Source organism: Triplophysa rosa, linkage group LG22 (genome assembly GCF_024868665.1).
Source record: "Triplophysa rosa linkage group LG22, Trosa_1v2, whole genome shotgun sequence".
NCBI classification, from domain to species: domain Eukaryota; kingdom Metazoa; phylum Chordata; class Actinopteri; order Cypriniformes; family Nemacheilidae; genus Triplophysa; species Triplophysa rosa.
In genome coordinates this window covers 4,539,903-4,684,081 of record NC_079911.1, presented here as the reverse complement: position 1 = coordinate 4,684,081, position 144,179 = coordinate 4,539,903, and the positions used below count along the sequence as shown (strand labels likewise).

General features: G+C 40.7%; 1 protein-coding gene across 2 annotated transcripts; it reads right to left on the bottom strand.

The window, feature by feature from the left end:
- Positions 1–40,111: 40,111 nt before the first annotated feature.
- Positions 40,112–121,667, bottom strand: LOC130545956 (ephrin type-A receptor 5). Of its 2 annotated transcripts, none has more exons than XM_057320892.1 (17): positions 121,366–121,667; positions 116,459–116,523; positions 102,346–103,009; positions 82,346–82,501; positions 81,742–82,077; positions 67,703–67,827; positions 66,862–67,021; positions 65,287–65,392; positions 56,074–56,141; positions 51,486–51,611; positions 50,272–50,457; positions 49,076–49,137; positions 48,670–48,879; positions 46,870–47,019; positions 43,800–43,993; positions 42,115–42,270; positions 40,112–41,789 (listed from the first exon to the last, which is right to left on the bottom strand). In XM_057320892.1, exons 1-17 carry the CDS (start codon positions 121,451–121,453, stop codon positions 41,684–41,686), a joined length of 2,958 nt encoding a protein of 985 aa, XP_057176875.1. In that variant the 5' UTR covers positions 121,454–121,667; the 3' UTR covers positions 40,112–41,683. The 2 variants fall into 2 exon arrangements, with proteins under 2 accessions (XP_057176875.1, XP_057176876.1); XM_057320893.1 differs by having other exon boundaries at positions 40,113–41,789; positions 65,287–65,389.
- Between the last annotated feature and the right edge of the window lie 22,512 nt (positions 121,668–144,179).

Here is a 144,179-nt window from a genome sequence, read left to right as displayed (position 1 = left end):
TATCTCGCCGTCAATCTGTAATAAATCATCAATAAGTGCATCTAATCTGAATGACACATAGTCATTTGATGCATGGTTATCGACTTCATTGGCTAAATGCTGTAACTCTCTAGCTAATTGTGCGCCCGCCATAGTTACTTAACGTTATACACGAAGCAAACGATCAGTGAGTGACGTGACGTTAGTCCAAAACAAGTCAAGAGTAATCGATCAAACGCTTCAATCTACGCTGAACCAATAGTAGGCAAGACCAACCCATCTAATTATCATACCAGACACAGAAAAGTAAGAATAAATTCAAGAATAAATAAATAAAAGTGGAAATAAATACATGCTATAATAAATAAATATAAAAATAAATAAACGTATAAATGAATAAATTTAAAAAATAAAAGGAAATGATAAATAAAATAATCTAAAAATAAAATAATAATAATAATAAAAAATAATAAAACAATGGACACAAAAAATAATAAATCAATTTAAAAAATGAAAAAAAAGTTAAAGCTAAGATCAATAATAGCTAAAACGAATTATTTTGTTTTATCAAACCATTCATTCCTTTATTTATTTTCATATTATTACATTTATTCGTTTATATATTTATTTATTTATACATTTATTTATTTATAATTTTTGCAGGTTTAGTCCTCCATAGTTCCAGGTGATCCAGTCACTAAATACTGGTTTTAAACAAAGCATCCCAGATGTTTTTGGCATTACTTTGAAACACAATAGTCTGACCTAACAAATCAAGGACATTGCCTACCAACTTAACTATCTCTTGTTCTAAAATAACAAAATGTAATGTATTGTAAAACATAGATGTATTGAGAGACATTGCCATTGTATGAAAGTATGAAAATACATTTTGATTTGTACAATTATGTGAATATATGTTCTTGGTCGTAGCAGTTTCATCTTGTGTGCTTTTTCCCATGTACGTACCGTAAACATTGCTGAAGTAAATAAGCCCACACATAATTCTTTCCATAAATCAAATTATATTATATAAATTAAAATAGGCCAGATTTTTCATTTTTAAATATAAAGTATGTATTTATGCATTAAACTAGTTAAATACATACGTTTACATGTAGGCCTATACATTTGGCTGACACCTTCATCCAAAAAACATTTAATCAACAAGAAATCAACAGCAAAACAGCATTCAAAACCCATTTTACAGTACATACAAATAAACCATTTTACAAGTTGATTTTAGTGTAACAGAATATTTGACAAGTAAATATTCCACACCTGTGCATCCCACTGTAGGTGATGTCAGCTCAAAAGAGCAAGTTATTAGCAAGTTATTACATTTTAATAGCGAATAAAACAACAAACTTTTTTTTTCCGTTGGACAAATATGCACTGACTGTTAATAAGATAACAAATAAAGTAATTTTTACCTTTTCTGGGTTTTCTGGTTAGAAGTCTGAGATGCCACGTCTGTCATAAAAGTGTGTGTGTTTTTTGGCTGTAGTCATAAGGGACCAGCCTGATTGGATTGATAATAGAACTGTCATGTGCCTGACAGCAAGTGTTAAAATTTCTGCCTTTGTCAGCCGATTTCAGAGTCGCTCTCAGCACACGGAGACGGCTGTTAGCAGTAAAGAGTCATGGCAGTACTGTCACCCCAGGAGGAGGTGAACCCTCATGCATCCTCCTACTCTTCAGCAGGTCATTAGTTCCAAACCCTGCTGCTGTCCTACCCAGCATCCTTTGGGGGAACAAAGCAAAGCAGAAGTGGCAAGGAGACAAGGAGGACATTTGTTAAGTGGAAGAAGGCAGATAATCACAAAGGCCACTCGAGTGCGAACCCGACAGCGAGAATTCCCTCTGTAATGGTAAGAAAAGAAAAGCGCTATAAAGAGCTATAGTGTAAGAACTTCTCCTGTCAGAGGTATGATAAAAACGTTGGCTGGATTAAACTCCACATAGCTTTCTAGTCATTTCCGTTACAAAAGAGGCTCTGTCAGGAGAAATTACTTTGTATTGCAGCCAATTCCAAATCTGCAGAGTCACACTCGCTAAAGCCGACAACTATAAACCAACAGATCACTGACGAAACATTAAAAAAGACCTTTCTAACTCGTTTTCACAACACTTATTTTTCTATTTTATCAGAGCTTATTTCAAATGCATTAGCCTCTGGATAGCACATAAAATATGCATCTTTTGGACTTTTCACCTTTTCAGAATTTATTTCTTGTATAAATCAAAGGGGAATTGAGTCTTTTATGGCTAAAACTCATTCATGTTTCATGAGGGGCCAGAAGCAAGACCTAGATAATAGAATCCCTATCACAGGCGCGTGTGTTTGGCTTTCTCCAGATTCCATTACATCTTGCACATTAATAGGCATGCCACATTACAGGAGGGTTGTAAGTCGGTATCACAGAGAAAATGCGATAAATGATCCGCTAAGCTATTGTTTTAAGGTCCAAAGCACAATCTAGTTAGAATACAAGATGTTCACGATTGCAAAAGCGCTCGGAATGACAACAATAAACATATTGTAGAAAACTTGTGGAGCATTAGATTCCTCCACCGTACACTGGGGCTTGGACATTGTACTATAAAACTTGAATAGTACACTTGACTGTATGTATATAGTACATATTGAATAGTACACTTGACTTATGTACCACATAAGAATGTGTATTTCTCAGTTTGTTTAAAGTCCCTGTGAACCGGAAGTTGCGATCATTTTTACTTCCGTATTCTGACACATTTCCGAGTGATAAGGAATTTCAAAGGAGAAAATAAGAGTGCGTCTTGCATTTTTCACAGCGAATTGATTGAATGTGTAAAAACAGCTATTGCATTGATTTTGAAATGAAACTGGCAGCAGACTGACTGTTGAAGGGGAGGAGTTAAGAGAGAGAGAGCCATTGAGAGAGAGAGTTCTGCCAAGCGTCACATGATTCATGGAGCCTTCAGATAGTTCCAGGAAGTTATGTTTTCTCTTTAAATGCTTTATTTCTTTCATTTTTTTATTCATTAAATGGCTTTCGTCTTTAAATGGGTTAAACGTTTACCTCAGTTGGTCTGTTTAGTCGCAGCTCCATGCGTAACTAGTAACGTCTGGGAACTATTGAGAGCCCGTGTCACGTGATGTCAAGTGCATTTTCAGATTTTAACTGAAGATTATGAGGGTTCATGATTTTTAAAAAGAAAATGACCCACATTGATAAGCTATTTATGATAAACTCTTGGTGTAAATTTGGTGTAAATGTGGGACGGTGTAATTTTTGGTTAAACAAGGCAGACACCAAGTCTTTTTATGCCTATACCAGCGTCTCGGGCCACAGGCAGGGTACACCCTGCATATGGCTAGTCCATCACAGCGCACTTACAGACAAACATGTCCTCCAAGACGTATGACTAGAAAAGTCGACTAGAATTAGCAAGAAGCTTTTGTCTACAGTCATTATGAAATTATATATTGTGGTATAATTTTGCAACGATGAAACGTATTTTGGGCAGGGGAGACCACTCTGATTCTCATACAGACTTATTGTCAGGGTTCTGGTAGACGGAGAGCACACCACGGAGGTAGATAAGAAAAAGGAGTTTATTTCAAAAACGGGAATATCCAAAAACAGGTAAGTATTTCAAAAACAGGAATATCCAAAAACAGGTAAGTATTTCAAAAACAGGAATATCCAAAAACAGGTAAGTATTTCAAAAACAGGAATATCCAAAAACAGGTAAGTATTTCAAAAACAGGCATATCCAAAAACAGGTAAGTATTTCAAAAACAGGTAAGTATACTTATCGGGGTAAAGAATTGCAGTGAAGACAACAAGACTGAACAGGGAAGAACAAAAAGGTGCAAACTTAAATAGAATCCTGATGATGTGATGCAGGTGTGGACTAATCAAAAATGGTGGATGTGCGGTGCATGCTGGGAAACTGAGTTCAGAACTCCGGGGAGAGGGAACGGGTGAAGCGAGCTGGCGGTGACGACATGGGGGGCGTGGCCGGTGGTGCTGAAACCGTTACAGTACCCCCTCCTCCATGGTCCGCTCCAGCGGACCTACCAGGGTGACGGGGTCGACCTCGAAGTCGAGGACCCGGACGTTCAGGATGGGTTTGGTGGAACTCTCGTAGGAGTGCTTGGTCTAGAATGTCAATCCGTGGTACCCAGGATTGTTCTTCAGGTCCGTAGCCCTCCCAGTTGATTAGGTACTCGAGGTGACCTCCCCGTCTCCTGGAGTCCATGATCTCCTCTACCCTGAAGATCTGTTGGGCGGCGTCCAGAGGTGGTGGAGGAGGAGGCAGATCTGTTGTTACAGCAGGGTCTGTAGAGGAAACAGAAACAGGAGTAATAAAGGGTTTGAGAAGGGAAACGTGAAAGGAGGGGGAGATCCGGTAGTGTTTGGGCAGCTGGAGGCGGAAGGTGACGGGATTGATCTGTCGAGTGATGAGGAATGGTCCGATGTATTTGGGACTCAGCTTCCGGCAGGGTTGTCGCAGGCGTAAGTCCCTTGTGGACAACCAGACCCGTTGCCCTGGAGCATACTGGGGGTTTGGGGATCTTCGGGCGTCCGCATGGAGCTTCTGCCCGCGGATAGCCTGCTGGAGGTGGTGGTGAGCTGAGTCCCAGACCCTCTCGCTCTCCCGAAACCAGTGATCGACAGCTGGCACCGATGAGGGTTCTCCAGACCAGGGGAACAGGGGAGGTTGATATCCTAGGATACACTGAAACGGGGTGAGACCGGTTGAGGTCTGTCGAAGGGAGTTTTGGGCGTACTCCGCCCAGGGTAGGAAACGGTGCCAGCTGTGTTGGTGAGTATGGCAGTATGATCTCAGGTACCTCCCGATGTCCTGTATCTTCCGCTTAGCCTGGCCGTTCGCCTGAGGGTGATATCCGGAGGTCAAGCTCACCGAGATGTTCAGTATTCCGAAGAAGGCCTTCCAGACTCGGGAGATGAATTGGGGACCCCTGTCAGACACAACGTCTTCAGGAAGCCCGTAATTGCGAAACACATGGGTAAACAGGGCCTCAGCCGTCTCTAGTGCAGTGGGGAGCTGAGTGAGGGGAATCAACTTGCATGCTTTGGAGAACCTATCCACTGCCAACAGGATACAGGTGAATGTGTCAGACAGGGGCAGGTCGGTGATAAAGTCCACTGCGAGGTGAGACCACGGTCGTTGGGGTATGGGCAATCAGAGTAGTTTTCCCTCCGGCAGGCGACGTGGTGTCTTTGCGATGGCGCAGACTGAGCATCCTTTGACGAATCGGGCGATGTCCTGAGTCATCCCAGACCACCAGTATCGGGCGGAGATGAGCGAGAGGGTGCGCTGTCTGCCTGGGTGTCCTGATCCTGGAACAGAATGAGCAGAGTCCACGAGGGTAGTGCGGAGCTCGGATGGCACAAAGATCCTATCCTCGGGACCTCCCGGCGGAGTAGGGTGTTGGAGTTCAGCGATGTCCCGGTCGAGGGCCCACTGGATGGGGCAGACGAACAGGGCTGGAGGAAGCACTGGTTCAGGATCGGTTAAATCTGGGGTGACGTAGTGTTGTCTGGAGAGAGCATCAGCTTTGCCATTTTGCGAGCCAGGTCGGTAAGTCACTTTGAAGTCGAACCGTGAGAAGAAGAGTGCCCAACGGGCCTGACAAGAATTCAGCCTCCGGGCCTCTTTGAGGTACTCCAGGTTACGGTGATGGGTGATCACGGTGAAGGGATAGTTCGCGCCCTCCAGCCAGTGTCGCCATTCTTCCAGAGCCAGTTTGATGGCTAGGAGCTCTTTATTCCCGATGTCGTAGTTTAACTCCGCCGGGGATAGCTTGCGGGAGAAGTAGGCACATGGATGGAGTCTAAGAGGCTTCCCCTGCCGCTGAGAGAGCACCACTCCTACCCCGGTCGAAGAGGCATCCACTTCCACGAGAAAAGGCAGGTCTGGGTCGGGTAGAAGTAGGGTAGGAGCAGTACAGAAGGCTTGCTTCATCTGGTCAAAAGCTTTGAGAGCTTCGGGATTCCAGGACAGGGATCTCGAGCCTTTTCCAGTCATGGCGGTGAGGGGAGCTGCAATAGAGCTGAATCCAGCGATGAAGCGCCGGTAGAAATTAGCAAATCCTAAAAACCGCTGCATCTCCCTCACCGTATGGGGTTGTGACCAGTTCTGGACCGCCTCCACCTTCCCCTGATCCATTGTAACTTGGTTGAAAGAGATGATATAACCCAGAAATTGTATGGTGGATTGGTGAAACTGGCATTTCTCGAGTTTCAGGTATAGTTTATGTAGGCGTAGGCGTTGGAGGACGATGGAGACATGGGTAACGTGTGCGTGTCGAGAGCGGGAGTAAATAAGAATATCGTCGAGGTAAATTATAACGAATTTCCCCAGCAGGTCCCGGAAGATCTCATTCATAAAGCTCTGGAACACTGCTGGGGCGTTCACCAAGCCGAAGGGCATGACCTTATATTCGTAATGACCGTTGGGAGTCACAAAGGCCGTTTTCCATTCGTCACCTGGGCAAATCCGAATCAGGTTGTAGGCGCTTCTTAGATCCAGCTTGGTGAACAATGTGGCATGGCGTAACTGTTCCAGGGCGGCAGGTATCAGGGAAGAGGATAGGCGAAGCGCTTGGTGTGACGATTGAGAACCCGATAGTCTATGCAGGGACGAAGACCTCCATCCTTTTTCCCTACGAAGAAGAAGCTTGACGCGGCAGGGGAGACAGACGGTCGGATGAAACCTTGTTGTAATGCCTCCTCGATATACTCCTCCATGGCCTTCTGCTCCGGGATGGACAAGGAATAGATCTTTCCTTTGGGCATTGTGGCCCCAGGCAGCAGCTCAATGGCGCAGTCCCATGGCCGGTGAGGAGGCAGCTCCGTAGCCCTCAGCTTGGAGAAGACGTCCTGGAACGACCGATAATCTACGGGAACCTCCCCGGAGTTGAAGACCTCAGGACTCTCGACGGTAGTGGCTAGGATGGGTAGCACCGGTTTTAGGAAAGTTTCCTCCTTGATCGGGACCCTGGTGTTGGCGGGGCGACCCGCCCATCCGGATATGATGCCAGTGCGCCAGTCCACGATAGGTTGACGTTCCATCAGCCAGGGTCGTCCCAGAACGATATCGGAGGTGGACCCCTCCAGTACCCAGAAGGAGATCTTCCCCGTATGCCTGGGAAAGATGTGAAGGGTGATGGGTGGGGAATGGTGTGTGATCCGACCTCGGCCCAGCGGTTTTCCTAGGATGTCTTGCACAAACATGGTCCTCCCGTTCCTTAGGCGCGGGAAGCCCAACTGAGTAAGAAGATTCAGAGAAATGAAGTTCCCGGCGGCTCCAGAGTCAATCAGGGCGTGGACTGGAACAGAGAAGTTAGGTGCAATAATGACCACTTGGGTAAGAGCAAGAGCAAGGTGAGGTAAGGAGGCCGGTGTATGGATAGAACTCACCGCTGGTCGAGCCGGACGGACGGGGCAGACGGCTAGGTGATGACCTGACCCTCCACAGTACAGACAAAGGTTAAGGTTCCGCCTCCGTGTACGTTCCTCAGGACATAGTCGAAAACAATCCACATCCATGGGTTCTGGGTCTGAAGGAGTCCGGGAAGCAGAGGTCGTAACCCGTGGAGGAAATGTACCGGGTGATGACGGCGAACAGGCTGACAGACGTTGGGCGATACTAATGGATCGTTGTATGAGAGCCTCCAGACCGACCGAGTCATCGTAGATGGCCATGTGTAATCGGATCGAGTTCTGTAGCCCTTGGCGGTAGACCGAGACAAGCGCCGGCTCATTCCATCCACTGGTCGCCGCAAGGGTGCGGAACTGGAGGGCATAATCCGCCACTGAAAGGCGTCCTTGTCGAAGCCTCAGCAGTAGATCGTGCACCGAAAGGTAATCCATTGCTTGGCCAAAGACCCCTTTAAAGTGCTCAAGAAAAGACTTCAGATTAGTGGTAAGTGGTCCTCCGGCCTGCCAAATCCCGTATGCCCAGTTCAGGGCCTTACCGCTCAGGAGGGAGATGATGAAGGCTACCTTGGATTTGTCCGTGGAGAATTGACCGGGGTGCAACTGTATGTAGAGCTCACATTGGAGACAGAACCCGCTACACTCCTCCACGGAGCCAGTATATCGGTTGGGTAGGGCCATGGGACTAGACGCCGATGGTGGGTTAGACGGAAGGAGTGCAGGTGCGGGTTGGTTCCGGAGTAGGGTGACCAGTTCAGAGAGGGGATCAGAGGGAGCTGGAGGTGAAGGACCGGGAGAAGTCTGTGGTGTGGTCATGGTGTGTGGTTCAGTCTACTGTCAGGGTTCTGGTAGACGGAGAGCACACCACGGAGGTAGATAAGAAAAAGGAGTTTATTTCAAAAACAGGAATATCCAAAAACAGGTAAGTATTTCAAAAACAGGAATATCCAAAAACAGGTAAGTATTTAAAAACAGGAATATCCAAAAACAGGTAAGTATTTCAAAAACAGGAATATCCAAAAACAGGTAAGTATTTCAAAAAACAGGAATATCCAAAAACAGGTAAGTATTTAAAAACAGGAATATCCAAAAACAGGTAAGTATTTAAAACAGGATATCCAAAAACAGGTAAGTTTTCAAAAACAGGAAAGTCCAAAAACAGGTAAGTATTTCAAAAACAGGTAAGTATACTTATCGGGGTAAAGAATTGCAGTGAAGACAACAAGACTGAACAGGGAAGAACAAAAAGGTGCAAACTTAAATAGAATCCTGATGATGTGATGCAGGTGTGGACTAATCAAAAATGGTGGATGTGCGGTGCATGCTGGGAAACTGAGTTCAGAACTCCGGGGAGAGGGAACGGGTGAAGCGAGCTGGCGGTGACGACATGGGGGGCGTGGCCGGTGGTGCTGAAACCGTTACACTTATTATGTATATGAGAACTTCTCACAGATTTTAGCACTGAAATATTCTTAGAGTCCTAAAATTAGGAGTGAGACACTCAATAATTTTTAAGGGCCCAGATTTTTTTTGTTTGTACTGATAGAAAATGTAAGAACACGGAATCACAAAAAACCACAGAGAAAAAAAGTAAAAGTCACAGAATATCATGCCACTGAGATAAATCTTCTTCAGAAATTCACCAGGGGGTCAGATTCATAAATAGGGGTTAATCTGTGAGATTCTTGGTCAGGATAAACAAAACCAGCCTGGAATGTTAAATGTCTTGTTTAAGTGGTAGGATGACCAGTTGCCCACCTCCATGGTTAATTAAAGTTTTGGCCTATAGAATGAGTGAATGAATGAGGCATATATATAGCGCATGTATAGAGGGTATGCATTGACGTCACTCTCCCATGTGAACACGCCGGGACACGTCCCCTTGACCGCCAGGACACGTTCCTTTGAGTGGGCAAATGGCTGCTTTTAATAGGATAAACAAAGAAACCGGGACTAAAACACGCAATTATTTGCTTAAATTCAAAGCAGTTGGACTGGACAGTGATACTTACGACTTACAAAGGAACCAGTTGTCCTTGGACACTGATAGGTTGCACGGAATTGCGTTTCGTGATATTGTAAGCAGCCATTTTGCTGAGTGTTTTGCCAATCAAGGGAGCGTGTTTTGGCATGTTCACGTGGTGTTTACGTGGAAAAGTGACGTAACGTGCATACCCTCAATTGGTGGCGCCCAATAGGAGAGTGCATTTGATTTGCTACCTTTGCTACCAGCGGACCACTGTGTCATTAGCGCATCACTTTTTGCTTCATTGGAGTTCGTTTACACCTTTGACGAGGCTAAATTAGCCATGGCTGTGTCTTTGAGTGAATTGGATATGTGCATCTGAGAGGAGCAACACCCTTTACCAGCTGTAAGATTTGGTGCAAGAGTTGTTTCCTTTATTCCTCACCAAACCGTAGTGTTGCTATATGTTCCTTAATGCAGCCAACTGGGGAGCCTGGGCACCAGGGGCAGAAACATTGGTATGTTTCCTTCACTTTGTAGTGTGCTCATCACTGTACATGTGTACACAGTGGAATGAAGTGACTCTTTGTTTAGGGGTAATTTGATCTATTCTGCCTGTGTAGGTAAGCACCAGTCCATGCAGTCCAGACCAAGTGGTTGTTGTGAATAGGATGAGTGTTTCTGTGATTTTTAAACAGTTTTTAATTCAGTGTTAATAAAAACTTATTTTGCACAGTGACCTCTGACTCTCTGGGTGATTCAAATATGTGCATTCTTTTGTGGGTGGCTTATAATTTAATATTTCTGTAAAATTCCCAAGGTGGTCTAGAGGGATAAATAATAAAAGTTTGCGCTCCGTGTGCGCACTCCCGGCACATTTACAAGGATCCGTAAGGGGGGGATCCATGTCAACTACTCAATCAAAATGTTATCTTTGTCAGTACATATTATCTCTTTGAACTTGATGTATTGGCTTTTTTATTTACATTAGCTCTGTAGTTTTATTCATTTATGTTTATCACATTTTAACCTTTAAAACTGTTAAACCACTGTAAATTAATGACTTGTTGGAGGTAATATTGCTGTTTTTGTTGCAGTAAAGTCACCCCAGGCTACTACACTATTTTTTTGATGATCGATTACGGTCATTAGTGGCGCCACTGTAGAACAGAGCAAATACAAAGTGTGATGAAAGGTTAACCTTCTGGTTCTGGGCAGTGCTAAGCCCAAAGTTCATTTCTCACTGTCAACTGACTCGAGGTGAATTTCGCAGTGATGCATTGATACAGCCAGGGTTGGTGAACAATTTCAATTCTACCATTCATTAAATGTTAGATCTGTCTTGTTATTTCAAATCCATTTAATAATGGTACATGCTTAGCAAACATGGGGACATTTAGGAAAGAAAATAGCAGTGAATTAGATTAAATTAAGTCAAATTACCTGAATTTACTTGATTCTTTGTAATCAAGCTTTTACTTTATTCTTTACTTATAGATAACCATTTTATTTTTGTTTAATTATTCCATGATATGCTTTTCAGAATGCAGCTGTTGGTATTATGGGACATTCCTGGAAAGCATATGTGTTCCTATGGGCAAGACCAAAAGCAAAAAACAAAACCAAAAGACACACAACTCCAGTTGTGACTGAATGAGATTTTTCTAAAGGTAAAAATAGGTACCTAAATATTACTCATTGTTACTATGTTAATAAAACTTTAAAATGATCTCTGCCTACACAGTAAAAAGAAAAAGTGCCTCAAATATCCTGTTGTGTACTCAAAGAACCTTAAACTGTATTTTAAGCGCTCCAAAGCTCTTTTTCTCAATAAAAGGGTTATGGTGGAACCATCTATAGGCTTTGTGGTTCTTCCAGGAACCTAGAAGATTCTTGAATAACCCCACACAGTAAAAATAAAAGGTGCCTCAAATATCCTGTTGTGTACTCAAAGAACCTTAAACTGTATTTTAAGTGCTCCAAAGCTCTTTTTCTCAATAAAAGGGTTATGGTGGAACCATCTATAGTCTTTGTGGTTCTTCCAGGAACCTAGAAGATTCTTGAATAACCCCATATTCAGTTGTGAAGTTCTGGAGTCGCCTTTTCACTACACTGGGACCTCAAAGTGCTTTGCGGGTTATTGAAGGAACTCAAATTCTAAAAAATGGTTCTTGTAAGATCTGTAAACTTGTAAGTGGTTCCTGGAGAATCTCTCTTGTACAAGACAGTATCTAGAGGAACCCCAAAAAATTCTGCATGAAATAGGGATTTTTAGTGTCTGATCATTTTGATGTTTTATGAGAATAAGAATAGTCCAAAGTTTGGTTTTTGGCCCCTGCTAAGTGAACACACATTTTAAAATCATGCACATGATTAGAAAAGGCTAAATGTTATTTTGAAAAAATTCAGCAAGCTTTTTGATTATTTTATATTTCTTACTATTTGTATTATATAATTAATTATATTAATATATTATAAATAAACATTTTTATTCTATAAGTAGATCCTAAGTCACTGAAATCTTTTGAAAATGTAAACGTTGTTGTGCTTTCCATCCAAACAAACTGCAGCTGCTCTGTGTGTTTATTGTGCAGTCTCGCCCTCCACAGTACTGTGGCGCTGTTGGCCCAATGTCGCAGCGTCAAGGCATGTGCCATGTGGCGCTTTCGTTAGCATGTGTGTTTAACTTTTTCCAGCTCTGCGCAGACCGATCACCTTATGACAAAACGCATACGGCATTAGAATAGCATTTCTAAAGCATACAGGGCAGTCAGTTCACAAATAGCTCTCACTGTGCTTTGATGTCATACGCCGTTCCGTCTGCGATCAAACATCTGACTGGCACGCACGAGGTGTACGAGTTTTCACCGGTGTCCTCTCGCGCCACAGGCGGGAATTCAAAATAACGGATGGCAACAACCTCTCGACTGTCCCATTGGAGGTAAGTAAAGTAAAAATATATAAATAACTGAAATATATTAACTATATACTATTTATACAAATGTGTACTCTGACACGTCTAATTGTATGGCCGTTTTTGGCTGTTTAAACCGTTTACTTATTTTATACAGTGTAGACAGCGCTTGTTTTAGCCGAGATGCTAACGAATATAAGTTAATGATGAAGCTTGTGGGGCTAACGTTAAATTGGTGTTAAATGACAAACAATGACTTTTAGCCACTTTTAGCTATTATGTTCACTTTTAGTGAATGTATAGCTCTTTTTTAACTTATTGATGTTTGTGTTGAATGGTTTTCCCACCCATGTTACATAAATTGTCTGTAATTAAATATTTTTATCATTCAGTTCTGTTTTTATCCTTTTAACTCAGAATTTTCAGTATTTTCCAGTTGAGCAGCAAAAAAATGTAAGTATTATATTTATTGTGATATTTTCATTATTATGTTATTTGTTATATTTGCACATGTAAAAATACTCATTGACAATGGAAAATCTGAATAAAGTGGATTATTACAGTTGTTGCTATAAATAGCCTATTGTACTCCTTAACCATAGACCAAAACAGTGACTTTCAGGCATTGTAATATTTTGTTTATTGTTACATTTGTAAACCAATTTGTGATGTGCTAAATGATTAAATGTAATGTTTTATGAGACGTTATCTAAATCCCTCTTTTTGGTCTCCATGTCTTATTCCCAGGGACACCCAAGGCCAGCAGACCCAGCCCACCCTGATGCTCATCCTTGCACTGCCTGGGACACCTAAGGCCAACAGGCGCAGCTCCTGTTTTCTTTTTGCCATAAATACATATCTACTTTAGCAATGCAAAATTGTGAAATGTACTATAGAAATAATTTCTACTTTGACTACATGGATCCTCACACCACCTGGTAATAGCAGGAAACCCATTTGGAGAGAACAGCATTGTTTTCTCTAGCTCGCAAGGATTTGCTATTTGGCAAATTACAACTTTACCATGGGTGTAGGCCTTGCTATGAGAGACTACTTTTTTGCTGGACTTTTTTACAATTGTACATTTGTACAAAGTACCTGAAATATTTCTGTATGTACAGTATATTTAAAATTAAGGAAAATTATTTGGTTAGTTTAGTTAAGATAAAGACTTTTCATTTATAACAACATCACCAACACAATATTAATTATACATGTGATTTCATGAATTTAGAATGGTAATGTTCAATATTGAATGGTAATGTTCAATATTCAATATCTGTAAATATTTATTCAATGTAAATTGTTGTTGTTTATCAATAAACAGTTGTATTTGATTTAGTATTTCTGCTTATTAAAATATTGTGAATAGCAATATAAACTGAAATGGTGCCTTGAAGCACCCAAGATGGTTCCAGACCATTTTAATAAAAGGGATCCCCAAGAAACCTTGAGGGTTCCTCAGAGAACCGCTGCCCTTCATTAAGCAGTGCCTTGAGTTTCCCCTGAGGGTTCCGCCTGCGTGGCAATGTGAAGAACCCCAAATGGTTCCTCAAAGTACCTTTAATTTTTACAGTGTAGACCACACCAGAAACACTGATCCAGAAGCACTTCTGTTTTTTTTTTATCTTAAATGCATAGTCAAATCTTGAATGCTTTGCATTTTTATTTATTTATAGATGTTCTGTTGGTTGTATAACTCAACTCAACTCAACTTTATTTATATAGCGCTTTTACAATTTTCATTGTTACAAAGCAGCTGTACATGAGACACATTGACTACAAGCAAAACAATCAAAGTTGTACCTGCAAAAACAAGAAAAGGTTGAAAACACAGAAGACAGACACACCCACACACAAAACACTCCACACACACAACAAGCACACGCACCAACACACACAGACACAGACACACACACACACACACACACACACACACACACGTACGTACACAGACAAGTATGCACACACACACACGCTCAGTGAGAGCACACATTTAGGATAAGGGAGAGAGAAGCACACGTCAAATATAGCAGATAATAAATTCCTATATGCAATATTAATTAAGTAAAACTTTAAGATTCTAAAGCAGCCCCCCCGGTCAGGCAGATAGTGCAAAAACAGTATGCAAACGGTGGCGAGGAACCCAAAACTCTAATCGAGAAAAAAAACCTCAGGAGAACCCAGGCCCAACCAGGGGATTCCAGTTCCCCTCTGGCAAAAGCTGCTGCCTCTGCACAAGCTCCAGAGAACTTGCACAACAAGGCTAAATAAAATAAATAAACTTAATAATAAAATAAATTATAGTTTAAGATTATCATTAATAATCTAATAGCATTTGAAGTTTTGTGGTGAAGACATGTCAAGAGACCGCGTCCTTCTTTATCCAGCTCTATCATCTCAGCTCTTGTCAGGTCCCCACTTCCCATTCTCCGCTCTACCATCAGGTCAGGCCATGAACTGCATCCTGCTCGCTGTGGTAACCTTGGAACAATGAGACAAGACTGGCTGAGAGTAGAGTACTGTTCTGTACTCTTTGATGCAACAAGTACATCAGTTGTGTTTTTGGTTCCGGTTGATCTAACTAATGCAGCCTAAACCCTCTGAAGATTTATATTATGGAAGAGTAGTGTATGCAAGATTAAAAAGATGCGTCTTTAGTCTAGATTTAAACTGACAGAGTGTGTCTGCCTCCCGGACAGTGCAGGGAAGACTATTCCAAAGTTTAGGCGCTAGATAGGAAAAGGATCTACCACCTGCACTTGATTTTGAAATTCTAGGTATTACCAACTGACAGGACGCCTGAGAGCGTAATGCACGTGAAGGACTGTAATACAAAAGGAGTTCATTCAAGTACTGAGGAGCTAAACCATGTAAGGCTTTATAGGTAATAAGCAAGATTTTAAAGTTAACGCGATGCTTTATAGGTAACCAGTGCAAGGTTGACAGAACCGGGCTAATATGTTCATACTTTTTTGTACGTGTAAGAACTCGAGCTGCCGCGTTTTGGACCAATTGGAGTTTTTGTAATAAGCCTGCAGGGCAACCACCTAACAGTGCATTACAGTAATCTAGTCTTGATGTCATGAATGCATGAATTAACTTCTCTGCATCTGAGATTGACAGCATATGACGTAGTTTAGATATATTCTTAAAATGGAAAAACGCAATTTTACAGGTGTTGGCGACGTGGCTCTCAAATGACAGATTACTATCGAATAGAACGCCAAGATTCTTTGCTGACGACGAGGGTTTTATGGAACATCCGTCAATAGTTAAACAGTATTCTTGGTTGTTACTTATAGCAGTTTTCGGTCCAATAAGTAACACTTCCGTTTTGTCCGAGTTCAGTAATAAAAAGTTGTTACTCATCCAGTTTTTTATATCGACTATGCATTCCATTATTCGATGGAACTGCTGTGTTTCATGAGGCTTCGAGGAAATATAAAGTTGAGTATCATCAGCATAACAGTGAAAGCTAACTCCGTGTCGCTTTATTATATCTCCTAGAGGTAGCATGTATAATGCGAAGAGCAGAGGCCCTAAGACTGAGCCCTGTGGTACACCGTACTGGACTTGCGATTTGCGTGACACCTCATTGTTTATTGCTACAAATTGAAAACGGTCGGATAAATAAGATTTAAACCATTTCAAAGCTATTCCCTTAATGCCGACATAATTTTCGAGTCTATGTAGGAGTGTGCTGTGGTCAATGGTATCGAATGCAGCACTAAGGTCTAGCAGCACCAATAACGAGATACAACCTCGGTCAGACGCCAATAGCAGATCATTTGTAACTCTGATCAAAGCAGTCTCTGTACTGTGACATGCTCTAAATCCAGACTGGAATTCTTCATTGATGTCATTCCTTTGGAGGAAGGAGCATAATTGAGTTGAAACTACTTTTTCCAGAACTTTAGATATGAAAGGTAGATTCGATATAGGCCTGTAGTTCCTTAGTTCTCTAGGGTCGAGTTGGGGTTTTTTGACAAGGGGCCTTATAACAGCCACCTTATATGCTTTAGGCACATGTCCTAATGTCAGAGATGAGTTAATAATACCAAGAAGAGGATCTATAATTTCTGGGAGCATCTCTTTCAGTAGATTTGTAGGTATAGGGTCTAGTATGCATGTTGTTGATTTAGATGATCTAATAATTTTAGACAGCTCATCTTGATCTACGGTATAAAATAATTGCATTTTCTCCTTAAGGGCGCTGTAGTTAGTTTGTTCAGCGGGTTTCACTTCTGATTGCATTGTTATAATTTTTTCTCTAATATCTTGGATTTTATATGTGAAGTAGTTCATAAATTCATCACTGCTATGCTGATATACAGGATCAGAAGTCACTGACGATTTATTTTTTGTTAATTTAGCCACCGTGTTAAATAAAAACCTAGGGTTGTGCTGGTTTTCTTCTATTAGTGATGAAAAGTAGGCGGATCTAGAAGTTATTAGGGCTTTCCTGTATTTTCGAATACTATCCTTCCATGCTGTACGAAATACCTCTAATTTAGTTTTCTTAAAGTTGCGCTCCATTTTTCGGGCCGCTTTCTTTAGAGCCTGAGTGTGTTCATTATACCACGGTGTGGGGCTGCCATTTTTAATCTTCTTTAAACGTAGTGGAGCAACTTTGTCTAGCGTTACCGAGAAGGTGGAATTAAAATTTTCAGTGGTAATGTCAAGATCTTCAACGTTATTTCTCATGATTTGAGACAATTCGGGCAGATTATCGAGAAACGCATCTTTGGTAGTTGAAGTTATTGTTCTACCATATTTGTAACAATGAGTTTTATTTGCAGCCGTAGGCCAGTGAAGCAAACATAATACCAGATAATGATCCGAAATGTCTTCACTCTGCTGAAGGATTTTAACGTCGTCCACATTTATACCGTAAGACAGTATTAAATCTAAAGTATGATTACGAAGGTGAGTGGGTCCTGACACATGTTGACTAATGCCCATGGAGTTAAGAGTGTCTTTGAAAGCCATTCCTAAGGCATCTGTAACGTTATCTACGTGGATGTTAAAGTCACCAACGACAAGGAGTCTATCTGCGGCCAGTACTAGTTCTGATAAGAACCCACCAAATTCTTTAATAAAATCTGTGTGGTGCCCTGGAGGCCTATATACAATAGCTAGAATCAATTTAAAAAGTGTTTTATCTTTAGTATTAGGTGTTGAAACATGAAGAACCATGACTTCAAAAGAATTATATTTAGAGTTCGACTTCTGGGAAATGCTAAGAGAGTTATTGTAAAGTGCTGCGACACCTCCCCCTCTGCCTTTTAGACGAGGCTCGTGTTTATAATAATAATCTTGGGGGACAGATTCATTTAAAGCAATATAATCATCTGGTTTTAGCCATGTTTCTGTCAAACAGAGCATGTCTATTTTATGATCTGTTATCATATCGTTAACAAAAAGTGCTTTATTAGAGAGAGATCTAATATTTAGCAATCCGAGTCGTAACAGTTGATTATCTGTATTTTGTTCATGTTTAGTTTGTTTAACGTTTATTAAATTACTTTCAAGAGGTTTACGCATTATTTTATGTTTGCTAATCCGGGGGACAGACACAGTCTCTATTTTGTGATGTTTGGGAGAACGGATTACTACATGTTGTACATTTTGTGTATTCTGCGACGTGAGACGGCAAGCAGACAGTTGGTTAAGCCATACTGTCTGCTCCCTGACCTGGGCCCCAGCGAGTCAAGTTTTAGCATTAGCATTAAGACTTTTTGCCATATTTCTAGACAGGATGGAAGTCCCAGCCCAGGAGGGATGGAGACCATCTCGTTTCAACAGGTCAGGTCTGCCCTCAAAACTCTTCCAGTTATTTATAAAAACTATATCATTCTGCAGGCACCACTCAGACAACCAGCCATTTAGTGATGATAATCTGCTATAAATCTCATCACCACGATAAGCATTGAGGGGGCCAGAGAATATTACAGTGTCTGACATCATGCTTGCGAGCTCACACACCTCTTTAATGTTATCTTTTGTGATCTCCGATTGACGGAGTCGAACATCATTTGTGCCGACGTGAATGACAATCTTACTGAATTTACGATTAGCCTTAGCCAGCACATTTAAATTTGACTTGATGTCAGGCGCTCTGGCTCCCGGTAAACATTGGACTATGGTGGTTAACGTTCCGAACAATAGAATCACCGATAACTAGGGCACTTTCAGCAGGTTTCTCAGTCGGTGCGTCACTGAGCGGGGCAAACCTGTTCGAGACTGTAATCGGAACGGTCGAGTGATGTTTTGTCCTGCGACTACGCCGTCTCACAGTCACGAAGTTTCCCAGCTGCGGAGGATTTTCAACCGGAACCGAGCTGTGTGCGCTAATGTTGCTCGCATCCAAAGTGTTTTCTATCGTCGTTAAACTCTTACTATCCTCAGATAAAGATTGGATGCGAGACTCTAATTCTAAGATCTTCTCTGTCAACCTAACTATTTCCCTGCATTTATCGCATATAAAGCCCTCGCAGCTGACAGAGAAGGCTAAGCTAAACATATGACATGAGGTGCAAGTAACAATAATAGGAATAGAAGCAATAACTCACCGGATTTGAAGTGCAATTCCAACTTACCAAGGTTGCTCGATGGATCGTAGTATACTCGCTTAAAAAGAGAAACAGTTAGCACACAAGACAAACCAGAGGCAAGATGATATTCCACAGTGTGAACAGAAAGCAAGCTAACACGCTATTGCTATGCTAACGGCGTTAAGTTAACTATCACTTTTGGTTTAGACTCTTCCAAGTAAATAACAGGAACAGGGTTATTGAGATATCAGGATAAGTTAGCAACGACAATAATAATTAACGAAAATAAAATACACTAATATTAGAGCGAAGTGATAAGAGCACTGATACAAACAAGCTGCTGGCAGCGATGCAGGAAACAGGAAGCAATGCCAACACGACACAGTACAATGAACCAGTACAGTATACTGTTAAAATATTTGTGCAGTGTTAGAAAACTAAAACAGGAGTTATTCTGGAGCAGCATTGTTTACGTTTTCCAAAATGGTCTATAGCACATTTTTGTTCTGAAAAGTTTATTTCTGAACTGATTTCAGATTTAAAGTTATACAAAAAGCAAACTGTGATTGGTTGTTTTACATGTCAATTGAATGGTCCCTTCCTGTCTATTTGGGGAGAACTTAAAGACAATAAGATGCAATGTGGACCAGACTTGATGTTGATTATCAAAATATTATATTTGTATTTTTTGTCATTTTCAAAACTGTTATGAAAACAGCAGTTTTGCTATAGTACACAACCTTCTACACTGTAAACCCGAATAAGTTGGGAAAACTCAAAAAATTTGAGGTAATCAGTTACATCAAATTTTTGGAGTTATGATGTTCCCAATTTTAAGTAAGCAAAACTAGTAAGTTTTCAGTTTGACACACACACACACACGCACGCACGCACGCACGCACGCACGCACGCACGCACGCACGCACGCACGCACGCACGCACGCACGCACGCACACACACACACACACACAAACGACTGCTATTGCACCTCCCACGACCTAAGCATAAGCACCACTCTTCTGAGTGATGGTAACCCCAAAAGTCCAAAATAATAAAATTATTGAACATTCATCATTAACAAGGCTTTTTCCTTTCTAAAAACTCATAAAATAACACTTCATTTCAAAATTTACTTTCCTAATGCAGTCTCACGCAAAGCATGCTGGGAACTGAATTTAATTCTCAACAAATCATCTTGAATTAACTTGTTGAAATTAAGTTAAACTAACTAAAAAGTAAGAATTAGTTACAGGAACTCAAAACATTTAAATTAGGAATTTTTTTATATAAAATTAAGTTTACACTACTTAAACTGTTTAATTTCTTTGAACATTCGGGTTTACAGTGTACAACAGTTTATTTTTCATTAATACAATTATGTTATTCCTATGATAAACAAGACTTAATCTACACTTAATCTAAATCTCTTACTTAATCTACACTAACTACTTCATACTTTTCACTTTGTCTTTAAACCACCAAAAATAAGATAAGATGTCGTGAAAGTTTGGGTCTTAAAATTAAACTTTACCCTGTTAAATACAATAATACTGATTGATGTTAATAGCTCAGAACAGTCCATATCTCATTAGTCAAGACAGTGAAATGCTACAAAATGTGCACATAGCTCTTGATTTTGTAAAAATGCTAAATATTTGAAAGCATTGGTGATGCTTTGCAGTTAATGCATGTATTATGTCTCTCAAGTAAGACTTTATTAATGACAGTGCATTTTTTTTGTTGTATAACTTCATTGTGTTGTTTTTTATTTTTAATGGATGATTCATTGTATTTTATTATGTTATTGGCAGCCATCCAAGGACTGTTTGTCTAATCTCTGGAAGAAGTGTCTTGCTTCTGGCTGTCAGGCTTCTGAGGTCCTCTCTGCTTGAGGCCCCGGGGCATAGGCCCCAATGTGCTGGGCCATTTTCATCTCTGTCCCCATTTCAGGCAAATATACAAAACTGAGCGATCAAAGTTCCCAAGATAGAACATAATCCTGCAATGCTACTCTGAAATATGAATTACACAGAATACTTTCGTTTTAATGCCATTTTAAAACATAACTGTGATTCCATGCAGATGAATCGCATCGCTTTCCTGATTGCTCATGAAAGTGCTCCCATCTGGAGTCCGCTGACAGATGATGGAGCGTCCTAGACCAGTCTGGCTCTGAAAACTCCCCTCGCTCATCAGTATAATGAGGCCGATCATTTGTGAACTCATGCTGTGGCTTATGGCTGCCACCGGGGCTCTCAAGTGATTTCTTCTACAAGAACGTCCACACAGCTCATTACTTTGAATATGTCTGCATACCACAACCAAGCTTGAGTGTCTCCGGGTAGTGAGGCAGAATAAGTAGACTGCAATCACATTTGCTTCACCGCAGGGCAAAGTGCTGTGTCATTCCAAAAATAAAATAAAACCAGTGTTATTTACTGTACGTATATGCCTTTGTTAAAAGTTTAATTCAACAGCAACATTTTTTTAATATTTGTATATTAATTGGTCTTTCTTAACGCTTATTTCACTCATAACCTGCATTCCAGTTTTTCCATTGAAATACTATTTAAAGAATCTTTATCAAACTTTTTTTCCAGACAATGACCAGTTCAGAGACTACATTAAAAACAAACCAGCAAAACAACACCACTGGTCGTTCCTATTGAAGTCTAAGAATGTAGCAAGTCATTCAGATTACTTTAATGATACTTTTATGGTCCTCTGTGAAGCCTGACAGACACTATTAACATTTGTTAACAGAAAAGGCTACAAAAATATTCTTCAGAATATTCCTGTTGCGCTCAAAAGAAATAACAGCATACACAACGACATGAGGTTGAGTAAATAATGACAGAACTAAGGCATTCGCACATAATGGTTTCAACCCATCAACGATCCTTTGTGATCTGCAGAAAACAAGTCGAGAAACAGAAATGTTGCAGTTTTGTAAACAGACGAGCTAGGGGAGTAGACAGTGGCGCTCGCTGTGCCCTCTGAACACCAACGACAGCGCTCATTAGAAAGAAATAATGACGCTTCTTACATGCATTGGCCATTATTAATATGCCTTAGCTCGAGGATGTCACAGGTTAACTACTATTTCATTTCACCTTGGACGACCTCCAGCGAAACATAATTTATAACGCTGTCAGCTCCCCTGCTGACAATAGCAATTTAGCACACCCGCGCTCACTGCGAGGATAGCCGCGCTTTTAAAACACCTTTAGAGTTCTGCTGAAGTGACAAACACAATGACCCTCATCACACACTCGTGTGATCTATCGCCACATACTTTTCGGGGGTCTCTAGGGCCTGTGCCTGTGGGCTTTTGTGAACACCACAGGGGCTAGCAAGCGCAGCTAGCGACAAAGGGCGGAAATATTAAGATGACACCTCGTGGTTGAGATCAATACGAGGGCATGGGTGGGAAATTAAGACGGAAAAAAGCAGGAGCCCGGAGCAAAGAAGCACGTAATTGAGCTCTCTGTTTACGGCAGGAGGAATGTTAGCCACGACGGCAAATTAGGCAGCAGACAAAAGGGCTGGATGATAATTGCGAGATAAGATGAATCGCGCAGGTTATCAGGGCTATAAATTGCGAATAATGGTGTACTGTATATAGGAATAGTCCTGAGAGAATATACAGTAAGTTGTTATTTAAAGCTTAGAGCTAATTTGCGTGATATAAAGGTGGACAGACCCTTAAGTGATCGTTTTACTAAAACACATATTAGGTGTATATATTACACCATATTAGGATTTTTTAAATTTGTGTTTGCATAAATATGTCCAAAGCAATTAAAAGTGCATATACAGGAATACTAAAGTAAAAAACAAAAAATGTCCCAGTTGTTTCAAGTTTGTATTATTATGTGCATGAAATGATTAAAAACGAACATTTATTTAGTTACTTATTAAGCTTTACAGTTTATGATTATACACAAGTGATAATGCACAATTTAAAAAAAAAAGACAAATCAATAATAAATAAAAAAAGAATAATGATTTTTTCATCAGAAAATTCTTCCACAAAGAAAAGCTTTGGAAGGTCATGTGGTGAGTAAATTTCTGAATTTTCATATTTTGATAACTCAAAAGCTTAAAAATATTTGAATGACATCAAAGAATGCTATTTTGTAGACATTACTCAAATTACATAAAACAGACAGATGTAATATAAAAGTCTTTAGAGAGCAGATGAGATGATACAAAGAGTGTTAAAAAGACCCTTTTAGCGAAAAAATGTGTAATATGAACCCCCACTCTGGGTGGACCAGAGACGTTCTGATGAAGGTCATTCATGATTAGAATCCAAATGATTCAGAAATGACTCCAGGGATTGTGCGGGTCCAGTGGCACCTCAATACATGAAAATTGCATTACCAGTCAAAGGCACTGTCCTGGGACACACACCTTCAGCATTAGCACAGACAGCGTGTGCCCGCAAGCAATGAGCCATCAAAAGAACAATCAAATCTGACGTTAGGCAAAGGCAGCACTTGCAGATAAATGAAACGAGGGCTTTCTTGTATTGCTGATATGAAATTTTGGCCATTTCGATATTTGATATATGATATTGCCCTTGAGGTTGAAAAACGTGGATTGATAATTAAGACCCATGGTGATGTTTGTGATTTCCCAAAGGGGTGAGATGGTTAGAAGAGATTTTGCTCTGTTACAAACAACTGCACAGTTGTGAAATCTACCATATACAGTAGAAGGTGGTTTTAACACTTACTGGCCACTGCAAGTACAAGTACAATTTGTTTGGACCCACCTTTGTTTTGGATCTGACAAAAACATGCTATTTTGATCCATATGTGACCCTGGACAACAAAACTTATCTTATGGGTCAATTTTTCAAAATTGATGAATAAATAAGCTTTCTATTGATGTATGAGTTGTTAGAATAGGACAATATCTGGCTGAGATACAACCGTTTCAAAAAAATCTAAATATTGAGAAAATCGCCTTTGAAGTTGTTAATCAGGGGCACTGTGGCAGGCCATCCACTCACAAAAATAAAGTTTTTATATATTTAAGGTAGGAAATTTACAAAATATCTTCATGGAACATGATCTTTGCTTAATATCCTAATGATTTTTGACATAAAAGAAAAATCGATAATTTTGACCCACACAATGTATTTTTGTCTTTTACTAAAAATGTTCCCCTGCTACTTAAGACTGGTTTTGTGATCCAGGGTCACATATTACCTCACAGTTGCTGAAGATTTGTCAGTTGCTCATTAATGACGGTGATCTCTCAACCCTCTACTTTACACTCTCAAAAATAAAGGTGCTTAAAAGGTTCTTCACAGCGATGCCCAATAGAAGAACCATTTTTGGTTCCACAAAGAACTATTCAGTCAAAAATCTCTTTCTTACCTTTTTATAATCTGAAGAACCTTTTTTCCCCACAAAGAACCTTTTGCGAAACAGAAAGGTTCTTAGATGTTGAAGGTTCTTTATGGAACCAAAAGATTCTTCTATGGCATCGTGAACCAAATTTATTTTAAGAGTGTATGTGTTTAACTGATATTAATGGGCACAAATAGTGAACCATTGGCATGATGGATCCATGAATTTAAGTCATTCACACCAAATCCTGACCCCACATTTTTGCAAAAAGGGATTCTGCCCTTTTACAATAGCCGATTGGACACTAGATTCTAGAGAGCTCTTGACTGGTCAGAAAAAGTGGATGAGAAGCTAAAGTGCAGAATGATGAAATAAAATCATCCCAATTTGGTGGAGTCAGAGACTGTAAATTTGGTCAGTGTGTGGTTTAAGTTCTTACATTTTTTTGCATTTGAAAGGTTTTGGTGATTTATGATTCAAGAAAATGTTCATATGTATATTTCAAGCAGTGTATGCATGCTTAGTAAATGGTACCCGCATTCTTTTTCCAACATTATATTGTACATATTTTGGTGAGTCCATATACCCCACTGTAACCTTGCTGTTTTTTTCTTAGCTGATAGAAGTGGAACTCAGCGTGTTTTTCTGCTGCTGTTGCATATATGTTGTTTGATTTGTCCTCTTTTTTGTATCTCTGTGGCCCCATCCTAATCGTTTTCACATGTGTCATATTACCACTGAATACTTATGTATAATGTGTGTATATACTGTATAGCCCTGGTGTTTTCTTTGTTCTTCTTTTCTTCTAGATCAAAGTTCCTTTAGGGAAGTTTCTGCATTTGGCAGCCGTGTTTGCAATGTCTCCAGGCAGCTGTTTCAATCACCCAAGACTATATGAATAGAGGAAGACTGCATTCGATGATTGGCTCTTTTACTGAGCGTTGCATTTTCCATTCACAGTAACAGAACTGTAGCATTTATCTGTTATCCTTTGGATCCTAGCCTTCCTGACACTTACAACATTACAGCTGTAGCTTATCTGCCTCAAGGTTCGACATTGTGCATTCTTCTCAACGTCTTGTTTGTAGCAAGTGATTGTTTGAGGTATTGTTTCCTTTCTATCAGCTTTTTCCCATGAAGTATATCATTCACAGAGCTGGTGTTGGATTTTTTTACTCAAACAATTCCCTGTAAACACTTCAGATGGTTGTGAATGCAAAAATCTCTTACAACAATCAATTACAAGTTTCAAGTTGAGTTTAAAAGCAACACTTCATTTCCCACAATGCCCTAATTCACCACAGCTCTTTAAAGGCATAGTTCACACAAAAATGAAAATGTTGTCATGAATTACTCACTCTCTAGTTGTTCCAATCCTGTAATTTCTTTGTTTGTTTGAACACAGAGAAAGATATTTGGACGAATGCTTGTAACCAAACAGTTCTTGGACCCCATTGACTACCATAGTTGGAAAAATTACAATAGTAGTCAAAAGTGCCACCTGTTTGCTGTCCTACATTCTTAAAAATGTTCAACAGAACACAAAAAAAACAGTTTTTTTATTTGATCCTTTCGTAGTGCATGTATCATGAACATTTCACAGATTTTGCCCAGCACCTTGTAACTCAACAAATTCAAAACTTAGAACTTGTCTTTCCAAATTGTTCAAAATATATACAATTTTATATATTACACTACAAAAGACATTTGCACAATAAAACACACAGCGTAGAAGATACCACAGAGTATCACGTAGAAACTCCAAATTTTGTGCTTTCTACCAAATAAAAAGTTTTTAAGATCGACAACAAGATGGCACCGCAGATGGCTGCCTCGGTGTGTAGCTCTCCAGTTTTAGTGTTTTTGTTAGTTTGTCCTGTTTTATATTTTTCCCATACAATCAGTTTCACAACAGATGAACTGCTGAACATTTGGCAGTGCACACCATCTGATCTTTTACCGGTTTTTGATTATTTGGACGTTTTACTTAACATCGTAGTCAGAGGCGCAGCGGCGCTGCTAAATCGCTCCAGGACGTGCAAGCATGGGAAGCGAGCCAGCGCGCTAATCAGTCTCAGAAAGAGCAGCTTTAAAACTGCGCTGCCTAGCATACATCTGGCGAATCTGCGCTCTCTTTCAAACAAAACTGATGAACTTCTACTCTACCAAAGTACAGCTCTGCTGTTTTGTGTTTCGTGGAAACGTGGCTGAATGACTTCATCCCGGACAGCGCGCTACATCTGCCCGACTACCAACTCTTCAGAGCGGACCGCGACGCAGAATCAACGGGGAAATCGCGCAGTGGAGGGGTATGTTTCTACATCAATGAAAAGTGGTGTACAGATACAACAGTGATGAAGAAGATGTGCTGTCTCGACCTAGAAGTACTCTTCATTAACTGTAAGCCCTTTTACTCGCCGCAAGAGTTTTCCTCGTTCATTCTCATGTGTGTTTACATTCCACCGCAAGCGCACGTGAGCGTGGCGTAACAACAGCTCGCCGATCACATCATGGACACTGAGCAACAACATCCAGACTGTTATTATTATTCTTGCCGACTTTAATCAGGCAAAACTTACACCTGAGCTGCCAAAATACAGACAACACATCACATGCCCTACCAGAGACAAAAATATTTAGGACCATTGCTACACCACAATAAAGAATGCATATCGCTCTGTCCCTAGAGCAGCTTTAGGACTGTCTGATCACTGCCTGGTTCACCTTATCCCAGCTTACAGGCAGAAACTAAAATCTGCCAAGCCTATGGTAAGGACTGTTAAAAGGTTGACCAACGAAACAGAGCGGGCCTTACAGCCTGTTCGAGTGCACCGATTGGAGTGTTTTTGAAGCTGCTACCACCGATCTGGATGAGCTCACAGAGACTGTAACATCATACATCAGTTTCTGTGAGGATTTGTGCATTCCTACTAGGACTTCCTTAAAATACAACAATGATAAACCATGGTTCTCAGCAAAACTCAGACAGATTTGCCAAGCCAAGGAGGATGCCTACAGAAAAGTGGACAAAGTCTTGTACAGGCAGGCTAGGAACACATTGATAAAGGAGATCAGAGTGGCTAAGAGAAACTACTCTAAAAAGTTGGAAAACCAGTTTTCAGCCAACGACCCTGCGTCTGTGTGGAAAGACATCACTAACTACAAGCCACCATCCCCCAATTTTGCAGGCAATCAACACCTGGTCAATGATCTGAATGACTTTTACTGCAGATTTGAAAATGCTAACTTTACACCTCACTCTAACTCTGACATTCTCTCTACACAACACCTATCACATTCAGTCACCCCACCTCCTGCACTTCAGATCAGTGAAGAGGATGTGTACCGAGTCTTTAGGAAACAAAAGACAAGAAAAGCACCAGGCCCAGATGGTATCTCACCAGCCTGTCTTAAAAGCTGTGCTATTCAAATGGCCTTCATCTTCTCACAGATCTTCAAGAGATCACTGGAGCTGTGCACAGTTCCTTCCTGTTTACTGGACCGACCCCCTGCAGTTTGCCTACAGAGCAAACAGGTCTGTTGAGGATGCAGTTAACATGGGGCTGCATTTTGTCCTGAAACATCTGGATAGACCAGGGACCTATGTGAGAATCCAGTTTGTGGACTTCAGCTCCACTTTCAACACCATCATCCCATCACTGCTCCAGACAAAGTTAACCCAGCTATCTGTTCCTGGCTCTATCTGTCAGTGGATCACCAGTTTTCTCACAGACAGGCAACAGTTTGTGAGAATGGGGAAACTCACATCCAGCACCCACACAATCAGCACTGGCGCCCCCCAGGGGTGCGTTTTCTCCCAGGACCCTTCTGTCAGACTTCTGAAGTTCGCAGACGACACCACACTCATTGGCCTCATCCAGGATGGTAATGAGTCTGCGTACAGACAGGAGGTTGAGCAGCTGGCTGTCTGGTGCAGTCATAACAACTTGGAGCTGAACACGCTTAAAACAGTGGAGATGATTGTGGACTTCAGGAGAAACCCCCCTGCACTCCCCCCTCTCACCATCATGAACAGCACTGTGGGAGAAGTGGAGTCATTCAGATTCCTGGGCACCACCATCTCTCAGGACCTGAAGTGGGACAATCACATTGGCTCCATTGCTAAAAAAGCCCAGCAGAGGTTGTACTTCTTACATCAGCTGAAGAAGTTCAACCTACCACAAACTCTGTTAAAACAGTTTTACTCAGCAGTCATAGAGTCTGTCATCTGCACATCCATTACTGTCTGGTTTGGCTCAGCCACAAAGTCAGACATCAGAAGACTACAGAGGACGGTTCGGACTGCTGAAAAGATCATTGGTGCTCCCCTGCCTACCCTCCAAGAACTCTATACATCCAGTCCAGAGTGAGGAAAAGGGCTCAGAAAATAACCCTGGACCTCTCACAGCCAAGCCATCATCTCTTCACAATGCTGCCATCTGGTCGGCGCTACAGAGCACTGAGCACCAAAACAACCAGACACAAAAACAGCTTCTTCCCTCAGTTCATCTACCTCTTGAACAGTTAAATGTTTTTTACCCACCGTGCAATTAATAACTGTGCAATAACAATTAAGTGGAATATTAATTATATCCTCCATATAATACACTATCTATTTTTATACAACTTTTTCTGTAAATTATATTTCATTCTGCTTCTTCTATTCTTATTTTTTACTTATACATATTTACATACACACATAGCTTTACTCTCTATATCTTTATCTTATGTTTATTGTATTGTATTTCTTAATTTTTTATACCCATAGGCCCTTATTTAAATCATCTGTGTATTGTATTCTATTGTGTTATGGTCTCTGTGTACTGTTGTTGCTGTTTCTGCGTACTGGATGCTCCTGTCACCAAAACAAATTCCTTGTATGTGCAAACATATTTGGCAATAAAGCTCTTTCTGATTTCTGATATATTCGACCAGATATGATGCTAATTGAAATGTTGATTGTAAGATATTACTGTAACTGCGTATGCAGATACAGTGTACTTTTAATATACTGTCCATCAACACCATACATATTGGTCTTTCCCTTTCTGTCGGTCTCTCGACGTTGTGTCGATCTGACAGATGGGGTTCGCTCTTGAGAACCTATCGCTTTCGACTATTTTAGAAAAGGCCAATCAAATTGGTGAATGAAATTTGCATGGCGGACTCCGCCCCCGGGTATAAAAGGGAAGACGGCGTGCTGCATTCATTCAACCAGCCATTCCATCGCTGGTTGGTCGATCCGGGACGGTTCCTGCCCCGTCCCAACAGCCCACTTTTAAGAGTTTCCTCCCTCTCTGGGTGTTTATCACAGCCACTCTCACCCTCTACATGACAGTGTTCGGCAACTCGACGTTGCGTCACTGCGAGACCCAATGTCGAGGATAATCAGCAGCCCTCAGCACTCTCAATTGACGGTGCGTTGTGCTACATCATCGCCAGGCAGGTAAATCAGCAGAGCCGATCTCCTCTCTGGGGGCTCCCTTACGGTGAGGGATCCGCACTGCCAGCAATCGAACCACCCCCGGGAGGTCGAAGAAGCAGAACGTACCCCTAGCCTCCCTGTCTCTGTCCCTGGGAGCCTGACAAGAGCTTCACAAACCGTCACGGTGACTACGGGATACGATCCGTCTCGGCTACGCGATCCAACTCCCCAGACGCCCGCCCAAGTTTCGGGGCATCCTCTCAAACCTCAGTCAGAGGCAAGGAAGCTCCCGTGCTTCGGGCCGAGGTCGCCACCCCTCTGGAGAGGAAGCAATCGCATGCTCGTCCCTCTAGCCGAGATGTTCAACGGGTTTTACAGCCCATTCTTCATCGTCCCCAAAAAAGGGGGGGTTGCTAGATCTGCGTACCCTGAACAGGCACCTACTCAAGCTGCCGTTCAGGATGCTCACACAGAAGTGCATCCTGGCATCTATCAGATGTCAAGTTTGGTTCATGGCAATCGACCTGAAGGACGCTTACTTTCATATCTCGATTCTCCCTCGTCATCGCCCGTTCCTACGGTTCGCTTTTGAGGGTCGGGCATATCAGTACAGAGTCCTCCCTTTCGGTCCGTCCCTGTCCCCACGAGTCTTCACGAAGATCGTGGAAGCCACCCTCACTCCCCTCAGGGAGAGAGGTGTGCGGGTACTAAACTATCTCGACGACTGGCTCATCTTGACACACTCGCGAGATCTGTTATGTACACACAGCGACCTAGTGATTCGGCAACTAGATCGATTGGGACTACAGGTCAACCGAGAAAAGAGCAAGCTCTCCCCTGTGCAGAGCATCCTCTTTCTTGGTATGGAACTCAACTCTGTCTCCATTACAGCGCGACTGACTACAGAAAGCCAAAGTCAGTGTTGAACTGCCTGGAACATTTCAAGCAGTCAGTGTTCCCCCTGAAACAATTTCAGAGGCTCCTGGGCACATGGCATCCTCGGCGGGGGTGATACCCCTCGGGTTGATACACATGAGACCGCTCCAACACTGGCTACAGAGTCGAGTTCCCTGGAGAGCGTGGCACACCGGCAGAGAGGCGTAATCACCATCCGCCTGCTGCCGGTGTGACGCACCCTAACCCCTTGGTCTTCAATGACCTTTCTACGGACGGGGGTCCCTCTCGGGCAGGTCACGAGGAGCGTCGTGGTGACTACAGACGCCTCCCTGCAGGGTTGGGGTGCCGTGTGCAATGGGCACGCAGTGTCGGGGCGATGGACGGGCCCCTGCCTGCGCGGACATATCAACTGCCTAGAGTTATTGGATGTGCTACTTGCACTGAAGGGGCTACAACCTCTCGTGCAGGACAAGCATGTGCTGGTCCGGTCGGACAGCACAACTTCCGTAGCGTATGTCAACCGCCAGGGTGGCTTTCGCTCACGGCAGCTAACACGACTCGCCCGACGCCTCCTCCTGTGGAATCCACAGGTGATCAGCTTCCTGCGAGCCACACATATCCCAGGCGACCTGAACCAGACAGCCGATGCGCTCTCTCATCAGTTGACGCCTCGCGGAGAGTGGCGACTCCACCCCCTCGCAGTCCAGCACATCTGGGTACAGTTCGGGCAGGCACAGGTAGACCTGTTCGCCTCCCTGGACACCACCCATTGCCCGCTAGGGTACTCCCCGTCCGAGGCCACCCTCGGCACGGATGCTCTAGCGCACAGCTGGCCGTGGGACAAGCGGAAGTACGCCTTCCCCCAGTGAGCCTCATGGCACAGATCCAGTACAAGGTCAGGGAAGTGGAGCATCAAGTGCTACTAGTTGCGCCGTACTGGCCCAACCGGACTTGGTTCTCGGAGCTAATGCTCTTGATGACAGCTCCCCCTGGCCGATTCCCCTGACGAAGGACCTGCTTTCCCAGGGAAAGGGCATGTTATGGCATCCCAGGCCAGACCTCTGGAACCTCCATGTCTGGCCCCTGGACGGGACGAGGAGATCCTGAGTGGCCTACCCCTGTGGCGGTTAAGACAATCACTCAGGCTAGGGCCCTGGCCACTAGGCGGCTGTACGCCTAGAAGTGGTGGCTCTTCTCATCCTGGTGCTCTTCTCGAAAAGAAGACCCGCGGAATTGCTCGATCGGGAATGTGCTGTCCTTCCAGAGACTCGAGAGTAATCTCTCCCCTTCCACACTGAACGTGTATGTAGCCGCCATTGCCGCTCATCACGATCCAGTTGCTGGTAAGTCTCTAGGACAGCACAACCTGATCATGAGGTTCCTATGGGGCGCCAGAAGGTTACCGCCTCGTACGCGCTCCGTACCCTCTTGCGACCTTGATGCGGTCCTGGCGGGCTTCAAGAGGCTCCCCTTCGAGCCGCTCGGAGATGCCGCTCTTTCTCACCTCACGAAGAAGACAGCTCTCCTGATGGCGCTCAAGAGAGTAGGGGACCTACAAGCATTCTCCATGTCCACAGATTGCCTAGAACTCTGGCCCTGTGATTCTCACGCTATCCTGAGACCCCGGCCCGTCTACGTGCCCAAATTTACCACCACTCCCCCTAGACAACCTGAACTTACAGACGCTCCCCACCAGGGAGGAAGACCCAACCCCATCCGTGTTGTGTGCAGTACGCGCATTGCGCCTCTACTTGGACCACACACAGAGCCTCAGGAGCGCTGAGCAGCTCTTTGTCTGTTTTGGAGATCAGCAGAAGGGGAGGGCTGTCTCAAACAGAGATTGGCACACTGGATCAAGGACGCCGTCACTACGGCGTACCGGTCCTAAGATCGCCTGTGCACTGGCTCAAGGCTCCTCTCTGGCAGACATCTGCAGAGCTGCGGATTGGGCTACACCCAACACCTTTGCGAGGTTCTACAGCCTCCGCGTAAAACTGGTATCAGCTCGAGTTTTGCAGGGAATCAGGTAAGACCGGCGGCCGGTAGGGCGTACGCCTGCGAAAGCACCTTCCCCTCTCCTACGTGGGTCAGCATGCTATTTTTTGCGCCCCTTCTTCCCCCACTGGGTGAAGAACAGGCATTCTATCCATCACTAAGCAAGCACCTCCTGCAGGCGGGCTGGGCACCAACTGAGTTATCTACAACATAGCTCTAACTGGACCTAGTGCTACCGGACGTTGTAACCTCCCAACAGGGTGGTTCCGTCTGATGTATCCTCATGATTGGTTCCCACCTTGGTAACCCATGACCTTCCCTAGGTGGACCTCCATCTTGAAGTAAACTACTTCAGTCTGCACATTTTTCCTATTAGTTCTCCCCTAAACGGCGAGACCATGTTGGTATCGCCACTAAAACTCCTCCCTACGGTAGGAAGTGGTCTCTGTAACGCATCCCCCATTTGAGGAAGTAGCGCTTACGGTACCGGGCGGCTTCTCGCTGTTATAGAAACAAGGCCGCCGCCTGTGAGGGCCGAAGGCAGGGGCTTCCCACCTTTTCAAAAAACTCTGGGACCCCTACCTATCCACTGGAGGGTTACAATCTCGCAGTAGCACTCACGTCTGACACACCCAGGCCAGTCAGCGTCGCTTCACTAGTGATTGTGACAGGGCACAGTGTTGTGGCGTTTTCCATATGAACCCCATCTGTCGGTTCGACACAACGTTGAGATACCGACAGAAAGGGAACGTCTTGGTTACGGATGTAACCTCAATTCCCTGATGGAGGGAACGAGACGTTGTGTCCCTCATGCCACAACGCGTGCTGCCGCTGCAGCAGTCGAGAGAGGTCTCAGGCTCCTCAGCCCAAAGGTGAATGAATGCAGCATGCCGTCTCCCTTTTATATCCGGATATCCGGGGGCGGAGTCCGGCATGCAAATTTAATTCGCCTTTTCTATAATAGTCAGAAGCGATAGGTTCTCAAGAGCGAACCCCATCTGTCGGTTCGACACAACGTCTCGTTCCCTCCATCAGGGAACTGAGGTTATGTCCGTAACCAAGACGTTTTCATTGTTGTATATGTAAAATTCACAGATCTCAGGAATTTTACACAACATACTAATTATGGGTGACTCACATTTTGTTGGGACCAATGGTTAAGTTAAACAGAGGACCTTTGGCCCGCTTTGTCACATGGCAGAGGAATAAAATCCTGATTGGCTCCCACACTAAAAAAAATTTGGAGTGAAGTTTACTTGAAAAAAGCTAGGAAACAATTTTCACTCAGGAAATGTTAGTACATTTATCAGAACTGTCCAAGTAAAGGCTAAACACATGTCGAATTAGTTTTTAATAGAAATTCCCAAGTACGGGGTCAAGTAATTTTACTCATCGTTTGTTTGTAAATTTTATTTAAGTAATGCTTCTAAATATACTTAATATTTCTTTACAAGAGTCCTAGTTATCTTTCCTCCATAATTTATGCTTGTTTTTTGTAAATATTACTTGAAATCATATGAGGTATTAATATGTGTTAAGTTAAATGTATCTGAACTTCAAAAACGCTGACAGGCATTTCACAAAAATACTTTTATTCAGAGGTTGAATTCAAATATTTAACAGCTTATTTAAAAAACAGAAACAAATAAAACAATTCAGATCCATTAAACCACATTCACATTTCCTCTGGCATCAGAGTCCAATCCGTTATCATTAAGTTAACGTTACCTGTGGAACATGGATGTTAATGCCACAATTAGATTTGTCATTTACAATTCAAATGAACTTATTGACATTAATGCATTGAACATAGGCTAACGTTATAACAATTTTTAAATGTTAGAACAAATTAGTTCAATATCCTCCATTCTAACTGTAACAACAACGCCAGTTCAGAGCTAGCTAAGGCAGAGTTAGCTACGGCTAAGTTAACACTCACATACAGCAGTGTCACGAATGGTGAGGGAACAAGGACACAGTACAGAGGACCCAGACGCAGACAGCGGATAAGGGGTTAACAAGACATTTAAAAAAATATAAATACAAAACAAAGACCCACGTGGGGGAACATAACAAAACATGGGAATACGAAAACACGACAGGACAGGACTAAAACTGACTACATCTACACAAGACTAAAATTAACACTTGACATAGTATACAAATAACTAAACTGAACTAGACTAACAAAGCACAGGCACTCACCAGACAAACAACAATGAACCAGCACAGGACAATGAAACAAGAGGACTATATAAAGGGGACTAAATCAAGAAGGGGACAGGTGCGGGACATGAACTAATTAACAAGCAATAACGAGACGAAAGGGCGGGAACAGAGACGCCACACCGGAGAGAGGGAGTATATGGAATGCCAAAACTGTCAAACAAAAGGTTCGATCATGGTTCTGCCACTAGATCAAGAAAAGCAAGACAAGGTGGGGCAGAACCATGACACAGCAGGCTACTGCAAGTTTATCATTATCATATTGGTTTGGTTATATACGGAGCTTAAACTTGATTTAAATTGATGAATATGCATTACACGCAAGTTATTTGTCTAAGTTACGTAATGTTAGACATGTGAGACTTGGCACTTATCAAACTGAACACTGTCAACATATTAATAGCTTAACTTAGCAACACGTTAATTATATTATCCATGTGCATAATAAAAAACAACCGCATTTGCAAACGTTGTCCAGAAATGTTAGCAATACCGAGAATCAATAACAAGAACTCGAACTCAAACAAACCAGCGAAAATAAAGTTTATTAACGTTGCACTATGCTGCAAATGTTACTACATGAATTAAAAATAAAACATTTAATGACTTACCAGAGTTTAATACCCTCAGGCGCTGAAAAATGTTCCGTTGGGCAAGATCTCCTGAGGCTCTGCGCGCCATTTGTATGTCCGAAGTGCGCATGTGCAGCAGTTATATGGCTGTGTGGAGTATATCTTACTTGCGTTCATCAGTTTTATACATCGCTTAATTTAATGACAAAACACCAAGTTAATATGTGACCCTGCACAACAAAACCAGTCTTATGGGTCAATTTTTCGAAATTGAGATTTTTACATAATCTGGAAGCTGAATAAATAAACTTTCTATTGATATATGAGTTGTTAGAATAGGACAATATCTGACTGAGATGCAACCATTTAAAACTCAGGAATCTGAGAGCGCAAAAAAATCAAAATATTGAGAAAATTGCCTTTGAAGTTGTTAATCAGGGACACTGTGGCAGACCATCCACTCACAAAAATATTTTTTTTATATATTTAAGGTAGGAAATTTACAAAATATCTTCATGGAACATGATCTTTACTTAATATCCTAATGATTTTTGGCATAAAAGAAAAATCGATAATTTTGACCCACACAATGTATTTTTGTCTTTTACTAAAAATGTTCCCGTGCTACTTAAGACTGGTTTTGTGATCCAGGGTCACATATTACTTGGCATTTTCATTTAAATGTACTTATGTATTAGAGCACAAATAATTACAAAAGAACCTCAAGTAACACATTGAATTAAACGCAACCTTTTACAGTAGAAAGACTAAATACAACTTGCTTGTAAAACATACTCAAGTAATGCTAGCTTTATTTACAAACTCAAAAAAATCATTTTTTACAGTGCAGATGATGGTCCTGGTTGTACCGCGGAAGTTAATTGATGCACTAATACAATATTTCTTCCATATAATTCGCTACCATAGTGGTTTTAGGCTGTTTTGTGGGACAGTGGGAGAGGAGCATATATTTTAATAGTCCGTAAGTAATCCAACAGATAACAGGTACTATTTATCATTGCAGTGTGTTGAATTAAAAAAACAATATCAATAGCTGCTCATAACACACGCACAGCTGTGACCACCATTACTGTATATAGGGATACAGTATTTCATACAGGCTAGTGGCTTACACTTAACCTTTTTTACAAAATGAATTTCAGTACTACAGAATACAAAATATTTTCTGAATGATCTATACTGCGTATAACAAATCTATTTCCAAGTTTGTTATAGTAACATTAATTTCTTTTAGCTAATTTTGGAACGTTATAAATATTTATCGGTAAGGCAGTGGTGAATTCTTTAACTCCTCAGTGATTTTACAGATTTGTATGTTATAATGCAATTTTACAAGCACTTGCAGTTGACTAATAACTAGTTTTTATTTGTCTTGACAAAACTACGGAGAAAAAGGAGTTCACTTTTTCCTGTCAAATAAAAAATACACTTAATAAAGAGCCATTATAAGAACTGTAATACAGGCATTCAGTGACAAAATCGAGCAATGTTTAATACAATCCAGTGGCCTCTTAGAAAGGTGTTCTTAGCAATGTGGTGTAAGTCACGGTTTGGTGGATGAATAAGCATGGATCTAATGTGTCTAATTGAAGGCTCCTTCACAACTCCTTCCTGGTGGAACATTCTTCCTATCACAGTCCGGTCAACTACATCTCTTACAACATTAAAAAAACTACTTAAAACCCATCTCTTCTGTGAAAACTTGACAGACAAATGAGAAAGAAAAAAAAAACCCTCTTTCTCTCAACAGATATTTAGTCTGGCTTTTGTTGAAACTAGTAACTTGGTATTAGCACCTATTGTATTATTGCTCCTGTACGGTGTTGGGTAAGTTACTCTGAAAAAGTAATTAATTACTAGTTACAAATTACATATTCAATAGTGTAATTAGATTACTGTACAAATTACTCTCTCCAAAAAGTATTTCATTACTTCTTACTAATTACTTTCTATATCCTACATCAACCTTGATTAGAATTGATTCAAAGAGGATAGACATGAAACGGGTTATTTAATTAATTTAAATAAATAATAAATAACTACATAAATTATTCTTATTAACTGACCAAAGTATACAAATGTGAGAAGGATACATTAAAGCATACATTTTAAAGTTAGACTTATAATTTTGATGTCATTTCCACTATTGAATATATTACACAGTATTTAGTTTAATTACATCAGAAGTAACTGTAATTTAATTACAGAAAAAATCAGAGTAATCCCTTACTTTACTCTTTCAAGGGGAAAGTAATTAAATTACAGTAACTAATTACTTAGTAACTAGTTAAACCCAACACTGCTCCTGTATGACATATCGCTTATTGCTCCCTGAACTCTCTGTAAATTGCTTTGGATAAAAGCGACTGCTAAATGACTAAATGTAAATGTAAAACTGAAGAAAACATAATGAAACCTTAAAGACACAGAACTGTATGACACACAAGTCAGAAGACAGGCTAAAGCAAGAACAGACAATAAACTGATAAAAGGACTCTCCGTGTCTTAATTTGCAGAAAATGTTCCTAATCATAGTATGTTGAAATTATTATCCTGATGGTGTGTTCACACGTGAGGAGCTCAGATGCAAAAGCCGCTAAACGTCACCTTCATCAAAAATGAGATAATGATATTGACCAAATGCTCTCGGCATGTAGGTTATATGTTCATCAAATACTTTGGCTTCAAATCCACTTAATCCTGATGTTCTGTCGAATTGCCCTACCCTGTCAGATTTTCCTACCGCAGGGCAATACTTAATATAATCTAAACCACATCGACAAAATAAACAGGTAGGATGATTTTACAATGCAAAATACCCTGTCAGATTATCCTACCAGCATAAAATAAACATTTAGGATTAATTTTCAGCGCAATACCCTATCAAATTGTACTACCAGTATTAAATAAATGTGTAGAGTGATTTAACAACGAAAACACACTATCCGATTCTCGTAGCAATATAAAATAAACAAGTAGGATGATTTTATACCGCAAAAAAATGACGTCACATTGATGTGTGCATGCCTGGTAGGATAATCTGATGGGTAGGATGAAATTTCAGGACACCGGCCTCACGCCATTCAGAAAAGCTTTGTTGGCAGAATCAGCTAAACGTCACATCGATTTGTTGGCAGAATCTGATAAATGTCGTGCAAAACAGACTTGGACCTGGCTGTCACATAGATCACAGCGACCCCTAATGTGTGCTTCTGTTTCATTTTTTTTATTATCATTACTTTCACTATTTGCAGGCACGTGCACAGATAGGGCTCAGCCTGTGCAGAGCACATGCCCTTTTTGCCTTTACACTCTGAAGTGCCGTTTTACGGTGGTATTTTTTTTCTTCAATAAATCAATGCTATTGGTCACCCTTTATGTCTGTCTGCCTGTTTTACAAATATTTAGCCAATGAAACGTTAAAAAGAGCTTGTGACTAAATCTTGTTGGATACACTCAAACTGTCAGTAAAACCTCGTGGCTCCACCCCAGCAGCGGAGCGTCTTTCAAGGGTAGAGTTGTCGTTAAATAAAGTTATTGTTTTTTGAACAGGTACAGCATTTTCTTAACGCAAGAAACATTATTTATAAAATGTTCATTTTTATGTATTTGAGGTCTGGGAATTTGGGACCGGAGAAGGATAGCATTTGCCTGCACTTATAGCTCTTTCACACAGTAGCATTTCATCTTTTATAAATTAGATTTTGGCCAAATGTATTTTACAACAAGAAAACAGCACCCATATAGCTACAACAACGTTGTAACCTGTTGATTAAAACGGTGATGTCGCCGTTTTAATGATGACGGACGAAATGCACATTTGCACACATTCGCTGGTCCAGAACCCCATAATTAACGTTAACTGCATTTGAGTTTGACACAAAGCGACTGAGTGATCCTCGTCACCTAGGTAAAAATATATCTAAGAAATTTCTTTTTTAATTTATGATTGATGATACACTTAATTTATTAATCAATCACATTGTACGGTCGCATGGTTAATTTATGGTCACTCTGTAAAAACTTGGATTTGAAAAGGGCTGAAAACCAGCTTTCATATGAATTCAAAACCTGTCATATGTCCAATTTCACCATGTGATGGCCTTTCCCAGATGGCATCACTTTTTCAGAACAACGCGTTAAAAATATTTAACGCAATTTTCTGTCATGCTTTGTGTAGCGTTACATTATACAATCACACTCTATCTCGTTTCGGGAGGCTGCATCCTCCGGAGGTCTCATTTGAAGCCTGTTACGTCATCGAGGCTCGATACGTTTCGTTTGTTTTACATGGCAAATCAATCTGTTTTACTGTCTTACTGTAATGCATCCCTGTGGTAGCTAATACTCTCTCAGTCAAACGAAAGGTAATGTTTATTTCTGAATGAGCACACCGGCTTCCCTCTTATCCGGACATCCGGGGAGGTGTCCGGCATGCAAATTTCATTCGCCAATTTTCATTGGCCTTTTCTAAATACTCAGAAGATGATAGGTTCTCAAGACAAACCCCAATCTGTCGGTTCGACACAACGTCGAGAGACCGACAGAAAGGGCACTAACTTAACTACATTATTAACCACATCGGCACCATACAGCAGGTTCTGCAAACTCCAATCAAGTTCTAGCTCTTGGAAAAGTGGTCTCACCCTAAAAGGTCAGCCTTAGAATTCACAGATTCTTTTAACTGACGAATTAAAAAATGTCTATCCATTACAGGATTTTTTTGTATATGTTTATTAAATGTTTATAGTTTATTTACTGTCAACACGTGTTTTGATCATTTGTATACACCAAGGGATGAGTCAAACTTATTGTGGTGACTGACATGCCACACATTCGGCACACAATAATTAGGTTGAATTAGGTTCATAATTTTTTTATATTTCTTATATTTATACAGGTATTCATAATTTTATGAATTTCATGTATTTTTATCAATTTCATGTATATTGATTTCATCATATCTTATATTGTTATTTCTGATATACTTAACCAATTTATCTGCAACCCATTTTACTTTAGTAACGTGATTAAAAAAGGAAATGTGGAGTAGGAAATGATTTTTTGAAATCTTTTTCAATTTATTTATCAGAAATTTTGGACAGTAAAAAGTGCACATCTTAATCCAGAACTAAATGTACGTTAGCAGTGGATTGTGACTGATGCCCTCCTGAAACATAACATGCCCCCACTTTTGAGGAATTTTAAAAATGTTTTTCAGGATTGGTGCAAGTTAGATCAAACAATTTAAATAAAGATAGGGACAAAAATAACATGACATGCACTAATAAACTGTGCACAATAAATAAACTGTATTTGTTTTTTTGACTGTTAACTTTTCTACCCACCTAGTCTGTAATAAACTGTGAACAATTGCACAAGGCAAAATTATGGGTGTGAATATGTATCAGAAATTCAGTATTAGAGTTCACACATGAATGGAAACTGGTGCATATGCACACAGAGCGGTGACGTATATGTCTGGCTGAGATTTTAGTGGAAGTACGTCATTGCCCCTTATGCATATACACCATTTTTCTACCTAACAAAGCACATAGTCAATATAAACATTTATTGACTGGACTGAATATACATAGTATGTTAGCCCACCCAGACACTAAATTATCAACCCCACATGAACACGGATGCATTTGAGCTCCACTTTTTCTACGCAACTGTACACTATTTACAAAACATCAAAACAGTGAACTAAAACAATTCAGTTGTTCTGAAACATCACATTTTCAAATACAAACATATTTCCGCTGCTCTCCACAAGTTTGTGCAAAAGGAAAATTCTCTTGTTCATTTCTTTGTCCTTTCAATGAAACAAGGAAGCAATTCGGATTAAAATAAAATGAACATCAATCTTGAATGCTGCTATTGCTTTGTTAACACTGCCATTTGTTCCCTCATCCCGTGATGAATTCAGTTGTACTGCATGAACATTGCCCCAGGTGAACTTGTTGTAAGAAAAACATCCGTGAGTTGAAACTGACCGCAGACTCTGGTGGCATTCCGGAGGTAATAATATTGTTGAATGAGGTCATGGAAAAATGCTATACATTCAGCCCAGAGACACCTGATCCCAAGTCAGTAGTCCTACCTGGAGATGTGCCACACTTTTCCAAGTGCCAACTCAACATTTCATTCAAGGTCCTCCTCAAAAAAGTCACTCTTAGTTTGGGAGCTTCGCGTGAATGAAACGGTAAACCGTTTGTCCTTCTAAATGATGGTTCAATAAGTTCCATTCAGTGAATAGGTGTCCATGGTAAAAAGTGCTGGCTAGTTCCTTAGAGCTGGGGCAGGCCTCAGATGGGTATAGTGGCGTTCATCATCTGGACGCGCATCTCCTGAATGCTGTTGAGGATCTTTTTCTGATGGCCGGCAAGACTGATTCCAACTCTCCTTAGATCTCTGCAAAAGAACGACAAAGCAGGGATTTTTATAACTGGAAAATACACTAAAGCAAACCGAGCTAATCTCTGTCCTTTATTGGTACAACTCGCCATGTGGGAACATCTTCTTAATGAATTTGTGTAATTTAACTATTAGCAGAAGTCAATTAAACCAAATGACAGTTCTTTATTATCAACCCCCTAAACGTCGTGTAACTAACAATCAACGATTAGAAAGTGCATCGGAATTCCCTGATCAAAACACGCCGTTTTCAAATTGGGGTCAAACTCTTCATACATTCATTTCAGCATTCCATGAACAGTAAACAGGCTCAATGACTTACTCCAAGGTCATCTGAGTGACTACTTCCAAAGAAGTGTATCCACTTTCCATGAAAAGCTCTGTGTATCGACCCATTTTTATGGCCTCTAACCATTCCTCCACCGATCTGAATACACAGCCCTCAGGGCTCCAGTGCTCCACTAATAAATTCGACACCCTGTGGGAAAGACACATACAGTGGTGAGCATAAACGTGAGATTAAAGATCTACTGTAGGTAGAGCTTGGATACTAAAAGCATTTACGGATCTGAGCTGACTCGAGCACAGTATTGTATCTTTAATGTGTATCTAATGGTCTACACAAAAAAAGGTATCAAAAATGTATTTTTCTTCATTTACAACAACAATAGTTATACATCTAGTTCCAAACGTCTAGGGCACATTTGAAAATACAAATTTAAATTACAGACCTGCAAATAAAGTATTGTTGTGTTTTGAATATGATTTTGGATTAGTGATTTTAGATCGCCAATGTGTGGCAATGCTCAACTTCTTTGTACAAAAAAGGTCAGATTTCTTAGCTTTCATTAAAGCATGCCAGGCTGCTGCTTGGAACGTTATCAAATCATGCTGGGATAACATGGATCATCAGGTTTTGCAAAAATGTGGGGGCAGTGCCAGCTCAAGGCCATGCTATCGTTTTAGCAAAGCAAAACATTCACAAACGGGTTTCATTTTAACCTTTTAAATTATATTACAGAAAGAATACAAAACAACATAAAATGTAAAAATAACATATAACATATTTTCCGTATGGGTCACAGACCAAAGTGTGTATTTGATACTGTTTAAATATTTGGAACTAAGATTATTATTAAGCCTTATTCATAATTCTGTTTTTATGGCCTAAATCGTGTAAGTATAAATATTGATGCAGTGATTGATTTTTTATCCCGTTTTAAATATCACCATGCAAAGACAAATAAAGCAACAACATACAGTAGCTACCAAAACATTCCCATTTCCAAATCAATTTCATATTAAACCTGAGCATAATTGCATAACACAATTACAGATAATAAATGATTCCACCACGTAGGAATACAGACCACTTCACATTTGATACCATATAATCACGGTAATTGGAAGTCATTTGCACAGTGTCACTTCTGTTTAACTCAACATTAAATCATGAAATTTGAGTGCTTATTTGTTACAAGTGTCATTAAATTTTGATTTCCTGTGACAACCGTGTACTGGGGTGGTTAACCCTCTGTTATCAACATTTCACAGATGTGACATCATTTCTGAGCGCATAGTCTGCCTTAATCATATGCCATAAATAACAACATAATTAGAATATAAAAGGAAGAGAAAAATGAATGAAAAGACTGGGAGACAGAGAGAGAGAGTGAGGGAGATGCATGATTTCTTATTTAAACATTCACAATTGTATATCTATTGTATATTTATGTATTTATCTCTTAATAAGTAATGATTTCACTGGTCAACATGTTTTTCCAACGAATACATTCTTGACTAAATCAACAAAAATATACTTTTGCTCGCAGGGAAAGTTTATAAAAATTACGAACACTAAGAAACAGATACATTTTTTAATAGATTAATAATTTAAAATACATTACACTCATATACATATACATCCACAAACATAATCAAGTATGCTTTTGACATGACTCGTACAGAAATTAACCACTGATCAAAGTAAACGATTAATGGTCCTACCTATTTGATGGGTTGACAAGACTCTTCAGGCTACTGGGATTGCGAATCAGTTTGTCCAGTAAACTGACAATTTCCTCAAATTTGGGTCGGCTGTTTCTGTCCTTCTGCCAGCAGTCCATCATGAGATGATAGAGGGCAGTTGGGCAGTCCATAGGACCTGGGAGTCTGTAGTTCTCTTCTACTGCCTTTATCACCTGAGACAACAACGAATGTTTCAGTGTCTGTATACCCTGTTCCACTATAAATATAAGCCACGCATGCCATGTCTATTGAATCACAAATGGTAGCTTGTTTTCATTCAGGTAGAGCCAATTGGTCCAGCTGTGTTAAAAAATGTAAAAAACTATATTAAGTACTGTTAAAGTTGCACTGTATCTTTTTGTTTGAAATTAACAAATTGAAATAATGAGCAAGTACATCATAAATCCATCTTCCTGTTTTCCCCTTTTTGGCTATGGTAAGCCAGTAATAATTGTTTATATTTTGGAGTTGTATGGGCTCCCACCCCCTAAAAAGTGTGTGGGCCCTTAGAATAATCATAACCACCCCCCCTTACGCCCCTGATCAGAAACAATGAACAGAAAATTGACAATAGATCATGACAATGGCAAATCTCATCATCAGTTTTAAAAAAAGAAACTCTGAATCTAAAAACGCCAAAATGTGTATATAAACTATACATGCATTCTCTGGTGTGCATGCCTTTATTGGTAGTTTTACAAAACTTTGATTGTGGCACATCCAATCAGAATTTAGAGGTAGAACCATCTATTTTATGTTAGTGTTACTATTAATTAAATAATGAATATATATAACATTTTGGATACCATATATCGTGCTAATCATATGATAACTTCATTATCAATATCAATATGAAGAGTTTGGTTCCAAAATGAGATAACTCCGTTTTTAAAATTATTCAGAAATCATGTTTTTTTCATTGTGCATTCCAATTAATCTGCAGTTGGTTTGTTTTGATTTAAGCCATAATAACAAAAAAATACAGCTAACTAACACAATAAAACACAATAAAAACATGATAACATAGTAAAAAACATAATTTAAAAACGGGTTTATCTCATTTTGGAAAACACTCGACAAAATAGTCCTAGCATAGCCTTTTATAGCTTTTATTGTAGTATTTATTATATGTCCTTATCATGAAACAAGTCAGTTGTTCGCATTAACTGATGTTATATTGTTTACTGATTAGTGCTGATAAATAGTATTTACAGTAAATAGTGTTCTAACAGGGTTCATTTGAGAGGTATATTAGTGTAGCTCAACATTTTACGAGATCCTTTATAAGCCAAACACAAAGCAAACAAAGATTCTGCTCTTCTCAAAGCTAAAATAAAATCATTTCACATGTGAAGACACACACAAAAAACCAAACCAAACCAAACCAAACCAAACCAAAAAAGCAACACTATAACAACAGCAGCTCAGAAAGCAATCCCTCATGGTACAGACTCAGAGAGAAGAGAGCGAGACAGACAGACAGACAGACAGAGAGAGAGAGAGAGAGTGTGTCTAGCTGAGCAGAGGAAGCCGAGATCTGAGGGGAACTTCTCAAGATTCTGTTAAATAAAACATCAAATAACTTTTCCTTCCCAAGTGTGTGTGAAACAGATTAATGATGGAGCAGAGAACGTCACGTGAGGAGCAGATGAAGCCATCACTGGTAAATTGAAAAGGAGGAAAAAAGGTCAGCTGTGCTTGATAAAACCATGACTGGGAAGTGTACCTCCTTCTGGGACACGCCGGGAAAACTTGAGCAGTGCCTTCTTTTATCGTTGTCTGCAAATATACTTGTCATCTCATGCTTTGACATATGACATGCATATCTGCATGACAAAAGACACGGAGGCGGCTGTTTAACATACACTTGAATTGTTCAATATCTAAAAATATCTCAAATACAAACAAAAGTACACTCCAAACCAAATAAGAATATAAATCGATTTAGTCAAGACAACGCTCTGAAAGAATTTGAGCATGTTAGTGGTCATGACATGCCTTATGTCTTGGCATTGGTCTTTGAATGTGCGCATCCGGTCTGCAATACCTGTGAGTCCTAAACATGATGCAACGCATGTTAATACAATGCAGAAAACCTTTTAGTATTTCATTCTATTCTGATCTTTATTTTTTTCTAAATACTCTAAGAAATTAAGACAATATAGAACATATAAAGAAAATACTGGAAATACGGAACTAGATGTAATGAGATCACATTTAAATTCACAAGAAAACCCATAAAGGAAAGCATGACGTAAGCTACTAATGTCTTTTAATGAAACATTAACCCACAACCAAACTTCAATAAGCCAGGCATATTTTGTTAGAAGACAGATGATGCCTTTTTGTGTAGTAGAGCTAAGAGAGTGGATTGTGGTCAAAAACTGAAACTCGGTTTCTGCTAGAATCCATTACCCAGCATCCCGTGTGTTCTGCAGTTTGTAAGCATGTGACCTTTGACTCGACCGCCGGCAGATTTACTGCAGTGGGAGAAAAAGTTTTCTATCCCACCAAATCGCCACAAATATCTCCCCCACTTATACAGTAGTACTCGCTGAAAATGTAGTCTACAGTTCACCCTTACGTCTATATATAAACATCAGCATTCTATCACTCTCATTTCCCCTACAGCAATCTGATATCACATGTTTCTAAAATGGCCATGGGAGGCAATTATTGTGGTGTAGTATTATTGTGGTGTAGTGTTAAAAGACTGCAAGGTAAAATTCCAGTATTATGAAAATGAATGTATACTATTTCATAAAGAAAGTTATATAGAGAGTAATTTTATGATAAGCTATGATAATCGGGGTAGTTAATAAAGCTTAGCTAGTTTGCGAGTTTCCTTACTGGCTTATTTCAAAAGAGGTCTCTGTATTATCCTGGTCTCTATGACCTGGGTCCCATTTTTAATATAAAGGATGGGATGTGGGATTTTTTTTGGCACATTCTATGATCTGCAAGATAAAAAGCCTTCTTTTTTCACAATAGTCTGGATTTTACACCAGAGGTAACAGCACATTTAGACACAAGTCTTGTGTTAACTTACGTCTTGATTGCTCATCTCCCAGTATGGCCTCTCGCCGTACGACATCACTTCCCACATAACAATGCCATAGCTCCATACATCACTGGCCGAGGTGAATTTCCTGTAGGCAATAGCCTCAGGGGCCGTCCACCGGATTGGAATCTTCCCACCCTGCAAGACAAACAGCACACTGGATTTCACATCTCGGATTAGAAACATGTCTTGTCAAAGCATCCTAACGGGTGATTATCACTGGTCTCAGTCTGTGAAAACAGTGACAGGAAGCACAAGATCTGTAGATAGCTCTTACATGCTAATCTCTAATTGACTGTCCAACCATTGGCGCTCTCCATCTCTGACAGTATGTCTCACGCACCGAAGAGACATGTCTTCATTTACTCTGTTGACAGTTCACACACATCCACACACAAACGCTCTCTTCAGTGCTCCTTTGACACGCTAAACTAAGAAACGGGGGGAAATGCTATGCTAATTATGAATGAAACTTCTAATTATATTCTCTCAACCCAGAATTATGCAGCTTCATGTTCAGGGATCAGTAATAATTATTAGTTGTACAGTTTTTTATTTCCCTGATAATATTTTCATAACCCTGAATAATATTAAATAGATTTTTTTTAATCAACATAAATTGTTACACAAAGTTGTAAAAATGTGAAATATAAAATATTTTACATTTCTAATATAAAACATTATATGATTTCAATAACATAGCTTGTTCACACCTTATTATGATAATAATACCAACAATAATACTAATATATATTATTTTAAACATCGCGAGGCACAAAAACAACTGCATCATTGCAACATTATCTTGTGTACACTAACAGAGTTATCATTAAAGTAATGTTTATAGACTGTTTCATCGGCCGCACGTGCTGGCCCAAAGTTAACTTCCGGTCCGTGTTTGGTAAAAAAATCACAATTTATTTTATATTTAATTAATATTAATATTAATTAATATTAATATTTCATTGAATATTAATTGTATTAAATTATATTAAAATTACAGTTATAGATTCTTTGCGGAGGTCTACTGGAAGTCTAAATTTTTCATTTTTTAGAGTAAACAGGCCTTTGACAATGAGACAATGAGACAATAAAAAAAGCACAAATACACACTTGACAGTCATTCGCAAATCATTCTGCCTTCAACAGTAGCGCTTTAAGAACATCATTCATATTAGCGCTTATTAATGCTTTTTTTTCAAAGCCTTTAAAGGGATACTTCAATATGAAAATTCTGTCATCATTTACTCACCTTTCGAGTTGTTCCATATGTGTATACAATTCTTTGTTCTGATGAACACAGAGAAAGATATTTGGAATAATGCTTATAACCAAACAGATCTCAACACCCATTGACTCCCATAGTAGGAAAAAATATATTTTTTGTTCTGTTGAACACAATAGAAGACATTTTGAAGAATGTAGGACAGCAAACTGTTCTGGGGCACTTTTGACTACCATTGTTTTTTTCCTACTATGGGAGTCAATGGGTGTCCAAATATCTTTCTCTGTGTTTATCAGAACAAAATAATACTCGAAGTTGAGCAAATGATGGCAGAATTTTCATTTTTGGGTGAAGTATCACTTTAAGTTCATTTTACCACCTCCAGCTCAATACCATACAAAATCATCACAGCAAGACTGAAAACTATTACACATGAGGATGCTATAGGCACTGAGGTTTAATTGAACGTTCAAACAGAGGCCTGCTAAGAGGAAGCTAATAGACATGAGGGCTAATATGTTAGCCAGCTAGCGTGACTCATAATTGCATTGTGAAGCACATACTCGTGTGGTGTAGGCCGCCTCCGGGTCGTCCTCTAGCACTCTTGACAAGCCAAAGTCGGACACCTTACACACTAGGTTGCTGTTGACCAGGATGTTGCGGGCAGCTAGGTCACGATGCACATATCCCATCTCAGATAGGTAGCGCATGCCTGAAGCGATGCCACGCAGCATGCCAACCAGTTGGATGACTGTGAACTGGCCATCGTTCTTCTGTTGGAGCAGAAAAGAGATAAAACATCCACACATCTGAGTTTAATAGAAAATACGAACAAGAGCAGGGCTAATACTTGAGGAAAACTAACTGCACAATACAACACAAAATTTATTTAGTCTGGTAATGTTTTTAAGAAGACACTATAATTGTTTTATATTTCAATGGCTGTATCTCCAAAAAGAGAAAATGTACCTTCAAAAAGGTGTCAAGGGATCCATTTTCCATGTATTCTGTTATTATCATCACTGGTTTGCCTTGCAGAAAGCAGAAGAAATAAATCATACTTATTTTAGTTTTGTTTCCCACAGGGTTAACAAACATATTGGCCAATGCATTACCATGACTTCTCAAATTTGTGAGGTTCCTTCACTCAAGTCTCCGTGAACCGGAAGTTGCAAATGTTTTTGCTTTGGTATTCTGATGCGCATCGAATTAGAAAAAATAGTGGGTGTGGCTTGTTTTTTCACTGTGATTTGATTGGATGTATAAAAACAGCCATTGTATTTTGAAATGGAACTGGGAGCAGACTGACAGTTGACTGACCGCCCAAGCCATCTAATTTACGTCATTTGAGATGGATAGTCACTAGAGGGCGGAAGTGCATGTTCAGATTTTAACTGAATCTTATGAGGGCACATGCATTTTTAAAAGAGAATGAACCACATTAGTAAGCAACTTACAATAAACGCTGCAAGATTTCATGAAAAAATAGTAATTGTTATGTTTAATTTCACTGGGACTTTAAGAAAACACCTAAACCAAGCTAATGCAGTTTGTGAATCTTAGCTGGCAGGCAAGATGGTTTTAAAATTATTTTTAGCACTTGTCACTAGGCAAAAAACAGACTGGGACAACAGCCAAACCATCACAGATAAGATCAATGGGGTCATATTTTTTATGAATATATTTTAAATTCATACATTTATTTAATTGATTTGTTTAATTTAATCAGAGGAGTATTGGTCATCTTAAAGAACAATTTCTGATTTTTTAAGTGTTTCAGAGCTGTGCATAACTAGAAAAATAACATTTAAAGTAATTTCCAGTACTTTTCTGCTTAAGCTGCTTTAATCATAAGCTGGTTTGCTGGACTTAGTTGGTCTCCCACCCTATTGTCAGGCCAACCTGTTTTGATTGTTTAAGAGAGATTTAGTGCACTTGTGATCTTGTTACCAGCATTCCAGGTTGGCCAGGCTTGGGGACCAGCTAGATTAGCTTTTTTATGTTTAAGCAATTTTTCCTTCATATGTCCAGGTTAGGCAAAAAAAATGTTTCACTCTTGAATAATGAATGATAAAGGTGAATTCAAGGTGACATACAATATATATATATATATATTATATATACTTTAAATAATTATCATCACAAAAAGACATCTGGGCACTCACTCTTGGTGACCACCCCGTTCAGGTGGATGATATTGGGATGATCAAACTGGCCCATGATGCTGGCCTCGCCCAAGAAGTCCCTCCTCTGTTTCTCAGTGTAACCGGCTTTCAGAGTTTTAATGGCCACCGAGATCTCTCTCTTCCCCGGCAGCCGCAGTAGACCGCTGCACACCTCACCGAACTCCCCTGCAACCGGGAGGCAGAGCCATCAATGACCCGCGGCAGGAAGGAGGCAGACAATGAAACGCCCCATTGTGTTCGGGCAGATTTCCCTTGCGAAGCGACAAAGTGCAAAGCTACTGAGGTATGAACTAGCTTCCTACTGAATGAATGAAGTCTTGCGGGGCACACCAGTATTTATAGTGCAGCAGTTACAGGGAAACATTTTAAACAAAATCCAACCTATATAAATCTGTTAGACACTAGTGTATGGAAATATTTGTTTTACAGTGGTTTGCTTAAATGTTTTTAAAGATAAGTATACTATAACTATATATAACTATAACTATACTATACTATATAAACATATAGTATAGTACATTCTAATGAATGAAATATGGTGCATGAAATATTTTCTTATCATCTTAATTACTTTTTTTTTGGATAAAGCATTTAAACATCCTTAAAACAAAATAAAACAAGACAAACTGTGTAAGATAATAATACTTTGGTAGCACTTTATTTTACAGTCCTGTTTCTCATGTACATACTGTGTACTTATTACAGTAAATATAATAACTGGGTAATAACTAGGTACTAACCCTGAACCTACCCCTAAACCTACACTTGTAACATGTAGTTATCTTACACTACCCAGTACTTAAGTACACAATAGGTACACGTACAGTAAAATAAAGTGCAACCGATACTTTTGTCACTAAAGACCTCATGTCTGATTAAGACATTTCTATAGAAGTGACAATAGCATAGACAAGACAAATAAACCAAGAGTGTTTAACAAACTATTTACATAGAAAATTGTGCATCTAATGTTATACAAATGAAGTTCAATGACTGCAATGTCTAAACAAAGATGAATTAATTAATTAATTGCAAAATGACAATGCGATGAAGCCTAAAGATCAAATTGGAAAATAAATCAGAATTCTGTTGTAATGTAAACAAAGCCCAAGACATTCCAAATCATTATTTTTGGTGGGGGCAGCAAACCTTTCTGAGGCCTGTTTTGTTTTACTTGTGTGTAACTCACTCACCAGCTCCAATAACCCTCTCGATAGTGATACAGGAGACATCAATCTCCTTGGCGAACTCATGGACAGCCTGGTTGGGATCTTCATAGGTGTGGGGATCAATATACGTGCGGACTGCTGGGAATTTGACTGTGAGAAAGAAAGGGAGGACAGGAAGCGAGATAGAAATGAGAAATTGTTGCTTACTGTACTTCATGGTTATTGTAGGCATTGGGTTGTGTGATGTAATGTAAGATGCAGGGCCAGGAGGAGATGTTGTTTGTGATTTCCTCTCTTGAGACTGTTTGTTCTCTGCTGTGCTAAACAACATTGATATATTACTTTTGCAATACATAATAAAATAACTCTGACTCTAAAATAAGCCACATTTGTGTATGCCACTTTTATTCTATGGTACATGCCATGGTTGGTGTGTTTGTAGGTTTGTATGTAAGGCAGAGGGGGAGGTGTCGCAGCACTTTACAATAACTCTCTTAGCATTTCCCAGAAGTCGAACTCTAAATATAATTCTTTTGAAGTCATGGTTCTTCATGTTTCAACACCTAATACTAAAGATAAAACTCTTTTTAAATTGATTCTAGCTATTGTATATAGGCCTCCAGGGCACCACACAGATTTTATTAAAGAATTTGGTGGGTTCTTATCAGAACTAGTACTGGCCGCAGATAGACTCCTTGTCGTTGGTGACTTTAACATCCACGTAGATAACGTTACAGATGCCTTAGGAATGGCTTTCAAAGACACTCTTAACTCCATGGGCATTAGTCAACATGTGTCAGGACCCACTCACCTTCGTAATCATACTTTAGATTTAATACTGTCTTACGGTATAAATGTGGACGACGTTAAAATCCTTCAGCAGAGTGAAGACATTTCGGATCATTATCTGGTATTATGTTTGCTTCACTGGCCTACGGCTACAAATAAAACTCATTGTTACAAATATGGTAGAACAATAACTTCAACTACCAAAGATGCGTTTCTCGATAATCTGCCCGAATTGTCTCAAATCATGAGAAATAACGTTGAAGATCTTGACATTACCACTGAAAATTTTAATTCCACCTTCTCGGTAACGCTAGACAAAGTTGCTCCACTACGTTTAAAGAAGATTAAAAATGGCAGCCCCACACCGTGGTATAATGAACACACTCAGGCTCTAAAGAAAGCGGCCCGAAAAATGGAGCGCAACTTTAAGAAAACTAAATTAGAGGTATTTCGTACAGCATGGAAGGATAGTATTCGAAAATACAGGAAAGCCCTAATAACTTCTAGATCCGCCTACTTTTCATCACTAATAGAAGAAAACCAGCACAACCCTAGGTTTTTATTTAACACGGTGGCTAAATTAACAAAAAATAAATCGTCAGTGACTTCTGATCCTGTATATCAGCATAGCAGTGATGAATTTATGAACTACTTCACATATAAAATCCAAGATATTAGAGAAAAAATTATAACAATGCAATCAGAAGTGAAACCCGCTGAACAAACTAACTACAGCGCCCTTAAGGAGAAAATGCAATTATTTTATACCGTAGATCAAGATGAGCTGTCTAAAATTATTAGATCATCTAAATCAACAACATGCATACTAGACCCTATACCTACAAATCTACTGAAAGAGATGCTCCCAGAAATTATAGATCCTCTTCTTGGTATTATTAACTCATCTCTGACATTAGGACATGTGCCTAAAGCATATAAGGTGGCTGTTATAAGGCCCCTTGTCAAAAAACCCCAACTCGACCCTAGAGAACTAAGGAACTACAGGCCTATATCGAATCTACCTTTCATATCTAAAGTTCTGGAAAAAGTAGTTTCAACTCAATTATGCTCCTTCCTCCAAAGGAATGACATCAATGAAGAATTCCAGTCTGGATTTAGAGCATGTCACAGTACAGAGACTGCTTTGATCAGAGTTACAAATGATCTGCTATTGGCGTCTGACCGAGGTTGTATCTCGTTATTGGTGCTGCTAGACCTTAGTGCTGCATTCGATACCATTGACCACAGCACACTCCTACATAGACTCGAAAATTATGTCGGCATTAAGGGAATAGCTTTGAAATGGTTTAAATCTTATTTATCCGACCGTTTTCAATTTGTAGCAATAAACAATGAGGTGTCACGCAAATCGCAAGTCCAGTACGGTGTACCACAGGGCTCAGTCTTAGGGCCTCTGCTCTTCGCATTATACATGCTACCTCTAGGAGATATAATAAAGCGACACGGAGTTAGCTTTCACTGTTATGCTGATGATACTCAACTTTATATTTCCTCGAAGCCTCATGAAACACAGCAGTTCCATCGAATAATGGAATGCATAGTCGATATAAAAAACTGGATGAGTAACAACTTTTTATTACTGAACTCGGACAAAACGGAAGTGTTACTTATTGGACCGAAAACTGCTATAAGTAACAACCAAGAATACTGTTTAACTATTGACGGATGTTCCATAAAACCCTCGTCGTCAGCAAAGAATCTTGGCGTTCTATTCGATAGTAATCTGTCATTTGAGAGCCACGTCGCCAACACCTGTAAAATTGCGTTTTTCCATCTTAAGAATATATCTAAACTACGTCATATGCTGTCAATGTCAGATGCAGAGAAGTTAATTCATGCATTCATGACATCAAGACTAGATTACTGTAATGCACTGTTAGGTGGTTGCCCTGCAGGCTTATTACAAAAACTCCAATTGGTCCAAAACGCGGCAGCTCGAGTTCTTACACGTACAAAAAAGTATGAACATATTAGCCCGGTTCTGTCAACCTTGCACTGGTTACCTATAAAGCATCGCGTTAACTTTAAAATCTTGCTTATTACCTATAAAGCCTTACATGGTTTAGCTCCTCAGTACTTGAATGAACTCCTTTTGTATTACAGTCCTTCACGTGCATTACGCTCTCAGGCGTCCTGTCAGTTGGTAATACCTAGAATTTCAAAATCAAGTGCAGGTGGTAGATCCTTTTCCTATCTAGCGCCTAAACTTTGGAATAGTCTTCCCTGCACTGTCCGGGAGGCAGACACACTCTGTCAGTTTAAATCTAGACTAAAGACGCATCTTTTTAATCTTGCATACACTACTCTTCCATAATATAAATCTTCAGAGGGTTTAGGCTGCATTAGTTAGATCAACCGGAACCAAAAACACAACTGATGTACTTGTTGCATCAAAGAGTACAGAACAGTACTCTACTCTCAGCCAGTCTTGTCTCATTGTTCCAAGGTTACCACAGCGAGCAGGATGCAGTTCATGGCCTGACCTGATGGTAGAGCGGAGAATGGGAAGTGGGGACCTGACAAGAGCTGAGATGATAGAGCTGGATAAAGAAGGACGCGGTCTCTTGACATGTCTTCACCACAAAATTTCAAATGCTATTAGATTATTAATGATAATCTTAAACTATAATTTATTTTATTATTAAGTTTATTTATTTTATTTAGCCTTGTTGTGCAAGTTCTCTGGAGCTTGTGCAGAGGCAGCAGCTTTTGCCAGAGGGGAACTGGAATCCCCTGGTTGGGCCTGGGTTCTCCTGAGGTTTTTTTTCTCGATTAGAGTTTTGGGTTCCTCGCCACCGTTTGCATACTGTTTTTGCACTATCTGCCTGACCGGGGGGGCTGCTTTAGAATCTTAAAGTTTTACTTAATTAATATTGCATATAGGAATTTATTATCTGTTATATTTGACCTGTGCTTCTCTCTCCTTTATCCTAAATGTGTGCTCTCACTGAGCGTGTGTGTGTGTGCGTACTTGTCTGTGTACGTACGTGTGTGTGTGTGTGTGTGTGTGTGTGTGTGTGTGTGTGTGTCTGTGTGTGTTGGTGCGTGTGCGTGTTGTGTGTGTGGAGTGTTTTGTGTGTGGGTGTGTCTGTCTTCTGTGTTTTCAACCTTTTCTTGTTTTTGCAGGTACAACTTTGATTGTTTTGCTTGTAGTCAATGTGTCTCATGTACAGCTGCTTTGTAACAATGAAAATTGTAAAAGCGCTATATAAATAAAGTTGAGTTGAGTTGAGTATGTGTTTAATAAACAAGACAGGTGACACAGATATTGCAGATAAAAGCACAGGTATTCACAGTTAACTGGACAATTACGTTAATAATTTTAAGGACAATATTTTAATTGATTTCAATTAAAAAAAGTTTTAATTTTACTAAACTAAAATAACCTTGCATGCCAGCAACTTTTTAACTTATCATTAAAGAAATGTAATTAGTAAAAAAATGTAAATTATGCCCATGATAAACAAGTTACGCACCAAAGTGTAATATGTTTGAAAAAAGCACATGCATTACGAATACAAGGATTAAAGTTAGACTGTAATAATCCTAAATACCAATTATATCAGATACTGATTGAATAATCAATAATTAAATATTTTATAAATATTTTAAAGAAATATTATTTATAAATAAAAAGGGACACTCATTTCTTTGCATTAAACATTTATTAAAAAAACGATTTTAAAATGTTGTAAATAACATTCATGACCTCATGTCAACTGGAGTTTATGATAATCTGACACTACCCCATTGAACTCTGTGTGAACCTGAATGTGTCTGTCTGTGTTTCTTTTACACTTACGGGTACCATTGTGGAAGTGCATCTTCTCCTCATCTGGATCCTGCTTGGCTTTGCTGTACCCACAGCGTCTGTGAAAAAAGAAGACATGTGTTAGTCTTTATTCATCACAGTTGAATAATTGGGGGTTGAATATTTCTCCCCAATGCTAATTTTCTCACTTTTTAGAAGCAGTATCATTTATTGAACGCCTGATAGATAAATATAGGGCCGGTAAACTGTGGAGATTTAGCTGGTAATGTTTTCATCTGCTCTTAACACCAGTAAACTCTAGAGATAATCATCCAAACACACAAACAAGAAATATGACAGCATTCTTAAGTGAATCCAATGCATGACATGTCAACAGACTGTGTTTGTGTGTGTGTGGATTACACAAGTGAACATCCAGCCACAACACTTGCTCGTGTGTGTTGCACTTGAGTCTTTAAATGAGTGTTCAGGCTCTGTAGGGATCAACAGCAGAAAATAGGCTTTTTATCTACAAAACTAAGATGCTGAATATTTGGAAAAGGTGTAAAATCTGACTGAGTACATGATAACTACATATGATCTTATTTTGTGAACAAGACCAGAAGACTGAAGTTATTCTTTCAATTTCAATCTTCAACTAGTATCAAATAAAACTTAATAATACAGAGTGTACTAGTACACTCTCAGAAAAAAGCTAAAACTGGGATGGTACACTTTTGAAAGGTCCAAATACTGTACCCCTTAGCTACAGATATACAGTGTACTGTACTATATGTACTTTTTGAATTGGTACTGGCCCTTTGCTTTTGTACCTTTTTTCTGATAGTTTAGTACATAGTATTATATTTAGTACGTTCAGTATACCATGCAATGATATTATTGCAATATGCATTTTGGAGTATGCACAGTATGGGAATGCAGTAAACTGCATAGTTCACAGTATGAACGGTACCTGTATAAACAAATGGCCTGCTACAAGTGCAGAACAAAATTTGATTCTGAACATGGCCACAGTCTAAGAAATACTGTTTATTGGACACTTGCTATTAATGTCTAGGCACAATATTTTATCCTCCAAACAAACCAGTGTGTTCTTATAAGGGCCACAGCTCTATTTGGGTGTATAAAGACTGGACTTTTGTTGTCTATGTGTGTGTGTCTGTAATCCTGTGGGATTTGGCTGTATAGCTTCAGCCCCCGGGGGAGGTACACATGTCTCTTTCCACTAGAGCAGAGCTGATGAGTTAAAGTCTATCTGACTAGCACGCCAGCCCTGAAGCTCCACCTCTTCCTGTGTTCCAGTTACCTCTGCAGCAAGATTGGATCGCTATGCTATCAATCAACCTGATTTATTAAAAGAAACATCAAATCCTAACTCATCCTAACCCAAACCTTTCTCTCCATTCCATATCGAGCACTGAAATCCTGGCTCCAAATCCTGCTCCATGTAATAAACGAAATGCACATAATACAAAACTTTTAAGGCATTTGTTGTCACACTACATCACATCAGGAATAATGTGTATTATTTCACTCGGTGCTTGAAGTGGGAAAAAAGAGGTGCACGTTTCCATATACAAATTATTACCACATTTGAAATGCTGGTACAACATATTTATTCAGTAAAGAAACCATTTGCCAAACAACTGATTTAATAATGTTAAATACAAATTTGACCAAAAAATTTTGATTTTTTTCCCTGTTATAATAGTCTTGCAGTCTATTGAATTCTTATGTTAATTAAATCCATCATATACACAGTCATATTTTATGCCTTATATGCTATAAACTTATATGTTATGTTTTGAGGCATGTCAAGTCGAACACACATTACATTATGTGACATATCGCCTAAGTTTTAATTTAAAACAGCAGAATTTGGTAAAAAATAAGTAGTTTGTACATCTGAAATCTTACCGTTTATCATCTTTATTGTAAAACCGTTGGCTTTGTTATGTTTGCCATCTCACATCTCAATACACAGTCACAGTCATTAGCAGACTGTCTTCTTCAATTTGATTGCTGAACGTTTTGTTTTCTTTAGTTTTATTCGCTGAACTGCTGCTTGGCCTCTATAATTTGATTGGCTGGAATTCCGTAAACCCTGTTTGATTGGCCAATCTGTTGAAATTGGGTAGATCTGCGCCAAAGACACTAGATGCATAACGGCAAATGCTAACGCTGTGGCTCTAGCAAATCACCCATACAATGAAGCTTTGATTGAAGTGGCAAAGTACCGGCAACCTGTGAGAAGTGCAGGTATGCAAGAAAAAGTGAAGGTACGCTAAAGATTCAAATAGAGAAGGACCGGCACGTACCGGCCCACTTCAAGCACCGATTTCACTATTAAAAAGACATAGACAAACAAAAAACACAAGCAATAAATAAAGCAAATATTGCCAATGGTAATTTTAGTTATTAATATATTTTTATTTTATTTTGTATTCATTCTCCTGGTGTCATGTTTCAACAAACTTTGCTTTTGCAAAGCCTCTTTAAATTCTACTCAAAGCTGAGTTCAATTTATTCTCCAAGCAGTACTATACAAAACCTTTAATGAATCCTTAATAACATTTGACTAAAGAGCTAAGACATCCAATATCCAAAATAGGTCTTCATATTTGGCCACTACTATATTATACAATGAAGTGTGTCAATTCAGGAAGCAAAATCCATTGTAATTCTTCAACCGATATCCTCACCTCAGCCCATAATCTTTACATCATCACCTTCAAATCACAGCAGCAGTATAGTCCCATGACAGCTACACTAACAGCCCTGTCTAGTAGTACTGGGTTCTCCAGACAGCTTTCTGTAATAGCCCTCTGACGGTGCCCTTGTAGCTCATTCATGAATAAGTCTTGATCTGGTAAGGCCAAGAAGGCTATTAACAACTCTGATTGCTTCCTGGAAAAGAGCGTACTTGAAAACCACCCTATTGACATGAAAGGTGAGGGAAATGTCAAGGCTGTGGCCTGAATGATACACTGATATACACTTTAAGAGTAATTGCTTCAAACCATCTTGCCCTTGAGGGACTTCCTAACCCTTGCTTAAACAATTGAAACTGCCTTTCGAGTGGCAATCGAGAGGGTGGTTAGAAATTCCTCCCGCTGATGTCTATTTTTGAGGTCTTCACCTCGTGCCAATCGTAAATCTCAACATGGACTTGACAACGTCAGATTAAAGGCTGTGCCTCTGGTCAAAGGGGAAGGTTAAGGACAGTCTTTCTGAAATTTCAGGACCAAGGAGTCAACGTTTGGCTGTTAGATGAGCCCGTAGCAGATGCCTTTAAAGAAATATGTTTTTAGAAATATATCAACAATATGAAATCATTTTTAAGTACTAGTGCACTATTCCTTTAAATATTTTTAACAAGTGTAACATGTTATGTATTGATGAGGTGATAGATCCAGATAGTCTCTGGTGATGGGCTTTGGACCACATAATTTCAGGGCTCCATAGCGGCTAACTACATGGCATTTATGACTTGATGTGTCTGGCTGAAAAGTGCCAATAAGCAAAGATGACAGACCGCAAGGTCACATATTCCTGAGGCTGAATGCCGAGTGACTCCCATTGAGATAAATGGGAATGTTAACAGATAGCTTTCTCCATCTGGAGACCATCTGGGACAGCATGTTCCTCAGAGGTACAATGGACACGTTTTCTGTCACGTTCAAGTTTTCATATTCACTTTATATTCCCTGGATAGAGAAAATAATTCTCCAGACAATCTGTTTTGTAATTTTGACCTAAATATTTCATCTACTTGGAATAAACTTTGCATTTCATAAGCAAACGTCTTGGTTACGGATGTAATCTCAGTTCCCTGATGGAGGGAACGAGACGTTGTGTCGAACCGACAGATTGGGGTTTGTCTTGAGAACCTATCATCTTCTGAGTATTTTGAAAAGGCCAATGAAAATTGGCGAATGAAATTTGCATGCCGGACTCCTCCCCGGATATCCGGGTATAAAAGGGAAGCCGGCGTGCTCATTCATTCAGCGTTTGGTCTGAGGAGCCTGAGAGCATCCCCCCGACCGCTGGGGTGTGCAGCCAGTGTTGTGGCATGAGGACACAACGTCTCGTTCCCTCCATCAGGGAACTGAGGTTACATCCGTAACCAAGACGTTCCCTTTCTGTCGGTCTCTCGACGTTGTGTCGAACCGACAGATTGGGGTTCGTATGGAAAACGCCACAGCCCTGAGCCACGTCACAATCTCTAGCGGAGCAACGTTGACTGGCCTGGGCGAGTCAGAGGTAAGCGCTAGCGTGAAATTGTAACCATCCAGTGGAGAAGTAGGGGGTCCCAGAGCTTTTGTGAAAAGATAGGAAGCCCCTGCCACCGGCCATCACGGGCGGAGGCCTTAATTCTCTAACCAGTGAGAAGCCGCCCGGTACCATAAGGGCCACTGAGTAAGCATTATTCCCCCTTGGGGGAAAAATGCTGCAGAGACCACTACCTACCGTAGGGAGGAATAGTGGAGACACCACATGGTCTCGCCATCAGGGGAGAACTCATCGAAAAAATGTGCGGACTAAGGAATTAAACGCAAGGTGGGAGTCCACCTAGGGAGGTCATGGGTTGCCGAGGTGGGAACCATTCATGAGGATACATCAGACGGAACAGCCCACGGAGGGGTGGGGGGTTACCACGTCTGAAGCACTAGGTCCGGTTATAGCTATGTGGCAGATAACTCAACTGTTCCCCGGCCTAAGGCGGCAGGGCTGCTCTGCCCAGCCTGCCCCGAGGAAGGTGCTTAGTGATGGATGGAATGCCTGTTCTTTACCCAGTGGGGAAAGAAGGGAGGCGTAATAGCAGCTGATCCCCCTTGAGGGAAGGGGAAGGGCTTTCGCAGACATTGCCCTGTAGGACGCGGGCTGACACCGGTTCTGTGCGTAGGTATTAGAACCTCGCGGAGTTGTTGGCCATATCCCAACCCGCAGCTCTGCAGATGTCTGCCAGAGAGGCGCCCTGAGCCAGTGCCCATGAGGAGTGTGCCTCACTCCCAACGGGTAGGGGCGATTTTGAGATCGGTATGCCCTAACGACGGCATCCACGATCCAGTGCGCCAGCCTCTGTTTGGAGACAGCCCTCCCTTCTGCTGACCTCCAAAACAGACAAGAGCTGCTCAGAGCTTCTGAAGCTCTGCGTGCAGTCCAAGTAGAGGCACAGTGCGCGTACTGGACACAACACGGATGGGGTTGGGTCTTCCTCCCCGGTGGGGAGCGCCTGCAGTTTCACCACCTGGTCTTTTGGGAGAGTGGTTGGAACTTTGGGCACGTAGCCGGGACGGGGTCTCAGGATAACGTGAGAACCCCGGGTAAGAGTTCTAGGCAATCTGTGGACACGGAGGGTGTTTGCAGGTCCCCTACCCTCTTGGAGGTGAGCGCCATCAGGAGAGCAGTCTTTATCGAGAGGTGAGAAAGAGCGGCAGCTCCGAGAGGCTCGAAGGGGGCGGGGCCTCTTGAGGCCTGCCACCCAGGTTGCAAGAGGGTACGGAGCACGGATGAGGCGATCGCCTTCTTGCGCCCTTTAGGAACCTAATGACCAGGTCATGCTGTCCCCGAGGTTTCCCAGCAACTGGGTCATGATGAGCGGCCGTAGCGGCTACATATACTCCCAGTGTGGAGGGGGGAGAGGTTACTCCCCAGTCTCTCTTGAGGAAGGGACAGCCCATTCCCGATCGAGCAACTCCGCGGGTCTTCGCGCCGAGAAGAGCACCAGGATGAGAAGAGGCGCCACTTATGGGCGTATAGCCGCCTAGTGGCCGAGGCCCTAGCCTGAGTGATGTCCCAGCCAGACAGGGGGTGGGCCACTCAGGATCTCCTCGTCCCATCCAGACATGGAGGTTCCAGGGTTCTGCCTGGGATGCCGTAACGTGCCCCTTCCCCTGGGAAAGCAGGTCCTTCGCCAGGGGTAGCGGCCAGGGGGAAGTTGTTGTCAAGTCCTGGTTACGGCCAATGGGGCGTAACTAGTACCACTTGATGCTCCTCTTCCCTGACCTTGCACAGGGTCTGTGCAATGAGGCTCACTGGGGGGAAGGCGTACTTCTGCTTGTCCCGCGGCCAGCTGTGCACAAGGGCATCCGTGCCAAGGGGTGCCTCGGTCAGGGAGTACCAAAGCGGACAATGGGTGGAGTCCGGGGAGGCAAACAGGTCCACCTGTGCCTGGCCGAACTGCTCCAAAATGAGCCGGACTGCGCGGGGATGGAGTCGCCACTCTCCGTGAGGCGTCGACTGACGAGAGAGCGCATTGGCTGTCTGGTTCAGGACGCCTGGGATGTGTGTGGCTCGCAGGGAACTGATCACCTGCTGACTCCAGAAGAGGAGGCACCGGGCGAGTCGTGTAAGCTGCCGTGAGCGAATGCCACCCTGACGATTGATATACGCCACGGCAGCTGTGCTGTCCGACCGGACTAGCACGTGCTTGTCCTGCACGAGAGGTAGTAGCCTCCTCAGTGCAAGTAGCACAGCCAACAACTCTAGGCAGTTGATATGCCAACGCAGGCGGGGGCCCGTCCACCGCCCAGACACTGCGTGGCCATTGCACACGGCACCCCAACACTGCAGGGAGGCATCCGTTGTCACCACGACGTGCCTGACCCCTGCCCTAAGGGGACCCTTGTCCGCAAGAAGGTCATGGGAGACCAGGGGGTTAGGGTGCGTCGGCAGAAAAGCGTGATGACCATACGCCTGCTGCCGGTGTGCCACGCTCTCCAAGGAACCTGATTCTGTAGCCAGTGTTGGAGCGGTCGCATGTGCATCGACCCGAGGGGCCGTGTGGCGAACTGGATCGCGTAGCCGAGACGGATCGTCTTCCCTAGCCAGCCTGACAGTCTGGGAAGCCGGAGCCAGGCTCCCAGAAATGTGACAGGGACTAAAGGTTCGATCTTTTTCATCGTCCCCCAGGGGGTGGTTCGATGGCTAGCAGTACGGATTCCTTGCCGGGGGAGGTCCCCCGGGGAGGAGATCGGCTCTGCTGTTTTTCCTGCCTGGCGACTGCGCAGCTCAACGCACTGTCTGACTGAGAGTGCTGAGGGCTGGGGTTTATACTCGACATTGCGCTTCGCCGTGATGCAACGTCGAGTTGCCGTTCACCGTCGTGCAGAGGGTGGGAGCGGCTGTGATAACCCAGAGAGAGAGGAAACTCTCTTTTTTGAGAGTAAGTGGGCGCTAGCCCCCCGGAGGGGGCCAGCAGATGGTGAGACGGGGCAGGATCTGTCCCTAACCGATTTCCCAGCGATGTGGCTGGGGTCGGGCCCAATGGTAGCCTCGATCCCCCTGAGGTCTTCCCATGAGGGCCGCTTCTGCTTTCTCCACGGCTGCTGATGGGGCGATGGTCTCCTCTTCGCTGTCTCTTCCAGGGGGGCCGCCTGAGTGGGGGGTGCCAGAGCTGGAGGGCGTCGAAGAGGACCAGGGCTGCTGGGAAGCAGACGGTGCACGGGACTCGACGGCCGAGGCGGCCGAGTCGCGGCACGGGAGGACTGCTTATTTACTGTCACGAACTGCGGCTCGACAGTATCACCAACCAGCCCCCCCCTTGCGAGACGGGTGCGTCGAGAAAGCGGACCTTCTCGGTGTTACTCATCTGCGCAAGGTTCGGCCAGTTTTCATTAGCCTTTTCAAAATACTCAGAAGATGATAGGTTCTCAAGACAAACCCCAATCTGTCGGTTCGACACAACGTCAAGAGACCGACAGAAAGGGAACAACAGATAAACTCGCTATCTACACTAGGGTTGCACGGTGTACCGGTGCTACGGTAGCATCGCGATGCCTCTCTATTTTTGAAACGGTAGTATCGTCGTACTGTAAATAATGTTCCATGTGCGCATTAATATTAATTTGAACACTTACATCTGCCTTTTGGAGGTGTTTATCTTCTAAATGAATGTGTGTTATGAATGACTCTAATTAGCGTTTTGAACGAGTTGGTTAAATGATTCACTAACTCAGTGGAAAATTGACGCCACCTACTGGCCGTCTTAGATCTGCATTTAAAGTAAGCCTAATATTTCCCTTTATAAAGACTGCTGTATCAAAGAAATGTGTTACACATTTGAATTAGTTCCCACGTGAAAAATTATCTAGTGTACTTTAGTATTTACTACAGTAAACTACTATAACTCATAGACACTAGTGTTTTTGAGTCTTACCATAGTAAACATAAATAAACTACAGTATTTGCTACAAGTTAACCAATTAGTACAATTAATACAACAAAATATTATAGTGCAAAGTATAATACAGTTTACTATAGTAAATACAAAATGTTTCATCTAAATCTGTGTTTTTTGTATAGATTTGAATTATGAACATGGCACAGCATCGTGATACTACTTGGTATCGAGATACTTCAGCTGGTATAGTACCGTAAGACATGTTTATGGTACCGTGACAACCCTAATCTACACCTATCGTGCATTCCAAATAATTCCAGTAAATTGCACACTGTTTATTATAGATACGTACTGTGGATCTCAGTGGGCCTGCATTACTGTCTCATTTTAACATGTTTCTGTCTGAGATGCAAAATAGGACAGCGTGTATTAAACAGGATATTGTTGTTGGCTCCTTGTGTGCTCTGCTATTGTGTTTGGTGCCGTTGTTTACATTAATATGCAAGCAGGCCTGTAATTTCCCAATGTAGAACTGTGAGCAATGAACAAAACTGTAGATATGCCTATAATTCCCTCTACGAGGCACTTCAGCTATAGCTCAAAGACGAGAGCTAAATTGATTTGTCATGATCTCATGTCTGATTTATATATAGTGGTGGTATCGTAAACAAAAAATAATGATGAGGAAAGTACATTTTCTGCACCTCTTGTCGTTACTTCAAAAAACTGAGTCTCATAAGTCATTAATAATATATGAATATACAATTACATTCAAACAGTGTATAAAGCTTTTACCGTCTTTTTATTTATTTTTATATTTGTGTATATATATAATATGTTTATATATATATACATATATATATATATATATATACACACACACACATGTATATATAATATTTAAGCTTTAGCACAGGAATATCAAAAGTATAATAATATATTATAGCCATTACGTTATACAGTATATCTAAATTCTATTTGGATGAGCCAAATTAGCTATTCAAACAAACATAAACATTTTGTTTGAAATGTAGATTTACTTATATAATTTAAGACATAATCAAAAATGTTTTAAAATACAGATTTATCATTTAACATATCATGCTGTCAGTTTTTACCTGCCACTCATCAGGAAACCTGAGACCAGTGCAGTGAGGATTATGCCCACAGTAACAGCTACAGCGATGATTGGCACCTGACCCTGCTCACTGGACGCCGCTACTGCTAGAACATAAATGGGAGAAGGTTATGGAGAGTCACTTCAAACACTTGTGTACCATTTGATAACTTTTTTTGCCTAAATACAGTTTATTAGTCTAGCAGACTCTATATGGAAATACAAGAATGCAAGCAGATACATTTCGGACAGGACCCACCCACTTTTTAAGACCAATGATACTGGACCCAATCACTTTATTAGTGTCTCTCATTTAGTGCCGGTAGAGCTCCATCAATTAAATCCATTCCACTTGAGGAATGCTTGATACATTAAACTCCATTTCGCATTTTAGCATACACTTTTCTTATTAAACGATAATAATAAAATAAAAATAACCATTTCTCAAATATTTCCTTCATTTTTTGGAAAAATAAATGCCTGTACGGTCTGATTTGTGATGTGAAAATGAAGAAGAGTGAGTTTGGCAAAAGGTGGATTCGAACCTGCGTTAATAATAGCGTCAAAATTATACTCAGGCGTTTTCTCTACACACCACTTAAGATATCACCAATCCAGTGCCGTTTTTACTCAAGGTTTTTATGGAGGAGGACCCACCCACATTTTTTGTGCTTCCGACACCCATGCATTTCACACATTATTCCGAATTGCATCAAACCACAATTTTATAACACACTGCAGGAGCATATTGCCACTGTTGACCTCAAACCTTGTGTCTGAATCTTTTATTTACTATTGTGTCTTTTATTTTTGTGTCTATTATTTTAATTTTGTTCATAAATCATTACTATTGGTCACCCTTCATGTTTGTCTGAAAGTTTGGCAAATATTTAACAAATAAGATGTATTGAAAAGAGCTTGTCAACTTTGACAACACAGTGTTTAGTTATTAAATTATTGAGGTTTCAGTCCGACAGCGACAATATGCAATTTTCAGTATTGTCGCAGGGGATTGTCATGGCTCTGCTTCCTTAGTCATGTTTTTCTTGGTCCTGTAGCAGAGCCATGACAAAGTCTTTGGTTATGTGTGGAGAGAAACATATTATTGTCCGTTTGACAATGATATGTTTCTCTCCACACATAACCAAAGACTTTGTCATGGCTCTGCTACAGGACCAAGAAAAACATGACTAAGGAAGCAGAGCCATGACAGGGATAGGGTAAAATGTCTTTAATATATCTAGTTCCTTTAGACAAACTACCATCATGGTGATGCAATATTTTTTAAGTTTGAGTAATTTAAAACTACTACCATAATAATAATAACAATAATAATACAACAACAACAACAATCAACAACAATAAGATAAACCCATGCTCGCAATGCTTTACTCAAACTTTTGCATCAGTATTTGTGCATATTTTTGGCCTTATGCTGCTTATGTGATTTGTAATTACTGTGGCATATTAATATAGAATTCACCTGATGTGCGATCACAGGGGATCAACGTGGCGCATCCAATCACAACTTACATCTGTTTTTAATGTGCATTAATATGTTTCGCCATGTACTTACAATAAGGGCTGGTTTCAAACTCAAAGCGACGACTGAATCCTCCGTAGCCTGCGGAAGTACGTGCTCTGATTTGAAAGATGTACACCGAAGATGGCTTGAGACCATCCACCATAGCGCCCGTCTCCTTTGACTTGACAATGGTGTAGCTGGTTTCCTGATCCTGTTTGGCCACAGTTAGAAATGAAGGACAAAATTCATGAGAAAGAAAGAATGAGATAAAGTCCTCATACCCCATGAGAGTGTTTTCAAAATGTGTGTGCGTGTTGTGGCCAGTGGAGAGGATTGGTTTCGCATTCTTCATTACTTTTGTTTTAAAGCCCTGTGTTAAGTGGTCTGTCCATTAGCTTTCATATGAGCGGGTGTGGGTCATCATAGCTTTTCTGTTTCTAAGTGCCTCATATCAGTGTTTCCCAGACCGGTCCCGAACACTGAGGTCATGAGGAGCTAAGGTTCGTTTTCATTGGTATTCTGTCTTTAAATGGCTCAACAAAGCAGCCCGGGAAATGCTGAAAGGTGAGGAGGAACCAGAAATGGAGATCAGAGAAGGGTTTGGTTTCAAGCTTTGTGAGGGTTGTCGCCAGTGGGGTGGTCTGCTGAGACGGCCCCCAAAGGGTCTGATGCTAGTGACGTCACTTAATTTGATATTCCTACATGTTCTTTGTACTTGTACAACCATGTTTTTTTTTACATTTTTAACATGCCACATATAATATATTATTATGAAATAGGCTATTAAAAACACATTACATTAAATACATTAGCATTATTATTGTTGTTATTAATATATTTTACTATTATAATTATTGTGCATGTTTTTATTATGCATGGTCATCTGCAGTACCTTCTCAAAATACTTGATCTCGTACTCCAATATGATGCCATTAGTTCGGTCAGGTTCCTGCCAGGACACGGCGATGCTGTTCTTTGATGTTTTGCCTTTCTTTACCACAGTTATAGGAGACGGAGCTGGGAACACAATAGTTACATTCAATTTTCACTTTAAATCAAGCAGAAAATATATATTATTGCGTGATGCAGCAAAGTCCTGATGCAATGTCCTGTAATCACCATTTGCAAGTTACCAAGTCTATATGCTTGAGACAATTTTTTATAAGTCCATCCCCTTAGCTGTTATTAATTAAATGAAGATATCACATTGTGAGGATTACTTTAATGTACTTTATTCCTTTCAGGGAAATGGAAGTTCATAAATATGAAATATTCTAAACTTCAGTGCTAGACACAATCACACAGAGCAGGTCTTTTATCTTTGCTTTGAGAAATTGCTTTGAACATGGATTCAGGCAATGCCATCCTTTAACATTTATAGAACCTAATTACTGCCAACGAAAGTTTGTTGCTGAAATACATCTTGATTTACCTCATTCCCATAAAAGTCTAGACATTACACCGCTCTCAAACAAAATGATTTTTTTATACAGCATATCATTTAGCCATAAAACATGTTGGAGCTAACAATGCCAAGGTCGTGGGTTCGATCCCAGGGGATTGCACATACTTAGAAACAAATGTATAGGATAAATAATGTAAGTCGCTTTGGATTAAAGCGTCTGCCAAATGCGTAAATGTAAAGTAAATGTCTACACGGGACTGGTGTAATAGCACACATCTCCTTAAAAAGCTTAGCGAGACACAACGTTTATGTCCAAAGCACAAACGGACAACTTATACATGCTAAATATTGTGTTCAGAGTTTGTTCAAAGGTGCTGTGTGTAATTTTTTGGAGGATCTATTTACAAAAATGCTATTTAATATACATAACTATGGCTTCAGAGGTGTATAAAGACCTTACATAATGAAGCGTTATGTTTTTATTACCTTAGAATGAGCTATTTCTATCTACATACACCGCGGGTCCCCTTACATGGAATTTGCATGTTGTTTCTACAGTAGCCCTAAACGGACATACTGCTCTACAGAGTGCATTTCTTATGCTATCCATATGTTATCACCGTTGGCAAAAAAGTGAAAACGTGACAATCTTAGCCCTATGTCAGCCTCCTTGGTGCTTTGAAAGGGAGGGAAGGAGTATGCCCTCCGTTGCAATTTGCAACCTCAACTCAACTCAAATCAACTTTATTTATATAGCACTTTTTACAATTTTCATTGTTACAAAGCAGCTGTACATAAGACATATTGACTATAAGCAAAACAATTAAAGTTGTACCTGTAAAAACAAGAAAAAGGTGAAAACACAGAAGACAGACATACCCACATACAAAACACTCCACACACACAATATGCATACGTACTAACACAACCTCATCGCTAGATGACGCTACATTTCATACACTGGACATTTAAATCAAAATTGGTAAGACAGTAGTCTCGCATGAACTTATCGCCGCTTTCTTTGGCAAGGCCCGCCCAAGAGGCCATATGACTGACGGGTAAAGCAACCAATCACGTTTCGTTTTTTGCTGCGTCATGTTTAGAGGAGTGGAAATGTCCCCACAGTAACAGACCGGTGTAAATTCACAAACGTGTCAAAAGTTAACTGCAACCATATGATTATAAATTTATGCCATGAACCACATACTTTTAAGAATTAAGCGTTTAGTCGATCGTGATGAATTCTTATAGCAACCGTTGTAAACACAACAGCTTACTTCTTAGGTCAGACGGCTTCGCGCTGTTTCCAGGCAGACCGTTAAAGAACATGACACCCACGTCTCCGGGAAATCCTGTGAAATTCAACCAATCAGATGACGACTTCGAACGTGCTGAAGTGTTTCCATAAAAGTGTGCCTTATGCATCAGATGTTCAGCCAACGGTCCGTGGGCATGACGTCTGAGGCTGAGACTAGTAAAATGCCGCTACAGGCTTGTTCTAATGGGATTGTCATGTCGAACCGCATTCAGTGTGGACAAAATGTTTAATTATAATGGGTTCTAATGCGTTCTATTGTCTTTTGTCGCGTCGTGTCCAGTGTAGACACGGCATAATATTTGCCCCATATGGTTCTTTATGAATTTCAAGGTTAAATCTAAACCGAAATATTTTCCTTTCTAGAGCTCAAAACTTTTGTTTGAATGAAAGGTTTGCTTATTCTCTTTCCTCCCGTAAGGCTGTTTGGTGTCACCTATATGAGAGCAAATAAAAAGACCCTATCTCTCTATATGTGGAACGCTGAAATCAAACCCGGCTTCATATTCTTGAACAGAAGTGTCAGACTGTGTCCATGAGATAAAGAGCATTTAAGTTCTCTGGACGATCCCTCAGGCGCTGATCCAATAGCTCAATAGAAGCCCACGATAGAAAAGGAGAAAGTCTGTTTTTTCATCCTCTCTTTGCCAAACAAAGAGTAACTGTATCCTTTTTGCCCAAACAAAACTGTAATCATTCCTATCTTAAAAGCCTGAAACGGTATACTAGGCAACCTGATCTGCAGGCCAACAGGAAAAGAGCAGTATTGTGTAGGGTGGATGGGCCACTTAAACGGTCTGGCAGCCTGTTAAATGTTTGGATTTCAGTCAAGTGGGAGATGCGGTGCTTTGAGTTATTGATTCTCAATAATCCTTAAGGTCAGCCTAGGGAATTTTGATCTATATTGGTAATAGCATGAAACAAAAACATGAGCAGGGGGTCTTTTAACAAAACAGTCATGAAACAATGCTAATACAACCAGGCCCACATGGAATCAACACCTACAGAATGCTCTGCAGGTTTCAGAGTCTAACGAAATTTTCAAAACATGCGTTCAGGTAAAAACTATTTATAAAAGCTGAATACGACTCTAAATTCTGTTTGGATAAACTTTGTTTAAAGCCATGGTAAATATACGTATGTTCAAAAATATAAAGTCGCTGCAACTTACACCCAAAAGATACTCTATTCAGGTGAATAAAAATGCTCTGTAGTGCTTTCTGCTAGGGATGCTCCGATCAGGATTTTTGCAGCCGAGAACGAGTACCGATTTCATCATGATCGGCCGAGACCGATTCCAATGCTTCAAGCTTTACAGTATACCTGTATAACTGACATGTAAGCTCTCTGATCACTGTTCACCGTTTTTCAGATAAAGTGATGACGTGATTTTCCTGGGTCAAAAATGTCTTGGGTTAAAGGTACCCTACTCTTGGGAACTGTACTGGGAACCACGAGCCCAGTAGTGACAATCAATCCAAAATAAATGCAAAGGAACATTTGATTCCTTATTTTATTTAGTTATTATCGAGTGTTACAACCTCCAAATGACAGTATATTACAGTATACTGTATATTGACTATGAAATGATTTGACACAGATATTACCTGTCACTCTCAATGTTCTTTTTTGCCCTCTTTGCTGAATCAATTTTCCCACTGGCCTTTTCATTTGACAGACCTGATCATTATTTTGATATAATCATATGAGGGCATTTAAAAGTAAACTATTATTTCCCATCTATTATTAAATATTACAGTTCTTATTTTGACCACATACAATAAAATTCACTTTACAGTTAAATAACTAGTGCTTTGTTCTGGCTTCTGTCTAAACTAAATTATTTTATGGGTAATTTACTAATATTACAAATAAACTGGGATTATTTAGAATAAATCTTACTAAACACTCTTGCTAAATGGCCAAAGCACAATTACATTCTGAGGTGTTTTGAGTGAACTAAAGAGACTCACTATCTGAATCCATCAAATCAGTCAGTGTTTGACAAAGCCTATCAGTTATTTTAACCCTTCGTTTAAATGAATCCGTTCAAATTAGTCGTCATGTGACGAATCGGACATTACCAAACATTTAGTACGCGCTGTGTGTTAATCAGACATAGTAAAAGAAGTAACAGGAAACCACTTTATAATTGGATTGGATTTATATTCGTTTATTAAAAGTTTGCTTTATGTCACCTGTGTCGTGTGCTTGTCAGAGAAAAAAAGGCAACCTGTCTTTGAACACAACTCACACCCAGCTGTAATTCAGGTAAAAATATTCTCAGAATGCGCCACGTGCAACATGGATTTGGTCTTCCAATCTTTTGTCATTGTGTCAGTTGCTTTTGATTCATATGTGCGAGGGATAGAGACAGATACTTGGCATGTTCGACTTTATTCGGTGCTGCGCAGACAGTTCACCATTCCGCGAGTGATTTTAAAAGCATACAGTCTGCTCCCGTGGTGCCTGCATGTCACATGTCGATCGGTCTGCGCAACACAGAATGAAGTTACACCCAGGTTGGAGACATGAATGAATGCACGGGCTCTCTGCTCGCTCGCTCTTTCCTGCAGTCATCACCAGTGCGGCAGTCATACACCGCTCATAAATCACATGTACGTCCTCACACAGTGACGTCATCAAGTTGCGATCGGTTTGTCAGATCGGCCAAGTTAGTGAGTACCGATCGAGTCATAAAATGTGATTATCGGCCGATACCGCTCTGTGGCCGATCGATCGGAGCATCCCTACTTTCTGCATTACAGTATATGTCAGACTGCAATTTATAACGCAAAGCAAGTATTGCTTCAAGGGTGCTAGAAAGGACATTCAGCATTCGTGGAAAAGTTTGTATGCTTATAAAGTATGTTTCTGGATACTTCTGTAGACCAATGATTTATTTTTATATCATTGATTTAATTAAAGAATTGTTTGTTCGGTAACACTTTACAATACGGTGTTATTTTTTAAAAGTAGTAAATGCATTAACTAACATGAACTAACAATCAACAATATAGTTTTTTAGCGTTTATTAATCCTTGTTAAAGTTACTTCATGTCAGTACAGTTATTTATATTAGTTCATGGTGCATTTACTCATTTTAACATTGACAATGTTTGATTTTAAAAATGTTTTAGTAAATGGTAAAATTAACATAAACTAAGACAGGTGTTCTCAACCTTTTCGACTCCAAGGCCCCCCACTGTATTTTAGAATATTCAAAGTCCCCCCTCCCACTCATAAAACTAAATTTTTACCCAATAAATATTTTAGAGCTTGATATTAAATCATTTACTCATTATAGAAATGACTAAATAATAAGAAATATTTTAGTTTTTAATTTTTTTTAAATGTATTTTAACACACTTCTTAAGGCCCGTTCAGATTGGCTGCGAATATTCGGAGCGAATGTTCGTCGCGATAACGTTCTAGAACAAAAACAATAGATTCTTATGAAGCCTTTCATATAGACCGCGAATATGGAGCGATTTTAGTCTCATTAATTATTCACGCCTAAAACAAGATACACACATGCGTAAACAGAGTGGGACTCGTGACCAGAAGGTTGCCGGTTCGATTCCCAGGGCCGGCGGGTAACAACTGAGGTGCCCTTGAGCAAGGCACCTGACCCCTACTTGCTCCCCGGGCGCTGCATTGATAGCTGCCCACTGCTCCGGGGGTACGTGTGTTCACCACTTGCTGTGCGTGTGTTCAACTCTCTGGATGGGTTAAATGCAGAGGTCACATTTCGTTGTCTTGTACATGTACATGTGCAATGACAATAAATTAAATCTAAATCTAAAATCTAATTTACGTGCACAAAGTATAAATATACATTTATAAATATACAAAACAAAATTATTTTCTCATAAAGTACGTTTCGCAAACATACGACTGTGCACAAATATTTCAAAAGTTTAAAATGTACACGTTTATCGTGTTATGTGAATGTGCAAATCGTCACTCATGTGTGAATCACCTTGGATGTGTGTGTTTTTTGAGACTCTCCTGGCAGCGCAACCCCTCCCACGTGGGTTGTCGTACTCTTTAGCCAATCAGATTCAACCTTACCATTCAACCAATCATAATCGTGGAGAGCACGGCATTCAAATAAGTATAAACCGTATATATACTGTAAACTAATTATATATATATATATATATATATATAATCTTTCATATGAATACAATTCACATGTTATGTTGTAGTATGGGATATTAACAATATATTGGCGGTACTAGTAAAAGTCATCAAATACAATCAGTTTCTTCAAATTTCTTTATTTTTATTTTTCTTTATATACAATAACTAAGCAGTTTTGCTTGTAGGTAGAAAGCACAGGAACATGTTAACAAACATCAAGTCAAGTGTACACATATTTTACAACTGTTTAAATAGTACAGCTGCAATGCAAATGCAATTTGGTAACTAATTAACCCCCAGACCATCGTCCTGAAGTAACAATGAAAACGATCGTGGTACAACTTTAACTCCTGGATCAATCTATTAAACTCCCCGTGCTCTTCTCTCTTCTCAAGAATAGGGTGAACCCAATATCGTCTTTTTCTCATCCTTTGCTCATTCAGGCAAAAAACAATAAACTCATCTTCGCTTCTGCTGGAGAAATCCATTTCTTGTTCTGCTGTTGTAAGTACGTAAAGCAAACAGTACTAGTAGCCTGTATTGCTACGCGCTAAGCTTTAAGCCTTTCTTCTTCTCAGCAGCCGAAGCCTGAATAGCGGTTCAGCATCACCTAATGTTTAGGCGTGAAATGTATTCTCCATCAGCGACAGCTACCGTGCGGGCATCAAATAGAAGAAAGCGAGCATTCGTTTCGTCGTTGATATGAAAACTTGGTTCGTCGGGTATTCGTTGCGCTTTTTCGCATCTCCCGCAATCTGACCGGGCCTCAAGTCATCTTGAGCGCCCCTTGGAAGTCACCTGGGGCCCGCTTGTGGGCTACGGCCCCCTTGTTGAGAACCACTGAACTAAGATTAATAAATGCTGTAGAAGTATTGTTCACTGTTAGTTCATGTTAGCTAATGCATAACTAATTGTTAACAAATGGCACCTTATTGTAAAGTGTTACAGTTTATTCTCATGAATAATATTAAAAAGTCCCACTTTATATTCCCACTATCCGGCAAATAACTGCATCTTGATACGTCACTCTAATTTAAACATCCTATACCCCGGCACACACCTGGAAGGTGTATTCACAGACACTGTGAGCTGGGTTTGACCATGAACAGGTTGTGCTTTCACACTGGCCACGTTTTGTCTGGAGGACAGAGCTGTTGTTATGAACAGAAAATAAAGTTATCCATGAGTTCATTATTGTTTTTCTTTAATAAGGCAAATAAATTACCTCTGTAAGAGGGGGCTATATGGGACAAAATAATTCCACTGATTTTGTTTTAGAATCAGTGTAGAAAATAATGAGTGTTTCAAAAGCTCAACTGGTACAACATTGCGTTAGCAACACAGATATAACGGGTTCGATCTTCAGAGAACCAACACAACAATGTGTGAATAAAAATGTCAGCCAAATGCGCAAATGTGAATGTATGGAGCTAAAAACAGAACACAAAACTAGAGCCAAAATTTCCTCTGTGTGAAATTTCACAGCCCTATTTTTAGGTTAATTAAGTCTTTTATAAACTGTGGACAACCTAATACGTGCGATAGTTCCTGATGGTGTTTATTACAAGCCTGTTTCGACTGCACGGATTGGAGTGTCTTTGAAGCTGCAGCCACTGATCTGGATGAGTTAACTGACACAGTGACATCCTACATCAGCTTCTGTGAGGACATGTGTATTCCCACCAGGACTCGCTTAACATACAACAATGACAAACCATGGTTTACAATGAAACTGAGACAGCTTCGTCAGGCCAAAGAAGATGCTTACAGAAGTGGGGACAAAGTCTTGTATAATCAGGCCAAAAACACACTGACAAAGGAGATAAGAGCAGCTAAGAGAAGCTACTCTGAAAAGCTGAAGAACCAGTTTTCAGCCAACGACCCTGCATCAGTGTGGAAAGGCCTGAAAGACATTACCAACTACAAGCCATCATCCCCTCAGTCTATGGGTAATCAACGACTGGCTGACGACCTGAACGACTTCTATTGTCGTTTTGAAATGCAGAGTCTCACCCTTCACACCCGCCCTGACCCTATCTCTGCTATACCATTAACACCTCCTCTTGACATTCAACCTGCACTTAAGATCTGCGAAGAGGATGTTTGCCAGCTTTTCCGCAAACAAAAGATCAGAAAAGCACCAGGCCCAGACAATGTCTCACCCTCCTGCCTGAAAGTCTGTGCGGAGCAGCTGTCGCCCATCTTCACTAATATTTTTAACAGATCTTTGGAGCAGTGTGAAGTCCCTTCATGCTTCAAACGCTCCACCATCATCCCTGTACAGAAGAAACCCAAAATATCTGGACTTAATGACTACAGGCCTGTTGCTTTAACATCTGTGGTCATGAAGTCATTTGAGAGACTTGTACTGGCCCACCTGAAGGACATCACCAGACCACTTCTTGATCCCCTCCAGTTTGCTTACCGAGCAAACAGGTCTGTGGACGATGCAGTAAACATGGGACTGCATTACATCCTACAACACCTAGACAGACCAGGGACTTACGTCAGGATCCTGTTTGTAGACTTCAGCTCGGCCTTCAACACCATAATCCCAGACCTCCTCCTGCCCAAGCTTACCCAGCTCTCTGTGCCAACCTCTACCTGTCAGTGGATTATTAACTTCCTGTCGAACAGGCAGCAGCTAGTGAGGTTGGGAAAATTTAAATCCAGCACATGTACCATCAGCACCGGAGCTCCTCAAGGATGTGTTCTTTCTCCACTGCTATATTCACTCTACACAAACGAATGCACCTCTACAGACCCTTCTGTCAAACTCCTGAAGTTTGCAGATGACACCACAGTCATTGGCCTTATTCAAGACGGTGATGAATCTGCCTACAGAAAGGAGGTTGCTCAGCTGGCTGCCTGGTGTAGTCAAAACAACCTAGAGCTGAATGCATTCAAGACAGTGGAGATGATAGTGGATTTCAGAAGGAACCCTCCATCACTTCCTCCCCTCACCATCCTGGACAGCACTGTGGATACTGTGGAGTCATTCAGGTTCCTGGGCTCCACCATCTCTCAGGACCTGAAGTGGGAGTCCCACATAGACTCCATTGTAAAGAAGGCCCAGCAGAGGTTATACTTCCTCCGTCAATTGAGGAAGTTCAACCTACCACAGGAGCTACTGACCCAGTTCTACTCAGTGGTCATCGAATCTGTTCTGTGCACTTCAATTACTGTTTGGTATGGCTCGGCCACCAAATCAGACCTACGAAGACTACAACGGACAGTTCGTAGTGCTGAGAAAATTATTGGTGCTCCTCTGCCCACACTTCAGGACCTGTACGATTCCAGAGTGAAAAACAGGGCAAGAAAAATCATCATTGACTCCACACACCCAGCACACAAACTCTTTGATCTGCTGCCCTCTGGCCGGCGCTTTAGAGCACCAAACACCAGGACTTCCAGACACAGAAGCAGCTTCTTCCCCCAGGCAATCTCCCTCCTAAACAGATAACTGCTCCTTAAGAGCAATATTCCACTTCCACTACTCCTATAGTGTGCACTACTGTGCCTTATTATATCTACATCTTATGTATACATGTATATAACACTACCTCTACTTACTAAATTATCCATTTGCACAAGTGTACATACAATCTGTTAATATGTTTATTCTACTATATACTACCCGGTACAATGTCTCTTATATGTTATTATCCCCCATTTTCTGTAAAATAGTCTTTATTTTATATATGCACAATTTAGAATCTTTTAGACTGTAAATCGTATTATATTGTATTGTCATTGTGTTAAATGTCTGTACTAGAAGCTTCCAACACCAAAGAAAATTCCTTGTGTGTGCAAGCACACTTGGCAATAAAGCTCTTCTGATTCTGATTCTGATTCTGATTTTATAGCGCGTCCCTTCCAACAGCCATTATAAAAACATAACACTACTGTGTAAGTTACAGAACAAATACTGTGATAAATGTATAAAATGCAGTGGTAATAAAGTCCTCAACACTTGTCACCAATGAAAACCCCCAGTGCAAAGGTCTCATCAAAGCGCCAGCTCTCAGTTCATTAACAGATGGAATACCAGCATTCTCCAGGAAATGTGTCAGAGGAAGTGTGATGATAGCACCCTGATTAATGCCTCCAAATGGGAAGTGTTGCCTTCATCTAGTGTGAGAATCTGCTAACTCGGAAACTTTTGATATCTGTGCCAGCCGTGGAACTGCAAATGCAGAACAGCAAGAAATATCACTCCTTCCACACCGAACTTGTGTAAGCAAACTATTTTGGTCTTTATCATGCAGTCTTTCGCCTACATAATCGCAGCTGTTGAACAAGTAACCAGCTTAGCATGAGCGGCATAAAAAAGAACGAATCACTTCCTGGTGATGTCACAGCGACTGCAGGCAATATTAGTTTTTTTGTCTCTGTGAAATCTACCAAGCAAATACTTGCATGTCATTTATTTGAAGTTAGCATGCCAGGCATGGTTTCATCTGGGTAAGAAAGGTCATCTCCTTCGTGCCGGCCCCGAATGACAGCCAACATGAAGATCTCGAAAGGCTGCGTGTTTGTAAACAAGTGTTGTTTTGGGAGCCCTGCTGGGGAACAAGATGAAAAAGCCCTGGCAGAGCTGAGCGACCCATTGGCCAAATCTAGGCCTGAGATATAGCTCCTGCCAAAAGATTCCTGTGGCAGCCAGAGGCGTGGGCTTAGAACTACGAGCTATAAAATATACTCTAAAGTATCTTCCAAACACATCTGCCCTTTCATATACAACATATGTCTCTCTACAAGACCACAGATGCCGAGATTTACACTTGCTCCTGATTTTTTGGTATTGCAGTCCTGTCCTATTGCAGCGCTATTGCAGTTCTTTCCTTTAAAAGACAGAAATTAATCTTCATGTTGTGTCCCTTATGAAGAAAGGGACTTCTTTTTTTTTAATTACCAATTTACGCGTCAACCCTTAGGAAACTGTACCATAGTTATATAATAGCAAAAATGTAGAAACCTTTTTTTTCTCAGATTGTATAACCAAAGTTAAAACATTTTGGGGCTGTTTCCCGGACAGGGATTAGTTTAAACCAGGACTAGGGCTTGGTTAAATTAGGTTATTTAAGTCGTTTTAAAAAACAGACTTTACAAAAAAAAACATTACTGGTGGGCATCTTGAGACAAAACAATCACACTGTTATATTTTAAGTTATGTCAGTGAAAGTTGTTTTCAATTAAGGCACCTCTAACATTTAAATTAGTCTGGGACTAGGCTTAAGCCCTGTCTGGGAAACCGCCCCTTCATGTTACTATGGTCAGACAATGGTACATTTTTGGACACTATGGTTTTTTTTACCACCTAATTTAATATTTTTAAGAAGCTACAACCTGCTTTACACTTGAACATGTTTCACATATGAGTCACTATATAACTGATGAACAAATGCTGATAAGTGACTTATAAATATGACCGATCAGGTCACCATCTGCTAAGCCTCTTTCAAGTTAAATGATCCACTAACGGATGCTCTGAGTTTAGTAAAGTACAAGTGTTCACAGCCATTTGCCAAAAGAGATTTGCTAAGAGGGTTTGAGAATACTTAGTGTCAAAACTCTTTTTAGACCGAAACGTCATACTTGGCTCTCAATGAGAAAATAGCTAACGCTCACAACATAATTCCACAAAACAGCCTCACAAATGCCTCCACTCGCAAGTCTGTCGACATTTATCAGAGAAAGCACTTCACAGACATGCCAATGCAAAGCGATAATCACTTGCACCTGCAAACTATTCAGTTTGTTTTGAAATCCAGCTTGCTGGAAAACGCTGGAAATTAGCAAGCATTTGATCAACCTCCATAATCTTGTCCCGGTTCTAAAAATCATACCACTTCTAAAGTAAAAACAGATTTTATATCATCTGCATCTTTGTAAAGTTGTGCGTTAGCATGCTTGCTTTCCGAACACAAGCTTTGTTGAGGCAGCCCATCCTGCACCGCAAAAACGATAATTTTGCTTGTCGTAATTAATAGTGTTTTAAAGAGCATAATTCCTCTGTTGATCTGATGGTAACTTAATGAGCTGAGCAGATGTTGAAGTTATCTCTTCGAGGGGAAAATACTGTACCCTCACAGCCCCAGTGAAATAAATAAGCACCCTAAGACTGTTTCTGTATGCCTCTTAAACGCATCTGCGGAGCCATTGTGACTGAGACATATTGGCACGGAAATAGGTGCAAATATTATGTTAAATATTTCTCCCTAAATTAGAATGCGGCAATCGAACGTAAAGGTTACATAAATAAGCCCTCGGAGGATAATGGATTACGCAAATGGGAAAGTGGAAACAAATGTTTTGGCCCCAACAGCAGCTGTAACACCTGTGCTGGTTGTAGCAGCACAGCGATGCAGGTCTGTAAGTGCACAGTACTGCTCCATACTTTAGGATATTTGATGTATTTGGCGTAAAAAAAATCATCTCTAGTTTGTTATCAGCAATACATTCTTGACAAAATATATTCACTTGCAAAGTAACTGTTTTGGGATAAAAGCATCTGCTAAATATATAAATGCAAATAGATTTAACCAATATTTTAACATAAGGCCAAAAGTACTACAGTATAGTAGGAATGACCTACTGTTTGTCATCAATAAAGTGCCAACCTAAAATCTACAGTATAGGCATGTCGTACATGAGCACTTTAAACAAGAAAATATAAAAGTAAGACAATGAGAAAGTAATTTTCACTCATCCGACACAAGGGGATCTTGTATTTCACCTCAATGTTTTAACACTGATTCTAGTTCTAGAAAGTCAAGCACGTTAGCGAGCACGCCTGGTCTAAGAACTCCAGCCAAACTCCACGGTTAGCCTCCAACCATCCAGTTCACATAAAACATGACCGCCACTTGACACATCGACCAAATGGATTATCACGGTCGTAGAGGCAAAGCATTCAGTATTCTGGTGGAACCTCACGCAAAATCCCTCATTTCAAAAGTGCCTTATCAACACAAACATTTCCATGACACACACACTACAGACAGAGTACCTCCCTGCAGTCTCTGGGCAATCCCAAGCAATTACAGACCCTCTTTCAGATAAAGCAGATTACGCTTCAGTATCCATTAAGGTCATTATTAGCTTAATGTAAAGTCAATAGCAGTCAGGAGAGGTGCCACTGTATCGAAAAGGATTTAGGGCGATGTACATTTATGTGACTCACAGAGGTTACATGGGAACTATAAAAACTGTAACAAAATGTATGCATAATTGCATTGCTGTGCAAATAAATAAATACAATTAAAATGTCTAAATATCAAATACAACAAAATACATTTACTGTTAAAGCAAAACAGCATGAGACTTAATTTTTTATTACAAATTATTTGAATCACTTTACTGGCAAATCATTTACTAAATTTAGTTGTTTATGTAGGTTTCATAGAAAAGACCATCTTTTTCACAAAAATATGAAAAAAAAATATTTTCAAGCTTTCATAACAAGGGATTATAAAAAGGAATCTGACCCCATTTGCTTTCTTAATAAATGTATTTGGTTTTATTGTGTGCGATCAGTAAAATATACTCTAGATAAATGAAAATATGTTTGAACTTTCATAACAATTAAATAATCACATGCACCTCTGAAATTACTTCATTTTCTGATGAAAGTCATATGGGAGAAAAAATAGCCAATTATATTATCTGATAAGAAAATTCAATAGAAAGAATAAATGGGATTTCTTTAATCTATTAATTGTTTCTCTTAGATAGCAATTGGATTAAGACCAAGAAGGTTGATGCTTGAGACTTTGCGTTTGAAATTTGTCCTACTCAGAACAAAACCGTACTGTCTTGAACCATTCCAAGGCCAAATGATCCGATTTATAATATCTATATTAATTTAATAAATCTGTACTTAAATAGCAATTAACTTTTAGGAAAACATATTTAAATCATACATTGCCAATTTTTCAGGTTTTACAAATCCTGTCCTATGAAAAATCCCTTGCCATGCAATACAATTACCATTTCATTCTGTCTGAAACTCTTTGTTGATCTTTATGTAATGAGAACGATTTTAAATGAAAAATCTGCTCACCTGCTTGGTTGGTGGTGACATTTAGCGAGACGTATTGGCGCAAAGGGGCAGTTAGTTCTGAAACCCCATTCAAAGCTTCCACCTCAAACGTGTAGTTAGTGTGAGCCATAAGGTCAACAACCATGACAGAAGTATTTTTCAGGCCTGTACGTTGGGGAAGGTATCGCACATGACTGCCGCATGACTCATAGTGACCCAGGTCTGTGCTGATCTTCTTGCACAAGATGTTGTAGTTGATGTCCTTCCTCCCTCCCGTCTCCTCCGGAGCACTCCACTCCAGGAAGACACTGGTCTCATTTACATTGGAAATGGCGTTACGTGGGGCAGAAGGGGGCTCTGCAAAATTACATAATTTAAAAAGGTTTAAAAAATTCATCCTATTTTCTTCATACTTTCATACCTTGTTTTCAGTCCACCTGTTACCACTATCCAATTTCAGACCACTTTTCTCTATAAGTTCTAATTTGAAAGGACCAAGTCTTCGTGCTAAATGTTTTTTTTTAAATCTCTTTCACTTGGAAATGTGTTTAGGTTGTGAATTCTTTTTCATATTAATGCTAATGGGAATCTTGATAGAAATACAGAATAGAAGGTCTATATTTACTTGTGCAGGCCATGTTGGCAGGGTCAGAGTCGGTCCTGTAGTATCCCTTTTCACACTGACAGGAAGTAGATGCCTCAACCATGGTGAAACTTCTGGGGGGACATTTACTGCAACTTTTGGTCTGAAGAGCTGATCGGTAAAAGCCTGGCTTACACACTGCAGAGAAAACAGATATCAAGCACAATGCAGAGGTGATTACTAATACAATCGATCAGTGCTTTGGTACTACTTGTTCTGAGCTAATGAGAAAATCTAGTCATTAAAGTCAAACATTGAACAGCTTCATTAAAAAGAGCAGGCACTTATATCAATAGATTACTTATGCTTTCAACACTCAGTGCTTCCTGTTTTAATTCTTGCAATCGACTCAAAATGAGTGCACAACATTGCCTTATTTTAACCTACATTTTTTTAGTAATTGAAATGTCCACGTTTTAGCTCTACTCATGAACTAGAGTATTAAGCAGATGCTTTTACCCAAACCCTTAAGGAAATTAACCATGTTTTTTTGTGATAAAAGTGCAGTAACCATCGTTTTTTGGTGCATGGATTACAATTGGCCGACCCATGGTTTTACTATAGTAACCATGTTTTAACTATGGTTTAAGGTAACCGAGACGTTTTACAACAGTAACCTTTTTTTCAACTGTAGTAAAACCATTGTTTTGGGGTTTTAAACCATGTTTAATTTTCGTTACACCATACATTTATTTGTGTGTTCAAGGAGAATCAAACCCACGACCTTTGTAGTGCTAACACAATGCTCTACCAATTGCGCTGCAGGATTACAGTACACATAAAAATGCAAATAAATCTTCTGAATTCTTCTGATAGCTTTATTTAAGAAACAACCGAAGCCAATATTCAACAATAATCATTCCCTTTACCTTAACATGCACACTTGCATTTGTGTTTAAATCCCTTTAAGCTGTGCTTTACTAACCAATTAAATTTACAAAACCTCTGGAATATCATGCATCACGAGTCGTAAAGTCTACTTTTTACTTTTTTTATATTATTTTATTTCTCATTTTTGGAGCTTGACTGCACTTGGGCACATGCTTTTACTGAGTTGTAAACATTCAATTTTCTCCTAATTTCTCCATGTGCAAGGAAGATATACAACATTAACATTTAGGCATTTTGGCCAATGTGACTTGAAGAGTGAAGAAAGCACTAATAGATAAAGTCATACAACTTGGAAGGACACGAGTAAATAATGACTTTTTTGGCTATTTTTTTAATATTTTTGTTTTAACATAATACTGTGAGTGAGAGTTGAAAAATCACCGTTAAAAGCATTAAAGCAAAGTGTCCCTAAAATGGAACGGTGTGTTTTGTATTTGTAACTACTTAAATGCTTCTCGATTCAGGACAGGTGCTTATGCACCGCAAACACGCTGTCAGCGTGAAATACATTTAGATAATGCATTGCCATGGAGAGAAAGAGAGAGATAGATTATCAATGGCCTCGGCAGTCCAAAGTGCACACAAAGACATTAATTACAGCTTCCCTGGTGTGCACTAAGAGGCAGACAGCAGAGGTGCAGTGTGAATTCAACCCACACTGAGAACAAACCAGGCTTGTGAATAGACGGGCAGTAATGTGCAATACTATATTTATTTCACTCAGCATTTAACTTGTTAAATTTAAGGCATATTTTTGATTAATATGGGTTTTCTCCAGTTTTGATGTCTTGTTAACATATAAGAGTTGAAAATGAAAATTCTGTCATCATTTACTTACCTTCGAGTTGTTCCAAATCTGTATACATTTCTTTGTTCTGATGAACACAGATAAAGATATTTGGAAGAATGCTTATAACCAAACAGATCTCAACACCCATTGACTACCATAGTAGGAAAACACAATGGTGGTCAAAAGTGCCCCAGAAGTGTTTGCTGTCTTACATTCTTCAAAATGTCTTCTTTTGTGTTCAACAGAACAAAAAAAATGCTAAAGTAATTTTTCCTTCTAGTCAATGGGTGTTTAGATCTGTTTGGTTATAAGCATTATTCCAAATATCTTTCTCTGTGTTCATCAGAACAAAGAAATGTATACACATATGGAACAACTCGAAGGCGAGTAAATGATGACAGAATTTTCATTTTTGGGTGACGTATCACTTTAAGAATAAGCTGACAGAACACCAGTTTTAAGTGTTTACAGGTCGACATTAGGGTAAAAAAATAGTAGATATTTTATGAATTTTACCCAGCTAAAGAAAACTCTTGAAGGCATTTTTATAACCTTACATGTTGGCAGGTGTAGGAACATCTATGATTATAAGAGAAAAACTCATAATTCAATTTTTCCGTTTCTCAATGTCAATGTCCTCTCCATCTGTTGCCAAATCACCTGACCTAAAAACACCACAAAGCGGTTCATCACTCTCTTATCTGTATGACTTGCATGTCTGTTCTTCCAGGGTGCCAAAGCCGTGGCCTCCAGACGAGAATTGCTCAACCGAGCCGACTCTGTTTGCAGCTGTAAATAGATCATTTTGATGCACAATGATGTTCTATTTGCATGGCCTGGATTGCATGTTTACATGTTACAAGTACTATGTTATGTATATGAGTATAGATTCATAGTGAAATATATTTCTAAGGTACTGTAAATAGGATCTAATGATGTGAATACAGTGTTTTATGCGAGTAAGAAAAGCTTTGCAAAGCTCATTGCTTTGCATCCCGTATTTCAGAATTTGTGTTATACATGACTCATGTTGCCTTAAATTGTTCCTTTATAACTGCATATGCCTTAAAGTATTTTTAGAGCTGTGCTTGATAATACAGATTCACTTCAAATTATACACAGCTTGGTTTGACCCTGCATTTACTATTAACCTGTGTCCTGCTTTCAAAAGGATGCAAACTACTTTAATGTAGAGGCTCACGGTATTATGATTATCCAAATGGCTTTAAAACACCATCTATGGCAGAGTGGTCAAAGCGATTCAATAGTGTGTGTGCATGTGTGTAAAGGTATATACAGTATGTAGATCTACGTATATGTGTGATAAGGAAATATATATTTAGATGTAAACAAAATAGTTATATTCCATGTAGCCAATTCAGACAAGCACTTAAAGCTTCTTTTGCATACTTTTGTTCAGTTGGGGGTCACAAAAGTGTACATGTGCAGTAACGTGTGTTTATGTTGTTAAGATGAAACCGTCTATACTGCTTAGAGGGCAGTGGTTATCCGTGACTCCTCTTCAGGGGAAGCAGTAATGCGAAGCTCGGCAAAACATGTATAGCCCATCATGTGTGTGGCACGTCATGTCAAAATATGTGCCTGCTGCAGACACGTCGAAAGGGTTTTCAATAAAAGAGACACTCACGTTTGCTAGATACTCGCTTAGTCTCATGTGCAATCAGAGTTAAGTGTTAACGCAGTGTCTACTGAATGCGAGCGTCTCTTTTATCATAAACCCTTTCGACGCATGTGCAGCAGGCACGTATTTTGACATGATGCGTGATGCACATAGTTTCACGTGAAGCGCTGAACACGTATTTTGACTTCCTGCTTCCCCTGGTGAGGAGGCACCGATCGCCACTGTTAGAGGGCTACGCTTCCCAAATATAAAAATTCTGTCATGAAGTAACCGCCCCCCCCCCCCCCGTTTGTTCCAAACCTGTATAAATTTCTTTGTTCTGTTGAACACTACGAAAGATTTAGAAAAATGTTGGGGGGCATAATTTATGACAGAACTTTCCTTTATGGGTTGAGTATCCCTTCAAAGGATAAGTTTAGCAAAGAAATGAAAATTCATCATTATTTAATCACATTCTTGTTGTTCCAAAAAAGATTACCATGTAACACAAAATGTATGTTTCTCATACAATGAATATGAACGAATAATTATACTGGGGTTGTTGGTGTACCAAAAATATCGGAAAATGAAAAAGTTTTATGTGCCCTGTCTGATCAATATATATATGGTATATATACTGTATATATAGATAAGGACTGTCAAACGATTAATCGCGATTAATCGCATCCAGAATAAAAGTTTGTGTTTACATAATATATATCTGTGTACAGTGCATATTAATTTTGTATAACACAAAACATACACATACTTGTCTATATGTTTAGGAAATATTTAAATGTATTAATTTATATTTACCAATAATTTAAATTCTAAATAAACGTTTATTTATTGTTATATTTTATATTTTTCTAAAATAAATGCAATTATGTGTATGTGTTCATAAATACAAAATTAATTAACACAGTATACCGACATTAATTACGTAAACATAAACTTTTATTTTGGATGCGATTAATCACGATTAATCGTTTGACAGCCCTAATATATATATATATACTGTATATATATATATATTAAAGGCAAGGTTTGGGTGTATAATTCATGCACAGCTAGCAAAGGTAAACACAAACTGCAAGAGATTATGACCAACCAGATTCCAAATTCGTACAGCACTGTGTTCCGAAGATTGTGCCAGATAACAAACAAACTGATAAAGAATGTCTGTTTGCTAGAATGTACTGGTCACTTTGGATGAAAGCATCACGCAAATGCATAAATGTAAATTTAAGGCTTTCTAAACACTCCCCTGCTTGTATAGGTTGGACAAACAGATAAATACAAGCGGAATACAACAATTTATGTAAGAGTGGAAGAATTTATAAAAACACTTTTGTTTCATGCATGAACCCCAAAACATTGTTATCATTGAACATAATAATACAAACGTACCCAGCTGATTCATATTTTGAGGAAATTCCTCTCAGAGACTTGATTCAGTGTGAAATGCCTCTTGTCAGCTCTTACGAAGCACTTTATTAAACAATTTGTCCTCTGACCATGATCAATTTAGAAGAGATGCCTACAAATACACATTACAACATGGCAAAATACATCTTTCACACTTCACTCCACGCATCATAATCACCAATGACATGCAACTTTATGATATAAAAGCCCATCTCGACCAAACAAGTTTTGATTAAATAAAGGACTGAAGCTGGGCGGCACTAATGGGGCTTGTAGGAGCTGCTGATTGCATTACACTCGGGGCTGGTGTGTAATCGTTCGGCCATAAAAGTCTATATTAAATGAACAGGACTGACATGACAGGATTATTCAACAGTTTATCTACATAATGAAGTCAGAAGACAAGTATGCATTTTTTTTCCAATGCTTGACTTGAAAATATCTTGAATTGCATATTTAATTAAATTATTTCATGAAATAGGCAAATGCTTCTTCAAAGATTAGAAAGAAATATGCATTTAGTTTACAAAACAGCTAATGCAGGGCCAATTGGGATGAATATGGTTTTGTGTATTTATTTTTGTGCGTAGACCTCTTTACTTGCAATACCCCTGTTCTGGTAGCTCAACTGGTCTTGAAGCGCATTAACAATGCCAAGGCCATGGGTTCAACTCCAGAGAACACAAAAACTGATAAAATGCATCATGAATGAGTGCACTGAATATAGTGTTTACAAAATGCACAGATGTAAATGTAATTAACTCATTGTCTTGCATTGGCTGATTCACTTCCACAGAATCTTGTCATGCAATATTAGATCCTATATTACACCTCGTCATATAGCCAAAAAGCTTTTTGGTCAATTTCATTCTGCTTATTGATTTTGCATATATGAACAGCTTTGGAAGCATTTGAGTGTCTTTGTATTGATTTCTGATTTCTGAAAACATCATCATGTTTTTATCACAGCATGCTTTTATTGATTTGTTTTCATCATTTATGACAGGCCTGTTAACAACAGTGGCAAAACAACAAAGCAGAGAGTTCCAGATGCAACTCAGGATAACAGAAAATTACATGGTCAAGTGATATATTATTTATTAACAGTTAAACTAGATTGATAAAACATTGGTTGTTTTTATATAAGGCATTGTGTGTGCTTAATGTTCTTATTTGTTTTAATGTTTGTGTTGTTGATACACAAATGTCAGATATGTGCTGAGCATTCTTTGCACAACATTGTTTTAATATACGCTTCACTTTTATGCATTTTTATGCAAACTAAAAAGGGGTTCAGAGTAAAAAACACTTTAGTGTGTAAATCATGAGAGACACTGGGATTCCTATAACCGTGTTATACAAATAAATTATGTTTTTATTAATATTTTTGTATTATTTTTTATTTGTATTCATTATAAATTAATATTTGAATTGATATTTGAAAAGAAATCAGCTAGAGATACCCAGCTATCTTTATGAACATAATCTTGGCAGATTTTAAGAAAACAAGCACCTGCATGACTGAAAAGACATAGGACACACACACACACACACACACACACACATAGACCAGCTCCCCAGTGTGTTAACTCTCAATAGCTCAGCCTTCTGTGAGACCTGCTTACAAGCACGATTCATCACTGTCACCAACCTCCTTCAAATCTGACACACACACACACTTTTATTGCTCTTCAGCTGGGTGGTAACTCAGTCATCAATATGTCAATATGCCAATATGTCATGGCAAATCTGTGTGTAGCCGATATGAAACTAGAAACAGATTTCAGTATGTTCATTTGTTCTCTTATTACCTTGCTTATATGCCATTTTTATAAATATGATTGTGAATAATTTGGGAATCATTCATATCGCTCCCTTATTCACCAGACTTAAAGTCAACATGAACATGTTTGGTTCTGAATCTGAACAATGATTTTTATTATTTTTTTTGTTTAAAAAAAGTAAAAAAAACGCTATGTTATCAAAAAAAGTTATGAATTTCAGTTGAATTGCAGCCTTTCTAAAAATAAAATAAAAGTTAACATCATTTATTGGCACTGAATATCATTGTAATCAAGGTGAATTGAAAAAATGAAAAAAAGATGCTTAAGAGGTTAAACCTTCAGGTTCCACAAAAATGGATCATGATGCTGTTTCAGGAAAACAGAAATCTTTCAAAATCCACTGCAAACCCACATTCAGGTGCGGCTTCATTCTTTTATGGAAAATCCACTTTTTGTGATCCATTCATCACGGATAAAATCAAGTCCTGACCTACATTAAATATCCTGTTTTATTATCCTGTGAAACATCCCGTTTTAGATGTACAAAGGGTTGCCAAAGATGTTTCATGTTGCCTTTAACGTCACGGTATGCTAGAAGAACTCTAGCAAGCCAGTTGAGATAAACACTTCTGCTTAATGACTTCTTACTTGCTGATCTAAGGTCATATGCGGCAATTTTAAATGTATACAGATCCAGCCAACCACCCTACTAGTCAACCGTGTCAGGCCAATTGAGATCTGCTCCATTACATCTTAACTCCCTCAGGCATTAACCATCTCCAAACATTCACTTCTCCCTGAATCCTTAAGTATCCGTCAATCAACCCCTAAAAACGTGCCACCAAACATTGACAGATGCTAAATATGATCTCACAATGCTTCAAAGTGAAACAGTCAGCATGAGATTTAAAATCAGATCACTCAAGTGCACTTTGGCCTTGCTGCGTCTCAAATGCATTCAATTTCGACATGCTTGACTGCGATGTCTCATTGCGGATGCGGAGATCATTACTGCTAACAGTGGCAGGGTGTCTATCCAAAGTCTTAATGCATTGTGCAAAAGGCTAATAGGTAATTAATATGCAGCAAACAGTGGTAGGCCTGGCAATTAACCAGCCTGCAAAGATCTTAATATACAGACCATTAACAGAGGGACATTTTGAGAAGATGTGCTGATTAATAAGCCTTTATATTTACTAGGGAGTGGAAAAAAGGAGTTTTGATGCCACCGATGTCCAGTATTTGACACCTTGACACTTGGATAAATTGCAAGGCCAAGTCGGTTAACGAAAGCTAATTGGTTGGAGAACACACCGATGAAAGAGTCTGATAAATGCTCTGACAAATCCATTTGTAGCCAATTAGAAAAGGTGAGTTTTGATATGCATTTAATAAAAGGACAAATCAAGACAAACATTAAAATAGGTCGCCTATTACTTGATGGTGTGTTCAATTGACATTAGGTTTTTTTTAGCTTTTTATTGTCTAACACAGTGGTTCTCAACCTTTTCATGGTCACACCTCTCTGTAAACCCATACTGTACATTGAGGATAGATAAGATAATGTGTAAAATATGTTAGATATAGTTTATATATATATAAACTATATATATATAAACTATATATGACATTATATGTTTTTTATGATGTTATCATGTTTTTCTTGTGTTTTCTTGTGTTAGTTAGATGTATTTTTTTAGTTATTATGGCTTAAATCAAAACAAACCAACTGCAGTTTGATTGATATTAATTGGAATGCACAATAAAAAAACATGATTTTTGAAATTTAAAAAAAAACATGATTTTTGAAATTTTTCATTTTGGAAACAAACTTTTCATATATATATATATATATATATATATATATATATATACAAAAAGACGCAAAAAATACCTGTATATGACAGATTGATCTCAAGAGATCAGATTATAAATGTAACCACCCTGCTGATAAAAACAAAAGAAACCCAAAAGAAATGAATGGTTTTCATTAAAATACCATTGTGAACCATTAGCTTTTTGCATTAAAACCATTACAAAATTGTAGTGTTTTGGGCATTATTCCAAAAGGATTAGTCTGCCAGATCACGAGAATGGTTTACTCCTACAATTAGTCTGCGCGGCCGCTCACGCGCGCAGCTTCAGACAAAACATTGCCCGTTACCATAACAGTGTAACAGTATAAGTGTTGGGTGCAAGAATTTGTTTGCTCCATGGCAGATAGGGACAATTTGCAAATGGTGCAGAATAATAATTCATTTCACCATTAGGGAAGAGAAATCATTAAATAAAATTGGATCCAAAATCGTCTCGCAATCGTAATATTATTTATAATAGAAGGGACAAAATCAATGTCATACAAAACACAATGTGAAAGTAAACATTGAGTTTCCATGAATTTCATTTCACAACAGAGGAAGACATAATAATAAATCATAACAATGCTCCCCAGATCGCATTTGACCATTGACGATAAACATCCTTTTCCTATGTTTAACCTCTATGGAGTAAACTTGCACAGAAATTAATACATACAAACTATAATACACAGACATGCGATTGACAGCATCTAATGTTGGTCTTTGTGCTGTGCAATTGTCGGGCCAAACCTGTTTTTTTTTTTGCTCAATGCTGTTAGAACATGGCAAATTGAAGTTGATTTATGGAATTAGTAAATCTACTATATAAATGTCATTGTGTCTTTAACGTCTAGTTGGATGTCTGCTTATTCCCAAATCATCTCACATACCTGATGCAGTGTATAGACAGGCCTGAAAACACATCAAAATGGTTCACTGTTGGGTATTTTATTTTGTCATTCATGATCTAATGCTAACATGTAATTCAGACTTTTGATTTCAATGAGATGCAGCTTTGTTTCTTCATTTTCCATGTCCAAGCATCAGCAACAAGGGCTCAGCATAGTCCAGGCGAATTGCACTTTCGTTCTGCGTTTTGAGGCAAAACGAAGGTCGAAAACGTTGAGATACGGTATAGTGTTTTCGAACAATCCAACACCCCTTTGTTTCTGGTTTACATGACGTATGCAAATAGCCTCTGCGCACGTGGCCACACAAACAACACACCCACCTATTCCGTAATGGCCATGGACCAATGGTGGCTCGAGGGTGTTTACCGGCCAACACAAACTTTCCCAGAAAGCTCTGTTTGGTTTGCTGCGGCGAACTAGTGAAACGAATTGTCGTTTGGACCAGATTTTGTTCGAAATCAGGTCACAGACGGTCGTTTTTCGATTTCGAATGTAGTATGCTGAGCCCTTTAGATGTATTATCATTCCAAATTTGACATAAATACATAAGATAGGGGTCATGTATGTTAACCACTGTCAGAATTCAATAGTATTGATTTAAAAAACTCATAGTTTTGACTTCTGATGAAAAAGCATTCAAACTCATGTAAAATGCTGAGAAACGCACATGTTGCAAATCAAGGCACAAAAGGTGAAAGCGACCCGTCTTTTTTTCTGTCACGATGGCAATATGAGCAGCTGTTTCCCAAAAAGCACCAGAGTTTCGCCTCTTTGTATGTATACTCTTTGGTGCCGCACCACCTTTTGGCACGCCCACTATTCCGACCTGTAGCAGCCTGCATTGTGATGGGAGTGTAGCTGCACAGGTTGCGTAGTTGCGGTAAGTTTCTTAAATGTTCTTTGGACTAAACTTTGTCACTTTATTAACAGTAACATAACAGTATTTAATCGTTGACAGTGCAGGTGGACGTTTTAACGTTAAGGTGTCATCATGCTTTATACATGTAAAGTATGTAAATTCAATGCAGCTTCAATTTCTGCATTAATTTGGCATATTAAAATTCACAGAAGTCTTGCAAACAACAGATTTCAGTGTGGGCATGCAGAATGTCCTGCTACATTTATGACAGTGTGTGCACTTCAGAGGCATATGTATCAATTTCATTTGCACAAAGTAAAACAGGTGCCTCAAACCCGCTGCCACAGACAAAATGCTTTATCATGCAGAATGATGGCAATAAAGTTGAATGTTTATTTAAGCTAAATGTTTTTTAAATGTATATAGTATAATTTAATATTTATTATTTGTTTTTCAGAAATCTTCTGTAACATTTCATGTGGATCAATCCATTCAGTTCAGCTGTGAAGTATGCACTATACACCCATCTTTATTGTACATTTTGTTTGCATTATTTGAGACACAGTTGGAGTTAGTCTACCACCTAGAGTATTTATTTCCTTCACAGTTCATAGCAGCACTGTATTAGCAGTGTTCCCCAGTGTTTATAAGTGGACTTGTTTGGGGGGATGATTACATTCTGCCATATTTTTGCATTTTGTTGTTTGTTTAGGAAATGTTTTCAAATTGTGCTTCACATTAAAATAGAGACAGTGTATTTGTCAAACAGTGTGATCAACTTGTATCAGTCCAAGCATAAAGTGCTGGTACTCTACTGAATTTGTACCAAGTTTTTTTTTTCTTAATAGTATTAAACTTTTTTTAGATTTAGATTCAATTTATTGTCATTGCACATGTACAAGGCAACGAAATGTGACCTCTGCATTTAACCCATCCAGAGAGTAGTGAACACACGTACCCCCGGAGCAGTGGGCAGCTATCACTACAGCGCCCGGGGAGCAAGTAGGGGTAAGGTGCCTTGCTCAAGGGCACCTCAGTTGTTACCCGCCGGCCCTGGGAATCGAACCGGCAACCTTCTGGTCATGAGTCCGACTCTCTAACCATTAGGCCACACTGCCCCCTATGGTCAGAAACTGTAAATACTACAGAAAGTTAGTAAACTAAAACCACATTAATAATTTTATTCTTAAGTCAGGGGCTGTTTCCAAATTATCTACATTATCTGCAAAAAAACACAGTAATGAACCTCCAGCCATTGACAAGTAACTTACTGTAATAAAAAAAACACAGCAATTTACTGGCAGCCATTGACAAGTAACTTACTGTAATCAACAATCACAGTTACTAACTAGCAGCCATTGACAAGTAACTTACTGTATTTTTAAATACAGTGTATTACTTGTCAATGACTGCCAGTAAATTACTGTAATTTTCACAATATATTTCTTACAGTGTATGTACAATAAACACTGCAGTATTTCATTAAAAAAATAGATATTGTCATTTTTTATTTCACTGGGACTTTAAAGCTTTGGGATTTTTTTTTCAAGACGATGTACCTAGTGATGCTTAGAATTTTTCTTCTTATGTTGTGTATGAATTTAACAATCTTTTATTCAAATAGTTTAGGTTTGATAGGCAGCAACAGCCCATTGTAAATACTAGTGAGCAGTAACATTTCAAGTCTGAAGTACGTCACAAGGCTATGTGCAAGTAGTCCATTATTTGGTGGAAGGATATTGCCACATTTTTTAAATGCAATAAGCCATAAAAGACCATGTGTTACAGTATTTTAACCACAAATAAAATAATTTCGCTTCACACCACATTGTGCCAAAGAATCTGTGCTTTTGCTCAGCCTCTTTTGGCTTATTGCTTAATTAAACCACTGATCTGATAGAGATGTCTGAAGCACTAACCATGCCATGGAACAATCTCACATAGTGTGGGAAAAGGAAATGCTGAATTAAACACAAGCTGTGTAATTTTCACTCGTGTATCTGAAGGAGAGCTGTTTTTTCTGCCAGCAGGGCCCACAGACTGGGTGAGAAGAGTTTCTCGATGAAGCTGTCATTTCCTCACTTTCAGGAATATCCAACGTACCGTTTTCTGAGCAACATTTCTGCACTGCAGTCTGCACCAGTGGGGAAATCGCAGAGTAGCTCTAACGGCTTATAAATGAGTCCATAAAAAATCCTATTAAATTCTCATACCGACGGCACAGAAAAATGCAATCAATCATTATAAAATCACCATCAGAGAAATAGGCCGTTTATCAGCGGTATGTCCAAATAAATCAATAATCACTAATTCTCTGTACTTGCATGGTTATATGTTGTAAAAGTGTGTGAAACTGTCAGTTGATACAATAAAGGAATAGTTCACCCGTAAATAAAAATGTGGTCATCATTAGGTCTCTTTTACGTTGGTTCAAACCATTATGACTTTGTAACAGAATGTTTACACTGCTGTTGTACTACATTTATAATACTGTCGTGCTTTTTTCAACATTTGCCTGCTCATCACATGCTTTCATTGTATAGAAAATGTAAGAACATTCTTCATCTTTATCTCCCTTAATTTTTCACAGAAGAAAAGTCACTATGACATTATGGAAAATTTCAATATTAGGTGCCTTAATCCTTTAAAGTTTCTGTATCTGTCATCATTCTAGATGGATAAGAGAACTGATATTACCAGACAACACAGTAAAACACAAAACTGTCACTGCTAGCTCAATCGCCTTGCAGTACTAACTAGAATAAGTTTGAAGCAGGACATTCTTAAAAATAAATGTTCCTAAAGGTTCTTTATCATGTTGTGTGTTTCTATAAATAACTATTAACATCCAGAGGAATGACAGGAATGAAAATAATGGGTGATCAATGATGATCCTGTGCTTTCAGGAAGCTTCCGCCTGGAGAGCCCGACAGAATTCCACAGAGGACCAACTGCCATTCCACCCCCATTCATTTCAGCCCATCTCCCTCTGCATTTCTGTCTTTTTCACACACCTCCTCAGGCCTAGCAGGGCGGTCTTTGCTAAAAAGTGTCCTTTGTTCACGCTGTCTGTAGAAAACAGAGTGGTATTTCATTTTGGTGCAAATGACATGGATATGAAGGGATATGAGTACACACCTTTGTACTTGTTTGTCACACAACCAAAGAGGATTTAGAGGACAGCCCACATTCAGGCTACATGTTAGATACAGGGATTTATGTCATACATGCATAGTATGTTATGACAGCACTATAAATCACATTCCCACAAAATAATAAAGAATGGGGGTACAGATAGTACCAGAAAAATCTGCAATGTGGACCAGACATGCCGCAAGTCAAAAGTCTGGGAATGTGAGACTAGATGAAATGTGACCTACATTCATAAAGACACATGAAAGCATGCTTGACTAGAGACGATTCAAGTGAGAATTACCATCACAGTCCAACTGAGAGCGCAAAGCTAAAGAAAGACGTCAAATGATGACAGCTTTAAATTTGTTTTTCTGCAAGGGGATTGGACAAAATTGCACACATCACCCCAAACAAGCTGTCACAATTTAGCTCAGAGGATCTATTCTATTATAATGTGTTTAATTCTGTTCACAAAAAGCACAAATTCCCAGCAGAATTATCATCGTCTACATTATTTATTCGCTACTTTGTCGCAAACAATGTATTTAGTCTCCCTAAAGAGCAGACAGACTGCCTCTTTCCTGTGTATCTCAGGTGACTGTCATGTTTACATTTATTTTATAATTGCTTGCAAGAAACATTTGAATAGGAACAGCGTCGCACGCACACCCACAGCTCCATTGTGCCATTTTTCTCGCTGAATGGTGGACCGTCCCTCAGACAAAAGCACCAAAAGCATTTCCGACACTTTGTCCCCTGGTCTGCTGGGTAACCCGGCCGACTGCACAAACTCCCCCGCAAGCATACACTGCAGAGGCACCGGGTGTTCCCTCAAGATGGCTCAATGGAAATTAATTCTCACAGAAATATCAAACCGCATTCAAAAACAACCCTTATCGCAAAGCGCCAACTCTGGAGGCACACAAAGGAAGCAATCTGAAGAGGAGGATGAAGGGTCTGTTTCATTCACAGGACACACTGCCCTGTTCCACCACTAGAGCGTTGAACCCCTCAATCACTTGCTGTCTGTTTCATCCAAGCATTCATTTTATCATCTGGGCTTTAGTGGTGTGGATGGGGGTTGTGTCTTCAAAAATATATATAATCAGCACCTAATGTAGCACTGGAATTGTAAATAGTTCACCAAATATATTTTTTAACGTAATTATTATTTACACCATCACGTCATTTCAAAATTATGGATTTTTGAAGAATCTTTTCACTTGTCTCTTCTGTTGACTATTCAAGATGACCACATATCTTAAGCTCCAAAACAGTAGTTGACTCATGTGCTATTCCAAGTCCTCTGTAGACATGCTATTGCTTTGTTTAAAATGTTACACACGTCCCCCCTCTCTTCATTTGGTTACATTGGCTCCCTATAGTTGCTCGCATCAAATTGAAAGCTCTGCTCTTGGCCTAAAAGACCACCACTGGTTCGGCAACCCCATATCTTCACTCGAAAATCCCATATGCTCTGCAAACGAGCAACGTCTTTTAGTGCCATCCCAAAAAGGGAAAAAACCACTCTTACATACCTTTTCTGGATCTGTTCCACATTTGTGGAATGATCTTGTCAGGGTTCCTGTTTAGTGTGTCTTTGTTATCTCTCTTGTGTTGATGTTTTTGTTTCTTGTGGCTTTGTTTCTTCTTTTGTGTGGATGTTTTGTTTCTTTTGAGCACATGGTGTGGTTAAAACCTGCCATGCATTTTCTTGTGATTGTGGTGTGACCACGCCCCTTCGTTACCAGTTGTCTCTTCATTATTGTTTCAGTCCCCTCACCTGTCAAATCAGTGTCTCATCTCTCTCCACTCCTGTCTCTCGTTTGCCTTATGACTTTCATCTGGCGTTACTCGTTGTCTTCTCTCTCTCCCCTCCTGTTTCTCGTTTGGGTTTTGATTTCTTCCCCTTATATTTCCTTCCGTTCTACTGTCCTGTGTCAGATCGTTGTATGTTACATGTGTGTAAGACCCTGTGTTTGTTGCAGTTGGTCCTTGACCGGACCTAGCCTTGTCTAGTCATAGTAAGATCTTAGTTTTCTTGTTTTCCCCTCTAAGTTTGGGGTGATCTTCTAGTTAACTCTCTGGCATTATTCTTATAGTCCAAGTCTCCAGTGCTTAGTTCTCTAGCTCTGTTTTCCCATAGTTCCCGTTGGTGTCCCGGACCGTCCTGCTCTATTATACACTCCGGCAATCGCTTCACCACCGACCACCACTCTCGGCAAGAATCGGCCAGTGGGTCGAGGGTTCTCCCCGCTGTGCGTTCCCCCCTTCATGGGACAGAATCTCCCGGACTGGGTCTACTTCAGATTTTTACGTGAGTGCCTTCGGGTCGAGATCTCTCCCTGCGGACTCACGTGGCTCCGAGGCCGGTGTCTCTTGGTGGATTCTTGTGGAAACTTTTCAATAAAGACCTATTCATTTCCCGCAATTGAGTCTCCGCAGTCTCTGTTCACGCACAGTCATGACAGATCTGCCCTCTGCTACAAGAATAGCAGATTCCATAGCCACCTTTAAGAATTGGCTGAAAACCCATCTCTTCCGTCAACATCTGACCGATTAGTTATGACTTCTATTTCTTTCTACTCTTTCTATCCTTAAAAAAAATCCTTAGCTTTGTATACTATAGTGGGCTACATGAGACCAGTTTTTGCTGCACTCATGCTTTTTGTTGTCCTTGTGTTGTTCCAATTGCTTCTATTGTTTACCTCATTTATAAGTCGCTTTGGATAAAAGCGTCTGCTAAATGACTAAATGTAAATGTTAACTATGACATAAATATAAATATGACATATGAAAACATTATAACTTTAAGTCACATGGACAACTTTACTGATTCTTTTAGGTTTGACAGACATATCACTATGGCTTGTATGGAAGAAATTAAATGCTTGAAGATTCTTTAAAAATTAATCTTTTGTGTTCCATCATATGAGATAAATATCAGTACATGGGCATGAAATGAAGGTGTATATATTTATATTAAGGGAGTAAATAATGACATAATTGTGCTTCAGACTGAAGTTATCTCATGCAGCGCTGAGCACCAGTAATCTCTTTGCCGCCCAAGGAAACGTATGAATTAAGGGTGTTGGGTTCGCTGATGAGTCAATAAAGAGTACAATCTAATTCAGGACTAGAAAAATCACAGTTGGATGCGTGGCTGCTCTTTTAAACAATATTTCCTTTGAAGTTTCTGTTTCTGAGATCATTCACGACGCCGTTGAGTAAGATCTTGTTCGCCTGGGTTAATGTCTCAAGGAACACAGTAAAGAAAAGTTAATGCATGGCTAACAGGGTACAAAAACCAGCAGTACTTTCATCCCCCTCTTATTGAAAATTGCTAACTGTTTGATCATTATAATTTAAAGGAGAGGTTGTTCGAATGATTTTACTAAATGTGAAATAAGTCTCTGGTGTCCCCAGAGTGTGTATGTGAAGTTTTGGCTCAAAATACCCAGCGGATCATTTATTATAGAATGTTGAAGTTGCCCGTTTTTGAGTGTGTGTAAAAGCACCGATTTTGCTTGTATCTCTTTAAATGTTAATGAGCTTTTCGCCCCAGCCCCCTCTCCAGAGGAGGGCGGAGTTTCAGGAACTCGTGGCTGAGGCTCTCACTAAATCCATGGTGTTTCGAGTCAGATCCGTGGGCGTGGCTTGTTGGTTTTTACTAAATTCTTGGTGTTTCAAGTCTTACGAAACCTTTACCCTAACCCACACCCTAACCCTAACCTTACTCTAACCATCTAAACTACCTATGATTGTTAAAATTGCCAATAAAACACTGTTGCGTGATGACGTCAGACTTGAAACACCAAGGATTTAGTGAGAGCCGAAGCGTACCGGCCAAAACAAAACATCAAAATGTCAGTAATTGTTAGTGGTGTTCAGCCCTATATGTACGAACCGGAGTCTGACACTGATGGAGAGACACAAGAAGTGACAACCTTAAGAATTGAACAGGACGTTTACGAATGGTTAGTTGTAATTTTGCAGTTATTGTGAAATTAATGTTCTTCAAGTGATCGATAAGCATTAGCATGGTCCGTCATGATAATGTATAAATCGCTGTGCAGGTGCTCCTGTGGGAATTGCAGTAAAATGACTACAGAGCCAGAGAATAAATGCTGCATGGAGGTCGAGCAGGTATAGTTTAGCGTTACTACAGTTATACTATGCTTTCAACGTTGTTCTATCATGTACTGTCACACTTACTTTACGTATTGTTCACGATAAGCCCGACAGCATGTGAGGGCAGCGTCAATAAAAACAGTTAGACGCTGTACTTCTATTGTAAGCAACATTACCAATATAGCACGATAACAAGCCCATTAAGAGTGGCAATTTTGAAAGACTAATCAGCAACAATATGAGGTGTGATACTTAACATTACTGCTTCTGCTGGATATGAGGACTGGGCACGAAGTGTTGGTATTGCTCCCGGTTTCAGTAGCAACCTCGTTGAAAGTCCCGCATTGTACTGGCCCTCATTCGTGAAGCAGTCCGGCGTGAAATGATTGGCGGAAACGTGAAATACTTTACCGATTCTCAGTGGGACATTGCGTTCATAAATGAAATTTAACCATGCTGTTCTCTGTAACTCAGCTTGCGGGAGTCTATTGGAGACAGTTATGCTGGTCGGTACATCCTAATACAGAACAACTGTAGTGCCTCCGTGGCGCAGACATTGTTTAGCTCCAGTGACGATCTAATGATGGCGACTGTTGTACTTCCCACATGGGGCTGTGTCTAAGCAAATAGAGCGGATCGTCACCACTGCTGGGTGGGCTTTGCCGTTGAGTGACGACATTAACGGCAGAATTCAAATCTTTGATTTTACCAGCAGGGTTTTTGAATTACGCAAATTGTTAAAAAAGGAGTGAGCACATTTTTAACTGTTTAGACTGCTTGTTTACAGACACTGTGGACACGTATTAATGTTTTAACACATTATAAACGTGAATTTTGCAAAATACGTGCCCTTTAATATTGTTGACAGTCAAAGACTGACTGGCAGAATAAAGGATGCATGAAGGAGGCATTTACACACTTTGCTATGCTGGGAACGAAAAAAACTAAACAGAAAGTTAAGATTTAGCAAGTACTTGTGAAGAACACAAGGTTGCAGGGTAAGTCAAATGCATTGTTCCACACACAGGGAAAAGAGCTGACTAAGATGAAGTTAACTTTTGACATTATCTAAAAAAATCACCAGCCTAAAGTCGTTTGTTGGATTTAGACTATGTTTACATGAAAAAACTGTCAAACTCATCTCAGTTCACATGTATCAATGAAAATGACTGAAATGACTGTATTATGCATGCCAAATCAGGAGTTGGTGATATCAATTTGTAAAGAAACAAACTCTGAACACGTAATGGATATGGAATGGAAGTTTTTTTTTTATTAAGTGATGTCACTGGGTTTTTTTGTAGTCTATATAAATATGATAACAGTATACTTTTTCCAAAAGTATACTCAATAAAAAAACTGCATTTTAAGCCCCCAAAATGCTGTAAATAAACAGCCAACATAAAAGTTTTCAATTTTAGCTGGAACTGGTGAGTTGGTTTAATGTGGTCTGACTGGTCTCACAATCTGGCCAAGCTGAATGGCTGTTTAAAGTCAGCCAGGTGGTCTCCCTAACCAACTAAAAAGGGTCAACAACCTCCAAAAAGTGCCTACAATCTCAACAAAAGTGACCCTAATTGTCAAAAAAATTTCAAAAAAGTTCTCATCAGAAAGATGTAGCCTTAGTTTTTACTTTATCTGCAACACATCACTAAAATATAAAAACAACTTGGTACGCAACTGAGAAGATGTTACCAATGCTAAGGATTTAAACTGTATTTCAGTGTATTTTCAATTCTTATGTTTATAGACAGGAAGTGCTTCTGGACCAGTGTTGTTTTAGGTTTTGCAAAATCGTCTATAGAGAAAAACAATGTCTAAACGACTTTCGATGCGACTAATAACTAAAGTTTAAAAATGCTTTTCAACAAACGGAACCCAAACCTTCATTGTTTGATTATTTTGGTTTCGTGGAACACACTGAGCCTAAAGTCACAAACTGAGGCCAAACTTTCCCACAAAAAATTTAAAATGTTTCCTCTGAGCAGTTTGTGTTTAAGAGACAAACATTTTGCATGTATTTCACATAGGTTTCATACTAAATGTCAATGTAAGTTTGCTACAATATAAGTGAATTGTGTCATTTTAAACAATATACACTGCTGTATCTGTCACAAAGTGGGCTGCTATCAAGCTGGGTTCATTGTCATGTCATTGTCCACATCAATGAATCATGCCTGTCGCTTTTACGCCTTCTGACAGCTGTTACACTATCAACACTTCTTTCATTTCCCACATGATTAACGCCGCCTCTCAGCACTGTGTCACTGAAATGCTTCTAACCACCTATAGAAAGTATCTTAACTTCCTACAGAGTGCTCAAGATATCCTAAATATGCAGTAAACGCTACCATAATGGACAATTGATACAAACGACAACACAATAAAGATTTGTCTTAATACACAAAACTTAAACGTTAAGTTACTAGAAAGTGAATTGCTACCGTCTACCCACATCATATAAAAGGGTCAGGTTCTCATCAGTGTCTGTGACATTCAGTGAGGCAGTTCAAGGGGATGTGTCACACACGTGCTGCGTTTGCATTTGGATAATAATGAAGATGTTCACCAACCTTGACAGGAGCCATTAACTTCCTCATGGCCTGCCTGGCACATGCACCTCCCAATGGGCACCAGCCACTCCCCCTCTGCACTGCAGTGCATTCTGGGAAGTTCATCAGCCACTGAGTTGTTGACGCAGGTCCCTGACACCTCCAGAAGCTGGGAAGAATCTGCCCCAGTTATGGTATCTGGGAAGAGGGCCAAATTCCTGACAACGAAAGGACACTTTTTGTAGAAGACACGAACGGACACAAGAGCAATACACGAACCCAGGTCTTGAAAAGCCAAGTAGAAGCCTTTCTTGGTCAACGGACCAACATCCCTAACTTCCGTGTTTAATTTCATGACTCTGTCTCCAAGATCAAGCTCAGTGAAACTCTCGTCAGCTGCGATGGTGTCGATCTTCATATATTGGCTTTCCCGAATATTCCTTGTCTCCTCATTGTTGGTTTCATAGAAATAAACATTAAAAGTTTCCTTGCAGGTGCCCAGACCCCCCGGGAGACTGTTACAGTCCCGCAAAGTGAACTTCAGCTCCACAAATACTCTCTGGGCACCTTGGGTTAGTATCCAGTTTGTCTGCAGCCAGTTGTTCTGGTTGTGTTCCATCACTTTGCACACTTGGTAAGTGTGGATGGGCGCGTAGTTCTCATCCACCTCTCCAATTTCTTCCCACTAAAACAAAAAGTAGAGAAAAAATACAGATCAAATGACAGTTCTTAACCTTTTTGCAAATACCACCCTCAGCCCTTGCAGTCATGCACTTTTTTTTGTAATGTAATGCTACATACAGTAGATTATCGGGTGCAAAACGGTGCATAGAGAACACAAAGCATCTCAAAAGGGGGCATCCCTTGAATCCTGAATCATGTAATGACAAATGGGACAGCCTTGGCAAGGACACCTAAATTTAATAGTTTAGGGCCACTATTAGACAATGTGGCGTAGGCTATGACTTTATCATAGTTTATTTTCAATTCAGTGGTAAAATGTGCAGTAACCAACAATCATAGTTATGTGAGAGACCTCATAAATTGTTATCACATCCTTAAAAAAAACAGTAAGTGCTGGTTAGTTTACAACTCCCTTTCATTTTCAAGCTCGGTAAAGTAAATTTCTATTAAAACAGTATCATTTTATTTATACACAAATATCACTTGTCATGCAGATAATTCATGTTTAAGTAAGGGATAATCCACAGCTAGCCGTGAGTTAAAGGGTTTTAATGCACAACGTGGAGGCCAAGAACCACCTGACGCGAAGCGCATTAAAATTTATACCATGGTCATTTTCCAAGTTAAATCTTTTATTGATGTTTACAGTGAAATTTTAGATCAAACAGGTGAAAATTACAGTGATTTTGTCAGTTAAATTTCAAATGTAATCAAACTTACTGGAGCTAACTGTGCATTAAGTAAGGGATAATCCACAGCTAGCCATGCGTTAAATGGTTTTAATGCACGACGTGGAGGCCAAGAACCACCCGACGCGAAGCGAAGCGGAGATCAAACAGGTGAAAATTACAGTGATTTTGTCAGTTAAATTTCAAATCTAATCAAATTTACTGGAGCTACCTGTGCGTTAAAGGGTTTTAATGCACACCTTCCAGCCAATCAGAATCCAGTATTCAAAAAGACCATAGTATAAGCAAATATAAAGGCTATGTGATGCCATAATTCTGGCAAGTTTCATTAAAGGATAAGTTCCATTAAGAATGAGGACTTAACTGAATGGGTTTGAGAATGTTCTCAGTAGATTTGTTCTTTGACACAGTATAACAATTTAATAAAAACACGGTGGCACCTAAACACACACAACAATGCCTGTATATAACAAAATATAGATGTATGTTTTGCTGTCCAAAGACATCCTCAATAACAATACATCAGGTGGCAGAGAGATCGGAAAAACAATCTGCCAGCTTTAATCTATGCAGTCAGGAGAATTGTAACATGGTAGTTAACAAAGCAAGACCTCAGAATGCACCCAGAGGGCCCGAACAGTCCTTCAGAGCTCTTCAAAAGCACAGTCAGTGACCAGAGAGACCCTCCCAAGGCCTCGTATTACCTCTGCCTGATGCTCTCTCTGAATGAGAGAGATTGTGAACTGTGTAGACAGCAGTAGAACTGTAGTCTAAACCACTGGGAGTCATGTAGTGTGTGCGACTAGTCTCACAGTTCAGAAACTAAAAACAGTGGTTTAAGGTGTACAAAGTGTGGGATTTGCTGGCAATAATTTGTGCATTAGAGATCAGAGTCATCAAAACGTCTGTCTTGCCATGTTTTAAATGTCAAAGCTCAAAACTGCTATGAAACAGCACTAAGCATTTCAAGGAGACAGGGTATTTGCATTTGATATGAAGACTTCCAACTGACATATGTGGTGGGTACATATGGTGGAGGTGCAAAAATGGATTAGATACACCCTTTTAAAAGCTGATTATTAATTGCCAACTTTTACTTCATATTTTTTGAGCATCGTGACAAGCAACAACTAAACAATAGTTGATTTAGTGCAGAACTAACTGTTTGCCCAACTAATGGCAAAAATTGAGGAGTGGTTTGGATACTGTTGAAACTTACTTTGGTGCAGTTCAACTTTGCTTTTTTTCAGTTGTACAATAATTACTCTGCGCAGATGTCACCATGCATGGGCTCTTAAATAATTTCAATGTGTTAAATTAGCTAGATGGTATAACACTTACATGCAAACTATGGGGATGTGTGATTTCAAAGTTGTGTGTTTCCCAGCACAAAGGAATTTACTTTTCTCACCACACACAGTTAAGCATGCCATTAAATCTTGTTGTTTTCTATTGGACGACACCAGAAAATCACTGAGATATAGGCTGTAGGGTGCTGACTATACTGTGACTGTCATAAATTGCATGGTGAGCAGACGATAGACTAGCGGACCAGACGACCAAGGATAGCATGAGACAATTCTAAGCTGTTATTGCAACAAGGACATAACAAAAAGGCTTAAAAGACAACTGCTACACAACGAAATTCTTAAACAAAGCTTCCCTTTCTGTCGGTCTCTCGACGTTGTGTCGAACCGACAGAATGGGGTTTGTCTTGAGAACCTATCATCTTCTGAGTATTTAGAAAAGGCCAATGAAAATTGGCGAATGAAATTTGCATGCCGGGCTCCTCCCCGGATGTCTGGGTATAAGAGGGAAGCCGGCATCATTCATTCACCTTTTGTTCTTCAGAGCCTACTCATCTGGTGAGCTTCTCTACGATCTGGGTGATCATTCTTTCTGCTGGAATCTACGACGTGGACAGCGGACGGTCCCTTCCTGCAGTGACTCTCCCCTGGGCGTCTCGGCAGTTCCGGAGGTGTTCAAGCAAATTTCCTTTTCTAATAGAGCAAATTTCTCCAGCGTGGCTTGTCCCGCTGTTCTCATGGGTGCAACACACTCATCGAGGAGGGGGATGGACACAATGCCTGCTTCCAGTACGCTGGGGCAGACATTGTGGATACGTCCTGCCCGCAATGCGGGCGGTGACGATTCAGACGTTGCGTCACAGGTGGCTGTGTTCCCACGGGACTCAGCCACCACTTCGTTTGCTTCCCGTTCCGTGGCGGCCAGGACTACGGCCCTGCCGTCCGCTATGGCAAGCAGCGAGGGTGATATGAGGATTACTGTGAGCGATAATCCACCAGCCACGGCTCACGGACCGTTCACACCTCGTCTCGCTCGTCTGACCGTTCCCCAAAAAAGACGGTCCGCCGTCTTATTCCTCAATCACGTATTCGGACACGATGCGTGATGATGAGATTTCTCTTGCAGCATCGGGGGGTGACATACTGCCATCCGACTCTGACGATTCCTCTGGCTCCCTCCCTCGGGGGGTCGAGCCCAGGAAAAAGCGGATGTCGAGATGTCGGCCATGCTTTCCCGGGCCGCCGTGAGTGTTGGGTTGCAGTGCCCGCACAGCCTCTCCCGGCGCTCGCGGCTGGCTACATGGCCCCTCGCGTTTGAGCGTGGCTCCAAGCCGCGCCCGCCCCCAGTGCCGTGTTTACCGGAGGTGCATGAGGAACTTTGTAAGACCTGGAATGCCCCTTCCCGGCACGTTTCACGTCAAAAAAAGTTCTGTCACCCTCTCTTCCCTCGAGGTTGAGACAGCTGGAGGATACGTCGGTGTCCCCCAGGTGGAGTATGTCTCCGCGGTGCACTCGTGCCCGTAGGTGGCGGCCACCTGGGGGGGCTCGACCTAGACTCCCGTCCAAAGCATGTAGTGTCTCGGCATCTCTGGTGTTGAGAGCTTACATTGCGGCGGACCAAGCTGCCTCCTCTCTCCACGCTATGGCTCCTGCCAGGCCAGGGCGTTGAGAGAGCTCCACGACGGTAAGACCGACCCAGCGCTTATGCAGGAACTCCGCGCCGCCACCGACCTCGCTCTACGGGCGACCAAGGTGACCACGCGGGCCCTGGGTCGGACGATGTCCACACTTGTGGTCCATGAGAAACTCCTCTGGCCAATCCTTGCGCAGATGAGTAACGCTGAGAAGGTCCGCTTTCTCGACGTACCCGTCTCGCAAGGGGGGGCTGGTTGGTGTTACTGTCGAGCCGCAGCGGCCCCGCTCACCCCCCGCCCGTTGGGGGGGAGGCGCGGGACCCGCACGCGGCCTCCCCGGAGGGTTCTCGACAGTAAGAAGCAGTCCTCCGTGCCGCAACTCGGCTGCCTCGGCCGTCGAGTCCCGTGCACTATCTGCTTCCCAGCAGCCCTGGTCCTCTTCAACGCCCTCCAGCTCTGGCGCCCCCCACTCAGGCGGCCCCCCCTGGAGGAGACAGCGAAGAGGAGACCATCCCCCCATCAGCAGCCGTGGCGCAGCGGCCGTCATGGGAACACCTCAGGGGGATCGAGGCTACCATTGGGCCCGACCCCAGCCACATCGCTGGGAAGTCGGATAGGGATGGATCCTGCCCCGTCTCTCCATCTGCTGGCCCCCTCCGGGGGGCTGGCGCCCACTTACTCTCAAAAAGGAGAGTTTCCTCTCTCTCTGGGTTACCACAGGTGCTCTCACCCTCTGCACGACGGTGAACGGCAAACTCGACGTTGCGTCATGGCGAAGCGCAATGTTGAGTATAAACACCAGCCTTCAGCACTCTCAGACAGACAGTGCGTCGAGCCGGACAATCGCCAGGCAGGAAAAACAGCAGAGCCGATCTCCTTCCCGGGGGTCCTCTCCCGGCAAGGAATCCGTACTGCTAGCCATCGAACCACCCTCCGCGGGGGCGATGAAGCAGATCAAACCTCTAGTCCCCCTGTCACAGTTCTGGGAGCCTGGTCTCAGCTTCCCAGACTGTCAGGCTGGCTGAGGAAGACGATCCGTCTCAGCTACGTGATTCAGTTCGCTACACGTCCGCCCAAGTTCCGGGGCGTCCTTTTTACCTCAGTCAGAGGCAGGGATGCCCCCGTACTTCGGGCGGAGGTCGCCTCCCTTCTGGTGAAGGGAGCGATCGAGCCCGTCCCACCGGCCGAGATGTTCAGCGGGTTCTACAGCCCGTACTTCATTGTCCCCAAGAAAGGCGGAGGGTTGCGCCCTATCTTGGATCTGCGTGTTCTGAACAGGCACCTACACAAGCTGCCTTTCAGGATGGTCACGCAGAAGCGCATCCTGGCGTCCGTCAGGCGTCAGGACTGGTTCATGGCAATCGACCTGTAGGACGTGTACTTTCATGTCTTGATCCTCCCTCGACATCGGCCGTTCCGACGGTTTGCGTTCGAGGGACGGGCATATCAGTACAGGGTCCTCCCCTTCGGACTGTCTTTACGAAGGTCGTGGAAGCCGCCCTCCTTCCCCGTAGGGAAGGAGGTGTGCGGGTACTAACTATCTCGACGACTGGCTAAAGTTTTGGCACACTCTCGAGATCTGTTGTGTACACACAGGGACCTGGTGCTCCGGCACCTAGATCGGTGGGGCTACAGGTCAACTGAGAAAAGAGCAAGCTCTCCCCGGTGCAGAGCATCCTCTTTCTCGGTATGGAACTCGACTCTGTCCTCACAAGCGGCCCCGCTCTCCCCCCGGGGGGGGGGCGCGAGACCCGCGACGAGGAAGCCCGCACCCTCGCGGCCTCCCAGAGGCAGCGCGACTGACTAGCGCGCCCGGTCAGTGTTGAACTGCCTGAAGATCAGACAGTCAGCGGTCCCCCTGTAACATGAGGCTCCTGGGATACATGGCATCCTCGGCGGGGGTGGTCCCCCTCGGGTCGATGCACATACGACCGCTCCAACACTGGCTGCAGAGTCAAGTTCCTTGGAGAGCGTAGCACACCGGCAGCAGGCGTATGGTCAGACGCTTTTCTGCCGACACATCCTAACCCCCTGGTCTCCATGACCTTCTTGCGGACAGGAGTCCCCTTTGGGATGCCTCCCTGCAAGGTTGGGGTGTCGTGTGCAACGGGCAAGCAGTGTCGGGGCGGTGGACGGGGCGCCGCCTGCGTTGGCATTCAACTGCCTAGAGTTGTTGGTTGTGCTACTTGCATTGAGGAGGCTACTACCTCTCGTGCAGGGAAGCACGTGCTGGTCCAGTCGGACAGCACAGCTGCAGTGGCGTATTCTTTCACTCACAGCAGCTAACATGACTCGCCCGACGCCTCCTCCTCTGGAGTCAGCAGGTGATCAGCTCCCTGTGAGCCACACACATCCCAGGCATCCTGAACCAGACAGCCGTTGCGCTCTCTCGTCAGTCGACGCCTCGCGGAGAGTGGCGACTCCCTCCCAGCGCAGCCGGCTCATTTGGGGGCAGTTCGGCCAGGCACAGGTGGTCCTGTTGCCTCCCCGGACTCCACCCGTTGTCCGCTTTGGTACTCCCTGTCCGAGGTACCCTCGGCACGGATGCCCGTGCGCACAGCTGGCCGCGGGACAAGCGGAAGTACGCTTCCCCCCAGTGAACCTCATTGCACAGGTCCTGTGCAAGGCCAGGGAAGAGGAGCATCAAGTGGTACTAGTTACGCCCCTTTGGCCTAACCAGGACTTGGTTCTCGGAGCTGAGGCTCTGACAACAACTCCCCCCTGGCCGCTCCCCCTGGCGGACAGCTTCCCCAGGGGAAGGGGCACGTTACGGCATCCCAGGCAAAACCTGGTCTCCATGTCTGGACGGGACGAGGAGATCCTGAGTGACCCACGCATGCTAGGGCTTCGGCCACTGGGTGGCTATACGCCCATAGGTGGCGCCTCTTCTCGTCCTGGTGCTCTTCTCGGCTGGAAGACCCGCGGAGTTGCTCGGTCGGGTACGAGCTGTCCCGTCCTCAAGAGAGACGGGGGAGTAACCTCTCCCCCTCCACACTGGGAATGTATGTAGCCGCTACGGCCGCTCATCATGACCCAAGTGCTGGGTAGCATCTGGGACAGCACGACCAGGTCATTAGGATCCTAAGGGGAGCGAGAGGGTGACCACCTTACCCGCGCTCCGTACCCTCTTGCGACCTAGGTGGCGGGCCTCAAGAGGCCACGCCCCCTTCGAGCCTCTCGGGGTTGCCGCTCTTTCTCAGTCTTGATAAAGACGGCTTTCCGCAGGGCGCTCACCTCCAAGAGGGTAGGGGATCTACAAGCACCCTCCGTGTACACAGATTGCCTAGAACTCGGTGCCGGGATTCTCACGTTATCTTGAGACCCCGCCCCGGCTACGTGCCCAAGGTTCCCACCACTCTCCCGAGAGACCAGGTGGTGAACCTGCAGGCGCTCCCCACCGGGGAGGAAGACCCAACCTTCCGTGCTGTGTCCAGTACGTGCACGGCGCCTCTACTTGGACCGCACGCAGAGCCCAGAAGCTCTGAGCAGCTCTTTGTCTGTTTCGGAGGTCAGCAGGAGGGCTGTCTCCAAACAGAGGCTGGCGCACTGGATCGTGGATGCCCTCGTTAGGGCATACCGATCTCATTTCGCCCCTGCCCGTTGGGGGTGAGGCACACCCCTCGTGGGCACTGGCTCAGGGCGCCTCTCTGGCAGACATCTGCGGAGCTGCGGGTTGGGCTATGCCCAACAACTCCGTGAGGTTCTATTACCTACGCGCGGAACCGGTGTCAGCCCGCATCCTGGCAAGGTGTGGGACCGGCAGCCGGTAGGGCGTACGCCTGCGGAAGCCCTTCCCCCTCCGGGGGGAGCAGTGGCGATCCCGCCTCACTTCTTTCCCCTCGGGTAAAGAACAGGCATTCCATCCATCACTAAGCACCCTTCCAGGGGACAGGCTGGGCAGAGCAGCCCTGCCCCCAGTTGAGTTATCTCCCACATAGCTCTAACCGGACCTAGTGCTCCAGACGTGGTAACCCCCCCTCCGTGGGCTGTTCCGTCTGATGTATCCTCATGAATGGTTCCCACCTTGGCAACCCATGACCTCCCCAGGTGGACTCCCACCTTGCGGTTAACTCCTGTCCGCACTTTCTTCCCATGAGTTCTCCCCTGATGGTGAGACCATGTGGTGTCTCCACTAATTCCTCCCTACGGTAGGTAGTGGCCTCTGCAGCGTTTTTCCCCCAGGGGGAATAATGCTTACCCAGTGGCCCGTACGGTGCCGGGCGGCTTCTCGCCATTTAGAGAATTAGGCCTCCGCCGTGACGGCCGGCGTTAGGGGGCTTCCCAACTTTTTGTGGAAAGCTCTGGGTCCCCCTTCCTCTCCACTGGAAGGTCATAATTTCGCATTAGCGTGTTCGTCTGACTCGCCCAGGCCAGTCAACGTCGCTCCGCAGAGATTGTGACGCGGCTCAGTGCTGTGGCGTTTTCCATAGGTACCCCATTCTGTCGGTTCGACACAACGTCGAGAGACCGACAGAAAGGGAACGTCTTGGTTACGGATGTAACCTCGGTTCCCTGATGGAGGGAACGAGACGTTGTGTCCCTCATGCCACAACACTGGCCGCCCACCCCAGCGGTCGGGGGAGGATGCTTTAGGCTCCTCAGACCAAAGGTGAATGAATGAGCACGCCGGCTTCCCTCTTATACCCGGACATCCGGGGAGGAGCCCGGCATGCAAATTTCATTCGCCAATTTTCATTGGCCTTTTCTAAATACTCAGAAGATGATAGATTCTCAAGACAAACCCCATTCTGTCGGTTCGACACAACGTCTCGTTCCCTCCATCAGGGAACCGAGGTTACATCCGTAACCAAGACGTTTACCAATGCGTCACAAGAGGAGTGTCACCGGAAATGTGATTCTGTCATTCTGTTTCTCTAATGAGAGCAAGTGTGGCTATGATATGGTAAATGGCATTGGCAATGCTGCAATTTAGAGAGAGCCACCACTGGAATGAAAATGAGCCAGTACATATTTGGATCGTTCAGATTTCCAACGTCACATGTGAAAAGTACTAATACCCGGCACTGCTGGATGACAACATTTCTGACACATTGATAAAGATGAATAGAAAATACTAAAAGCCTTTATTAAAACACGCACACACACATTGCAAATTGCACAAGGATGTGATTCATGTCACAGCTGTGTGTAGTTGATAACATGAATCATATCTGGATAAACTTTGAAGTGCCACACCTGGCCAGCAGCCTGGCAAGGACATAGTAGCACGGATACTATGTATCCACAATCCACACACACTTTTTACTTTTTTTACTAAAAAGACAGCGGCTGTATTTTGAGATGACCCACATCGATGTCATCATCATTTCTAATCAATTTAAATTTTTAATAATTTAACAGTTGGATGTGGACTTGGACGTTTTAAACGTTTATCTACAAATCTAAAACGCAGGATTGTTTCAAACCATGGTCAGGTCAAATATGGACAAACACAACTGTTGGGTTAAATTATGAAAATTATAGGTTAATTTTGGCCGTGGCACCTGAATATGATCCGTATGTATACAGTACCAGTGATAGTATAACAAACATATGATTTATTTTTCTGTTACAGAACCACTGGGACTAGTTGTCAGGCATTAACAGCATAAACATTTCTTTGAACTTTTATCATTCAAGCTCTTTTTCCCACAGTGATCCAGTCCCCCACTGACTTTCTCACTTTTCTCTTTAAATCCTTCCCTCCGATAGCCCAGCACACTTATTTACCATTGCTTTCTGCCCCTAAAACCTTCAATTCTCCCAGTGTGAGTTAGTGTGTGCTGTAAGCATGCATTTACCCATAAACCCCAACTCCCACAGCACTCCCTTCTCTCATTACTGATTCTACACCACAGAGAACGAGAGAGAAAGTACGACCACTGCCTCTCAAGCAATAGCCCGTCATTACCCACCATTTCCCAACCACAAACCATCCCTGTTGTTGTGGCCTTGGGTGTGTGGTGGGAGGAGCCAAACATGACTGACAGGCACAATCGAAAACAAGTTCATGCTATGATTTTGGCAAAATGTATTTGCGTGAGAGGGTGGTGGGATGAGTGAATGTGACTTTTCAGGGTGGATGGAGAGATTCCTTTGTTGAGCATCACATAAATGTGTTTTTCCCCTTCAGTAAGAAAGAGGAAACAGGACAGCGGTGTGAGCCAGAGGTGCCCTAGGCCTGCACAAAGCCCAGATTTAGCTGAGCTCCTGTAAATCGCTTCGTTGAGTTGGCAAAGCTGGCCTGCGCTGACAGCAGTTAAAGCGGCATGAAGCCAGGGTTGAAAACAAACAAACCGGGGCAAAAAAGATAATCGCTGGTGTTTTGTGATCTAGCTGCCAGTACAAATTGCTGATTGTAGCAGACACAAAATCTTTTGAAATTTACAGATGTGGAGTGTTTGCCGGGTCTACACTCTGTGACCATTTCAAGGAAAGGGTCCTTGATTTCATTACTACATGTGTCATTTATGTTGTCAGTGTGTTAATCCAAAAACGTACAAATAAAATAGAGTTTAAAGTTAAATAATGTTTTCTGAAGAGAAAGGATTTGTGAGAGAAAAAACTAAATTTAAAGCTTATTTAGAGATACTGAAACCAAAACACCTTTAAAGAGTAAATATTTTGTGATTTTTAAGGTCCTACTTTGGTTTATGGAGTGTCCAACAACAAGTTATCGTACATACACGGTGTAAAACCACTTTCATTTTCTAATAATAGGCAGTTATAATTACCTTACTTCTTGACTGACTTTCAAACGATTCGTTTGGTGATTCATCAGTCTTATCCCCTCCTTTCTGTCAGCCTACTCTGATCTGACTGGTCAGATGGTCTAGTCGGCTGTGATTGGTCTACCGCGTACAGTGTCGCAGTATCGCAAATGGAACGTAGGCGGGCATTACACAAAGTGATGCAAATCTTACACGGAACTGAAATTAGAACGACAGGCGACTCGTTCGCGCGATTCAGAGTCGACTCCTTTTTTCCCAAACCAACTTTGTTATTCGTTCACTTTCGGCTTTACAACTTGGCAGACTGTTTACATTCACACACAGCAACATTACACACTGCATGAAATGTAATTTCAAGGACATTGTAATAGTTACTCTTTAAATATGGCAACAAATATGGCAATTTCTTCAAATCTCATTATTTCTTGTGTATTCCATTATTTCTTGTGCACTTTCTTATTTCTGTAATGAAATATTTTTACAGCATTTCAAAAATAAGTGAAAATTCTATGAAATAAAGTAATAAAATTCTACAAAATTACATTTTTTTTACAGCTTTATATATGCCTCTCAGGTCACTTTTGAAATGGAGAGCAATATGACTGACTCAGGACTCAGGCTATTGCAAAGACATGTCTAACATCACCATAGTTACCAAAAATATGTTCTAAATGAAATGAAATTGTTATTTTGTCATTTGTTTTTAACTGCTCTACTAACAATGTTACAATGATGTTTTATACCAGCAATTTAAAAAAAAATGATGATGTTTTACAATGTACAGTAAGTGACGTGGTTTACTGAGTCTTCTGAAACTGATTTTAGCCTTCCTCCCACTCTTGATGCTCTGTTCAATTAATATAATTGTGAGAAGACTGTAACATAATCCCCCAGAAACCTCCTGAACACAAGCACTTCCTCCCTAACTCCCACAATCAATCCAAAATTGACCAACCCCTACTCCCACCTATGCCCAAATCTGTATTCTGCAGAAACACTTGGCCAGAAAAGCTCCATTGATTACATAACTGTATTCAATTTCACGTGGGAACAATGTTTCTAACTCCAATGATTTTATTAACATAATCACACATTATGTGTTCGTTATGTGTTCATTATGTGTATGTGTTTACACACATGCACCTCGAACAACCACTAACAAAAATACAGGGGTAGTTTCCCCCTGCTGGTGGATATCAAAACTGTTCAACCTGATCTTATGGGCAAAGCACTTATTTCACAAGGAGGTGATTGTGCATAAATCTGTGCAATGTGAATCGTACCATTTTTACAAAAAACAAACACCCCAAGGTCCACCCCAAACCCCGCCACTAAACACAACCATCACTGGGCGAAAGCAAATAAATGAGATGCGATTTTGCCACACATTGCCATGATTGTGCTGAACTAAAGTCCATTTATAAGAAGCTGTATTAATGCGTAATAAACTTATTAGTCTGCATGATTTTTTTTGCAAAAATAATTGATTCCACGTGCATAAACACAGCTCTATCTATGTTCAAAAAACTTGACAACATGTAATGCCAGCACAATTTAATCTTTGCTTATACAATTAAGTAATTTTGTGTTTGCACAATCTCTCACTGAATAGTTATTTACATTTTGATTAAAACAAAATTGAGGAAGAAAAATCTATTTACTAATGGCTGAACCACATATACTGTAGTAAATCAGCTGTAAGGATTTTCCATTCAAATTACAACTATGTGATCAATATTCAATATGTCATATACTGGCTAACATCCCAGGCCTGCTGACATAATCCTAGGCTGCAAGTGTCGTCCTGAAGTAATTTTAACATCTAATAATAGAGCAAAAATCACTTAATCTCAATAGCCATTGAGAGGGACGTGAATAGCCCTCTTCTGTATTTGACATTGATTTATCGCTCCCCAGATTCCGTGCCATATTCAGGATATCATGAAAGGATGTTTGTATTTCCATCTGAAAAGACGAATAATAGTCTCCCATGACAAGTGTTATCCAGCATGCCAAGAGAATTTTGGATCTATTGTCGGCCTGTATTGTTGGATTGGAGGGCAGGTGCAGGTAAACACAATGCAAGTGCTCTTTTTCCGTTCTCACAATAGGAAACTGAATTAAGCTGTAACTGCGCACTGTAACCCGCGCGAGAGAATAACAAAGTCCTTTAAACACCAGCTGGGGCAAGTACCGTTAGAGCAAGCAGCTATCGAGAATGAAGAAATTATAATATTTGTACAGTTATAAAGCTAATATATTGTTCTAATCAGATTCTTTAAATTCACGAGGCGACCCAGCAGGGGACTTAAATGTAGCAGTTTTAGCAGTTGCCTCCTATATTGCTTGTTAATATAGACTTATGTTTAAGTAGATGCCAATTTAATCTGACACCACTGAAAATGAGGCAAACCTGATGTAATGCTGGGGTATTCATTTTCATGTTTTGTTCTAGTTTGCAGCTACTTACTTCCTTGACAGCCTGTCAAAAACAGATGAGATTTCATTCCTGTTGACAAACCATTTCATCTGTTTTCATCTTTCTTCACTTTGATAGTTTGAATGTATTATATGGAAAGCAAGAAATAGCCACATATAGGAAGTTGTCCATTTGTCATTAAAATTCATCACATTGTTCACTGGGTTTTCCAATCAGCTGGCTCGACGGAAGTATATTACATTCAGATGGTCACAAAGAAATTGTAAGTGTGTCTTTGTGCTTCTTTTAGAACAAAAATAGGGGCTTTCCCTTGTTCACTGTTCATCTCTGACCTGTTGTATTCTCTCTCTTTCTCTTTCTCTCTCTCTCTCTCTCTCTCTCTCTCTCTCTCTCTCTCTCTCTCTCTCTCTCTCTCTCTCTCTCTTCTCTCTCTCTCTCTCTCTCTCTCTCTCTCTCTCTCTCTCTCTCTCTCTCTCTCTCTCTCTCTCTCTCTCTCTCTCTCTCTCTCTCTCTCTCTGTCCGATGGTTTATCCATGTACTATTATTTCTCACTTTGAATCTGTCTTTTGGCATCAAGGGAATTGGAGACCTTGAGATGTTCTCCTAAGCCAGCTCTTAACTCAGAGAAAGGAAGATATGTGGAACTCACCCCATTCTTTGGGTAGGCAACCCACCCCAGGTCACCAATTACGGAGCGAGAGTCCAGCAAGTTCACTGCAAGAGAGAACAAAATGGGGACAAATCAATGACCAAGAGTAGCAAAGAGATAAAACCATTTTTCTTTTACAAATGTTCTTTAAATGTAATGTGCATTCATGGAATATAAATGACTATATATTTTATAAAGATTATGCTATAACCACATTTCAAAATACAACTGAGCTCACATTCTGACTTTCTAAGCTGCCATTTAAAAACATTCTTTATAAGAAGAATTATAGAAAAGTGCACTTGTATAATCTTTGCCCTTGGTTAAATTTTAAAGGAAATATTCTATGTGAGATGCCTCTTAAATAATGCTGTCTTTCTCTGGATTATGGCGTAAGTATTTGATACACAGGACAGGTCACTCTGGGTCTTTTTTTATCTGGTGGAACCTTTTACGAATGGGTACCGCCACAGCTAATTAGATGACCTTTACATTCACAGTCCGATCAGGACTGAATTTTAATTTGACATTGTTGTGATCAAAGGTTGTGTGGCGAGACCATTTAGCATGTGTGAGACGCCTCACAATGGTGATATAATTTTTCTCAAAAAAACAACAACAAAAAAAGCTAAACTCTGGGAAGCCATCAAAAAAGCCAAAATGATGGTAAAAAATATAATCAACAGTTAATATCAAAGATAGATTTTCAGGCAGATATAAGGGGCTGTGAGTTCACCGGGGGCCCGTTTCAATAAGGAGGTTCAACCAACTCTGGGTTAAACCTTGAACTCAGTGTTGGTTTACTTAGAAATTAGAAACTTTGAGTTTGTGGTTTCAGAACAGCTGGGGCATGTTCAAGCTTAAACCGGTGCGCAACGTTTTGCTACGGTTGCCGGGTTGAACGACACGTGTCCTGGAAATGGTTTGCAACGGTGTGCAACAGGGTTTGAGATACGTTTTCTCTTGTTTGATGGGTGTGTCAAGAATGTCAGCCCAATCAGCAGCAACATGTATATAACCCACGTGGTATTAAAGAGTCAAGCTCGCACAATGGGATTCAAGTAAAGTCATTTAAATGTGTCCGCTGCAGCTCGGTATACACAACAATTGAAGATATTAGAAGAGATGTATTTTGCAGTATTCAACACGAATTTATACCGATTTCATCAGGCTCCGAAAATTCTTCAAAAAGAACACTAAGAATGGCCTTCTCAGCTGCTATAGTTCAACTCTTGCGTCATCACAACAGGGTGTTCAACCGCACCACCGTTTCTGTTTAAAAGACATTTTGCAATGTTTTGTCGGGGCTTGATTTGAGTTAGTTCAATTTACTCTGGGTAGGTTTACCCTGGGTTAAGCGCGTGCACCACGACTATAAAAAGCCATCATCAGTGGATCTCTGATATTCCGATTCACCATGGCAACGGCACCAAAAAAGACAACATGGCGGCAGAAAGCACTTGAGAGTGAGGCACACTTTCCTGCATACAGTGGATTTACTGATGTTCTGAAAATGACTTAAGTTTAAATTAATAAATGTACCAATAAACAAAAAATTAATCAAAAATTGTATGTTCTCACTCGCCATGAGTGCTCTAGTTACGCTAATGCGACGTCATGGTTTATAGGACACCTGTAGGGCGTCAGACTCTCGTGTAAAATTAGACTGATCGCTGGTTCGAACCCTGCTCTGAGCAGATTTAATTTGGATTGGCTGCACGTCAAAATTACTTGTTTATTACCTTTATCGCTTAATTTCTGCATGTATGTCTGTATTTATTAATTTTTTATTCATGCACTTTATTTATACACTTTATTAAGTAATTTCTCATCGTCCATAGAAAATTATACTCTGATGTAATACACGTACGGTGGCTGATGTTATTGATGTAAGGATGGATGAGATATATTTTGATATATTTAATTCACTGTAAAGAAAAACGGTACAGTTTTAATAAAAATGCACAGGGAAATCACAAAATGCACTTGGGTACTAAATTGCTCTCCTGAAATCAAAGTACATTCCAATGAATTAACGCAGCCTCTATAAAAGCAAATATGACATATACGTCGCTGAGATGGTCTCTGTGTGATCAAAATGTGTGCCAGAATGACTGTATTACTGAATGAATGAATGAGGTACACCACTTGCGCTTTAAAAGGGGGAGGAGATCGAAATAAACTCTGGGTTTACCAAAGAAAACCTGCTCACGACCAGGGGTGCGTTTCCCAAAAGCATCATTAGCCAACTATGGTCGCAAGTTCCGTCGTTCCAGCATAGTTCAACAATTTAAGTGTTTCCCAAAACTATTGTTCCAACAATCAATCGCAAGCAGCATCGCAAAGTTGGGTGGTTGGAACTACAGGTCCTGTAGTTAAGTTACCTCTCCTTTAGAAACGGGCTTGAGTTACCCCGCTTTCTCGGGTTGGACATACTTCACATTCTGAAACGGAAAACCCAGAGTTTCCCTCATTTCAGGGTTAATATACTCAGAGTTTTCACTAAACTTCCTTTCTGAAACAAGCCCCTGAACTTTTAAACTTTTACTAATTCAGAATTGGATTTGCTCTTCACACCTCAATGAATAAGACCGACAGCTGAGTGAGAAGTGATGATTATGGATCTTACATGTTATGTAAGCCCAAGTTTAAAACATACCAATCTGTAAACAATAAAACAAAACCAACCATGTTATATTTAAAACGGTTTTTTTTAAAAAATCAGTGGCCCCTTTAATGTCTTTAAATTAGGTCTAAATGTGTTTAGTTTGAATGACAGACATTGACGTGCATTGTCCTACTTAAATTAGAAAAAAAATATCCTGGGGAGAATCACATAAATCTAATTAGCACAAAGAAGTGCAGTTATGAAGACAAAGGGGATATTATGTCCATACTTAGGCAAATGTTAAAGGAGAAAAAGTATGCATTGATCTTGATATTTGAATTATTGGTCGGTCAAGTACCACATAGCTTTGGAGGGGGGAGAAAAGATAGCATTAATGTTTCTTAATTTTAAGTCAACAAATGGGTGTACTGAATAACCTTTCCACAGAAAAAAATCCCAAGATTGTTTTGTAAAATATGCTGCTTTGTCTCTGCTTGCATTGGAATACCAAAGGTTAAAGTTAAGGTTAATTTGAGGTATTTTGGGAGAACCTTGCTCTGGTAGTCTGGCAGTTTTTAATATAATGTTCGCTCTTCGAATCGACAGGTTTGTTTGAATTTTGGAAGACCATTGTGATTTTCGAGGAGCAGTTGTCCTTTCACATCTGCTAGCCATTATGCCAGTCTGTGTAGGCACCGATGCGCCCTGCCCCCCATACTGTTCCCGTTTTTATTGTGCCATCATCAGTGTGCAATCTATCAACTCATCCCCACACATGTCACCCTAGTGTCCATATGCTGACTTCAACTGCTCATTACAATATTTGCATATTCTATAGGCCGAGAACTTCACCCAAGTGATAAATTAGAGCACATCAATTACAGTTACAGATAATAATGTGTTGACATATCCCATGGTGATAGTGAATAAAATCATTTTGTATGCCCGTTAAACAGTCAATTTTTTTGAAAGGTTTTTATACAACTGTGTATACATACTGTATACCTAACACAAATGATTGTAAACAGGGAAATAGAACAGTAATAAAAAAATATTGTCAGTACCCTTTAGTCAGGTTGTTATTTTTGCGCACTACAAAGCATATTTAGGGAACTTTGATGCATGGCACTGTTTCTTTTGTCTCTGTCTGAAATGCAAATTCGTCTTCCCACATGTTTTCAGGTATTACAAAAAGAAGCCCGCTTTTTACCAAGTGTCATTTTATTCTAATGCAATAGATCATTATAAGAGTTATTTGATGTTTATAGTAACTTCTGAGAATATATTTAAAACATTATAGTCAGTAAATAGTCAGTGATTTGATTTTTGCCTTTGTTCTCTAAATTTCGCATCATTGTATTTTGACATTCTGTGGATTGCAGAAATAGAAGTACATAAATAAATTGTCAAATTACAAATGCAAAAAAACAACAACACATAATTTGTTCTAATTCATAAATCTTGGTCAAGCTTCATAACATTTTGAATGCATACTGCTTTCTGAGCATAATAAGCTAATATCTGAACTACCTGTTCATAGATGTTCTGTATATAAAATTAACATCAGATTTTTTGCAGGGTCTGATAAGCAGATTTAAATCGATGAGGAAAATTAAGCCATTGTACAGTTCATGAACTATGTGTTTTTAGTGAATGTGCATTAGTGAATTGAGATGTTTAAAAACCACCTGGCTGGATGTTTGGTGAACTGTTATCACGGATGTTTAGAAACTTCTGCTCCATTAGATACTGTCTGGTGTAAAATCATTACATTTTACAAAATATGTCACATATGGTATGTCATTTTGTAAAAAACATTGATGTTGAAGTGCCAGACAGATTGCCATTCTACAACAATAAATGAACAAATAATAATTAATTAATTAATAAAACACACAGCACTAACTAGACTATAACAAAATCTATGGGTCTTTGGAACAGATTATAATACACTGTGCTATCTTTTCGTTACATTTTTTTGTTAGAAACAATGGGGTTTAAAAGTTACACCAAACCCAATTTGTACTGGTGCTTTGATAAACCCAAAGAACAACTTGTCTTCAGAACCTACGATGTAACTTCAATAACCCAATGAAAATCTCAAAATAACAACAACTTAAGACCCCAAACAGTGAAATGGTTCATGATAGGCTACTATAGGGTTCTTCTCTGAAGGGTGGCTGCTGCAAAGACCCACTATCTATAGTGTTTCATTGCTTCTTTATGCGACTCCAATGACTGTCAAGTCAACCTTCATATCGCTACAATCAATCTTTCCCAAACAGACCCCATGTCTTACCTTCATTATCTGGAATGCCGAAAGTCCTGAACGCGCCGAGACAGAAGACGCAAATCCAGGCATGAATGTAACTCCACCGCGCACGCATACTGAAGAAATGTCAACTGAAGAAACGTACTGAAATCACATCAGTACTGAAACGATCCAAGGACAGTTAGAGAGGACATGAGGGCAACTTATAACAGATACGCAGGAAATAAAATTGACATTTGAAGGTAGAGAAGCGACGCGCACTTTGCGCTGCGTGTTTAAGCGCGCTCCGGTTTGAGAGCAGCGAAGCTGTCGGACACCACCGACACAGCCGACAGCATGAGGAGGAGGAGACCAATGATTGCACATGACACTAGACTGAGCTAGACTAATGAAGGTGTGGATTATGAATAATATCCCAAAATGACAGCTGTATAGTGTGTGTGTATGTCTGCCCTGGTGAAATAAAATAAATACATAAAATTATATTATGAACAATCAGCTATTTTAAAAACCTTACAGAATACCCATATGTGTGCCTATAATTTAATGGTGTTATATTGATTCCCATCTACCAGATAACATCCCACCAATAGAACCCAACACATTACCCGTATTGTTTCCATTAAACTAGTACAATTGCCATTTTAACCATTAAATCCATTCAAATGTATGTGATTTCTTCTGTTTCACTTTTTGTGAGACAGGGTATAGGCCTATAGATATTAATTGGGTATATAGATATTGTCTATGTGTCAACAACAGCATAATAAGTTATGTAAATGCCTTATACAAATAAAACATGAAAGCAACAAACTACAAATTTCTATATTTCCAAATGTGTTGTTCTTTATTCACTGAACAAGTGTAATTTCAGCTCACATCGGTTCATTCCTGTAGCCTCATTTTCGCTGCATTCCTAAAATCCAAATTTAAGCCGTAGCAGCGCTTCCACCCACAAGATAAATGTGGCGGTGTCTGCATCTCTTTCATCTGCATGATTATACATATTCCCGTGCCGTGCCCTGCCGACACATCCCACGCTCCTCATTCACCAGACACTGACAGAGAAACTCGGCAGACAGCAGGAACCATCAGACCCATTTCAGATCCTGACTTTCAAAATGACAAACGAAAGAACCACAGCAGTGGCTTTGTCTTCAAATGTCAACAGAAGCAGGGGATGAGATGGGCTCTGCTAACTTATCTATTATTGCTTGTCTCTGTTGCATGAGACATCACAAAACTTTTGTACAAGCCTTGTGTTAAATGCTTAAATGAAGAACAGAACACAATAGAAATAATCCCCAAATACCATCTTAACCCCAGAAAGGCACTGTCAATAAAGGATTAAGGCATTTAAAGAGTTTAGTCCAGGTCACGTGAGAAATGCTTGATATTTTATTTATATCTAGACAAACAGGACATCTGCACACTTTCTGTGCTTGGGTTCAGCAAAGTTTTTATGTGTTGTTATGTGTTTGCTGCAATGTTTCGTGGTTGCTACAGTAGGCTGTTCTGGGTGGTTTGTAGACTGTTGCTAAGCAGTTGCTAACCTGCTGATTTGTGGTTGCAATTGTAACTTTTTAGCATGCTGCAATGTTTTAGGTGTCATTCATATTGGTACACTCTTAAAAATAAGGGTGCTTAAAAGGTTCTTCACAGCGATGCCATAGAAGAACCATTTTTGGTTCCACCGAGAACCATTTAGTCAAAGGTTCTTTAAAGAAGATCTCTCTCTTACCTTTTTATAATCTGAAGAACCTTTTTCCTCAAAATAACTTTTCATGAAACATAAAGGTTCTTTGGATGTTAAAGGTATTCTATGGCATCATGAAGCACTTTTTTAAGATTGTATCATTAACAGTGTAGGGAAAGTATTGCCCAAACTTTAATAACCCCTAAGTCTGATCAATAGTAATAATGGTTGTCTAACACTTGCCTATGAACATTTTGTGAACAATGAGCATATATTTCGAAAAACTGCAATTGATTGATTTGAATATGCAGAGATTTCATGTGGGTCTAGCTATGTATTGTTATGTAGATTAGGTGTCTGAGTAATAAAAGAAGAGTTGAATAAATCTTTGGTTACAGTAATGACCAATCATGTCTGATCCTAAACAGCAGGGTCCATGCCACCACGCTCAGCTTGCTTTAGGCAGATACTGCTGAGCTGCCTGTACTGATAATTGTATCCTGGGAATAAAAGAGGGGCAAAAGGGCAAACGTACAGGATGAGGAACAATTTGAGGGCTAGTATACATTGGTGCATTGTGGGACATAGAGGTCAGATGACTCCCAGACACCCCAAATGATCATTGGTAACTATAAAATTATTAAATATATGTTCATTATAATTTACTATAAACAACATGTATACTTTACAACTTTCTAACAATTTTAATGACATTTTATTTTTTAGGTTGTCTCTAAAATTCTTCAGTAAAGGATATACAGTAAACACTATTGAGGGAATTACTGCCATACTTTTCAAAGCATATTTGTTTGGTTTCGTCAGAATTTAATATGAAATGTCTTACGTTTTATAATTTCTATTCTTAAACTGCACATTTTAGTGTTGTGGCAAATTCGACCACAGTTTGAGACATTGCTGAGGGTGAAAAATAAAATAATAAATAGATAAAACAGCAAGCATAACTTTGGTTTGCAAACCATATACATAGTAAATTAATAAAAAAACAGCATAAAGAATTGACGTGAAATTCAATCGCATTCAGCATTACTTGTTTATTATGTTTTGATTACCATACTCATCACTTTTGTAAGCATGTCAAATAGCACTGAAGTTTCAAATTGTGCATTTCACTGCCTTTGGGCCCTTTTATGCAAACATAAAGCAAACTGAGCCACTGGACGTTGCCAGATTTTTTCTCTTTTCAGAAGGTTTGACAGTGTCATGGTAAAGAATGGCACAGATTGATCATCTCATTGTCATTTCATTAACAATGATAACAAAAGCAGTTTGAAGGCTTGCAAATCCTTTCTTTCAATGAGAATCTTTCCTTCAATGAAACAGAGAACATTAGATAGAATGAGAGCATTTTCTTAATGAGAAATTCACATTTTCTGAAAACAATGTTTGTCTGTACTATAGTTGCCAACATGATGCTTAAAGGGATACTCTACCTAAAAAAGAAAATTCCGTCTTCATTTACTCGCCGCCAAGTTGTTCCGAACCTGTAAAAAAATATTTGTTCTGTTAAACACAAAGAGAGATATTTAGAAGAATATTAGGAACTGAGATTTCTGGGATAATCACTGATTACCATAGTAGAAAAAAGTATTGTGTGTATATACTGTATATACAGTATATATATATCACTCAAAAAATGATTATTTGGTTTAACACGATTCAATCATGGACAGTGGTTCCACATGTTTGAGTCATGTTTTCTCAACATGAAATGAACATGTAGCAAGAACATAAATGAATCAAGTAACCTCAACATGAAATTAACATGTAGAAGAACAAATCACCATTATTTTGATCAGTGTTTGCTTTAGTTGGGCTCTTGATTCGTCTTTTAATGTTTGATTTTCTCTGCCTATCGAAATCGTCTTGTTATACATTTGTTGCGGCAAAGACAATGAGGGTCCAGCAGGATCCAGTGTAGTCATAGTAAAGTTACTGGGGTTGATATGTTGTTCATGAGATTGTTGTGTTATTGTTAACATTATGTGATGTTCCAGAGGAGAAATATATCTGAATCAATTAGACATGAAGAATCGGTGTATGACAATCAACAAAAGAAAGCTTCATGCTGCAATGCATGCTGGGTAACATATAGTTCAAAACTCATTCATGACTCCCATTGCAGTTTATCTGTTTATCTGAATTAGTTTGATAATTGTCACCATTGTTGGGGTTGTATGATGAGTGTTGATGTTTAAACGTGTCGATAAAACTTTGTGTATTTTGCCCCATAAATTTGCATTTGTGACCAGAACATATCAATCAATCATCAATATTACTATAAATTTAATGCTGCTTCTTTTTTTTAAAAACACACCAAAAAAAAAAGGCAAACAACTATAACTGTACTGTTGTGACGGTTTACTTTCTTTCAGTGGTGTAAAGTATTGGAGTAAATGTAATTAGTTACTGTACTTAAGTATGTTTTTGGCTACTTTGTAGTTGTACTGAGTATTAAAGATATCAGCAACTTTTACTCTCTACTTGACTACATTTTTGAATAAGTATATGTACTCTTTACTCCACTAGATTTGTAATGACTAATGCAATTACACATTACATTTTGCATGGCACCTAACTTTTTCTGCAGCAGTTTATTTCTACTACAGAAGAAGCAATATTGCCATTTATAGGGCATTGAAGGTACTATATCTTGTGCATTTTGCCCTTACTGAAACTTGTCAACATGGCTTCTTTATGCGAATGCGGGTGCATTATCAGGTAGTTGACATCGCTGGTGTTTTATGTGGGTAGAGGACATGACTGCAGCCGGCGATGAGGCCAAAACCAGCATGTCCAGTGCAAAAAGGCTTTGAGTTTTGTAGATTTACTTAACATTATTTTACTTATCTGTTTTACTGAAGAGACATATTTGAAGGATATTGATTTCCTTATTAGCGCTTGAGCTTAACTGAGACGTGGGTGTTTGTAATAGACGTATGCTATGGTGTTCACCTTGATTTGTTGCAATTTTGAGGGGTTCAGTTTGATGCGATTGCTCTCCTCACAAATCAACCGTTTCTTGTTTTTCACTGACATGTCTCTTAAAGGGGTCATATGACAGGGCTAAAACTAATATTATCATTTGTTTTAGATGGAATGCAATGTGTATACACGATTTAAGGTTCAAAAACACTGTATTTTCCAAATACCGTGCATGCTTGTATCTCCTCTTTGCCCCGCCTCTCTGAAACGCGCTGATTTTTTAATCAGCCGCAATCGGCCGCGAAGCGATGCACTCTACACAAAGGGGGCCTTACAACGAAAAAGTTTGAGAACCACTGCATAAATAACGCAAGCGCTTTGGCCCTTCTTGATCAACCAGTGTTATGCCACGTCTCGTCGCGACTCAACAAAGACAATACACCCAAAATAAATACTAAATATAAAAAGACATTATAAACACGACATTTGTTGCCTCTAGTGGGAACATTATTACTGATTATTAGGACTTGTGTTGTCTTTTTTCACGTTGTGCGCGTGTCTGCATTTGCAGATCACAAACACACGACAAACTCAACTCGCGTAAGTCCATAACAAAGTCTTTTACAATAAAAATATACTTACAGGCTGCGAATCTGAAGTGCCAGCGAAGTTGTAATGGTTGGAATGGCCCCACTTTTTAACCAAAGCTTTCGTGCACTGCCGGCCTTGATCTCTCCCAGGTTCATGAAGCAATCATCTGTGAATGCGCTGCACAAACTTGAACATTCGGATTGTACTTTTCTGGAACAGTGTTGTAAATAAAATATAACCATTCATTTTTAGTTGTCTCATCTTTTGGCAGGGCAAACAAAGAGTCTTTCTTTTCGCAACGAAACACACAGCGTCTCCACTACATGGCTGCAGCGGTGACGATACAATGAGATTTACAAGTACGCCCACCTCACTTGCATTTAGATTTGGACGGTCTTAAGTCAAATCATGTTACGAAGTGACGTACATTCGTCGGGGTGTGGTTACACGAGGCGTTTCAGGCAGGTCTGGGTTCGCATTCGCTTTTAGATAGAATGCATCTTTTGGTCCGACACTTTAATTTTAGCAATGTTACGTGTCTAATACATGCATGGGCAACTTATAAAATGCCAAAGAAACAGAAAAACACGTATTTCTGCCATATGACCCCTTTAAGTGTTAAGGACTAGTGCTGCTTTGAGCCTACATTCAGTATGAGTAAAATACTGAAGTACTGTTAAAATCAGATACTCTAAGACTTTTACTCAAGTCGTTTTAGAATTCGTGACTTGTAACTTGTAATGGAGTCATTTTCACTGCAAGGTATCTGTACTTTTACTCAAGTATGGTTTTCAGGTACTCTTTACACCTCTGCTTTCTTTATGCTTTACATATGCTTTCATTAAACACATTCACAAGCATTGAAAGAGAACAGGAGAAATGGAGGAGCTGACTTAACTAACATTGATTTAATGGTTGCTTGCTATCAGGGTATTAGAGTTGAGTATTCTGTTGTGTTGGCATTTTAAAGAGTTTTTGTGACATCTGTTTTAGGAGTATCTTGTTGGGTTTACTTGATTCAATCATGTTCACTTAACATGTTAATTTCATGTTGAGTTTACATGTTTCACCCATGTTCTCTCTCGATGTTAATTTCATGTTGAGTTTACTTGATTCATTCATGTTCTCTCTACATGTTAATTTCATGTTAAGAAAACATTACTCAAACATGTGCAACCACTGTCCATGACTGAATCATGTTCAACCCAAAAGCTTCTTTTGTTTGTGCTAGAAACCTATACAATCATGTTAAATGAAAGAGATTTGTTCATGCAAGTTGAACAGCATCAAAAAAACATTTTTTTTGAGTGTATATATATATTTGTGTTGTCATCCCATATCTCAATACAGTCTTAAAGAGACATTAAGAGTAATCTGTGGGAGGGTGTTTTTAAGATGGTTCTTGAGCATGTTATGGTGGCTCCCGAGGTAACACTGTGAAACTCAAGCATATGGTGAGTGTGTGAGCTGCATACGAGCTGCTACCGGAGAAGGAACAGACCAGACGTCTGCTATACTGCATTTCTCTTTGACACCACTGCCAGCTGCAATTTATTCATATAGAAAGACCTTCATTTCTACCTCAAATGCAAATTAAGTATTTAAATTAAATATTTAATATTTTATTATTGCATTACTTGATCCTTTTTTACAAGTAAACCCCCGCATTCCCTTAAATCAAAAGCAATTTGTGAAATCCCACTTGCAGCCTGGATTGTGGGTGAAAGGCTTAACCACCCACGGTGAGGTTCAGCTGAGATGTCGCTTTAACGTCATAGAACACCAATGCTAGCACTAGCTTAACCACTTGACGTCAGAGTATTTGTATATTGATGCTATTAGATTTCTTGTATTATGTAAACTATTATGGAGTCTTAAAATATTTTATAGTAAGACCCCTGACTGCTGACAAACAAAACAAAACTAGGAAGCAGTGTTGCACATTTGCAGTGTGAGTGCTGTTGTCCTGTTAAGCCTTGTGTGAGAAAAGGTTCAAGGTTTCAATCATTATTTGCTGAAAAATATAATTGGTTTGATGTTGTGACGTGACACGCTGGATTGACACGACAGATTTAATGGACATGACTGTAGTTTTGAGAGCAATAGAATAAAGTTTGGTTTGAAAGTCTGCTTACACAAAACTTAATTATTCTGTATACCAAACACTGAGACATATACTGTAGATTTATTTTATAAAATTTTAATCATTTGTTTTGTGGTCATTTGTGAAGTTTAACCGTTTCCATTCACATTCCCCTTTAATTTTTGGATGAACTTTGACACAACTATAATGTGGTATAATGTGAATTACACAAAAATGTACGATAATTTAAAAAAAGCAAGAAGGTCCACCTCTAAACACAACTGTCACTGGGGTGAAAGCAGATATAGGGAAATGTAGGAATGAGATTATATAAATTCACAAATTAGCCACCAGTTCTAAGTAAAAGAGTTATGAATTACCATAAGATTGTGTTTGACTTCCAATAATTATATATGAAACCAATATGCATTTTATCATAAATGTCACTGCAACATGTCTTTCATCCCTATTAAAATTTATAAATAGAGCTATGCAGGTAATCCATCATGGATTTGAGCAGATATTTACATATTATTGCAATGTATCAACTGATAATTACTCAGAAATGCATCTGGGATTGCTGTTTAATGCTTAGGACGGGTTGGATTGGACCATGAACTGCTAGGCCCAGCTGTCTGAACCACAAATCTTCTTAGTCCAAAAGGAGGGGGAGAGGTTTTTTTTCTTAAATGGCAAGCCCGTCTGTTAATGTGCATGTGTGAGTCTCATGAAGAAACGCCCTATCCCCCCAGTACATTCGAAACCTTTTCCAGTAATGCTGAGAATTCTACTCTAATCCTTTGACACAAAGTAGGTGACATTTAACCCTGAGTTTGATTTGGTTTGCAAAGAGAAACTGGCAAATTTGAAGTCTGAATTACATATTATGTGGAGAGAATAGGTGGGGGTAGGGGTTGTTGTCGTTCTAATTACACAACATTGATAGGACCTCACGGATTTGTGAATGTAACTTTTGTGACTTTCTTGATGAGCTTGTTATCAATGTTTTGCATTAAGAAAGACTCTAAAACTCAAAATATTTATTTGACAAAGCATTTACAGGGCGTTCACAACAACTTAATAAAAATCTTGAAGTTTGATTGTATCATGACCAAGGGGCAATCTTCCGGTCTCTCTCATGAAACCAAAACGGAAGTGACTAAAACTGCAATTCATCAACTGGTCGCTAGAGGCTGGCTCCAAAACAGAGCAGAATCTCATTGAGCTCTATGTTAAAATGGCCAACTTTACAGCCTGGTACAAACAAATATTTAGGTCTATATAGGCAATTTTGCCCTTCATGACAACTGTGAGGAGGGTGATTTTTTTTATAACTCGCCCGTTTAACTTATATTAAGCCTTAAAATTCTGCAAAATAGTTGCATGGCCACTTGAGTGACAAGTGGTTTCAGCCAACCACGTCCCACCTCTTTGCCCGTTTACGATTATCCGAGAGTGACGCGCGGCCAAGATGGCGACAACTGGCTCCGCCTACTTTAGGCTTCATTTTTACTCTTCACAAACATACGGGTGGCGTCATGGACACTACGTCCATATTTTATACAGTGTATGATCATGACATGTGCTCTGTAAGTCATTGCAAGGTAATTGCTTAGAGTGGTTGGCAGGTTACATGTGTGTTAGGTAGGAAGTAGTCTCAGGATCGTTGGCTGAACGTCTGATGCATAAGGCACACTTTCTTGGAAACAATTCAGCAAGTTTGAAATCTTCATCTGATTGGTTGAATTCTACAGGATTTCCAGGAGACATGCACGTGGCGTTCTTTAACGATACGCCTGGAAACAGCACAAAGCCGTCTGATCGAAGAAGTAAGCTGTCATGTTTACATAGGTTGCAATAAGATTTCATCACGATCGACTAAACGGTAAATTCTTAGAAGTATGCCAGGTTCACGACATAAATTCATAAACGTTGTTGTTGCTGTTAACATTTGACACGTTCGTGAATGTACACCGATCTGTTACTGGGGCACAAAAGCAAACATGATTGGTTTCTTTACCTGTCAGTCATATGCAGGGCCGGATTATCCAATGGGCATTATGGGCACAGGCCCAGGGGCCCATGCGTGCTTGGGGCCCAAGAAAGGGGGAGAAAATGTTTTCGCTATATTCATTCTGCCGTGTGCCTCTCTGGCCGCACACACGCAAGTGCGCACACAAAACCGTGTTTCTAACGTACGCAAGTCTGTCTCTTGATTTAGTAACTTTTACAAGCCCTTTAGCAGCTTTTGTTCAGAAGCACAATGCGATAAATCAAGCGACTTTCCGATAAACTTTAGCTTTCAGTGGGAAAATGTCCCCCGCGAGTGCAAGGTCTCTCTTTCCTCGCGCAGGGATCGTCTCATTGAGCGGCAGGAAGAAGCAGCACATTCCACAGGTGACTCCTGAATGAAATGAGTACAAAACAGCATTTCCAACAACCTGTCACTGTTATCGACTGTTTGAATGTGTAAACATGAACCCATTTCGTCTGTAAATATGCACATGGTTACCATGACAGAGGCTGTGTGAAAGAATATAGCCAAAATCGCCGCTTTTTATAGAAACTGAAAAGATGTAAATGAGAACGGCTTTATTGTTGTGAATATAAGATATAGGTTAAGTTAGAATACCCTCACGGTTGTCTTTAAAATCTTAAAAAGGTAAGAGTTTTTTTTACATGTATTTGGTGTGTCTTCGTCAATAATGAATTTTATATTGATATAATGTTGATCAGGTCTAACTGCCTTAATTTACCGATTTTTAGCCTAAGTTAATAGAAAATCCAGAGTGCTTTTACATACATTGCAAAATGTTTACTTACACAGACTCGTAACAGTATAACTAATATTCGTTAATGCCGTTTACCATTACACGCTTACATAAGAACGTGAGTCGCGAAGTGCTTGTTACACAAATAAATTTGAACAAATGGACAAAATACTCTTATAGTATAATCATTGACAAAGTCTGCCCTTTTATTCTTAGAAAAATGAATATGTTTATGTATGTGGGGGGGGTCTACAAGACACTTGTGCCCAGGGGCCCCTGAATTCTTAATCCGGGCCTGGTCATATGGCCTCTTGGGCGGGCTTTGGCCAATAAAATCGGCCAAAGTTCCCAGATCTTCAATATGACTCAGTAGGAAGTTGCTAAGGTGTTTGAGTTGCTAGGATGTTAACTAGGGGGTTACTATGCAATAATTTAAGAAATCTAATTGGTTGCAAGGGTGATGCTTCCAAGCAGTCTCTAGGCAGTTGCAAAGTGGTTGCAAGTATATTGTGGGTGGATGCTAAAGGGCATTTCTCTGCAGCAACCATACAGAGAGACAGAAAAAATATAGAGGCTATAAGACCAATTTTAGAAATGATCTAGTATTCTTGAGTAAAAATTATATAAGGGATATATACATGCAGTTGTTAACGAAAAGTAAACCCAGACAAGAGTGATTAGGATTTTGTATCACTCTGAAGTGGTTTATTTTGCAGTCTGGATGTACATTACCCTGCTTATAACATGGCTACTTAGCAAATCAGTTAGCAATTGGTTACAAAATATATTTTATTACCTCACTGCTATCTGTTTTCTCATGGCAGGTTTGATTTTTTATGAATCAGGTAATAAAATATTTGTAGTATCGGTCAAGATAACTCTCAGAACCTGGATGAGTCATGTGTAATCTGTTGTTATCAGGGGATAGAAGACAGTGTAACGCTGCCACTGACCAATCAGAATGAATTATTTCAGAGCTATATCATCATCAGAGCGTATATGCAAACGGGACGATGACGTACTTACGCTAAAAGGGCTGCCAGCTAGGTCACTTCTGCTCTCATAGCACTAAGGGGATTTTTCACCAAGTGATAAAAGTGTTTAATAAGAAGTGTTCAAATTTCGGCGAACAGACAGCACTACGGATGTGTCATGGTCCTGCCTTCTTGTTCATGATTTTCTAGTCTTGTGGCAGGATCGTGACAGATCCCTTATGTTTAGTGTGAGAAAGTCATGGTGTGTTTACCATTGACATGCCATGTGCTCTCTTGTGTCTCGTCATTGGCCCCACCGCTCTTGTTTCCCGTATTGCTTTCCTGCCGTGTCTCATGTTCCTCACCTGCCCCTCGTTATCTTCCCTTTATCTGTCTCCCTATGAAATGCCCTCATGTTCATTGTCCTGTGCTCGGTCATTGTTTTCAGTGTGCCACTAATGTGCTACCCGTGTGTTGACTTGTTTGTATTCTTGTGCTTCATGCTCGTGTTCCGGTTCCTTTCAGTCTAGTAAGTGTTCAGTTTAGTTTTTGTATAATGTTGTTTATGTCAGTTTATTGAAAGTTAGTTTACGTCCTGTTATTATCCTGTTTGTACTTTTATACCCCATCGTGGGCTTTTGTTTGTGTTTCTTGTATTAAAATCCTTATTATTTAACCCCTTATCTACCTGCGCTTGGGTTCTGTCCTCCGAATCGTGACAGGATGAGCATTGTTAAGTGCCTCTGTGATCATGCCTCTAGTAAGTGCAAAAGTTCACTTTGCTTTTTTCATGTTTGTTGATGTACCTTGAAACGGATAGCCTGAAGTGCTTCTCCTTTTAGGTTATCGACATATGGTGAAGTGTTTGAATAATTAGACGCACGTTGTTGATCGTAATCCTATGTGCATCCTGAAGCGAAACACCTTGTTCCCTATGGCACCGGATGTAACAGAGCTGGCAGGGATTTTAGCGGAAGGACGTCATTTGCATATACCCCATTGCTGGCAGGCTGATCAGATGAGTCAAACAAGAAATGTTAAATCTCTGCAGATAATACTTAAGCTTCATTCATCAAATTAACGGAATAGGTCATTGTAGCAAGGTTCAATACAAAAGGAAGAAAGGAGGCGGGGTCGGTGTGGCTGGGAAACTGAGACTCTTTTTATTCACAATAATTTTAATGGTGCTGATCGCCAAACACTCCTTCTCAATGGTGCTGTATCTCGGTTCTCTCCTTGAGAGCTTCCGACTGATATACAGCACCGGTCGCTCCTCACCCTCCACATCTCCTAGGACAGGACCACCCCCACTCCCCTGTCTGCAACAGAAAGGGAAGAGAAAAGTCGGGAGAGTGCAATAACGTCCCGCCACACAGAGCAGACTTCACCTGGGTGAACACCTGCTGGCAACGCTCCGTCCATTGGATGGTATCTGGCGCCCCCTTTTCAGTGAGGTCAGTCAGCGGGCTGGTGAGGTCTGAATAATTGGGTACAAACTGTCTATAGTATCCTGCCAGCCCCATGAACTGCCTCACCTCCTTTTTGGTCTTGGGTCTCGGTGAGGTCGCAATCACGGCAGTCTTGTCAATTTGGGGACGCACCTCCCCGTGACCCAAGTGGAAACTCAGATACCTTCTTACCTCTACACGCCCAACCGCACACTTATTCGGATTAGCCGTCAGCCCGGCTCCTCTCAGCGAACCCAGAACCGCTCTCAAATGTTGCATATGCCGCTGCCAGTCATTACTATATATGATGATATCATCCAAGTAAGCCGCGGCATATGCACCGTGAGGCCGGAGTAGGCAGTCCATGACACGCTGAAAGGTAGCCGGAGCAACCGAACGGCGTGGTAAAGGCTGTTTTTTCTTTGGATAAGGGAGATAAGGGGATCTGCCAATATCCTTTCGTCAAATCCAATGTCGAATAAAAACGAGCTGCACCTAGTCGATCAAGTAACTCCTCAATTCGTGGCATTGGATAGGCGTCGAATTTCGACACCGCATTCACCTTTTGGTAGTCCACGCAGAATCGTACTGAGCCATCAGTTTTAGGAACTAAGACTATCGGGCTCAAACAATCACCGCTGGACTCTTCTATTACTCCCAATGTCCAGCATAGCTTCTAATTCCTCCTGAACCAACATTTTCTTATGTTCAGGTAACCTATACGGTCGACTGCGCACTACCGCACCCGGTTTAGTCTCAATGTGGTGCTCTATGAGATTCGTGCGGCCAGGCAGGGGCGAGAAAACATCCACAAATTCTGCTTGCAACTTAGCAACATCCGTGATCTGGGAGGATGAGAGGTGACCCCCCTGGGGCCAGAGCGAGTTATTGAACTTTGGTGTTCGCTTCTGGTTCGAGATCATCCACTCTACTCACTGTCGTCGCCAGCATCACAGTGTTTGCCTCACTCCATTTTTTAAGGAGGTTGAGGTGGTAAATCTGATACGCCCCGCTCCTGTCCGACCGAACTACCTCATAATTGAGATCCTGAATTCGCCGTGTGATCTCGAAGGGTCCTTTCCACTTGGCGAGTAACTTAGAACTGGACGTTGGGAGTAATACAAGCACTTTCTCTCCCGGTGCAAATTTACGTAGCCTGGCGCCCCTGTTATACTGTCGGCTTTGTCTGTCCTGTGCCTGAAACAAATTCTCCATCGAGATCCTCCCCAGTGTATGGAGATTTGTTCTCAGGTCCAGGACATACTGAATTTGTTTTTTGCTCGTGGAAGGTCCGTCCTCCCAAGCTTCGCTTAGGACATCTAAAACCCCACGGGGCTGACGGCCATAGAGGAGCTCAAAGGGGGAAAACCCCGTGGAGGCTTGGGGGACCTCGCGAACCACAAATAACAGGGGTTCCAGCCACCTATCCCAATTTTTGGCGTCTTCGTGAACGAATTTCCAGATCATTATTTTCAATGTACGATTAAAACGTTCGACCAGCCCATATGTTTGTGTGTGGTAGACGCTGGTACGAATCGTCTTAATCCCCAATAACCCATACAGTTCACGGAGGGTCCGTGACATGAACGCCGTGCCTTGGTCCATGAGAACCTCCTTTGGGATTCCCACGCGAGAAATTAATCGAAACAGGGCATCCGCAACGCTTTTTGCAGAGATATTGCATAGCGCCACTGCTTCAGGGTATCATGTTGCATAGTCCACGATGACTAACGCAAATCGATGCCCTCGTGCGGATCGCTCTAACGGCTCGACCAGGTCCATACCAATTCGCTCGAAGGGGACCTGCATGAGGGGAAGCGGGCACAATGATGCTTTTGGGGTGGCCTGTGGGTTTACCAACTGACATTCAGGACAAGACGCACACCACTGGCGCACGTTCTCATGAATGCCCGGCCAGAAAAATCGGGTCGTTAGGCGATTTAAGGTTGCAGCTTGTCCTAATTTTCCGGCCATCGGATTACAATGAGCCGCCTGGAAAAGCATTTCCAGACGGCTCTTTGGTATGACTAACTGTGTTGTATCCTGTTTTGACTGAGTGTCTTGGGTCACTCAATACAACCGGTCTTTAAAAATGGCAAAGTACGGGTAGGATAGTGGTTGTGCAGGGTGGAGGGTTTGACCGTCGATTGTACAGACCTGATCAAACACGTGTTTGAGCGAGTCGTCCTGAGACTGCTCCAGAGGAAAATCATCGCACTGGGAGAGATTCCTTTTCTCCACAGTGCTCCGTTCCTCTGAGTCAGACGTCAGAGGTCATGGCTAAACCTCTCCCACCTGTGTGACCGCCCCTGTCCGCTGCCCTTAGTTCCGCCAAGAGACATCCGTGCACAATTGCCCCAAATAATACCGAAAACATTGGCCAATTCATCCCCAAGATTAGCGGATGTCGGAGGTGCTTGTTAACAGCCACCTCTACACTATGATTTTGGCCCTGAAATTGTATGGTCAGCGACACTAAAGGGTAGTTCACCACATCCCCGTGCACACACCTTACCTTAACCATGCGGCCTGTAACTACTGCCACAAATTGAATTTGGTTTGGTTACAGCCTGAATCCACCAAAGCCTGATATGTACCCCCCAATACTCACAGGTATCTGATACAGCTTGTCGAGAATCCGGACCATCATACTCCATCATAGGAGCTCCATCATAGGACAGCAATCGATAAAATGGCCGGGGTCCCCGCAATGCCAACAGGCCAGCCCACGAGTCCCCGCCGCTCTAGTGGCAGGAAGCAGACCAACAAATTGGTGAGGAGAGGGTGGAGGGACGGAAGAGGCATTGGGGCCAGTGCCATACTGGCTGGCGGCTCTGACCGGGGTCCTCGCGGCTCCTGGCAACCCCATTCCTGGCGACGTCCAAGTCCTCGGGGCTGGCCGCGGCAAAAAACTCCCTCGGGTCCTGGGAAAGGGAACAGGTTTGGGGGGGGAGAGATGGTGGACACAGGGGGAGAGAGAGAGAAAGATGGTAGATGTACGCCGACCCCTGGGCACGCCACCAACTGGTCCTCCGCCAGCTGGATGGCCTGGGTCAGCGACATCGGTCAATGACACTGGACCCATTGGGCGGTCTTCCTGGGTAACCGCCCCATGAACTGTTCCAGTGTCACCTTATCCAGGATGGTGTTGATGTCGCTACCGTCGGCCATCAGCCATCTGCGGCAGGCATCCCGGAGCTGGTGAGCAAAGGCATAGGGTTGGCCGCACTCCCTGAGCTCCAGTGAGCGGAAAAACGCTGTCGATGCTGCTCTGGACTCAGGCCAACCCATTCCAGGATTGCCTTCTTGAGGTCCGCATACTGGAGCAAATTCTGGACAACAGGGGAATCAGTCTCGCTGACCAGACGTCTGGCTGCTCCCCGGATAACTCCGCGGACCTCTCGAATAAATCCAGGAATGCTTCCGGATCATCCTGGGCTCCCATCTTATGCAGCGGGATCTGGACAGCTGGGGGTGCGGCCGATGGTGATCCCGTTTCTCTTCCCTGGCTCAACCAGCTCCGGAACGCCTCGCGGTCTTCCTGTTGGGTCTGGACGAGGGCCTGGAATCGTCTTTCTTGGTCCTCTCTGAGGCCCAACAGTGCCTGATGGTGCTCCTGGTGAAGACCGGCGAGGGAGTTGATTACGTCCACAAATGGTGTGGCTGGCGTGGACTGCATGTTGGCGGTGGCTGGCTCCTTTCTCCCGGGTTTCTGCACTTGTGCAGCAAGGTTCAATACAAAAGGAAGAAAGGAGGCGGGGTCAGCTTGGCGGGGAAACTGAGAATCTTTTATTCACAATATCTTTAATGGTGCTGCTGCACCATAACATAAACACTCAAGAACTTCTTCAGTAATGACTTTCAAATATCCTGGACGCAACGTCTCAGCGGATCCTCGATCTCCTCCATTTCCCAGCCGATCTCTCTCTGCTTTCCGTCTCCTGCGCCAGGCTTTTAACCGTCTCTTCACCAATTACTACAATGAGAAGCAGGTGTTTTAAATATCCCATTGATCTGCTTACTCACCATTCTTCTCCCACCTCTCCCTCTCGGCGCAGATCGCGCTGAACCACACCCCCCTTGCCATAGTCATGTTGAGCAAATTGCATCATAAAGTGTCCTACGCATTGTGCTAGTGACTGCATACTGCACTACGTCCAGTGGAGACGCATTATTAACATCTTTGAAATCACACACTTATACACTGAAAAAGGCTTTTCAAAAAGCACTGTTGTGTTAAACCTGGATATAGGCATGTGCGCAGGCACATAGTGTTTCTTGTGACATTGCCAACTACTGGCCTGGCATATATAGCACAGCGTTTTTTTTTTCAGATCCATGTGAGTGAAAATCATTTTGACAACATTGTCAAGTGTATGTGAAACCTTTTGAAAACACAGACAAAAAAGTTCTACTACATTGTTGTCTTGTAAATGTTTGGTGAATTTGCATTTTCTTGGTGTGCAAGATGTATTTCCAGAGGAAATCCTGCTTCCTGTTTCCTGCATCGCTGCCGGCAGCTTGTTTGTATCAGTGCGCTTACCACTTCGCTCTAATATTAGTGTATTTTATTATCATTAATTATTATTGTCGTTGCTAACTTATCCTGATATCTCAATAACCCTGTTCCTGTTATTTACTTGGAAGAGTCTAAACCAAATGTGATAGCTAACTTAACGCCGTTAGCATAGCAATAGCGTGTTAGCTTACTTTCTGTTCACACTCTGGAATATCATCTTGCCTCTGGTTTGTCTTGTGTGCTAACTGTTTCTCTTTTTAAGCGAGTATACTACGATCCATCGAGCAACCTTGGTAAGTTGGAATTGCACTTCAAATCCGGTGAGTTATGGCTTCTATTCCTATTATTGTTACTTGCACCTCATGTCATATGTTTAGCTTAGCCTTCTCTGTCAGCTGCGAGGGCTTTATATGCGATAAATGCAGGGAAATAGTTAGGCTGACAGAGAAGATCTTAGAATTAGAGTCTCGCATCCAATCTTTATCTGAGGATAGTAAGAGTTTAACGACGATAGAAAACACTTTGGATGCGAGCAACATTAGCGCACACAGCTCGGTTCCGGTTGAAAATCCTCCGCAGCTGGGAAACTTCGTGACTGTGAGACGGCGTAGTCGCAGGACAAAACATCACTCGACCGTTCCGATTACAGTCTCGAACAGGTTTGCCCCGCTCAGTGACGCACCGACTGAGAAACCTGCTGAAAGTGCCCTAGTTATCGGTGATTCTATTGTTCGGAACGTTAACATAGAGGCACCAGCCACCATAGTCCAATGTTTACCGGGAGCCAGAGCGCCTGACATCAAGTCAAATTTAAATGTGCTGGCTAAGGCTAATCGTAAATTCAGTAAGATTGTCATTCACGTCGGCACAAATGATGTTCGACTCCGTCAATCGGAGATCACAAAAGATAACATTAAAGAGGTGTGTGAGCTCGCAAGCATGATGTCAGACACTGTAATATTCTCTGGCCCCCTCAATGCTTATCGTGGTGATGAGATTTATAGCAGATTATCATCACTAAATGGCTGGTTGTCTGAGTGGTGCCTGCAGAATGATATAGTTTTTATAAATAACTGGAAGAGTTTTGAGGGCAGACCTGACCTGTTGAAACGAGATGGTCTCCATCCCTCCTGGGCTGGGACTTCCATCCTGTCTAGAAATATGGCAAAAAGTCTTAATGCTAATGCTAAAACTTGACTCGCTGGGGCCCAGGTCAGGGAGCAGACAGTATGGCTTAACCAACTGTCTGCTTGCCGTCTCACGTCGCAGAATACACAAAATGTACAACATGTAGTAATCCGTTCTCCCAAACATCACAAAATAGAGACTGTGTCTGTCCCCCGGATTAGCAAACATAAAATAATGCGTAAACCTCTTGAAAGTAATTTAATAAACGTTAAACAAACTAAACATGAACAAAATACAGATAATCAACTGTTACGACTCGGATTGCTAAATATTAGATCTCTCTCTAATAAAGCACTTTTTGTTAACGATATGATAACAGATCATAAAATAGACATGCTCTGTTTGACAGAAACATGGCTAAAACCAGATGATTATATTGCTTTAAATGAATCTGTCCCCCAAGATTATTATTATAAACACGAGCCTCGTCTAAAAGGCAGAGGGGGAGGTGTCGCAGCACTTTACAATAACTCTCTTAGCATTTCCCAGAAGTCGAACTCTAAATATAATTCTTTTGAAGTCATGGTTCTTCATGTTTCAACACCTAATACTAAAGATAAAACACTTTTTAAATTGATTCTAGCTATTGTATATAGGCCTCCAGGGCACCACACAGATTTTATTAAAGAATTTGGTGGGTTCTTATCAGAACTAGTACTGGCCGCAGATAGACTCCTTGTCGTTGGTGACTTTAACATCCACGTAGATAACGTTACAGATGCCTTAGGAATGGCTTTCAAAGACACTCTTAACTCCATGGGCATTAGTCAACATGTGTCAGGACCCACTCACCTTCGTAATCATACTTTAGATTTAATACTGTCTTACGGTATAAATGTGGACGACGTTAAAATCCTTCAGCAGAGTGAAGACATTTCGGATCATTATCTGGTATTATGTTTGCTTCACTGGCCTACGGCTGCAAATAAAACTCATTGTTACAAATATGGTAGAACAATAACTTCAACTACCAAAGATGCGTTTCTCGATAATCTGCCCGAATTGTCTCAAATCATGAGAAATAACGTTGAAGATCTTGACATTACCACTGAAAATTTTAATTCCACCTTCTCGGTAACGCTAGACAAAGTTGCTCCACTACGTTTAAAGAAGATTAAAAATGGCAGCCCCACACCGTGGTATAATGAACACACTCAGGCTCTAAAGAAAGCGGCCCGAAAAATGGAGCGCAACTTTAAGAAAACTAAATTAGAGGTATTTCGTACAGCATGGAAGGATAGTATTCGAAAATACAGGAAAGCCCTAAAAACTTCTAGATCCGCCTACTTTTCATCACTAATAGAAGAAAACCAGCACAACCCTAGGTTTTTATTTAACACGGTGGCTAAATTAACAAAAAATAAATCGTCAGTGACTTCTGATCCTGTATATCAGCATAGCAGTGATGAATTTATGAACTACTTCACATATAAAATCCAAGATATTAGAGAAAAAATTATAACAATGCAATCAGAAGTGAAACCCGCTGAACAAACTAACTACAGCGCCCTTAAGGAGAAAATGCAATTATTTTATACCGTAGATCAAGATGAGCTGTCTAAAATTATTAGATCATCTAAATCAACAACATGCATACTAGACCCTATACCTACAAATCTACTGAAAGAGATGCTCCCAGAAATTATAGATCCTCTTCTTGGTATTATTAACTCATCTCTGACATTAGGACATGTGCCTAAAGCATATAAGGTGGCTGTTATAAGGCCCCTTGTCAAAAAACCCCAACTCGACCCTAGAGAACTAAGGAACTACAGGCCTATATCGAATCTACCTTTCATATCTAAAGTTCTGGAAAAAGTAGTTTCAACTCAATTATGCTCCTTCCTCCAAAGGAATGACATCAATGAAGAATTCCAGTCTGGATTTAGAGCATGTCACAGTACAGAGACTGCTTTGATCAGAGTTACAAATGATCTGCTATTGGCGTCTGACCGAGGTTGTATCTCGTTATTGGTGCTGCTAGACCTTAGTGCTGCATTCGATACCATTGACCACAGCACACTCCTACATAGACTCGAAAATTATGTCGGCATTAAGGGAATAGCTTTGAAATGGTTTAAATCTTATTTATCCGACCGTTTTCAATTTGTAGCAATAAACAATGAGGTGTCACGCAAATCGCAAGTCCAGTACGGTGTACCACAGGGCTCAGTCTTAGGGCCTCTGCTCTTCGCATTATACATGCTACCTCTAGGAGATATAATAAAGCGACACGGAGTTAGCTTTCACTGTTATGCTGATGATACTCAACTTTATATTTCCTCGAAGCCTCATGAAACACAGCAGTTCCATCGAATAATGGAATGCATAGTCGATATAAAAAACTGGATGAGTAACAACTTTTTATTACTGAACTCGGACAAAACGGAAGTGTTACTTATTGGACCGAAAACTGCTATAAGTAACAACCAAGAATACTGTTTAACTATTGACGGATGTTCCATAAAACCCTCGTCGTCAGCAAAGAATCTTGGCGTTCTATTCGATAGTAATCTGTCATTTGAGAGCCACGTCGCCAACACCTGTAAAATTGCGTTTTTCCATCTTAAGAATATATCTAAACTACGTCATATGCTGTCAATCTCAGATGCAGAGAAGTTAATTCATGCATTCATGACATCAAGACTAGATTACTGTAATGCACTGTTAGGTGGTTGCCCTGCAGGCTTATTACAAAAACTCCAATTGGTCCAAAACGCGGCAGCTCGAGTTCTTACACGTACAAAAAAGTATGAACATATTAGCCCGGTTCTGTCAACCTTGCACTGGTTACCTATAAAGCATCGCGTTAACTTTAAAATCTTGCTTATTACCTATAAAGCCTTACATGGTTTAGCTCCTCAGTACTTGAATGAACTCCTTTTGTATTACAGTCCTTCACGTGCATTACGCTCTCAGGCGTCCTGTCAGTTGGTAATACCTAGAATTTCAAAATCAAGTGCAGGTGGTAGATCCTTTTCCTATCTAGCGCCTAAACTTTGGAATAGTCTTCCCTGCACTGTCCGGGAGGCAGACACACTCTGTCAGTTTAAATCTAGACTAAAGACGCATCTTTTTAATCTTGCATACACTACTCTTCCATAATATAAATCTTCAGAGGGTTTAGGCTGCATTAGTTAGATCAACCGGAACCAAAAACACAACTGATGTACTTGTTGCATCAAAGAGTACAGAACAGTACTCTACTCTCAGCCAGTCTTGTCTCATTGTTCCAAGGTTACCACAGCGAGCAGGATGCAGTTCATGGCCTGACCTGATGGTAGAGCGGAGAATGGGAAGTGGGGACCTGACAAGAGCTGAGATGATAGAGCTGGATAAAGAAGGACGCGGTCTCTTGACATGTCTTCACCACAAAATTTCAAATGCTATTAGATTATTAATGATAATCTTAAACTATAATTTATTTTATTATTAAGTTTATTTATTTTATTTAGCCTTGTTGTGCAAGTTCTCTGGAGCTTGTGCAGAGGCAGCAGCTTTTGCCAGAGGGGAACTGGAATCCCCTGGTTGGGCCTGGGTTCTCCTGAGGTTTTTTTTCTCGATTAGAGTTTTGGGTTCCTCGCCACCGTTTGCATACTGTTTTTGCACTATCTGCCTGACCGGGGGGGCTGCTTTAGAATCTTAAAGTTTTACTTAATTAATATTGCATATAGGAATTTATTATCTGTTATATTTGACCTGTGCTTCTCTCTCCTTTATCCTAAATGTGTGCTCTCACTGAGCGTGTGTGTGTGTGCGTACTTGTCTGTGTACGTACGTGTGTGTGTGTGTGTGTGTGTGTGTGTGTGTGTGTGTGTGTCTGTGTGTGTTGGTGCGTGTGCGTGTTGTGTGTGTGGAGTGTTTTGTGTGTGGGTGTGTCTGTCTTCTGTGTTTTCAACCTTTTCTTGTTTTTGCAGGTACAACTTTGATTGTTTTGCTTGTAGTCAATGTGTCTCATGTGCAGCTGCTTTGTAACAATGAAAATTGTAAAAGCGCTATATAAATAAAGTTGAGTTGAGTTGAGTTGAGTAAACAACAGGGTGAAAATGAATAGAAAATAACAAAAAAAGGCAAAACAAACTATGACTTTAAAAAATGGTACATTTAAATGAAATAATTATTTATAGGCCAAATGTGATATTTGATTGATATTCAGAAATGCTTATTCTCAAAGTACCCGGATGGTCTACTCTTTCTGGTGAAAATTTGAGTGTGAATCCATGGACACTTAACGGCTGATTTTACCCACAGCTCACCGTGAGAGGGCGGAGTTTAGTGATGCTCCACTGCCTTAATAAAATGAAATAAAATATGCTTCACCTAATTAATAGATGTAAGTATACAGTAAACATAACATATGAAATAATGCATAAATACTTAAATGCAAAGAAGAGATGTATTTTTATGTTCGTGCCAGTTCATAATCACAGCGTCGTCTAGTATGGAATTCTAAACCTGACTTAATAAAAAATAAATACAAAAATAAATCCATGAAGAAATGTAAAAAAGCAAAAATGAATGAGTATTTATACGTTTATTTCCTTATTTAAGTGTAATTATATATTTTTTCACGTTTATTTATTTTTTCATTTATTTATTTATACATTTATTTATTTCCACTTTTATTT

What these genes read in the sequence shown, in the direction of transcription:
- LOC130545956 (XM_057320892.1), bottom strand. Translation starts at nt 121,453, where the DNA reads ATGCGTGCGCGGTGGAGTTACATTCATGCCTGGATTTGCGTCTTCTGT. An exon ending in GGTTTCCTGATGAGTGGCAG is followed by an intron (nt 56,142 to 65,286) that starts GTAAAAACTGAC and finishes CTTTTTTCACAG; the next exon opens with ACGCTGTGGGTACAGCAAAG. An exon ending in AGGCGGCCTACACCACACGA is followed by an intron (nt 47,020 to 48,669) that starts GTATGTGCTTCA and finishes TTTGTCTTGCAG; the next exon opens with GGTGGGAAGATTCCAATCCG.